The sequence below is a fragment of the Glycine max genome, chromosome 6 (genome assembly GCF_000004515.6).
Source record: "Glycine max cultivar Williams 82 chromosome 6, Glycine_max_v4.0, whole genome shotgun sequence".
NCBI classification, from domain to species: Eukaryota; Viridiplantae; Streptophyta; class Magnoliopsida; order Fabales; family Fabaceae; genus Glycine; species Glycine max.
In genome coordinates this window covers 13267920-13409948 of record NC_038242.2, presented here as the reverse complement: position 1 = coordinate 13409948, position 142029 = coordinate 13267920, and the positions used below count along the sequence as shown (strand labels likewise).

At 33.7% G+C, this 142029-nt stretch overlaps 16 protein-coding genes and 1 non-coding gene across 28 annotated transcripts in view; 13 read left to right on the top strand and 4 right to left on the bottom strand.

Annotated features, from left to right (window-relative positions):
• The window catches only part of LOC100795008 (calcium-dependent mitochondrial ATP-magnesium/phosphate carrier protein 3), a 4121-nt gene extending 3879 nt beyond the window's left edge, over nt 1-242 (top strand). For both annotated transcript variants that reach the window (XM_003526864.4, XM_026128909.2), the window contains exon 4: nt 1-242. This exon is cut by the window's left edge and continues 297 nt beyond it. The gene's annotated coding sequence lies outside the window, so the exon portion shown is untranslated.
• Nucleotides 243-3185: 2943 nt separating this feature from the next.
• Nucleotides 3186-3267, top strand: TRNAS-AGA (transfer RNA serine (anticodon AGA)). The gene has a single exon. It is a non-coding gene; the product is annotated as a tRNA-Ser (tRNA).
• Nucleotides 3268-5169: 1902 nt separating this feature from the next.
• On the top strand, nt 5170-8770 carry LOC547851 (calnexin). The gene is made up of 6 exons (NM_001248187.2): nt 5170-5315; nt 5389-5458; nt 6762-7891; nt 7988-8059; nt 8163-8276; nt 8386-8770. The coding sequence occupies exons 1-6, from the start codon at nt 5202-5204 to the stop codon at nt 8524-8526; spliced, it is 1641 nt and encodes a 546-aa protein (NP_001235116.1). The 5' UTR covers nt 5170-5201; the 3' UTR covers nt 8527-8770.
• A 6518-nt stretch (nt 8771-15288) lies between these two features.
• Nucleotides 15289-21847, bottom strand: LOC100794481 (ribonuclease TUDOR 1). Its single transcript, XM_003526863.3, has 17 exons — nt 21637-21847; nt 21184-21353; nt 20995-21069; nt 20715-20828; nt 20510-20614; nt 19832-20038; nt 19540-19749; nt 19361-19468; nt 18637-18807; nt 18354-18551; nt 17913-18275; nt 17598-17828; nt 17331-17519; nt 17175-17252; nt 16892-17086; nt 15876-16253; nt 15289-15747 (listed from the first exon to the last, which is right to left on the bottom strand). The coding sequence occupies exons 2-17, from the start codon at nt 21340-21342 to the stop codon at nt 15556-15558; spliced, it is 2973 nt and encodes a 990-aa protein (XP_003526911.1). The 5' UTR covers nt 21343-21353; nt 21637-21847; the 3' UTR covers nt 15289-15555.
• Nucleotides 21848-36926: 15079 nt separating this feature from the next.
• On the top strand, nt 36927-37615 carry LOC100527144 (uncharacterized). Its single transcript, NM_001248614.3, has one exon. It carries the CDS (start codon nt 36989-36991, stop codon nt 37337-37339), a length of 351 nt encoding a protein of 116 aa, NP_001235543.1. The 5' UTR covers nt 36927-36988; the 3' UTR covers nt 37340-37615.
• Nucleotides 37616-40070: 2455 nt separating this feature from the next.
• LOC100793600 (respiratory burst oxidase homolog protein C) lies at nt 40071-47361 on the bottom strand. 2 transcript variants are annotated; one of them, XM_003526861.5, is made up of 12 exons: nt 46513-47361; nt 45970-46132; nt 45632-45680; nt 45357-45470; nt 44814-45236; nt 44265-44648; nt 43976-44071; nt 43705-43820; nt 43446-43548; nt 43105-43178; nt 41145-41710; nt 40071-40479 (listed from the first exon to the last, which is right to left on the bottom strand). In XM_003526861.5, the coding sequence occupies exons 1-12, from the start codon at nt 47138-47140 to the stop codon at nt 40370-40372; spliced, it is 2826 nt and encodes a 941-aa protein (XP_003526909.1). In that variant the 5' UTR covers nt 47141-47361; the 3' UTR covers nt 40071-40369. The 2 variants fall into 2 exon arrangements, 1 of the variants encoding a protein (XP_003526909.1); XR_001388644.3 differs by lacking the exon at nt 40071-40479 and having other exon boundaries at nt 41645-41710; nt 43436-43548.
• Nucleotides 47362-54853: 7492 nt separating this feature from the next.
• LOC100793074 (chaperone protein ClpD, chloroplastic) lies at nt 54854-62105 on the top strand. Its single transcript, XM_003526860.5, has 12 exons — nt 54854-56132; nt 56815-56975; nt 57066-57295; nt 57402-57510; nt 57627-57757; nt 59023-59124; nt 59215-59496; nt 59587-59681; nt 59774-60068; nt 60227-60460; nt 60658-60891; nt 61528-62105. The coding sequence occupies exons 1-12, from the start codon at nt 55450-55452 to the stop codon at nt 61822-61824; spliced, it is 2853 nt and encodes a 950-aa protein (XP_003526908.1). The 5' UTR covers nt 54854-55449; the 3' UTR covers nt 61825-62105.
• A 5571-nt stretch (nt 62106-67676) lies between these two features.
• Nucleotides 67677-71688, top strand: LOC100784969 (protein FRIGIDA). The gene is made up of 3 exons (XM_003528037.5): nt 67677-68717; nt 70506-70681; nt 70778-71688. Exons 1-3 carry the CDS (start codon nt 67850-67852, stop codon nt 71510-71512), a joined length of 1779 nt encoding a protein of 592 aa, XP_003528085.1. The 5' UTR covers nt 67677-67849; the 3' UTR covers nt 71513-71688.
• A 504-nt stretch (nt 71689-72192) lies between these two features.
• Nucleotides 72193-73958, top strand: LOC106799008 (glucosamine 6-phosphate N-acetyltransferase). The gene is made up of 3 exons (XM_014776952.1): nt 72193-72201; nt 72956-73171; nt 73707-73958. The coding sequence occupies exons 1-3, from the start codon at nt 72193-72195 to the stop codon at nt 73956-73958; spliced, it is 477 nt and encodes a 158-aa protein (XP_014632438.1).
• LOC100783911 (pentatricopeptide repeat-containing protein At4g21065) lies at nt 72909-77039 on the top strand. Of its 2 annotated transcripts, none has more exons than XM_041016528.1 (2): nt 72909-73171; nt 73707-77039. In XM_041016528.1, exon 2 carries the CDS (start codon nt 75252-75254, stop codon nt 76956-76958), a length of 1707 nt encoding a protein of 568 aa, XP_040872462.1. In that variant the 5' UTR covers nt 72909-73171; nt 73707-75251; the 3' UTR covers nt 76959-77039. The 2 variants fall into 2 exon arrangements, with proteins under 2 accessions (XP_040872462.1, XP_040872461.1); XM_041016527.1 differs by having other exon boundaries at nt 72910-73171; nt 73673-77039.
• A 2290-nt stretch (nt 77040-79329) lies between these two features.
• LOC100792545 (GDSL esterase/lipase At1g71250) lies at nt 79330-82429 on the top strand. Of its 2 annotated transcripts, none has more exons than XM_003526859.5 (5): nt 79330-79655; nt 79768-79895; nt 80980-81222; nt 81320-81575; nt 82050-82429. In XM_003526859.5, exons 1-5 carry the CDS (start codon nt 79400-79402, stop codon nt 82325-82327), a joined length of 1161 nt encoding a protein of 386 aa, XP_003526907.1. In that variant the 5' UTR covers nt 79330-79399; the 3' UTR covers nt 82328-82429. The 2 variants fall into 2 exon arrangements, with proteins under 2 accessions (XP_003526907.1, XP_014631986.1); XM_014776500.3 differs by having other exon boundaries at nt 79759-79895.
• Nucleotides 82430-86322: 3893 nt separating this feature from the next.
• On the top strand, nt 86323-94711 carry LOC100792019 (protein SUPPRESSOR OF GENE SILENCING 3). Of its 7 annotated transcripts, none has more exons than XM_041016524.1 (7): nt 86323-86427; nt 86583-86746; nt 91181-92208; nt 92357-92651; nt 92788-93032; nt 93718-93878; nt 94265-94711. In XM_041016524.1, exons 3-7 carry the CDS (start codon nt 91192-91194, stop codon nt 94461-94463), a joined length of 1917 nt encoding a protein of 638 aa, XP_040872458.1. In that variant the 5' UTR covers nt 86323-86427; nt 86583-86746; nt 91181-91191; the 3' UTR covers nt 94464-94711. The 7 variants fall into 7 exon arrangements, with proteins under 7 accessions (XP_040872458.1, XP_006581819.1, XP_040872459.1 ...); XM_006581756.4 differs by having other exon boundaries at nt 91176-92208; XM_041016525.1 differs by having other exon boundaries at nt 86353-86427; nt 86601-86746.
• Nucleotides 94712-95848: 1137 nt separating this feature from the next.
• LOC100783369 (putative pentatricopeptide repeat-containing protein At5g08490) lies at nt 95849-99147 on the bottom strand. The gene has a single exon (XM_003528034.5). It carries the CDS (start codon nt 98698-98700, stop codon nt 96073-96075), a length of 2628 nt encoding a protein of 875 aa, XP_003528082.1. The 5' UTR covers nt 98701-99147; the 3' UTR covers nt 95849-96072.
• A 1153-nt stretch (nt 99148-100300) lies between these two features.
• LOC100791491 (CLPTM1-like membrane protein cnrB) lies at nt 100301-113143 on the top strand. Its single transcript, XM_003526857.4, has 12 exons — nt 100301-100695; nt 101151-101297; nt 101417-101531; nt 101627-101721; nt 102520-102647; nt 109680-109717; nt 110071-110306; nt 110456-110549; nt 110657-110847; nt 111237-111456; nt 111885-112052; nt 112736-113143. Exons 1-12 carry the CDS (start codon nt 100498-100500, stop codon nt 112900-112902), a joined length of 1797 nt encoding a protein of 598 aa, XP_003526905.1. The 5' UTR covers nt 100301-100497; the 3' UTR covers nt 112903-113143.
• Nucleotides 113144-115877: 2734 nt separating this feature from the next.
• LOC100305994 (protein phosphatase 1 regulatory subunit INH3-like) lies at nt 115878-119457 on the top strand. 2 transcript variants are annotated; one of them, NM_001369226.1, is made up of 3 exons: nt 115878-116161; nt 116257-116338; nt 118766-119457. In NM_001369226.1, the coding sequence occupies exon 3, from the start codon at nt 118887-118889 to the stop codon at nt 119244-119246; it is 360 nt and encodes a 119-aa protein (NP_001356155.1). In that variant the 5' UTR covers nt 115878-116161; nt 116257-116338; nt 118766-118886; the 3' UTR covers nt 119247-119457. The 2 variants fall into 2 exon arrangements, with proteins under 2 accessions (NP_001356155.1, XP_040871898.1); XM_041015964.1 differs by having other exon boundaries at nt 115936-116161; nt 116252-116338; nt 118766-119434.
• A 3158-nt stretch (nt 119458-122615) lies between these two features.
• On the bottom strand, nt 122616-127215 carry LOC100790443 (calcium-dependent protein kinase SK5-like). Its single transcript, XM_003526856.5, has 7 exons — nt 126466-127215; nt 125198-125341; nt 124919-125071; nt 124689-124804; nt 123557-123724; nt 123224-123448; nt 122616-122882 (listed from the first exon to the last, which is right to left on the bottom strand). Exons 1-7 carry the CDS (start codon nt 127019-127021, stop codon nt 122751-122753), a joined length of 1494 nt encoding a protein of 497 aa, XP_003526904.1. The 5' UTR covers nt 127022-127215; the 3' UTR covers nt 122616-122750.
• A 4746-nt stretch (nt 127216-131961) lies between these two features.
• LOC100782837 (uncharacterized) lies at nt 131962-141358 on the top strand. Its single transcript, XM_041016132.1, has 14 exons — nt 131962-132596; nt 132837-132966; nt 133059-133366; nt 134612-134693; nt 134769-135090; nt 135531-135589; nt 135768-135878; nt 136085-136366; nt 137681-137772; nt 138197-138263; nt 139633-139902; nt 140119-140241; nt 140698-140850; nt 141013-141358. The coding sequence occupies exons 1-14, from the start codon at nt 132214-132216 to the stop codon at nt 141106-141108; spliced, it is 2478 nt and encodes an 825-aa protein (XP_040872066.1). The 5' UTR covers nt 131962-132213; the 3' UTR covers nt 141109-141358.
• The last annotated feature ends 671 nt before the right edge of the window (nt 141359-142029 follow it).

Here is a 142029-nt window from a genome sequence, read left to right as displayed (position 1 = left end):
GAAAATTCACATTGTTAGTAAAATTCGTTCACTGGATAGACCATACCACAGGGTTGAGCTTGATTATTATTTTTATTGCTGAAGCAATTATGCTGATGATACTTTATTAAGTCATTAATTGCTGATGGTGGCGATAAGAGGGCTATATTAGAAATCATTCGTTATATATCTTAAAACACGATTTTGTAGTCAGAAGCTCAAAGTATTTCCCCATGCTTAACTACATGTTGATGAAGAGTTAATGTTGTATCGTAGATGGCTAAATACCTTTCTACGGTGCGTTCGTTAGTCAGTAGTCACCGCTAACTCCTGCTGGAAATTTAGAATTTTACAGCGGTTTGAGCTAAATATTCAAAATTACATAAAATCTCTTGGTAGAAAGAAACACAAACATAAATGATTACCATACGTAGCAATCAAATTCAATAAACACTTATTGTGTATCAAAAAAAGGAAAAAAAACGTGCACACACTTTTTTGAGTTAAAGTGCGAATTGTGTTGTAACATAACTAGCTAAATTACCAGTACACGTTCTATTCAATGAATTGAATCCGGAAGAAAGGCGTCACCTTCCTTGTGCCTTTATGACTTGCCTTGTCTTACATCTCTCTTCAAATCAGGGAAGAAGGATGTAGCATAGTTTCCCAAAACTGTATTTAGTTATATCATCATCTTCATTCTCTTCTTTCTCCATATCCTGCTTTTGTTCCTTTGCTCGGCTTATGGGTGGGCATACTACTACGATTCCAGCATATAAATCCTCTCCATATACAAAGGTTCTTGGGTGGAAATCCGACAATTTTCAACACAATGCAGTGATTTTAAATGTACGCTAAAGAGATCAAATGAAAAAATAATAATAAATTACATTTCAATTTCAAATGGTTCCCTCCCCTAAAAAAGTATTTTGTTATGAAGATATATGCTTATCCCCATCATCAAGAAGAATATTATTATTCTTTTGCTTTAGATAAAATTAAAATAGAACAATATTCTAAAAGAAGTTGGAAAGGAGGCAAGGACGAAATAATGACAAGTGTAAAAAAGATACTATCAGGTAGATAAAGCACTTGGCAATATATAAGATGAAAAAGATAAAGAAATGTAATGTGGGTTTAAAATTAACATACGAAAATAAATAAGATTTTTTATAAAATATGATGGTACCAACCAAGGCGTATATGTACCAAGAAAAAAAAAAAGAATATGTACCAGTACACGATTGGAGCATTGCTTTCATAAATAATAATAAATAAAAATGCTTTGTGCACAATTAACCAAAAGTCTTCATATATAAAATGACAATAGATCTTTGGTTCACACGAGATTTAGGAAGTGTTTGTAAGAAATTTATTTTAATTTATAAAAATAATTTAGAATTTCTATAAATTCTTTTTTAATATAGCCACCAGATATTTATTCATATACTAATTTTTTTATGAGCTTAGTTTTAATAAATTTCTAATATCAAAATTTATATTTTCAATTAATTCAAAATTATCTTATTATAATTTTTAAAGTAATTATTTAAAAAATTAACAAACTCTAATGTCTCTGAATTCAAGTGATATTTTTTTTTAGTCTTTCAAATTTAAAAATGATTTTTTTAGTTTCTGAATTTTGACAAATTAATTTTTTTAATCCTTAATATAATAAATTGATATTTTTATGGCGGTTTTTAGTATATGGTTTTAAAATACAAATTCAAATGACTAAAAAATAAAAAATTATTTATATCAACTAAAAATTATCACAAAGTATCAATTTATTATGCTAGAAACTAAAAATAGTAATTTTTCAAAATTTGGAAACAAAAGAAATAATTTTAAATTTTAGGGACTAAAAAAAATACACAAAATTCAAAGACTAAAATAGTATCTTTCTTAAAACTAGTTTTGATACCAAAGATAAATTTTCATACTTATTTTAAAAGTTGTTGAAACCAATTTTACAAGAAAATGGATTAATTTTTCAAATTAAATCATAATAGTGGTTCATTTTGAATTTGTATTTTAAAATTTTCAGAAGGTGGAAAAAAATCGCCAATATTAAAAATTGACATGTTAATTTATTATCTCGGAGCTAAAAAAATAGTTTGTTGAAATTTAAGGACTAAAAAATACATTTTTAAATTTTAGGGACTAAAAAAATCATAACTTATAAATTTAGAGACTAAAATAGTAATTAAATCAATTTTAATTGCATAGTAATCTTTAATTAAGTTAAAATATAAAAAATTAACATTTGTATTTCATTTTTAAGCAACCGGAAAGTTGATTCTTTGAAACTTCATTATTAGCTTAGGTATTAAAATAAGAAAAATGATTATGTGAACCTCATCCCGTAGTATAATGAATAATCGAAAGTTTTGTTCCGAAAACATGATTTGAACTAATTTCCTTTCACCCCTTTCCCTTGTTCACTAATCTACATAAACTCTTGTAACCCCTTACTTTGCTACTAATTTTATGTTATTCCCAATCTGTGACGGTTGTTCAATATCCCATCCTATGTTTAATTTATTTTTCTTTCATGATGAACATAAGTTATAAATCGAGCTCATTCTAACTTTGAACATAACTTTGTAGATAAGAATGTTTGCCGGGGAAGGTTCCTCTAATGGTGCAAAATATCCATGGTTTATTATCCAATATAACCCGGAGAAGGTAAAAAAAAAATTGTTGATTATTTGTCTTACTTCCCATTTTGAATCAGAAATTATGAAATACTCATTTTTCATTTGACATGTTTTTATTTCAGAAAGAAGAACTTCCAACAGATTTTTGTAAGGACTATTTTTTCAGTCATGCGAGTGTGTGTGTGAAATTCAAGTGTAATAATATAAACTAATGTTTTTGCGATTATTAAATTAATGTAATGCAGTGATTTTAAGACAACTAGGTGAAAAATATATTAAAATTTTGATGAGGGAAGTTACTGATATTGTATTCATAATAATATGTATAAACAAAATAAAATAATTATATATTATTAATCAATCACATATTAATGTTTGAATTATTTTAAAAGGTGGATAATAATTGGATAATTATTTAAAACTTTTTACACTTTCAATTTATATTTTTTTCTCTTATATATATCTTTTTGTTGATAATGTAGTTTAGAAATTAAGATAGAGAATTAAGTCAACTTATTAGCGGAAATGCAAAGACCCTTAATAAGGGTGGACGTGCCGGAGTGGTTATCGGGCATGACTAGAAATCATGTGGGCTCTGCCCGCGCAGGTTCGAATCCTGCCGTTCACGTTTTAATTTTTACGTTTTATTTACTGAACCTTCTGTTTACTTTTTTTTTTTTTTTTTTCCTGAACCTTCTATTTATGTTAATCGTTTCTTTCTTTCTTTTGAGATGCGTGTTGTTTTCACTTAGCTCTTGAAAGAATGTTTTTATCTTGGACAATTTTTTCACAGAAATTAGAAGTAGAAGGTATAAAGTGATTGTATATTCATATCACTTTTTCACTTGCACCACCACTTGTCCAGTCCAACACATCAAACCACAACCTAGTGGTTGGATTAGGTTGAATCACAAGTTCGATCGATTATATTTTTCATTCGAAGCAATCCAGATTGGCTTGACCAGTTTTGCGGTCAAACTGGTGATCCATCAACTCGGAGTGGGTCACTTTTTTTTTTTGTGTATGATTATAGTTGAAGCAACATAGTTTTAATTTGAACCCATTTTAATTTTAGAAATCCTATCAGCCTATCTTTTTTCCTCTCGTAGTCTCACTTAGTCACTCTATGTCGTCGCTCCGCTTGCCAACCTCTCCTTCCTTCCTCTCATCGTGGTGTCATGTTGTTGTCATCTTGTTAGACTCACTCAATCCATTTGTAACGTTATTCAGAGCTGCAAGTGAGTCCAACTATTTTTTTTTCTTTTTCATTGTTTTTTTTCATGTGTGATTTTGAGTTAAATTGATATTTTCATTCACCGTCGAACATTTTTGTGTGGCTGTAATTGCATTTTTTGTTGAGTTAAATTGATTTAGAAGTGACCATAATTGTGATTGAATTGTAGATGAAATTGTAGACTCAGATCATTTTTTAAAAGTGTGGTTTGGAACTTTGGATTGGTTTAGAACTATGTTTCATTTTAGTGCGAATATTGATAAATACCGTCATTGATACCTTTGATGTTAATGGTTAGAGATAATAGTCATTTTTTTAACTTGTATTCTTTATATTTTGTTTGTGTTTTTTAAAATTTATAAATTTCATTGTGTTAGGAGAAAGATTTTAAGACAGGTATAAAATTTCTATATTGTTTTTATTACTAAATGGGTCATGCGGATTAACTAGTGACCCACCAATTCGATCACTAACCCAGTGACCCAGTTCTATGATTGGGTCAGTCATCCGGTTGATTTTTAAAACTATGGAATCAAGATCAATTGTGATTGATCTTCAAAGCCCAAAAAAATACAAAATTGTGATTTTGTTATTAGTTTTTTTTTTAAACAAAAAAAATAATGGAATTAATCTATCTAGAACGAAATCATGAGTCTCTTGAATGCTGCAACCAGGAAAAAAAACACCTAGGATAATGCAGAGAGGGGCACGAGGGAAGGGTTGAGAGGATAATGTAGAGGGGGACACAAGGAGAAGAGAAAGTAGGAGGAGGAAAGGAAGAAGGAAGGTAAGGGAAGAAGAAGTGAGAAGAGGAAGGAGAGAGGGTGTCACGAAGAGAAATGGGAGACAAAAGGAGTTTTTCAAACCAAGATAGGGAAGAAGAGCAATTGATGTAGGGCCATTAGTACCCCCTTTAGATTGGATATTTTTGTTTTCTAGAGTATGAATAGAGCCCAAGGCTCATGGTCCATGGACCTGAAACAAAGCCCAGTCAAAATCCCCTTGTGAAAAATGTAGAAAATAATAATAGAGGAGAATGGAATTTTATAGCGCGGTGTGGGATTTGATATGCTGGAAGAGAGGGAAATGACGCGAGAATGCTACGTGGCGATCTCTCATTGGCTAATATCACGTGGCAGCTAGTATGATTGGTGGAAACAGGTAGCAGAGGAGATCTAGGAAGAGAAAAAGCAACAAAGCGCAAGTGCTGTGTCACATTCTCACTCTCGTTTACCAAGAGCGAGATATCTATTTAGATCTCTGAAAAACAGAGTTTCATTTCAATTCAGTCTTATTATTAGGGTTTGCCGATTGAGAGAGAAAGAGAAATGGGAGAACGAAAAGGAATCCCAATGGCTTTGGGGCTCTTGGCGATGATCCTCTTCTTCATTGCTTCCTCTTCCTCTCACCTCGTTCGCGCTTCCGATGACGCCGACGACGCGGTAATTCCGATACTATTGTTGTTGTTGTTATGTTGTGATGGATCTCTGATTCGAGAATGTTTGTGTCCTTTAGATCTTCTACGAGTCGTTCGACGAGGATTTTGATGGACGGTGGATTGTATCCGACAAGGAGGATTACAATGGTAATTAGATTCTCTGATTCGTCTTGTTTGATTCTTGTTTTCCTTTACTTACCAAGCCGTGTGTTTGGTTTATTTGAACATTCATGTTGCTAACTTATTATTCTTTACGAGTTGAAGTTTGAACATTTCATTCTAATCGGTTTGTTTCTACCAGGAGTACAGCAATTCCTTTGCACAATTCAAAATAAGGTTATTAAATTAGTACTAGTGTGTAGGTCCACGTGCTTTTTGATAGATTTTGCAAACAGGTTTCTTGTAATTCATTTATATTATAAATGGTTAACTGTCCATACATATACACCCCTGGTAAGATCATCTGACTATTTCTGATAAATGAATAAAATCAACATAAATTCATAAACCATTAGATCTTAAGATAAATGTTGGTGACTTTTTATAAATGATCTCTTTACGTATAGTGCATTTTTACATTCTTAAGATGAATATGTAGACACACACTCACGAGTTAATCCTAACCATTCGATTTTATATAGATGGTCAAGATAATGAAGTCTAACTCAAATTAATTTTGATCATCCGATTGTATGAATTAAGATTAACTTTTATTGTACTCTCATCTGATACGTATCCTCTCTCTCTTTGTATGCACATATAAAAAAATATAAGCTATATTAGGGGGGGCCCCGTTGGAATTATTTTTAAAATTATGTGGACCCAAAGTCCCAAACCTAATTATAAATTTTTGAACTGAAGGATTCTTTTTGAAAAATCTTGAAAAAATATAAGAAAATTTGTGGTGGCAATAATGAGAATTCGTTGACAATGTATTATATAATAATTATAATGTTTGACGTATACTTCAATTTATACATGCAGAATCAAAGTTAAAACTTTTTTTTTAATGTAGTAAAACATTTGGCTCCTGTTTTTCTAGCTGCAAAGGTGCATTTTGCAAAAGGATTGTATATCCTCAAGCCATGAATAATTCAACAGTCCACTGACTAGGATTTATTTTGCAATGGTTGAAGGTTGATTCCACAAAGCATATTGTGTTGGTCCAACCATTTTTGTAGGGAAATGGACAAGTCTAATAAATTACCTACTTGGCATTGCTTTGATAGGATGACATGCGGAAATATGCTTAACTTGTTTATATTTTTGGATAGTAGTACCTGACCACACTGTCCTTAAAATTGGGTTATAGATGTTTTCATTTCTTGATGCTTCTTTTTTATTTCTTTCCATTGTTTTGGGGTGCATATTTGAAACAATGAAATAGATTGCTTGAGATACTATGATCTACCGAGTTTTGATGTATTTTGATTTGTAATTTGGGTTCTAGGTGTCTGGAAGCATGCCAAGAGTGATGGGCATGATGATTATGGACTTCTTGTTAGTGAACAAGCCAGGAAATATGCTATAGTCAAAGAACTTGCCGAGTCTGTCAGTCTTAAGGATGGAACAGTTGTTCTTCAGTTTGAGACTCGCCTTCAGAATGGCCTCGAATGTGGTGGTGCATATATTAAATATCTTCGACCCCAGGAGAGCGGATGGAAACCAAAGGAATTTGACAACGAATCTCCATATTCTATCATGTTTGGTCCTGATAAGTGTGGTGCTACAAACAAGGTTCACTTCATTTTCAAGCATAAGAACCCAAAGAGTGGGGAGTATGTTGAGCATCATCTCAAGTATCCCCCTTCTGTCCCATCGGACAAACTAACTCATGTGTACACTGCAATTCTGAAGCCTGATAATGAATTGCAAATCTTGATTGATGGGGAGGAGAAGAAAAAGGCAAATTTCTTGTCTTCTGAGGACTTTGAGCCTCCTCTTATACCTTCCAAGACAATCCCTGATCCTGATGATAAGAAACCTGAGGACTGGGACGAAAGAGCCAAAATCCCAGACCCAAGTGCTGTGAAGCCAGATGACTGGGATGAGGATGCACCCATGGAAATCTTAGATGAAGAAGCAGAGAAACCTGAAGGATGGTTGGATGATGAGCCAGAGGAAATTGATGACCCAGAGGCAACTAAACCAGAAGACTGGGATGATGAGGAGGATGGTGAATGGGAAGCCCCAAAGATTGAAAACCCAAAGTGTGAGGCCGCCCCTGGTTGTGGTGAATGGAAGAGGCCAACGAAGAGGAATCCAGCTTATAAGGGAAAGTGGAGTGCTCCTTACATCGATAACCCCAGTTACAAGGGCATATGGAAGCCTCGCGAGATTCCAAACCCTGAATACTTTGAACTCGCAAAACCTGATTTTGAGCCTATTGCTGCTATTGGCATTGAGATTTGGACAATGCAGGATGGCATCCTATTTGACAATGTTCTGATAGCTAACGATGATAAAGTTGCAGAATCCTATCGGGAGACTACATGGAAGCCCAAGTTTACCGTTGAGAAAGACAAACTGAAGGCTGAAGAGGAGGCGGCAACGGGTTCAGATGGTATTTCAGGCTTCCAGGTAATAAAAGAATTATGCGGTTTCTCTTTCTCTTTTACTCTCCTTAAGCACCCAAACTATCTTTCTCATGCATAATGTTAATTTCTGACCTTGCAGAAGAAGGTATTTGACCTCTTGTACAAGATTGCAGATATTCCCTTCTTGAGCGAGCACAAATCTAAGATTTTCGTAAGTACCTAAGTAGAATATTCAAAATACTATCTTCTCTTTTGGTACCCGTTGTGTAACTTTTATTTGTATAGAACCTAATATAATTGATGCTTCTCTGCAGGATCTCATTGAGAAAGCTGAGAAACAGCCAAATCTCACAATTGGAATTCTTGTAGCTGTTGTGGTTGTCTTCGTGTCAATTTTCTTCAGACTCATATTTGGTGGCAAGAAACCTGTGAGTAGTGAAATTATTTTCCCCACACTCATTCAGAGTATTTCTTTCATGGAATTATTATTCCTTATGATTGCGTTTAAATCTCGTAACCAAGCCTCTTCTTGTGCAGGCAAAGGTGGAGAAGAAACCAGAACGCACAGAAGCTTCCAATAACCAAGGTAGTGGAGAGAATGAAGAAAACAAAGAGAAGGAGAAACAGAAAGAGGAAGCATCTAATGCTGCGCGTCGGAGGCCAAGGCGAGAAACTTGAAATGGTTGAATCTTTATTTTAAAGTGGCGCCCTGTTTAGTATCATCATCACCACAGATAAATTTTGGGCTTAGTTTCATTTTAGGTGCACTCTGTTTTCAGTATTTTCTTTTTTCTTCCTTTTAAGAAAAGGAAAAGATTATTTGCTTCAGGGGTGTAGATCTTCTCCTGTTTTTGGAGACTCGAGTGTTTGAGCTAGTTGAAGTTGTACAATTATTTTTCTATTAATGGATTCTGTTTTTAACGCAGATTAATGCCTAGCTACCTTTCCATAATTAATCGAAAATCCCTATTCTAATACCTACTATAATGCAATAGAATAATGATAATTTTTCGTCATTTTTATTACTGTGTATTTGCAGATAAGAGTAGCAACTAATTTTTTGTAATGTGGCTAATAGTTTATTATATGCGTTAATGTAAACTTCAAACATAGTTTATATAGATTTTTGTCAATAATGGATTATGAACAAAGGAAAAACAATATAGTTCCGTGCAAATGGCCCATTGAGAGACCAGCTGGCACCGCAGAATGCAGGGTCTTTTAATTTTTTTTTTCTAATAGTGCTTTTAATTCCTTATTAATTTGTGTGACATTATTAATTATTCTGAGCAAATGAGCAATTAAAAACACATTAAAAAAAATAAGATTATTCCATCAAACTCCTTCACTAAAAAATAGTGAAGGGAAGGGATGCCGAGTGATATACGAGGCAATAAATTAAGGTATTTGTTGTATGTTAGGGAACGAAGTAACATCCAGTGTAATAAGTAAAAACTTCAAAGGATCATCGATGCAATTACTCTCAAATTAAAAGTATATACAAATTTATTTACTCTAAAGGTAAATTCATTTTAGAACGTTATACTTTTTTTTTTGCTCGGCAAAAACTATATATATATATATATATGAGGACAAATATATTTCGGTACCAGAAGTACCCAATGTCATTGGGAATTGGCCCATCCCATCCCGCAACATCATGTAGCTTGTTGCAAGAATACCCTAGTTATAACTACTTAAGTCATACCCAGGGGCAATAGAAACCATTAGTGCCAAACAAAAAATTCCACCATAAAACATACCCATACCAACTATCACCTACTATGTATCATCCTATGTCAGCAACCTGTCCCTATACCCACCCAAAAAACAAAACAGCACTGTGTGAGAGAAGAACGTTTACTTATAGCTTCGTATATCACTTTTTTTTTTTAAAGAAGCTTCATATATCACTTGTATTCCGCATTATATTTCCTCTAGTATTTTTAATGAAAGCCTATGAGTTGGTTCTCTTAAAAAAAAAATCATTTTTTTTCTAAATGTGTAAAACATTAATAATTTTGTCTCTAGGAGATGAAAATTCAAATTTTAGTCATTGAAAGTGAAAAAAGTGTAACAAATTCATCAATCCATTAACTTTTGTCTATTACGGTTAATGAAAGAGTTTATATGACATAAAGAGACAAAAATGATTGTCAACATGACTATTAATAAATTGGACCAAAATGTCAGTAAGTTTTTATTGGACCAAAATATCATTAAGTTTTCATTAGACTAAAATGAAAATGCCAGTAAATTTTAATTGGACTAATTTGTCAAATCTCAAATTTCGTTTTATTTAAGGATAAAATATAATTTAATCTTCATTTTCTTCCCAAAATGACTATTTATCCAAAAAAAACTTCATATATCACATATAGTTTCACATAAAATATATCAGTATTCAAATTATAAAATAAATAATTGCAGTACATATGAGCATAGTTGTCCATTATTATTATTGTTGTTGTTGTTGTTATACATTTTTTTTAAAAAATTCTTTTATTAAATATATTATAAAATAAATAACCAACAAGTTATTGATTTGAGTGAAACTCTGTTTGGTTTCTTTAAGCAGAATATCATGTTTGAGTCTTGTGAATAAAAAAAAAATGTGATTGGGAAGAGAGACCCCATAAGGTGGTCAATCAGGTTCCCCAACTTATATTAGTAATTGATAAAGCTGATGAATACTTCAAATCAATGTCATGAGCACAAAAAAAAAATTTAAAAAGTAAATAAAGATATTATGGAGGAGATTTTTATTCATCATAATAGGAAAAACTTTACGTAAATTATTAGTTTAGTTCATGGCCCTTTAACTTTTATATTTGAACCATTTTTGTCTTTTAACTTTTAAATTTGAGTCATTTTTATTCTTTAACTTATAAGTGGTTTTAAACAATTGCAAAGTTTCTTTTATAACCACCTCAAAATGTAAAATACTACTGACATTACTTTCAAGTTGATAGAGTGACCAAGATGGCTCAAATTTAAAAGCTAAAGGACTAAAATGATTTTGTTTGAATAAAAGGCAAAAAATGAATCTTTAAATTAACATAAACAACCAAAAGTATATATTTTAGCCTATTTTGAATTTTAAATCATTAACTAAGATTTTTTTTCGTTTTTCTCTACCCCACCCTTCTTTCTCATCGCCCTTCTTAGTAAAATTTATTTACTAATGTCTCAAACCCCCAAAACCCTAAATTCCAAGGAGACATCCTATATCACCCAAATCGCCGCTCCCCATTCCTTCACCTCCTTCAACTAGTACTCTAGGAGCTTTGGTGTTGCCATTGACCACAACTTTTGCATCTACAACCACAACCCTTTTTGTGAGATTTTCTAATGCGACTACGACCCTGATAGCAAATTTGAAACTTATTTCGCTTTATGTTTTGGATTTTGATTTAAATCTCAAAAATCCAAAAACCCTAGATTTATTTCCTAATGTCTCAAACCCCAAAAACCCTAGATTCCGAGACATCCTATATCACCCAACTCGCCGCTTCCCATTCCTTCACCTCCTTCAACTAGTACTCTAGGAGCTTTGGTGTCGCCATTGACCACAACTTTTTCATCTACAACTGCAACCCTTTTTGTGAGATTTTCTAATGCGACTACGACTTTGATAGCAAAATTTGAAACTTCTTTTGCTTTATGTTTTGAATTTTGATGTAAATCTCTGTCTCAAAGACTTTTTTCATGCATTTTATTGTTGATTTTTGTATAACTTGAGAAAATTTGTATGTTGTATGACTTCGACCCTTACAATAGAATCTGAAGTGTTTTTTTGCTTTATGTTTTGATCCAGATTTGTGTCTTAAAGGCTTGTTTCATGAATTTCTGTTGTTGATTTTTTTTATCAATTTCTTGGGTTTGATAAAATTTGAACAATGACTTTTTTGTGCATTTTTATTGTTGATCTTTTTATAAATTTCTTATACTTGAGGAAATTTGAATGTTGCATGACTTTGACTCTGACAATAGAATCTGAAGCTCCTTTGTTTTGATCTAGATCTATGTCTTAAAAGCTTGTTTGGTGCATTGTTACTTATCAACAATGTATTTGAAATATGATACTTTCCATTTATTTTACCAAATTTGCTATGTTTTGTTTTTGCATTCTTGAAGTTGTTTATAGATCTATATTATTTGTAATCTGGTCGATTTATTCATATTTTAATTGAGAGACATGTTTAAATCTCTCTCCATTGCCTCCATCTTAGAATTTCTTATGTACTCTTCTAAGCATTTTTTTTCCTTTACTCTTTATTCACATCTCCTATATTTCTAGATGCACAAACATATAAAATTGATTATTATTGTTAAAATGAGCATTGTTAATTTTATTTTTTTATTTAAAGGTAAAGATGCCTTTAAACATAAAATAAATAACAAATTTCACTCGCCACAGATGTTCATCCACTGTTGAGGATATTTTGCATGCTCCTTTTGAGATTGTCATCGTTTCAAGGAACTCTGGATGCATATGAACATCTCCCATCTTCAGTTCTACCATACGGATTATGTTCTATCTCGGTTAAGGTATATTCTCTCGCATAAGGATTCTCCCATGATTCTCTCAACTTTGTGATGGGCATGGAAGGGAAAAAAATGTAGTGTTTTTGCAGACTCTTGACATTTAACATATGTTTGGAGAATGATCTATACTACAACCATTGAATTCAAAGTGTTCTGATTTATCTTTTTTTCACACTTGTCAAGTTCAGAATCACTGGGAACCCCCTAACTGATAATTATATGAAGATTAACATGGATGGAGCTTATCTTCATAATGTGAATAACGTGGGAACTTGAGGTAGTATAAGAGGATCATATGGTGAGTGGATTTCTGTTTTTTCTGTCATTTTAGACCTGATATACAATATTTTAAAATCAGACTAGTCATTAAACTAGTCAAGACACCTTCAATCGTGGTTGAACTAGGATTAAACCGAGATAGAATATAAATCAAACATAATTAATTACAAAATCTATAGTTTCTTAACATTTTAAGCGCATACAAAAGTCTAAATCAAACATAAATCGGAGTTTCAATAATATATATCAATATTCATTAATAATAGCAAGTTTACATTTAGAATAAAAAAATGATAAATATTTTAGTTGACTTTCATTTATATAAGAAACAATGAAAATGTATTAAGCATTTTTCGTTGACCCACAATAAATAAGTTTTTTTTGCCGATTTCCCCCCTTTTCATTCTTTGGCTGGCTTTTCTTCAAGTCAGTTTTGGGGTTTATTCAAACTGATCAACTAATTGGTTGATTGGTTTTCTGTTCCGACCGACCGGTTCAATTTGGTTTAGAACATAGCTAGTATGCTTTATTAGCTGAACTTTTAGCATTGGAGAAAGGGCTTCAACGATACTAATTGCTTGGTTTCAAACTTATAATAAGTGAAATAAATAGTTTTGAAGTGGTTATTTTATCTCATAATTAGTGAGGTTGTGTTAAAGATCTCACATCAACTAAAGATATGAATAAGATAAAGTATATAAGTGAAAAACTTGTCCAAACACACATTCTAAAATAATATCAAAGTTTATCCTAACGAGAGTGTTGTTGGACCTATTGGACACCTACTCAGTAGCTATTAAATCACCCATAGTCTAGTCATGCAAATTTCATGTGTGAAATGTCTAGCTCTCGACTTGAAGGTGGTGTATTAGAGATCTTATATTGAATAACAACAAGACCAAAATAGTATATATAAATGGAAATATCTCTCACCTTACAAGTCAATTTCATAAAATTAAATTAGATACAAACTCACATTCTAAGAGTATGTATATAGACATTATATTATATAATTGGGTTGTTACTGATATTTACATATCTCGGGAGGCAATTTTCTTGACAGATTGGCATCTTTGGGAGCAAGATATGATCAAGATTTCCGTTCTTGGACTTTTCTTCCTGTTTGCTGCTGTACCGAAAAAGAAAATATTTAAAGGTAGGGATGGATGTTACACAAAGGCGAGTTGCTAAATAGAGCGCAAGTTTCGGAATAGTAGATTCACATCCAGCTGAAAGCTGCGTAGTTTCTGTGATTGTCTTGAATGATTTCAATCTACGGCAGTGTATCAAGGTAATTACTACGCTGCTGTTCTGAAGCTGAAGCAATTACAATTTTAAAAAAGGCTGGAGCCTACTTCCCTCGAACAAGGGAGGCTGGTTTTGTTCCTAGTGCTAATCCTTGGGGTGCTTCACAGGGCTTCATCTTGCGTGGAACATAAGGAAATCATGCTGACCAAAAAGAAAGATAAAGAACCTGAAATTAGTTAAAGGCAAGTGAAAGTTCAACATGGATGGATAGCCGATAAGTAATCGTTATTCTGACAATCTGATAGAATCCTAGTTGGAGTCTCTATGTTTGGGAAACCACTGCGGGATTATTCATGCATGATGCCAGGTACGATGCTACTCCCCATTGGTTATCTATGCATTTTTCTACCTACTTTTAGGCCTTGGCTCCCTCGTATTACTCGAAAGAATAATGTTTAGTCTTCCCCTGTTCCGTTCCTCTTTCACTCGACACCACCATACCACCATCACTCGCCAAACCATTACCATGAGTCTCTGTCGGAGACCAACTGGCGCCAAGCTGAAGCTGCCGTGAATGGAGCAGTGACCTACAACAAGCTAAAGGCTGGAGCTTCCGTTAAACACCGCAAATGGCCAACAGCAACGTGCTTCGACAGTTTTGCATTCGCATTCTTTATTTCTGTTTCTATAAGGTGTAAGTGTTAATTTAATGTGTTCAGTTGTTCGTCAAAATAAAATAGAAATACAGATGTTGAGGATAGGTATTTGTATAGGACAAAAGAATTGCTTCGACAAGCAAGAGACCAATGATCTAAACAAGATATAATAAAACTGTCCCGCAACTGTATTAACATGCAGATTAGGCAAACCACTAACACTGCAAGGAGAAAGTTAGACACAGGCGGTCAAGTATACAGAGCAAAAATCCACCTACGAAATTGCAGACGACCAAGCTATCAGTTTATGATCACGACAAAGAGCATCAATCTACAGAGAGATGTGGTCTATTACGAAGTTGTTCTCAACGTGCATCTACTAGGGTTATCAGGAGATGAATGGAGACACAAATATGGTGGGGACAGGTAGCATATCTAAGTTTGATATGGGATATGTGTTAGCTCTAAGTTATTTGACCTAGTTTCTTTAATCAACGACCTTTTAGGTAACACTAATAATCAATTCCTCCTACAGTAATACACATTCCAACGTAATACCCATTCTAATTATGTTAAACATTAAAAAAATATATTAAAAACAATTATACTTAACTTTATTACGGTAAAAATTCCCCTAAGCCGAAACTAAACCTAGAAAAAAAAGGAAGACAATTTCTTAAAAGACCAAAAGACAAACAAGCAAGAAATATTAAACGACAACAAAACATCTTTGTTGTCCTCATGGTAACAGAGAACCTTGCCGCATGTACCTTATTAAGACATCTATAGAAAACAATTGTTCCACCAACCTAAAGACAAAATATAAACAAAAAAAATAAAACAAAACTTACAAAGGAATCCGCACGGCATTTTCTTTTTTCTCTCTAGCTCAAAAAAAAATAAAAATTGTTCAAGCCTATTAACTTCAGTCATGTTCTCTCAAGATGTCTATTTTATAATTTACCTCCTGTTACACTTATTTACGGCCACCACCGGTCTTTCTAGGAGGAGGAGCAGTGTCCTCGTCGTCTGACTGAATATCTCCATACTGCCACATTCCACGCCTGCTGGTCTTTGCTTCATCCTGGAAATTCTCCAAATTATCGAGAGCTGTCTGTCTGTCTTTTCTGTCCCACCTGTTTCTTTTTTCTGTCCTAGCAAGCCCTTCCTGGAAATTCCACAAAAAAACAATAATAAGAAAAGGCATATTTGTGGGGTATTGTTTCTGTATGACCATGGAGAATCAAACCAAAGGACATGACAAACACTTCAAGCAAGAGTGAACAGTAATATAACCTGTAGCATGGCAGCATTAACGCTGATTTCAGCATCCACAGCAACAAGAGTTACAGCAAGGATTGCCCCAGTTCCCTGCCCTTTCACTTTTCCTCCCGAAGTATCTTTCTCCTCAACCTTGGCCCTGAACTCTTTTCCACTGTTTAAAGTGAGTTCACTCAAATATTCAGCTGCTTCTTGGCCAAAATCCTCTTCCAAGTTTGGAATCTTGATGTATGCAAGGCTACACAGTTGAGCAAGACCAGGTGCCGCAGACACAGATGGATCAACAGGCCGTAGTTGACTGTAGGGTACTACTTCTTGATTTCCATAATCGACGTAGAATACTTCGAACAAGTCGTTGGGGGATTCAACTGGTCCTCGGGGTGTGTTGACAACCTACACACAATTCAATTATGTATAATCAATATAGAGAAGATAAAAAAATATGGCACCCGACACCATTTCATAAGGAAAACAGAAATTGAGTGGAAATAGACAAGGTGATACAACAAGTATTTACTGACTATTTAGCAGCTCATCAACTTTGTAAAATTACACGACATTGCAAAAAGTGGTATTGAACAAGTAGTGTTGGCCATATGATGAAATATTAGGTTACCTCATTTTTCAATAATATATTATAACAGGAAAAAAAATGTATGGGAGATTGTGAACAAGAAAAATCTGGTGTACCAAGGTGAAACCATTGTTTATAAACTCTAGCAGCTTGCTTTAATAGTGCAAAAAATATTTTTACAGGAAAATATAAATTTACACCATATTGACGGAAAATCGACTTAAATGCTTGACAAGAAACCTAGATAACAAATCAATAACAAAGTGGGGAGCAGGAGTGGGAGGAAGCAGCTAAAGGATCTACCAGAAAACAGAAAAATGTGGAACGGAACAAATGGGTTTCATCACCCAATCATGAAAATAATTTTCACCAACCCCTGTTTAATGACCACATTTATTCAGCTACAGAATTGCAATGCTTAGATCAGTATGGGGGGGAATCTTGTGTAGGAACTTACCATTGCCCGGTACCAAGATTTGTCAGCATGAAAATAACAAAGGACTATATCACCCTTCTTAGGATTGAAAGCACCAAGCACAGGAGCATCCTTTAGGTTCAAAGAAGCAAGCTGTTGCTGAATGGATGCAATCTTTTGATCTCCAACTGTCTGAACATAGAATTTACCACCACCCAAGACTTCCGTAACAATTACCTACCAATGTATAACAACGGGATAAGCCATTCATCATTTTTAAACATGAAAATGGTAATTAGTAAAAAGTGTCCTGATTCTTGAGTACCTTAAGTACTTCTTGCTGTTTGTTCTCAACTGCTGCACCATTAGATACTTCCTCTCCTTCAACAAAATTCTCCCAGATCTGCAAAACAATTTACTTTAGAATAGTTAACAGGGAACAAATAGTGGTAATGTAAACATGATCAGGACCCATTCTTACTTTCAGCTTTTGCCTTTTAGCAGATTGTTCAGCTTGATCCAGAAGATGAAAATCAGGAATTCTATCACTGCCAAAGGATGTTTGGAGTTTTGCCAGACCAGCTTCGAGCAGTGTAATTGCCACGTTGGTCCTCGACTCCCATAAGGATCCCAAGAATGTTCCAGTTCGATCAACGGTTTCAACCTCTATCTGCAAAAAATAAAAAATATTTAACAATAAAATAAGCGGGCATACAGGAATCTAAAGTTCAGAAAGGAATTGATTTACCTCAACATCTCTTTGCATTATCTTTCTCCTCATCAGAGCAATTGCTTCGTCAGAATATGGTTCAGCACGACCAGGACACCTGACTCCAGAAAAAGAGAAAGCAATGCTGCAAGTTTCTTTTGGAATTAACAACTTAAAACGATGACCACTGAGCACATATTCCACAACAGCAGGAACTCTTCTACTTCGGTGCAGGAAAGGCAAGAAGTCTCTGGCTTTCTTAGCCGATGCCTAATATGAGTCAAAGGAGTTACATGTTTGAGTTATTTATAAGCTTTGGTGTAGAAACAAAAGTTCATGTAACTATTTTTTTACCGTGGTCAAATCAGTTATATGCATCACTGGAGGATCCTTGGCAGAGTGGGTGCCTTTCCTTCCAGAAATTGCACGTGATTCAGCAGCAAGAAGAGCATCATAATAGTTAGATCTCTCTTCAAAGTCACGATGTCTAATGACAGTTCCAAAGCCACGGCCAACTATTAACTCAGCAACATTCACCCCATTTTGCTGACTTCCAGCAGGTGGAGCAGATGATGGGGCATCATCATTGTCAACCTTTGCACCGGACAATAGGAAGACTGATCCAAAATCCATTACTCGGGAATCAGAAGCTGCTGATGGAACTACAGATCCATCTGTGGGAGAAACCTTTCTAGAATATTCCATTTGAACATTAACCTGAAAAGATAGGAGTAATCAATTACAACTGAATTCAAAAATGTTATTAAAAGAAGGTATCATAAGATATTTTCATACTTGACGACCAATGAGGCGTGTTCTCAAGAACTCCTTTGCTTCACGGGCATAGGGAGCTGGTTTTTCGTCTCGACGGGGATTGCCCATTTTTGGACACCTAATACTTGAAAGGTTAACTCGCCTCTCAGCTAGAGGACTACCATATGGAATGGAATCATCAGCAACAACAATACAATCTCCACTCACAACCTCAACCACCTGTAAAACTCAAGTTAAAATGTGATATGTTTATATGAATGAAGACTGACTGTTTGGCATAAATAAATGATTGAGCAATATTTACCTTGCCAGAAAAATTCTGGTTATGAATTGCCTTTGAATTTGAAGGCGGTGGTACATAGTTTGTCCACATCCTTAACCTGTCTTTCTTAGCCTGCAGCTCCGCAGTCTTCAGCTTTCGCTTTGCCTCTTCTTCCATCATATTTGCACTCCATTCAACGTATTTTGCATAACCCTATTTGATTGCAATTTTGAAGAGGGAAACATACTCAGTATATGATTAATATTTCATAATTGAAAGATGTGGGAAAACATTCTAAATCTCCCTCTACAAGACTATTAAGATCACTTTAGCACAATTCAAAAACCAAATCCAAGAGGGGAGAAACTAATGAAATCAGACTCCAACTAAATGTCATGAAATAGATATAACCTAGAAATGATATTGCATTAAAACCAAGATAATAATAAAACAAAGGAACGGTAAAACATTCATACATTATTTATGTACAACTCTTAAATCAAAAGAGAACAAAAGAATCACAAATAAGTAGAGACTATATAGTACACACATGCACACGCATGCATGCACGCACACACACACTTCAACAAGAAATTATTTGAGTACAAATATAAGAGGATAAAAGCTTGTTTCAGTCTCAAATAAACCAATGTAGTAATACTACGGTACAAAATCATGGAAGTAAACTCAGGTCCACGATGAAACATTAATTGATTTAGAGCAAATAAATCATGATAATATCACCCCACACAAATGAATCACATACGTTTTCTACAAGCTCCAATGCTAGGTCCTTTGCTGATTCACCATCAGGATAATACACCGACCCAATTAAATTGCTGAACTTATCGACACCTTCCAGGACAAGTCGAACCTACATACCATTTGGATTAGAAAATTTTCAGAAATGCAAAATCATATAACTTATAGAAACACATTACTTACATCTCGATTCAATACACGCATCTCAGTGAAAAATTTAGCATCATGTGCAAAAGGATCAGCTGCAGTTTCAGCAGATGTTGAAACTGCAAGTCTTTGTGCAGATGTAAGTGGGGCTTGAGGTTCCCCAGGAACATCTCCATTGGTGTCATCAGATACCAACTCTGGTTCAACAACACTTTCAGGTGCAGCTCTCCTTCCCATTTGTGGAGCCTGGGGTAAAGGTAAAACAATTAGCTGCATGTGTGAATAAAGACGGTAGCAAATAGCAATAGCAACAGCATTTGACACATACCTGAATTCCAGCAACAAAAACTTGAACAAACTGAAACTCCGGGAGCAAATAGATTCGGAGTGTACTGCCATCACGAACCTGCTCAACAACTGCCTCCATGGGCAATCCCTTGTTTGCATTTAAAAAAGTCATAGCATCAAAGTTACTAGGGTCACCAAGGGCAGAAGGTGGTAAATTTCTGATTGATGCCTCAGCAGCACCGGGAACCTGAAATCACCACAAAACCATAAATTGTACGCAGATGAGGGATTTCAATAAATTAACCAGGGACCATCACTACACATCTCCAATTTTCATCCAGTTCTAGCAGCATCCTATCCTGTTAATTTAACTGACAGTGAAAGACGATATCTATAGAATAGATTGCATAACAAAGCATAAGCTCATTCCATAATCAAATGCGGGTTTAGAACATGATCATGCAAGTGCTCCTTACCACTAACACAAGTAAATTTACATGCAATATGTACAACTTCAAGACAATGGCAGTAGTAAACACTTGCTTTACATCAGCAAAGATGCCGAACACAATGCACTTTGGTTTCCAAGTACACCAAGTTGCCAGGACAGCAACGAATTCACATCTAATTATCAATTTTTGTGGCAAAAAACACACCTTAATTACGATTTTTGCCAACAAAAAAAACTTTTAATCAAAAGAGGAAAAAACAAACAAACCTTGCTCCACCGGCCAAGGCCTTCTTGTTTAGCCTGTTCTTCCAACCGTAACAATTCTGCCAGGTACGGACTCGCTTCTCCTTTCTGCTGCCCCTGTTCCCTGACCTGCATTGCACAAAAAAGCAATCAACAACGCAATTCATCACCGGGTTAAGTGAAACATTCAAACGTGGAACATCCAGACACAAAGAACACGGCTTTCTACCTTAACCCATCCTTGAGAAACAACCAGCATGGCAACATTCTTGTCCCCGAGAAAAACGGTTCCAAAGTCCCGACTTATGGACGGCACGTTGTAGTCCACTCTGAAGGTCACTTCCTGTTCCAAAAAAAAAATAAAATCCCAACAAAACCATCACATCAGAGACACATTGCACGCTTTCACCAAAACAAGACAAAACCACCACACTCGATCAGATCAAAGTAGTGGTAGTAGTAGTAGCAACTGAATCAATCAATGAACTCTATTTCAATTTTCAACGCACCTTCCCTATGCAGAGCTTCCTCAGAAACTCTCTGCTTTCCCATGCAAACGGCTCGTCCACACCACCTCTACGCGCCTACCACAATTCGCAAAAAAAAAAAAAAAAAACACTAAAGCAATTAACACAAAGCTTTAAATTATTTAATTGATTAATTAATCCAATGAAAAAAAGTCAAATAACTAAAACTACCAGTCTAGGTGCAATTAAAGAAGATAGAGTAATGGTCTTCTCAGGCAAAGGACCAGGTTTGGTGCTGGAGATCGCCACAATGACCAAACAGTCCCCGGAAGGAACCGCCTTCACTCTTCCCCTGTACCATCCGGTGGCCCCACTCGCCGCTGATGCCATTCTTCAACGATCTGCGATAAATACAAAACGACATCAGACACAACCAAAACGATTTTCAGCAACCTTCAAAGCAATTAAACGGGAAAATCAGAAGTTTCAGTAACGTGACATCATGTCATTTATCATGCAACAATAGATTCAATGAATTCTGCATCGAAAACACTCAGATCCAGAAACAAAAACGCCAGATTTCGAAAACAAGTGAGTGAAATAACCAGAACAACACGGATCGGATAATTGAAAATGAAAATGCGATCGATCACGAACGCAGCAACGAGCGAGTGAGTGCGATACCTTGGAAATGGTTGGCGCTTCGGATCTAGCAAAATCCAAAAGAGTTGAACCGAACACAGAAAGTGAATAATTCTGTGTGAGGTTTTCGGGATGGATCCGAAGCGGAAGCAGGAGCGCAGCAAAACAAGAGTTCCTGGCGGAGGATCCGGGAGAGTACACAGAATAAGAGAAAGAGAGAAATGTGGGTTTTAGATGAAAGTGGTTTATATGGACAATGACCATGAGGAAAATGCGAAATGCTTATGTAATGTAACCCTTGTTTTTTGACTAATTACGAGAATTGCCCTTTAGAATCATTACGGAAAGTCGGAAACTACATAGATCTCGTATTACATCATCGCTAGATATATCTTCATAGGGAGAGAGACATATCAGCCTCCTTGATTTTAGCTTCTCTGATTTTTAATTTTTGCATCATCCAAACTCCGACACAATTTTTTCTTGCATAAATTATAATCATGATTGCGAATGAAAATAATAAATGTTAAGATTTTTTTAGGAACAAAAAAAGTGTGATAAATCAAATATCAAATTGGAATATAAAAAAAATCAAAACTCTAAAAAGTGGGGTTTGAAAATAAAATCTAAACAATTATGATAATATTATGTGTTTAAAATTGTTGAAATGTAAACATATCATTTGAAATTATTTATGTTTGAAATTTTAAATATGTAAATAATAAATGAAATAAAACATCTGAATATTATTTGAAATTTTATAATGAGGTATTGAAATTTTGCAAATAATAATATTTTAGAGAAATAAAGAATAAAAATGCAAATTTCAATTCTCTTTCAAATAGTCATAGTCAGACTCACGTACTTGTTCCACCAAACTTCATTATGTCATTAAAAGACGTGGTGACTTTTGTCATTAACAAATGTTTATTTATTTAATTAATTTTTATAAAATAGCAGCTTAATTAATAGAAAAGAAAAAGTGTATACTAATTAATACAAATTATTTAAATAACGGTGAAAAACAAAAAACATGAAGACGACAACAATAGATAATACTCCCGTTAGAAAAATTATTAAAACAACATTTGTATTTCCTTTGTTTATTATATATTTATCCACATTTCATGCATGTTGCGGAATTCTTACCGAAAAAATTGTGTATTTTACACAGTATTTACATCACAGATTTAAAAAGGACCAGTTTAATAGGGATAAGGTGTTTTTTTTATTGTTGATAATAGGAATAAGGTGATTTGTATGAGAGTGTAAAAGTGAAAATAAACCTTCATATATGTATGTCTGTTGTGCTGCTTTAGTTTAGATGCAACAATTGTTCAGTAAATTAGTATAGCATATCACTTGCGTGCCAATTCACATATTTAACGAGTGTTATTATGGTCTTTCCACACAATACAAAGTAGGAGGCCAGTGGTAAGTAGGTGTTTGTTTAAATGAAAATTGCAATTCCTATGTAATTTTAGGAACTGGAAATCCAGCTCAAATTTAGGGTATATTATTCCTCATATCAAAATTTGGAAATGGACAAAAATAAAGAACACGTGTTGTAAAAAAAAAAAAAGACGTGTCCTTGAAGCTGCAAGGTTTCATAATTTGAAAGGTTAAAAAGAGTTGGAGGCCCAAACATCTTGTTCGGTTTAAAAAATGCTCTTTTTTTTGGGAGAACCTGCCAAAGAAATAAAAAATAAATGTTTTCTTCAATCAACTGAGGAGACATGTTTTTCTTTATTAAGTCATGTTAGAAAAGATCAACTAAAAAGTCAGATAATAGTTAAGAGTTATTAAGCTAAATTATTTAATTATAAATATTTATTTATTAAAGTATCTGAAAATATAGAATTACATAAATCAATTTATTTATATGATATTTGTTATATAAACTAGTACCATGATTAAAATAAATAGTGTAATAAAATATATAATAGCAACAAAAATTGACGTCCGCGGTGAATTTTGTGACAGAAAGGCACCGAATGTTGTGAGAAAAATAAAATTGACGTTGGAAAATTGATATCAATTTCATACATACAATAACGAATAATAAATTAATTGATAAAAATAGCATATTACATGGAGAAAACAGAACGAGAGTGAGAAAAAATGGTTGAGATGAAATTAAGGTGAGTGCGCAAATATGTGAATAAGGAAAAGATAACAAATAACTTGATTTATTTAAAAAAGAGGATACTAAAATTTAATAAATAATTTAAAAACAAAATATTAAAAAAACTATAAGCTAAAGTCTTAAAAAATATTAAAACATACTAAAAACTTGTTTGTCAAATAGTTAAATAAGTCTTTCAATTAGTAAAAAAAAATTAAAGTTGAAATGACTTATAGAATATTTTCCTTTGAAAAATGAATTGGAAGAAATAAATTACCCTCTCTTAATGAAATGTGGATCTAATAAAAAAAATAAGTTTATACTCATAAAATTTGAAGATGGAAAATCATCCTAAAATATGTTGAAGTGAATTCAATATTGCTAATGCTGCATGAGGCCAATTTGCAGGAATGTGTATCAAGGTTGATCTTACAAAACTTGTTATAGGAAAAGTATTGATCTTACAAAATTGTTATAGGAAAAGTATAGAATTTGAATGTTTTCACATAATATGCTACATATGTTATTGTCATGGCCATGCCACTTGAAAAAATAAACTATCATTAGGTTGAAATTACTCTAGTGATGTGGAATGAAAGTTTAACCCAAAAAATATGGAAGAGTACAAATTGTTATCAACATAAAAAATACTTAAAATCATGTCAAATTCGTGAATGTTACATTTGTTATAATTATAAAGAATTTAATGGAGAAATGTTACATAAGGATTGGTTAGTTTCAAGAAAAGAAAAAGTAACAATAGAAATGAGAATAAACCTAAAGATATAACGGTTTGTCAAAAACCAATGAGAATAAAATAACTAGGGCAATCATTGAAAGTTAATGAAATACGAATTTTGAAAGTATTGAATAAAGGTAATAGCCAAAAGAACATAAATGGAAAAAGTATCTATTGGGGCTCAATAAGACTATTTTGGTGGTAGTTTCTTCATTACAAAGTTGACTCACATGAGATCATTAAATAAATGAACCTAAAGAAAAATTTCTTTATTCGAAACCATACAACAACTAGTTCGAATTGTAATAATTAATGAGAGGCCCTAAGATAAACTCTAGTGATGTAGTTACAACTAACTTGCATGTGATGCATGAAAATCACACTCACCCTCCCTGATGCTAACAACGTTATATGTAGAAGATAACCTTTAACAAAGTTATAATAAATGATATAGTTTTAACCTTTAGCAAAGCTTGTGTGAGCTTGAAAAAAAAATCTTATTCCCTTATATGTAGAGGATAACAACTTAACTTTCATAGAGTTGGGAGAAAGCTAAAAGGAAGATGACATAAAGATCATGATGACACTCCTTTGAAGATAACATTTGAGGATGCATTGCGATACTTATATTATGGATTAGGTCATACTTTATCCCTTGTTTTTATTTCATCATAAGAAATTTACAATTTTTCTATTTTTTCTTAAAAAATTTAAGGGAGCTTTAGGTAGTCAAATTAAATGTCAAGTTCAGTAACTTATGCATATATGTAAGTTATCTTCGCTAATTTATGAATGAAACTTATGCAATTTTCTCTAAGGTTGGTATACTTTGATGTTTACTATTTGATAATTCATAAGGCACCCTAAAATCATTTGGATTTTTTACTTCTCATTCTAATTTTACTTATTTGATGATTGGTAGTTTCTTTTGAGTGATCATAGTCAAACTTAGCCTTTTGAGTATTACATGGTTTGATAATTAACTATACATGTGAGCCTAACATACACAATTGATGTTTCTTTGTAGTGTCATTTGACTTATTTTCAAAACTCCATAAATTGAGTGAGTTTGGTGGAATTTTACATATTTCTAAAGTTAATGAATGAAGTTTTTCCTTGAATCATGTTATAGTCTTTCTAGATATGTTGGAGAAATCTCAGATAATGGACATTGACTCCACAAATGATCATTTCACCTAATTTCATGAATGCATGGGATGCTCTTTTATTAAGAAAAAAATTAACATGCATGTGAAAAGTAATATATAACTTTTGGATTTTCTTATAACCTATATGGATACTTTTTACAAATTTTCATTTGATCACAAACATGTGTGGACCCTTTTTTTTATTCTCATATAAGCCTGTTTGTATTTCAAGCTACTTGGGTCTATGACTATCCAAAGGTGGTGAAGAAAGCATGTGATAGTTCTTGAGAAAATGTTTTTCATAAATTGGAGTTGATTAAGATTCAATTTGGTTCATCTAGCAGGTCTTTGGTAATATTTTTTATAGGGTACAAATGTTTAAATTCTTATCAAAGAAATTTACATAAAAATGAACTTATGTTCCTATTATAACTTGACTGCCTTCAAAAGATAGTTGGAACATGAAAGCATAAAAAAATTCTTCAGTTTAATGATTTCATAAAAAGAGGTTAAATAGGAAAAGTGTAGAACAATTTTTTTTCATGATTGTTTGTAGACATAAAAACAAATTTAATATTAATCATTGATAGATTTGAAAGAAACTAATTATACTATGATTGATTAATAGAGATTATGATTGATTGAAAGAAACTACCAACCATTAATAATAAGCAAAAACCCAAATGCCCCTAAAACAACCTTTGCATTTACAAATAGTAACATCAAAACATTTCAACCTTAGAGAAAATTTTATACATTTTATTCAAAAAAAAAAAGACGACTTACATTTTAATATAAGTTCCTAAAATTTCCTTTTAGCTTGACCATTTAAAGCTCCATTGATGTTCCAAAAAGAAAATAAAGAAACAGTATTATGAATTTCTTATGGCGAAGTAAAAACAATATATAAAAGTTGGCTTAAACAACAATATATGACAATGCATCCCAAATGCCATCAAAGGAGTATCCACCATTATCTCTATGACATTTGTCACTTAACATTCTCTCAATTCCATGACAATTAGTTGTTGTTATCTTTGGTAAGTAAATAAGGACATTAGATTATTTTCCTCTCTCCCGCCATCATTTTTGTTAAGAGTTGAAACTAAATCATTTATTCATATCCATAATGTTATTTGCATGTGAGTCAACATGATTTTCATGCATTGCATGTACATGGATTTAACTACATCACTAGAGTTTGTTTAAGGGGATTTGCATTTGTAACCAATTATTACACTAATGAAAATAATTTTCCTTTTTATTACATTGGGTTGACTTTGCAATGTAAAAATAATCACATGAATAAATTTATTATGCTCAACTACGTAATTATTTCCATTTGTGTTTTCTGGATATTTTTCTTATTTAGAACTTTCGAATTAAATATTTCATTAATCTTCAATGATTATCCTAATTATTTTGTTCTTCTTGATTTTTAACATATTGTTATCTTTAGTTTTATTCTTATTTTTACTATTACATTTTCAAACTATTAATATATGTGTAACTTTTAAATTAAATTCATAAGAATTGAATAAAATGTAACATTTATAAATTTGACATGATTTAAAGAACCTATTCATTAATGACACTTTGTCGTCTTCCGTTTTCCTTGGCCAAACTTTCCATCATTGGAGTAGGTCCAATCTAATGATAATTTCTATTTTGATAGTCTCATGACATGATATGATGGTAACAATCATTTGTGTAACATATAATGTGTAAATTCCTATATTCTTTAGAAGATATTGGCTTAGACACAATTATTATTTTTTTTTTTAATTTTGAATCACATTATTTCTTATTATTTTATTTTTCTTACAATGGAGACAAATATGAGTATTTTTATGTTGTGAATAAAATTACTTGCTTTTGTGATTTTAAATTCATGCTCAAAATATCACCCATATGTTTTTTTTATTGTATATTAAAGTAGCATACAATTTACTAAAATGCTTACTAAATAGCCCTTTGATGCATGTAAAAGCAATTCACTTAAGGGGCAGCATACTCTACACAAATACAACAATGGATTTTAAGTTTGATTATCAAACCCAAAGGAAAAGACAATTCCAAAAATAATCCAATTTCGTGAGTAACTACATAATTTGATTTTAATTGACAGTTTCAAAAAAGGTGTTCAATTGCTTTACACAAAAAAAAAAAACAAACAAGCAAGCAATTATAGTTAGAGAAACTTGCAGATAGGAGAACCTCATATTATGATTTTGCATATACCTTTAATTCTCCATATTTTTATTCACATAAAACCCTAAGTCAAATTTCAATTACCAATTACCGCTTAATTTCATTATTTAGCCTTTGGCCATGGTCTTTTTCCGTAATTTAATTCTTAGTTGTTCATACAAGCCTTGAACAAGGGAAAATATTAAATCACAAAGAGGTTGATTAAAGGTTATTAATCCAACTGGAAATTCATGCAAACAAATTTGGTCAGTTCTAAAATACAAGCAAATGGTCATTGACAAAAAATTAACCCAACTTTAAAGTGATCAGTTCTAAAATAACAATTCAAGGTCATGAAGAAATTCTATTACTCAATAACAAGGAAATTCCATTAAAATGAACATTGGTGGTACAAAGATATAACCACATCACAATCTTACCTTAAGGGTTTTAGATAGTTATAGGCATACAAGAACATGAAATAATTAAACAATGCATATAGATTAACAAAGGAAGATAAACTTTACAAGAAAAAACTCTCATGATGATCACCACGTTCTTCCCAAGTCTTAGCCTTTTCCCACGTTCAAATTTTTGTTGTGCTTTCATTGGGTTAACACGATCGTGCTTGAAAATGACATTGAGACTTTTTGTAAAATTAGTGTAGGACCATGTTGCACATAACAATACTATGTGCCGCAAGAGGGCCATCTTGCATTTGTGGTGCAACAAAGTTGTGTTGTTGTTGTGTCCTTCAAAAGGTGTCCAAATGTTTTTCAAGTCATCTCTTTTTAGGTTCATTTCTTAATTATTCTATTAGGGGCTTTCATGTTAAAAAAATACTCTTATAAAATAAGTCTTAAAAAAAACTTAAACATGTTTTTTATCCTTAATAAATACTCAATTTTTTAGTTTGTTTCCTAATAAATTTTTGTTTTACGTCGAGTCTTTAATAAAAAAACAATTTTATTTTTGATCATTGATATTTTTTTTTAGTTCTTGATAAATTATCAAATTATTTGTTTGCTCCCTAGTAAATTAGTGAAATTTGTTTTAGTTTCGACTATTAACAAATGATTTTTTTTATCAAGGAGAAAATGTAAAATTTGATAATTTATTAGGGAAAAAAAAGCGGCAAAGATAAAAAATAAAATTATTATTTTATTAAAGATAAAAAAAACATATAAGAAAAAAAAACTGGTAAGAAAAAAAAATAATGCACCACCTCCCCATTCGCAAGAAATGTAACCTGTTTCTTTTTATCGTAAAAAGAAAAACTAGCTAAAGGCATACACTATTAGAGTGGTGTAAAACTTGGGCCTTCTATATTTTATGTGTATGTAATTGTTATTTATACATCCTCATTTTACTAACAAACCTCTCTTTTTATTTTTTTTTCCCACACTTACCCTTTTTTCAGAAACTTACCTTTTGAAGTTGGCTTATCAATTAGCTTTTCTAATGGGGGCTCGATGCTGCACCAATGGGTTGTTTTAGGATTTCCACAATCTACTGTAATAAATATCTTTCAAATAGATATATTATTGCCTACTTTTGTGCTGGTATTTTTTTCTCTAAAAAAATTATAGTTTCAATATGTTTCATTAGCCATAGTTTACATTTATTAAAAATCATGGCCAAATTTGTTAAAACTTAAAAACTGTCATGATTTTTGTGCTGACCAAAAAAAGAATCATATTTTTGTAAAAACATTTACTTATCTTGAAACTTATAAAACCTTAAAATTAAGGATATTTAACCTATTTCCATTTCGATTTAAACATCAGCAAATTAAAAAAAAAAAACTGAAAACAATATATTATTTGTAATTTACAATTAAATTTTAAATCTATTACCAAATCTAATGTAATAGATGTGACACCCTCTACCCAATATACATATAAATAAGAAAAACATATAAAAATGTGGAATTTAATTGAACTAATTTTATCAAAATCATGTACATAAATTCATGTGATAAAGAGTCACATTCGCTTCACTATTGTCAAATAAAACTTATTGAAAACATATTCAGCTCAAAACAAGATTGTCAAAGTTTACAAAAGAAGTATTGTTAAACAACGAATAAAACAAAATAAAACAACATCATGCAATTGAAATAAAAACTCATGTCTTAATGTTACATCCTATTAGAACATTGTGTCCCAACGACCTCTAGCACAGGGTTCTTTAAAGTCATCCACCTAATAATCTTCTCCCACGAACACAAAGTTCGAGATCATCACAAGATCCAAATACAAACAGCACATAGGAAGTGATTTATCACATTTATAAATAAAATATAGGTAAACAAAGACATAATCAAAAATAAATTATAGAAGTATTTATAACATATTCAACTTAATACAATTAACGTTACTTCACCACTTTATCATTTAAAATTCATTTTTCAATAATCAATCACATTACACATGAATCACACATTCGAGTCAAAACGTAACAACACTCATCAATTTCATAATAAATAATTCGTAGACGTTATGCAACAATTATACTAAGACTCAAACCTATATGCAATGTTGTACCATGTCAGTGAAAAACCACACTCAGGCGCTTAGGAGTACATAAGAAGACACACCACACAATGGGTATGTCAGGTCACTCTCACTAAGTAAAATCATAAGATGACTAGTCAAGGTCACTCTGTTTTGCGAGAATACTTCAACCATACGAGATTAACATAAACTTAAAGGAGCACTCAAACCAAATGTCTTTACCCCCAAGGCTTAGACTCCAAAGAATCCGTTAGGGCCTCACCTTCCTGATTCAGGTCCAACCCTTAAAACAATTTTTGCACGCAGATATTGCTCATGAATTATACAATATTCATGATTTCACACTCGTGTTTCAAACACGTTTAACGCATTGCGCTACAATTTAACACTTTAGGTTCTTAACTAGGAAGCCTATACTTTTCCTTTAACACTTTACGCATAAACATTTTTCTCAAGATAAACATCAGTTGTGTTATTGTATAATCCACAACTCACAACACAAGTAATACCTCAAGTATTAACCACACACTTATTCACAACCAAATTTCATGTCCTCAATTTTAGCATATCACAACGTCACAATCCACCATCACATGTTTACGTCTATCTCACAAATCAATACATATTCAATTTATCCATTACACACAATTTCATGATCCCAATATAACAATTTATCACGCTAATATAGTAAATCTTGTTCAAAATACAAACAAATTATACGAAAATGCTTCTCACAACATGGAGAGTAAAACCCCTCAAATAATTTCACATAATCATATTGGAAGAATTACAATATAATAAATATCTCAAAATAAACTCCAATTTGATCCTCGAATGATCTCTACACATGTTCATTCTAACCACAATTGTGATAAACTCATCCATTGCCTCTAAGCGGACTCACATGTGTAGTCCGATAGTGATAGCGGCGTCTCTAGCGGTTTCCTAAGATTCGTCAAGCTTTTCCCCTATTTGCTATGTTAGGGTTTCTTAACGTTAGAAAAAAAGAGAAGAAATTAGAGCCTCCAATTCACTATCTGCGTGCGATGAGAATTTCTCCTTCCATAGATATTATTTTGAAAATCCTAATGTGGAGATGTGCGTAAATGCATTTCAAACCTGGTGTCCAAATTTCACAAAGATCCAACGATTAATGATTATGGGATCTTAGTTTTACTGAGATAGGTTTGAGTGTCTGCGAAAAAAACAAAGAGTTACGTGCGAGGGACATTTCCATCACCACAAACATTATTCTGAAAATTCCAACGGTGGATATGTGTGGAAATAAGTTTCGAACATGGTGTTCAAATTTTACGATGATCCAACAGTTAACTATTTCGGGATTATCATTTTACTGAAATAGGTTTGAGTGTATACGAAAAGAAGAAAAGATTTTGAAAGAGAAAAAAGAAAAAACAAAATTGAAAGAAAGATAAAACATAAAGACGTCTGATCTAATAGGTCTCTATTAATCACTAGAGTATAAGGTCTATTATTTACTCTATTTTTTTATTTTATTTTATCATCTTATAAAAAGAAACTTTATTTTACTATGAATAAATAAATATTTTTTTATAGGAAATATATTTATTTTATTTATCTTAAAACTATTATTTTAATTAATACAATTATTTCTCCTTATATATTTAATTATAAAATTTCATTAATTTTCTAAAATTCTAGTTATTTTTAAATAAAATCATTTTTTTATTTGTTTTACGAAAAAATGGAATGATATAATAGACCTTTTTGAAGTTAAGATCTATGGTACAAACTACTACCACTACTAACTAGTAACTTTTGTTGCATCTTTTGTTAGGTACACGTTTATAACTACGTTGACTTATTATTTCTTTCTGACTTCGTGCATTCAACTTGACATTGCATTTTTTGCTCGCAATCAATGGGGTAGACGCATACAACCTTCCCCTTTGGGTGTTGACTTGAGATAAATCTGCACAACAAAAATCATAAAATATTTTTTTTATAAGATTTTCTTAATAATCTTACGATCTTTTGTACAGAAAGTATAAAAAACTAAATATATTTAAGTTCTTAAAATATAAAACATATTTAATACTTTTCTATTTAGTAAATACAAGAATTATTAAAAATATTAAAATATAATTTAAAATTATTCTTCTAACAATTTATAACTTTACATAAATAAAATGATAAAACAACCGGGCGTACCTAATTCTCTTCGTAGAGATTAGTCACCTTATGCATGCCATCCTAGAAAGATTCTTACTTTCTTAGAAGTTTTTGCATCAAGAACAAAATTATTATTTATAATTATTCGACATCTAATGATAAATATTTAAATTTAATTTCTCTTAATGTCCCTCACCTTTAAATATAAAATTTGTATTTAAAATTAATTTTAATATCTACATATATATATTAATTATATTGAATGATTTAAAATTAATTGATCAAAATAAATTTGATTTAACTTTTAAAAGAAACAAATTTATATCATATGTTACTTTAGTTGCGTGAATTACTATTATTTATTATTTTAATAATGTGTTAAACTATAGAAAGTAAAAATTTATTATTGGTTCGTAAGTGCTCTCATCATGCTTTGGAAAGACTCCACTCGATTAGATTGAATCCGCTGAACCTTTTGTAATAGGTAGACAAAATTTGTAAGATCCACTATCTTATAGTTTAGATCCTATTGTGTAACATGAAGAACCACCACTACATTAATAAAGTTAAAAGATATACCTTATTTTATATATATATATATATATATAAAGATGTACCTCAAAATCAAAAAAGTATGCTTCAGTGGAAGAAATAATCCAACCCATGGCTTGTGGCCTTCTATACCAAATATTAACTTTGCCCACTTGGAGATTAAAAATTATTTGCCATTGGGCTTTTCACCTGTGATCAAACCACGGCAATTACTTCCTGGACCTTCCTAATTACTTTTTGCACCTATTTCAGAATATATAATTACATTCTGGAATAACCTTTCTTTACGAAAGACTATTATGGAATATAATTTTACATTCTGAAAGCTTTAAAAAAATAATTGCAAGAAACAATATTAGAGGTGATTGAAGCAATTGCCTCACTTTTCCTATTTATAGTTTTAAGTTGGCTAAAGCCACTTTTAATCAATTATGCTTTAGTATTTTTTCACTTTAATAAATTAAATTTTAAAAGTTTCATTTTAATTTTTAATTTTTTGAAAAATTCATATTTGGTTGTTTCTTTTGTTTTCCATTAAAAATATTAGTGCTATGTCAATATTTTAAATTTTAAAATAATTAATTATTTTAGCCAGCACTATTTTAAATTAATTATTTTACAAATATTTAAATGCAAATTAATGCCAGATTCTATATTTTTGTAATTTCACTAATTAGTAAATAAAAAAGTTTGCCCTATTTTAGGCGGGAAATTAGTTGTCCAATACTACATATAATCAATTGTAAAGATATGGAGTTTTAACTAAATGATAATAAAACACTTGTCCATAAAAAACTAACAAAATAATAATAATAAATAAAAACATAGTGCATACTTTTTTTTTCCTGAAACGTAGTAGAAAATCCTAGTCAGAGATCATATGTATACTACTAGCCCAAGAAATAAAAATACTTATAATGACTGGTGCATCCCTCTGATTTTAAGAAGCATATATATGTTACAGGATAAAAAAAAGTAAATTCATATTTGGTTAACTTGATCCTATGCTATAGATGTTGGCTCGAGTTCTATGTAGTATATCTTGGGTATCACATGAAGCGAGATTATATATATATTGGTTCTAGTTCTCAATATTAATTTTATGGGATCGCTTTTGGTTAATATTGACTGCTGTTTTTGTTTTTTTGAATGCTCAGTGGTGATGAGTAAATAGACAAGATCCTTTCCAATCTGAGTTTTTTTTAGGAAATAAAGAAAGTAATCAGATTATTAAGGACTTACATCTCCGGGTCAAAAAAACCCAAAAGTCTTAATTATATTATGCTGGTTGAAACAAAAAATACTATATATGCAAGGGATTAGGAATCCATACAAGGAACTTGATTGTTGTTAATGCGTTTTTTAAGAAGTTTGGTCCGTTCGACGAAAAGGAGAGACACGAATATAATATACCGTCAACCATAACGCCCATAGGGTGTTGGTATTTTCTGCTGCGCTAGCTGGTAGGCTTCTTGAACTTGTCATCTCAAGAGTGGGTGCATACAAGTCTATTTGCTGCATAATAACTTCTTAAGTAGCTTCCACTCTGGATAAGGATATGGGTGAAGTATATAAATTAAAAATAAGTATAAGTGCTTTTACTTTTACCTCCGTTGCAATCATGGTATTTGACTATAATTAGCCCATTACTGGTCCTTAATCCTCATAAGGGGTACTTTTTTTATATATATAAATTCATTTTATATGTGGTCTATAATATATTGCTCCAAAAATAAAGTTTCTTGTCCACCTCGTGAAGGAGAAAAATTAAAATAATAGTGTTTCGGATTAAGTCTTGAGTCAAGCTCAACCTAATATTGGAATGATGGAAATGGAACGGAAAGATTATGAAAAGAGCACACAATTAAATTCTTCAATTGTTTGGTATTAGTTCAAGAAGGAAACAAACATAAAAAGATAAATGAGACCCAACATTTTTTCAATTCGTCTTTTCATATTTTGGATGGAAAGACGGATGAAAAATGATTTGGTGTGATTAAAATATCAAACTATCTTAGTTCTTATATACTTTATTCCTTATAAAAAAATATTTATATTACTTTATATACACATTTTTATTTTATTTTATGTTATATACTACCAAATAAGATAAAAGAAACGAACTCTTGACTATATTGCAACAAAGAAACGAACTCATCTCCAGAAGGGACTACCCATAAAATTCTGGTGTTGGTGTGGTCTTGGTTAAAAGCTTATGAGAAGGATTTCCATTATTTAAGATTCAGTACATTATGTTAATACATTCATGGGTTGGATTGGTAATACTGGGGACGAGAATTATGATGCAATGTTTGAGGGGGAACTTTGATTGTGTATTCCTTAAGCACTTCTTGTGCACATTAATGATATTATTATCGCTGACAAAAAAAACAAATAAGAGGAAAGAAAAATTTATGTCTTAATTTATTTTCATTTTCTTCCCTATGAAACAATGTAAAAATCATCTTATATTCTTTTTTAATCAATAAGATTAAGGGTTATTGATTAAAGGCCGTTCAGAAAGAAAATGGTTATTAATTAAAAAAATAATAGTACAATTATTATTGTATACGCAAACTACACGATTGAGACACAAGTATTATGTGACTAAACTAATGTTAAATTCATATACTAATTAAGAACCTGAAATCCTGAATTGATGTTAACTTTTATTATAGAAAAACTAATTTAATATCAATTTTTTAAAAGACAAAATAGATGGTACTCAATACTCACATTTTTTATAAATTAAAATAGTATCACCTTTTTAAGCGATCAAATTAATTTCGTTTTATTTCTGTTCAAAAATTAAGGCCAGGTGTGATGATTTATTTTAAAAAATAAATGCAAGAAGGTTGAAGAAGCCCAACAAGTGATATTTACTTGCACAGGTTAATTAAATCTAAAAATTATTGAATAAGATAAGTTTTTCTTTTTTCTTTTTACCGGTAAAATAAGATAAGCTAAGAAAGGTTGTTAGCTAGGGCAAACTCCTTTTGGGGGTGTGGAAATGTTTATCTTTTCTTAACAACAATTTTATTGAATAAAAGATGTTTAAGTATGGGTTTATTCAATGTTTAGGATAAGGTGGAAAAATTGATTATGATATTAAATTGTGCTCTACAGTCTACACCGAAAAGGACCAATTACGAAAAAGTCTTTGTTTTGAGCATTATGATTATGATAATCATGCTTCCTTTCAAGTTGAGTAATTTTTACTGGCCAGTTTCAACCCGCAAGCCTTTCATCATCTTGAATAATCTCCTTCTCTCCGTGAAAACTGAAAAACATCTTAAATAATCCAAACAAATTATTTTATATTGTTAAATAAAAATATTTTTTACAATTAAATAAAATATATTAAAATAAAATCAACCAGGGTGCATTTATTCTAACTCAACCTATAATTTTAAATTTAAGTTTTAATTATACAATTACATTAAAAATTTGGAGAAAAGGTTTTATATATTATTCATAATAATGTTAGTTGACTTAACAAAGTTGTCTTCAACGTGCATAATTATATTTTATACTCTATACTAAAAATTATATATATGTATATATTACTTTAAAATTATTTTTCGCTTACAAGATCTAAGAATTTTATAACATTAATCAATAAAAATCATTTATGCACATGACCAATTACTAATTAGTAAATTGTTTTTGTAGAAGCAAAACTTCAATCACTCACTAATCAGAAGCCTACCACCACCTGTTTTGCTTGTCAAAGTCAAAAACCATGTTGACATGCCAATAAATATTTGTTCGTAATAGACAGAATAATTAATTAAAAAAGAGGAAACCCACCTACCGCGGCAACTTCGCGGTTCCTAATTAAAAGCCTCCAACAGGAATCTCATAACATTTTCTTTATATATATCTTTGTTCCCTCTCATTACCATTTCCTCAAAGGGTTGAAGAAAATAATAATTAGTAGCATAATAATTAAGCCAAAGTGTTCATAGATATGGAGGGTCTTCTGCCTCTTGTTTATAAAGCAATCAAGAGAAACAAAACACGAAGGCAATACGAGTGTCTTTCATCAGGAACTTCTCTAGGGTACAACATCAGCATGGCCGAGATGTACCCTCAAACTCAGGAACATGTCCTTCAGAACCAGACACATGCCCAGAAAGTGTTTCACCACCACCATAATGAAAGTCACAAAATTGGTCACAGGAGATATAACTCTGTTGGTGATCATTTCGATTATGGGTTCCAATCTTCTCAGATGAGAACAGGTGTTGATGCTCCCTCTTCGAACAAACTCGTTAGGTTTAGGAGTCAAAGAATGTTTTCATGTATCACTGGTGTTTAAGGTATATATATGTCAATTTATATATATCCTATGATATTAGTTTTCCCATGTCATATATATGATGTTGCACAATGTTGTGGCCTTGATTCAAATGATGTTGTGATTCTTGATTTGTTCCGTGGCTTTGCTTGGTTAGTTTTGTACAATGAAAGGTAGTATATATTGTGCTTTTTTTTTGGCGTCAAGATTCTTTGGTTCATCCTTGAGTCTTTGAAAGCTCTTTGCTTTGTTTAGGGGTATGAATTGTCAAGTTTAATTTTTTAAAAGGAAAAAAAATACATTTTTCATGAGCTTTGTAAGAAAAAAAAATTATTAGTATTTGTTTAATGTATAGTCTCTGCGCGTAAGATCTGACTTTTCTCATATTTTTTTAGCTCTGGTGGTAGGTTGCTTGCATTCACTGTCCTCATTTAAGTCACGGACTCACGATAATTTATAAATGAAATATCTTTTATATACACCGTCAGTTTTTTTTAGTTGTTGGAATTTTGAAAAAAATGTTATTATCATTTATGCGTCGTTTTCAAAGTTTATGATAACATTATTTTATTACTATAATTTATACTTTTACTTTTTACAATTTTATCTAATCATTAATTAATATATATATATATATATATATATTACACTTTCCTTCTTTTAAGATAAGCCTGGGGCTCGGATGATAAGTTCACGATTTGCAGCAAAATCAAAAGGTTGACCAAATTTTATTTGAATTGGATATATTCCAAGCTAAATGATTCATTGATTGCTTTTATAAATAGAACCAAAGGGTGATGTCAATGTGAGACATTTTCTTCCAAAGGAACCCAATCTAAAGGAAGGCAACGTCAAAGTTAAGTATAACCGCATCACTATCAGGAAGCCAGAACTGAAAATCCATCCATGATCTAATTAAAATGAAGATAGTTATTTATTATTACAAATATACAAATGACTTTCATTGCTACAATTTAAACTATTTGGAGTAATCTAGAGCCGGGGGAGTTGAATTATATTGCCAAAGGCTACGTAGAAAAACCTATAATTTGTTTTTTTTTTTAATTCAGTTTTTGAGAGGAGGGAAGGGGAGGTTTTATTCGGTTTATTATATATAAATCTTGTGCACATTTAACATTAAACAGAATAACGATAAGATTAGATGCAACAACTTATAATACGTAGATTTTATCCTAATAAAAGTTATGGAACGTTGGACTTGACTCTGAAGAAGTGGTATACGTTGACCATGAGGCATGACTCGATTTGAAAGAAAAATTCCATTATAGGTTTCGAGTGTTGAGCAGCTGATAAAGGCTTGTCAAGCCCAATGATGGTATTGGATCAAGATACCTGTTGGGCTAGATGCCCATGCTATTCTTCCTCTCTCTCTTTTTTTTTTCTCTTCCCACTCCCCACTTTTAATATACACCCAATTTAATTATTAGATAAAACTTAATAAGAAAATAAAATGATTTAAGATGTGTTTGTTTACCCATTATTTGAAACTCATTCAACACCAATCTAAATTTATGGGCCAGTCACATTGCATTGTGTAAAACAAATATAAGAATGTAAAAGCATGTTTAAATTTTTTCTTAAAATGAAAATCAAATTATAGACCTGGATCCAATTAGTGGTAAGGATATAATAAAATAATTACATGTATTTTTATATACCAAAATATAATAATATACTATATGTGTTTTTCATTGGTTGGATCATTTACACAAACTTAAGTTGACAACATTGATTGTTGACCGTCTTTCGATCCCCTCTCCCCTCTCCTATGAAATTTCCTTTTTTGAAAAAATCCGTGAAACTAAAAGAACACAATTATCTTACAAATATTCCTGATGCATGTCACAATATCGAGCAGCTTTTGTTGATGGAATTTTTTTTTTGGTTGATTGAAGCATGTTTACATATGTTACCAAAGTTTCTTAAGGCTTAAGGACAATACATGTTGCTAAAGCTGCTTAGGGCATGTACTACTAGAAAATGATTAGGTAAGACTGTAATCCCATTAGGCATTCTCAAGATGTTTGGTTTTTGTGGCTGAAACAAACCTGTGACATGGATAACAAAGTGTGATAGTAGGAAGCCATTGTTTCTAGAGTCAGTAGAAACATTCATACGATGAGTGACTATAACTTGCACATTGTTATCCGCGCAATCTCACGTGCATTATTTTGTAAAGAAAAAATAATCAATATAACACTTGTAATGCAAAACTATTTAACTATATATATATATATATATATGAATATTCATAATTATAATATATTTTGTACATATATACTAACATATATAAATTTTGTAAAAAATAATTAATAAATATATTGTAAAAAAAATAATAATATAAAAAACTATAAATTATTAATTTAACACCATGCATGGCACTGTTATTACCTAGCAACTTTAAGAAAGGTTGTTAATCAGTGGTACAAAAAGTAGGAAATTAACGACAAGGAGTAATGTTGGTGAGGTTTTGAGAGGGAGGAGCAGTAGATGGAGCATGCATGATGTCTGATGGCATAATGGAGTTCATTCTTCAATTGTTGTCATTTGTTTTCTTTTTTTCAATTATTTTTATTTAATTTGATTAAAACAATAAAAGTTACACGACAAAAATTGGTTGGTGGCAAGTGTGAAAGTTCTTTGAACAGACATTTTCTTCTCTTTTTAAAATAACTTTCTAAAATGGCCAAACTTATCATTTTTGTCAATGCAAAATGGTTATAGGTCATCATTTTCAGACATCGATCGATTAATATTTAAACAATTTCAACACTTTAGAGTTCATTATGCACCCGGTGAGTTCATGTAATGTAAGTGCTGCTACTTATTTCCGGTTGGAAAAATCATTCCCCTCCACGAAATGTTTATGCATGCAATCTTCTGCTACTTACTAGTCACTACTCGCACATCTCGTGATTCACTTTCGCAATTATACAAATCCGTAATTATTATTCCTACAATTATTATCAACAAGGACATGGTGGGATATAAAGTGGAAGACCATCTTGCCCTCGACAGTGTCCATCCTTATTAGAAATTTTCTTTGTGGAAATCATATTTGGTGTTTGTGTTGTGAGAGAAATCCGAAGCTAACTGACCAAGCTGTTTGGTTAGCGCTGGTGGTCCACAGTAAAATACCCCTGCATTATTACATTAACAGCCACACATCAACCACAAGAATAATTTGAATCTCCATCTTAAGCTAGAAATCATTGTATGGTTTTGATCATCTAAAACAATATCTATATGTCACATTTTCAAACTTTATCTCCTCTTTCCCGTAAATTGAAATATATAATTGTGTATAATGTGGTGATTATCCAGATTATGTACACGTGGTCCGAGTCAGACCCACATTATTTTCTCCTCTACCTAGATGATATCCATCCATTCAAATCTTTGGAAAGCTTCACTTTATTTTTATGTTGTGAAAGCTCCTCCACGGAGACAAAACTTTAAAAAAAAGTTAAAACCACATAAGCACAAGTAGACATGTCAGAAAAAAGGTAGTATTAATTTTATATTTTTTTTTGGATAAAAAACATTTAGATGATTTGGATTCCGAATTCATAAGGTCAAAACATGCCTTAAGGTTCATTAAACATTTATAGAGATATATACTGATCGTTCACCAATAAAATTTATCATTTTATTATATGAACAGTGAGAATCAAACCTATATTTTTATGAGATATGAATTGGATCTTTATCCAATACACTGGACCAACTTTTATTTATCTTTTAATATGTGACTAAAAACAAGAGAAGTAGTAAAGGAATGTTGCTTAAAGAGTGGGAAACTCACCAACACGAGATCGTGGATGACTAACCGCAATGCGCTTGTAGACAGCGCGCCAATTGGGTTTAGCAAAGTGGGACTTTACACGCGTGCCAGAGACAATATCCACGCCATTTTTAGCATGGTTTAAAGATTGCAACATAGCAATAAGAGCTGAGCGAGCATCACCCTCTTCATACACACTAGTGCAATAGTTGTGGAGCTCAATCACTCCCCTATGATCCTCTTCAGCCACCTCATTCATCACCCCTTTGAACCAGTCAAAGGAACCTTGCTCCCTTGTCACCCAATAGAAGTAGGCCCTCCTAGTGTTGAAGTTGCTCGAGCCACTTTTCTTGTGTGGGGACGACCCTCTTGGGGATTTATTACCAAACCCACTACTTGCTCCTCCCTCTTCTATGTTGCTCCCCTCTTCCTCTTCCATGGCCTTCATGTTATTTACTATGTCCTTCAGTATGCTAATCATTGGGGTGGCTCCAATTCCTAGCCCCACTAGCAAAACCACCTCATATTGCTTGTAGTCTTGGGCTGGTGCTCCGTAAGGACCATCAATTAGAACTTTTGGGAGAGCACTACATGATAATATAATGAAAATTGAAAATTACTTGTTCGTCGCTAAACAATAAAACTTATGAGATATAAGATTAGTTTAATGATTGAAAATAACAAGATTTAAGAGTAGGAATTAGAAAGAGGCTGTGAATTCAAATCTCTCACGCTTTCACTTATATTTTTAACAAAAAGTAATAAATTAACCGTTGCTGATAAAAAGAAAAATTAAGTAATAAAACTTGTATATATAAAATAAAGTACTATCATTTGCCTGTCACTATATACACAATTGAAGATAAGTTGTAAGAATATACTTCACACGATGGCATAAGGAGAAAATGACAATTTACAAGTCTGATTCAGAACTTTTTAAAGCGTTTGGGTTACGCATTTAGTTAAGACTTACGTGAATTCAAAATTAGTAAAGATGTTTTGGCTGATTACCTACCACGCTTATCAGACAATAAACAAGCATTTTCAACAAACATCCTTATCACCTTTTTTTTTTTAATAATAGTAATTTTCTCTAAGTCCTAAATCGAAATAAAAGCAACCATTTACTTTGGCCACTAGGACGATAAAAAGTCTAAGCTCGTGAGAAGGTGGCATCGGGAATGTCGGCAAACAATTATTGTTTATTAACCCCCAAACTAAATAACGACAACAAAACAAGTTTTGTTTAATTTGATGCCTAATGTTTTTGGTGAATGAGTTTCTAAGTCTAACCCAACTGGATAGTGTGCCATCCTCAGCCATGCCTTTTCTTTACATAGTTTTGGTTTATTGTAAACGATTGATTTTTATTTAACTAGAAAAATAAGAGAAAAAAATATAATGATAAAGGGTATACTTATTTTGTTGAAAATACATTATAAATTAAAAAATAAGTCTAAATAATTTATAATAATTAAATATATTTAACTAGTAAAAATTTCTAAAGAAGCTATTTTATTATTCTTCATAATTTAAAAGTTAAAAACAATATTGAACAAATAAAAATATCTAAAGCATTCTTTTTTAAATTGAAACAAACCCATCTAAATTATGTAAATTATGTGAGTTGTTTTTCATATCATACTCATAATCAAGAAGGTTTAAATGTATACAAATTATTGTAAATTTCTTTGATACCTAAGTTCAATTCCTACTCATATATCTCTGGTAAATTATTCAATCACATGATACAGTTGGCGTTTGTGTTCCGTTTTTGGCATGCCAATACCATCACATTTTTAATTTTTTTTTTGAGTAAAGTTATTTTCATAATACTTTTTTTTATAATAATAGAGATAGATAAGAAAAAAATAAATAAATGATGTGACAAATAAAATAAAATTATAAAAAAATCTTGTGAAAAGAATAATATTTTTCATTTAAAATGTGATATTTTCCATTTTAAATGTGGCTTAATTACCTCGGACTTCTATCTCCTTGCAAGTATTCAGCTCTTAGAAGTCCACTCTTGCCGTTGTCAGGTGGCTGGCAACACTGAATGAAACAAAAAGTAACAAACTAGCTGATCAGAAAAAGATTCATCAAATAAAAGTTAATCAGAAAAAGAGATCACAGATTTGAATGAAAATGAGATTGCACGTAGAATTGCCAATAAATTAAAATAACAATGAAAAAAATAAAATTTATGTGATATTACACCCACAGATAAACAGATGTAATAATGTAAGGATTTGTGAGTTTTGCTATGTAAATTAGTATTATCCAAACCATAATATCCTACAAAAGTTAACCTGAATTCACCTCTGAGAACTTGACTTTGAGACTCCGGGTCCAATCACCAAGTGTTCTGATATGAACGCTAAGGTAGTCATCACCAGGGGCGGAGGTTATAGAAAATGGATGCCTGTGAAATCATAAACAATATTTAACTAAGAAGAACTTAGATATTGGGAAATAATAAGACGAAAAATAGTGGGGGTACAAGCACCTTGAGGGTGGTATTTAGATGCAAAATTAAATATAAAAGACAATAGATATTGAACTATCTTCAAATTCATACCATTCAAATGGAGACACAGCAGCACAATTGAGAAACATGTATTGTCCACTCTTGTATCTAAATCCTTGGGGCTTTGACATGTGCAGAGACAACACATTTCCAGGATAAACAGCCACCTTCAAATTGTGCAGTGAAAATGTGGTGAGACATACCTTTCGAGAATCTTTTTATGTATCCTATACTTTATAGATTAGCCAAAAATTTATTCAATGGAATTATGGAACCATACATTTATTTCATATAATGAGTGATTAAATTATTCGAGGCTCACCTTTAATATTCTCACAGGCTTGATGCTTGATCTGAGTGCTCTAGTCAATCTTTCTGATACGTAAATGATGATGGGAATAGCCAAATACATCCAGGTCTACAAAACACATATAACAAGTTCCCACAGTATTAATCAGAAGACACTAACAATGAAAAGGGTTTTTAAACTATCGTTCAATTGTATACGGTCATGTATAATAAGGTTATTAGTTTTTATAATAACTACTTAAAAAGTCGTACTTACAGATGTAAAATGTCTATAAAGAAAAAAACTGAAGGAAGGTGCTAACCGTTTTCTTGTACCATTCCTTGGTCAAGTAAAGTTTGATTCCGTGCACAATGAGCAGTGTATAGACAATGACAAAGAGATGATGTGAGTACCAGAAGGCGTTGAAGCCGGTGAGATTGTCGAGGGGTTTGGGTAGCTTGACCCTGCCTCTCCTGAACCAAGGGGTGGCTAAAGTGAAGGCTATTGCCATTAGAACAACCATGATAATCCCTGTTACTCCTTCCCATGATTTGACAAAAAACCAATAACTTGATGGTTGATCTCCGAAAAAAGGTTCCATGAGCTTGTACTTTTCACTACTTGCATCAAGAAGGCGAGGAAAGTCACAAGCAAGATGGTAGATGCCATGTATACCAACTCCAATTGTTACTGCCACAGCTATACACTGCAAAAAATATTCTCATTATGTGCTTACTACTTCAACTTTCATTACCTTATTGACTTATGAAAGCTACTAAGTCTCAACAAACATTTGAACAAAGTAGATACATATGTTCCTTTTTAGTCACACTCAATTCTCAAATGAACAACCAGCAGTAAACATTATTACCTTGTGGAAATTGAGGTTGTCATCAAAAGGAACCATAATGCCAAGCTTGGTCTTATTCCTTAGCCAAGTGATGGTGTTTCGGCAAACCGGTAGCAAGATAATAGCCATGTTCAATTTAAGTGTTTCGGCTGCACCTTTGGCCATGCATACACAATGGCCCATCACCTCATATGCAGGTTGTCTTCTATACTGCACAAATTTGTAGGCAAATAGACCTAACATCACGCCAATCCACAGTAGCAATACCCAAGTTCTCTGCCAATTATCCTGCAGGAAGTACTTGGTGCTTTTGTACCACCTCTTAATAGGATTGTCTTCATCTATAGGCTTAAGCTTTAAGCTTAGCATTTGACTCAGGTACTTGCTATCTCCTCTAGTAGAATGGGTTGGTCCATGCAACAAGAGCATCTCTAGATCGTTTACCTGTTTTCACATTAATAATCACCAAATGGCCAAAGAAATGTGGCTAAGATGAGAATCTATAATAGTGAAACATTTTGATTCCTATCTTAAGACTAATAGGCTTATCCAATTACTAATTACCATGATAAATCCTGTGTCTTCAGGGTCTAGTTCTTCCATGATCAAAGCCGCATATTCCTCTGCCTGCTTCTGTATGTTTGCAAGTTTGTTGGTAGTGGCGCTAAGGCAGATAATCTGAAAATAAATTTGGTCACACAATCAAGGAAAATCCTATTCCAGAGGGAACAGAATGCAAACCAGAAAAAAGTTTAAACTACTTTACTAATTCTGTGAGTCGATGAGACTAAAAAGTACCAACATTTTAATTCCTTAGTGGTGAATTTGTGATGCCATACCTCTTTAATTTCTTCCTCCGTGATTCTTCCATCTGCATCTTTATCAACCCTGCATTCCAAATTAAACTTGGTAACATATTCAACACACTCTTTTTTCATTTACACTTTAAAAAGCAAAGAATTAATGTATGTTTGGATTAAAGTTTGCAAACTATTTTTAATGAACTTCATTTTACAAATTAAGATCCCAAAAACAACCTTCTCTCTTCTTTTATTTCAAACTGAGTTTTAAGGGGAAATTAAAACAAAACTCAGTTTACAATCAGACCTAACTGAAAACCAAACAAGAGACCTTTTCGGTTTTACTTTTTGAACAGAATTAAAAACCAAAGCCTTACATGTCAAAGAATGTTCTGAGCCTAGAATCGAAACTCTGGTCAGAAACCTGGTCCCAGAAGTCCTTCAACTGGGCCTTGTTAATGGAATCCCCTTGAATTCCCCTCCTCCTAGAAAGCGCATCAAAAAGCTCCCCTGCAAAGGCCTCTGATTCCTTGTTCATCCCTACAATTAAAACCAAACACATCTCAAAAACCACTCCATACACCAACAAACATTTGAAGCTAAAAAGGTGAAAAAAACACGAGAAATTATTACATGATTCAGAACCACCACGCGTCCATTTTCATTGCTAATCTCCATGTGACAGACAACTGAATTCTGCTCAATTTACGAGAAAGAATCAATAAAACTCAGTTATGCGTCACGTGGAGAATATCTGTGACCACAACAGTCTGGTGATCACTACTAATCTTCATGTGACAGGTAATTGAGTTGAAATTAAACTCATTACCTGTCACATGGAGATTATTCGTGATCACTAGGATAGTCTCGGACCATGTAATAATTTCTCCTCGACCGGCGATCTAAAACTCAAATTTTACCTATGCACTTGGCGAAGAGAGAGCGATGAAGGTATCCATTGGTGGAAGCAGTGAGAGCATCGAACTGTCTTTCAACCTCAACCCACCCAGCATCAGCATCAGTAGTCTTGATGCTGATAAACTTGAGTCCCTTGAGAGCATGAGAAGCCGCAGATTTGTTCCTGTCATAGTGAACTCTCGCAGCAGGTGCAGTTTGCTTCGACAAGGAAGCCAAGCGCTTCAGCTCCTGAGACACTTGTTGGATCCGAATGGAAGCACTTCTCACAACGGAGGCACCGAAGGACCTTTTCTTCTCCATACCTTTGCCGAGAAGAATGAGTTTCTCGTCTTCTCCTTGGTCATTGTTAACGGTTTTGACGCTGTGAAGTGCCACAGAGCCACCTTGGATGTCCATGGTGACCTCAACGTAGTCTCCTTCATCTTGTTGTTCCTCTGGGGCAGAGATGGAAGCAGAAGCAGAAGCAGAAGCAGAAGAAGCGTTGCTCAACTTGGAACTTCTTCTTTTGTTCAGTGGTCCACTGTGAGGTAAAGGTGCCCTTTCAGCAGTGGCAATGAGTTCTATGTCAGAGTTACGGTGGTGGTGATGTGAATCTCCAGAATCTCCTCCAACAACCTCTTCTGTTACCATTTTCTTATTCTTGTCACTGTGAGTGTGTGTCTGAGGTTTCCCAGATGCAGATTCTTATGCAAATTGAAAGTACTGGCTGAGATACCGAAGATCCTTCTTCTTCTTCTTCTTCTTCAGTTCTCTCTCTGCACACACTTTATTTGATAAGGCTTTTTCAATGTATTTTCTTGATAAAGATGCAGTAAACAACTTGGAGTTGTGTGTTTTAATATTCTTGTAATTTTGATTATGATTATAATAATATTAAACGGAAGAAACAGAAAGACTTAATAGAGACAAAAACAAATGTTTTTTTTTTTTATAAAAAATGTTAATATAATAACAATTTTTTGAGTGATACATAGGAATTATTAATTAATTTTGTTAGTGATTAATTTTTTTAAAAAAATTAATTGATCACGTGTTTCTTTTTTTAATTATATTTTTCTCCCACTCAATCTTTAAAAGAATCCGATAGTTTCATTCGAAGTAATGATCGTTGCTAGTTAATAAGACAATTTAATATATTTTTTGAAGACTTAAAAATATGCTTTTCGAAGACACTTTTATGTACCAAAAATATACTTTTTTGAAATTTGAAGAGACGGTTTATTATAACAAATTAGAAAAACTTAAAAGTTTGCAATTACAAAAAACTGATGTTGACTCGTAATCTTATAATCTCATAACTTTTAATAAATTTTAACAAATAAGAAAGAATTTATTATTTCACTATATTAAATAAGTATTGCATTATTTAAGAATTGATACTAATGATTGGGAAAAAAATTAATCATACAACTATTGTCTCTTCCATCTTACTTTTATTTCATTTGTTTTCCTATTTCTCTATTACATCTATTACTGCTATAGGGCATTTATTGCTATGGGTTGGTGGTTAATGTTTTGTAAGCCGGATTTTTATGTTTGTAATCGAGCAGTTATAAAATCATTTTGCTTATAAAAAGAAAAGACTTACATCTATCAATTCACCCCAATATGGGTTGATGGAATATCTAGAATCTAATGATAGTTTAAGAGTGTCAAAATGAACAATACACTATAGGTGTGGTGAGTCAAATAATGCAACCACTTGAAATCATAATAAAGTATCAAGAGAAAAAGAATGTGTTAATTAGACTTGTGTGTGTCCACAAGTGTGTTTTTTTAACTGAAAATGAAAAATAATTATATTTATGTTTGAAAATTAATATTCTGTAGAATATACAGTTTGTGAAAGCAAGGTTATTATATTTCAAGAGAGGTAAGGTAAGCATTAATGTGAGAATACTAGTAGTACTCCTTAATTTCATTTGATGATTATAAATGTGATCTCTTGATGAGACACCAAATATTAAGTGAAAAGTAACATGAGATATTTTCGTCAATTGCTTTGTTGAAAGGAGGTACGGTAAGGTCGAAGACAAAGTAAGAAAATTCCAAAAGTACTAACAATAATGTGTCGCGGGCAATTAAGGATGAAACGCGTTGTGCCTCACAAATATTAAAAGAGCAGACACCGTAGTGGGATGAGAAAATAATAGGATAGGATACACATTACACAGTGATAATGCGTGACCCCTCCTACCACTTGGGAACCCAACGTAAGACATTGATTCATCAAATTAGGCCTCCTATTTAGCAATGATTAGAATTATGTTCTTGAAATGATAAATATACTTTTTTTTATCACTCCACTTAAATATTTATTTAAATATTTGATGAAAAATATAATTTTAATATAAGTTTTATGTAAAAATAGTTTAAAATATAAATTTTATTTTTTAAATTTATTATATTTTTATAATCTCATATATTAATTTTTAAAATATATTGTATAAAATTAAATTTTATTTTCACATAAATAAGAATACATATATTTATATAATTTTATTTTTATTTATGTATTATATTTATCTTTTAAAATATATATAATATATAAAATAAAAAAAATTATATAAATATACATATTCTAATTTATGTAAAAATAAAATTTAATCTTATATATTATATTTTAAAAAATAATATATGAAATTATAAAAATATAATATATTATAAAAAAATAAATTTTAAATTTTAAACTATTTTCATATAAAACTTATATTAATATTATATTTTGCATCAAATATTTAAATGAATATTTAGTATAATAATAAAAGAATGTGTTTCTCATTTTAAAAATCATAATTTTAATTATTCTTTAAATATTTTAAAGTTTTTATTTAAAAAAAAATGTTGATCAACTTTCTAATCTTGTCAATATTTAAAATTTAACAATAAAAATCACTTTTTTACTTGAATTAAAAAAAAAAGAGAATCAATTTTAGTGAAATAGGAAAACAAATTTTACAATTAAATTATGAAATTAATTAATGTAAGCTATTTTGGACCGCAGTGCAGCTTAAAATAAGGCGAATCCCAGGATCAAAAATATAAACAATTTGTCAATTTGGGATATTTCGTCTTTTCCAGTAACGTTTTTAATTACTTTCTTTAGTGAAACCTACAAAGTATATTTAACAACTTACTGTACTTTGTTAAAAATAAAAAAATAATAAAACGAAGGTACTTTAGTGGATTTATTTGCCTAGGAGTTTTAATCATTCAATATATTTTGTTTTCTATTCTCTTATTTAATCTTTCTATTACACAAAACGTGTTGTATTTATATATATATAAAAAAAAAAGTATATTCCAGTCAACATTGAGCTATTACTAGACCTGACAGATTCGTTAACCGAGTTGTTGTGGTGCATATATATTTTTATAGCCCGCAGGCCCCGCACCAATTCATCGCGTTTCATGCCATGATGCTCGGCACACAAAGGTTGAATACCATTGAAGCATTGGAACTTCACCAATTCGATTTCTTTTTAATAAATCATTTCGTGTTATTTCTCGTCAATTTTCTTTTAATCGAATGATTTTAACGAGTAACTTGTGTTTGAATATCAGATTAAAAAAATGATTCTTTTAAACTTACTTCATGTAACTTGATTCCTTCTTATCACTAATTAACCAAACTATGCTATGAGCGTGATCGTAAGAGATTACGAAAGAACTATCCATGGAATTTAATTCAACCAAAAATTGGTTTGTTGTCCTTCTAATTGGCTGGAGACCTTTGCTCAATAAAAAACTGTGTTGTGAAACTTTGAAGAAAAAAAGAGCAAAAAAGTTATATGCATATAAATTTCCTCTACATCAACATCTAGTTGAAAAATGAGGAGAAAATAAGAGAAAATTAGTCAAAGATACATTAAATGACACTGTAAAAATTTTAATAATGAGAAAATATATACGCACGAGGCTCTTCTAAATAATAGACACAAGTTTCTTCTATAAAAAAATATTTGTTTAGTATAGACAAAGAATATTTCATCTTTTACAAGAAATAATTTTGAGATAATTTTGTTCCAGCATTATGAGATTATTATGGATTAACAATTTTTTTTAAAAATATTTAATAAAATTACATATTCGAACTCAAAGTTAAGACTACTAATTAAATTAAAATAATTATATATCAATTCAGCTATATATGTGCTTCTTTTTGGGTGAAGAATAAGAGATATCAACCGAGGTTTAATTAAAATTTTCCGAACCCTTGGATTATATAAGTGATTTTGATTTTGTCACGTATCCCATGTTATTTTAACTTGTCTTTCCATAGCACTATTTTTTTGTTGCTTTCTCCTATTCTCCATTGTAAGTCGCCAGAAAAAATGACAAGATATCACACTGGACAATAGCAAATCTGAATTTCCAACTGTTGGAAGGAACCTCCACAACACATTTTTTTTAACTTGCTGTTAAATTATAATTTGGTTCATGTTATTCTATTATATTTTCTGCATTTCGTTTTGAATCCCATCTGTGTCGAGGGATAGCAGCAAAAAATAGATGTTCTCCCAGACCCATTTTCATTTGCTGAGAAAAAGAGGAAAATCGAAAGCCCCATAACAGAATTGAGATCTCGTTGTTAGGGATGCTATACTTGAGTCACTGGAAGTGAAGGTTCAAAAGGTGGTCGACTTTGCCGCCAGCATTTGTTTGTGAAAAGGGAAAAGAAACGAAATAAGAATGAGGCAAATGATACGGTGAGTTTTGATGAGTTGATCGATCTCAATCATTCATTTTAATCCTACAGTGAGTTTAAGAGTATGTAAGTGAAAGGGTGAGTTTATGGGTAAGCCTTCAATTTAATCTCAATGCACATTTAATTTGACTGTCTATCTTCTTTTAATTGGAAACTTTTCAATTATTATGAATGGAAGAAGATCTAGATCCAAAAGAAACACAAGACTTTATTAAACACACGTCTGAGCAAAGATTTGACCATAGATTTATATAACTTGTTTTGTTAAAAACCTTTTAAGAATATACTATTGAAGACATCAAACTCTTAGGTCAATACTTTAATTATATATATCACATGGTACATACACAAAAAAGTAAGCACATCCTTGGCTTAATTTTAAGAATGTTAATATGGGATCCTTTGGTGAACGTGAGGGCCCAGTCCCCTACTCCACGTACAATTGAGGTGTGGATCATCCATTCATCCGGTTGCTGTCATGAATAGTCCTAGCTTGATGTTGAGGGTCATATTTAGTTGTCCATCAAACAGGACCACAAACCAATTATTTTCTAATGCTAGTATCTCGTTTGTTCGATCAAACAACACTTCATCCACTTGTGGAATATCTAGAACAGAACTTCAAATCCCATTAACTAAGCCTAAATTCTCTTTTGTCATCTATAGGTTCTTTGTCCAACATACCATTTTATTAACTTTTCCTATTTTTCCCTTTTTTGCAATGGAAAGGCGATGCTGCATTCTTGATTCTTTCTTTCTCGTTTTGAACCTCCAGTAAGTTTGATTTTCTACGTACATAAAGAAATTTTCACATTACCATTATTTAATTCAACTATTTCCCAAGTCCCAATTGATGTCCATGTAATTACTTTATACACATTCGGGAACTTGAGGCTCGTCCTCAAACACATCCATAACAGCACCTTCAATTTTGCCTTCCATCAAACACTTTTGGTCATGATTAAATTTATGTGCAGACAATATAATCTCCAAAAAAGTTGGGAGCTGGCAGGCAACATAATCTATATGGGATGATTTTGCTAATTTAATTTGTTTTTTTGTACATTTCGATCCACAATCCCTACTGGCTACGGCATTAACACTGTGGTCTTATGTGTATTCAGCACATAGACGATCTTTAGTCCATTCATAAGGCTCCATTCAATTATTTCTTTGATATTGCATTTTTTTTTTGGGTTTGGATAGCTTTTTAATTATTAATTTCCCATTTTTCCCCAGTACAACAGTTTTTTTTAAGTGCTATTAGAAAGTGTACATGTCCATTGTGGTCCTTCAAAGATATATGTGGCATCACACCAGTTGTTATCTTATAACTACATCAAATTAGTCAGTTGTTCACTTACAATTACATCAAATTAGTCCTCTAAAATATGACATAAAATTGGCCCGTACGTAAGCGTCATGTTTTTGCTATCAAATCGGCGTTTGAAGGATGGAAATGATGGCATCAATTCACATTCAATGGCCAATTTGATGTCAATAAATGGAGTATTAATGTTATGTATATCTCTAATATATATATATATATATATAAAAGAGTTATCTACTCCTATTAGAAATACATTGAAGAGAAAATTTATTGGACCAACATAAGGATAAAACAATTAAAGTCCTTAGATTCATAAAAAGAATGTTTGTTATTAATATTCATAAAATAAAAAGATCTCACATGTTGATAAAAAAAAGTCACATGTATTTATAAAAAGATTTAACATATTTAAAGTAATCATTTAAAATTTTTTATTTTAAGCCTCATTTATTGTTGAACAGGCATGTGTGTGGGATAGCGGTCATTGGTAGTTAGCAAAAAGTTACAACTTCAAGTTCAAGCCTGCCATCATTTTAACCAAAAAAAAGTCTGTAGAAATTGTTCTGTGCAAGTGATGTAGTGAAACTTCTGGTCTAGGAGAGATGCACCTTCCATTGGTTGGCATAGCTTGGTCTGTCAATCTCATAATTTTGGAAGTTCAGCAGCCAGGGGCAATAAATTTCCAATGCATAGTAAAAAAGCTGATGGACCTCAAAAAGGACCCTCGAGTGAAGAATTTATTGCTTCATATTAGCAATTATGAACACAAGAATATTTTAACTTTATCTCCAATTGAAAATAACGATTGTCCAAAAGCTCAAAACACATTTTGACATAATATAATTCTGCTTTTGGTTTGCCTTCATTAAATATGAATCTAGAGATAGGCATGCTACAATATGTAGGCTGTGAGGGAGGCAATGACTGATCCTACAGAGTGAGAGAGGGAGAAACATGCCAAAGAAATGAGGGAAGAACTCTTGAAGAGGAAGAAAATGGAGGTTTAAAGAGAAGGTCTATTTTTTGTATAACCAGGAAGCACTCAACGAATTCCCTCCCACCAGGTCGGCCGGCCTATTAGGATAAAGTGATACCTCCCTTCGCGACTCAATTTTCAAGCTGGTGATTGAACCTCAATCTTTGGTTAAAAACTTAAAGGACATAAGTTTGGAACCACTTGTACGGTTGTACCAACCACTTTTGGTTGCTGAGATACCCTAGAGTCAGATTGATTTGTCCCAGAGCAGTTGATTTGAATACCAGCAAGAAGTTTTATATGTAGCATAACTAACAGAAACAGAAAACATACCAGCCTAATCACCAATAGTAACTAATTGGATTAACTAACTAATATAACCGTGATAGAATTAATTGCAGATATCTAAAGCAATTGATGTAGGCATTGTCGTTAACCTCCTGTCTGGAACAGATTGACTTATACTGATTGGTAGCAGAAAGTGGTATTTTTTTACCTCTTGCTGTTCACTCCATTTTAGGCATGGATGATGACTATTAATTACCGGTTTTTAGACTCACATCACAATCTGGGTTGTTCCATGTCCCCAGCTACCTCCACATGGCTTTGTTAAACTTACTCTTGAGGGCACGTGTTTGCATCATTACTACCAGTACTAATGCTGAGCTGGCTGCTATCAAGCAAGGCTTGTTCATTGCACAGATTATCCTCAAATATCTCATAGCTTTTTGGCTTATAGTGTCAGTGTAGATCTTGCTATAGGCTAAAAGAAATTCACTTTGAGAAGTTCATCTACAGCAAGATTGTCAAACATACTAAATACTGGAAGGAAGTGTGAAAATGAACCCATTTTTTCGTACGGTAGACACCGTGTGGAAATGCCCCGATGGGTCATCATGGGGCATATATATTATTGGTTGTTGGAAAATGTCCGTTTTAGTTAGGATAGAGCACGTGTCTTTTTTGGATCCCTACATTCTCGGAACGTTTTCTGTGATTTCAAAATGTTTAAAAAAGATTCTCAGAACTCTTTCAAACCTGCACTTAACCGCGGAAAAGTCTACCTCTTAACTTGTGAACTTATATTATGGTTGTAACTTGTAACCCCTCCTAGGATGGTAAAAATTGGCGTTCTTTTGGCTCAAGAGAGGAAATAGACTATGATGTTGACTTAAGAAATGATCCCATAATCGGCCAAAATAACATGTTCAGTATAACCCAATAGTTATCATAGATCATCGTCAAAAGAAAAAATCATCATTGAGAAGTGAACTACGTAAGTAATTGATTAAATGATCATAAAAGTTGGTATGTCTTAATTAAGTCCCAACTAGTACTGAACCTTAGCATTAATGGCTTAATGGTAGCATAAGCGAACTTGCTTCATTTATTTATTTTTTGGGTAGATTCATTACCCCTTTCATAATGGCCCAAGATATTTTAGTTCATCATTATTGTGATTAATTAGAAGTACTAGTATTTGTAAAAAAAAAAGGTTGGCGGCTATAGAAGAAAGTGGTTGCGTTGCGGGAAGTCGAGGTACGCTGACCTTTTGGCGTTGCTTTCTGGATTGATCAAAGCATTAGCAATTAGCAGTTTCCCAAGTAAGAAAGAAAGCAAGAAAAAGTTGGCTTTCTTTTGCTCTCGGTGACGTGTCCGCCATTCTCACTCCATACCTTCCTTCCCCGTTCTTCTTTCTTCTTCTAAATCCAAAAACGAAAGAAAAACTTCAATTTAAAATCCCACAAAAATTAAGTTAAATAAATAAACAAAAAAGGTTCCTTTTCTTAGTCATCAACGAAACCCCCGTGATCTTCGCGCCTCACTGCTTCTTAACATTCATTATTCACACGTAACAGCCTCAACCTCAACCTCCAAACTCACTTCATTTTTGGCCGCAAAAAACCCAAATCACCCTCTCAACGATGCAAGTTTCATCCTCATGGTTCGGAACAATAGTACTTTCCAACCGCTACTCACGCAACCGCTCCCTCCCTCTGGAACCGTGTTCCACCACAACCACATCATCGGTTTCTGCTACCTCGTACCCTCCTCTATTCACGCGCCCCTATAGTTCTCTTTCGTTTCTCGTCTCTCAAAGAAAAGGCTTCACCCTCACCTCGCTGTCACCGATCAGAACAAATAAGAAGAGAAGAAGAGCGTCGTTGAGGGTTTCCGCGGTGTTCGAGAGGTTCACCGAGAGAGCTATAAAGGCCATAGTTTTGTCGCAGAGGGAAGCCAAAGCGCTCGGAAGCGAATTAGTTTACACGCAGCATCTTCTTCTGGGGCTCATAGCCGAGGAGGATCGTTCCTCCGATGGGTTTCTCGCGTCTGGTGTCACCGTCGAGAAGGCGCGTGAGGTTGTGCGCAGCGTCTGGCTTCGGAATGGCTCCGCACGTGCCGGCTCTGGTGCCGCACGTGCTGGGGTTGATGATGACGGTAGCAAAGCGAGTGCCACGCAGGTTCCGTTTTCTGTTAACGCGAAGCGCGTGTTTGAGGCTGCGTTTGAGTATTCCAAGTCTCTGGGACACAAGTTCGTTGGCCCCGAACATATTACCGTTGGTTTGGTCAAAGTAGATGATGGAAGTGTTAGTAGGGTCCTTTACAGGTACTATAATAACAATTCCCTCCCAACCTTGGATTTTATTGTTCTAATATTTTAAATTGTGGTCGCTGTTGTAATTTTGTGGCAATTCTTGATATTGTAGAAAACTGTGAACAAATACAACTTATGTGACTATGGTCGCAAATCACGATTCAGTCACAGTGATGAATTGTAGTCATTACTCGTGAGATTTTATTCTGTGGTTATGGTTGCAGTTTTGTCAGCAATTTTTTTATATTGTAAGAAATTGTTGACAAATGTGGCTGATGCCAACAAATACAGCTTATGTGACTATGGTCACGGATCACGATGCAGTCACAGTGATGAATTGTAGTCGTTACTCGTGAGATTTTATTCTGTGGTTATGGTTGCAGTTTTGTCAGCAATTTTTTTTCTATTATAAGAAATTGTTGACAAATGTGGCGGATGTGTCTGTGATACGTGCAAGATCTATGATTAAAATTAAAAAATATGTATAACTATAATCTTTTACGGTATAAAAATAAATATGTATAATCATGATTGCGGTTGTAGTTTCATCGTGATACTTGATGTTATAGAAAATTGTAGATAAATGTGATTGATGCTATTGTAGTATGTGTAGAATCTATGATTGAAATAAAAAAAAATGTGTAACGATCAATTTTTTGCCATTGATGTTGGTAGTATACAAATATGATTTCAGATTGGGGACAAATGGAAGCCAGTTGGCATCTGTGGCATTCTCCAGACTACAAAAAGAGATTGCTAAAGATGGTAGAGAACCGAATGTGATTTCCAAGGGGGTGCCTAACAAATCGATTTCTAGAAAAGGTTCTGATGCAGGAGCCTCTGCCACAACAGGAGGTAAGAAAATCGTTTATAAGTTTGTTCATTGTTTTGCACTTTTGTGATTCAAGGCTGAGAACTGAGAAGAGTTTTTGAAATCATTGTCAGAGGAGAGTGCTCTATCACAATTTTGTGTGGATCTCACTGCCCGTGCGAGTGAAGGAAGAATTGATCCAGTTGTTGGCCGAGAAGTTGAGGTTCAGAGAATTATTCAAATTCTATGCCGAAAAACAAAAAGCAATCCCATTCTTCTTGGTGAAGCTGGAGTTGGAAAAACAGCTATTGCAGAGGGGATGGCGCTTCGCATTGCTAAGGCAGATGTTGCTCCTTTTTTATTGGTATGTTTCTGAATAACTTATTGGTGTTTCCCAACTTTTTCTTTTCTGATCTGCCCTTGTGTAATTCTGTCATTGTAATTTTACTCTCTGATTTGTGTTTCTGCAGACAAAGCGTGTGATGTCCTTGGATATAGCCCTATTAATGGCTGGAGCAAAAGAAAGAGGAGAACTAGAGGAACGGGTTACAAAATTAGTAAAAGACATAATAAAGTCAGGTGAATACATTTTAACAATAAAAAAAAGTGAAAAAGTTAGGTGAATACATACTTGGCTGGCTAGAACCTAGAAGAGGATTTTTTTTTAGCTCTCTCTGATTATTCTTGAAATGCAGGTGATGTCATTCTCTTCATTGATGAAGTTCACATACTTGTTCAGGCAGGGACAATTGGGAGAGGAAATAAGGGATCTGGCCTTGACATAGCTAATTTACTTAAACCTGCACTTGGAAGGGGTCAATTTCAGGTGATTATTGGTCATGTATTTGCATTTGCTAGTTTTTTCTATTCTAAATGACTCCTGAACATAAACACGTCTTCGGTTTGAGGGCTGGTGTAGTGTAAACAATTACTAATAACACATAAGATTAAAGTTGGAGGTCAAAATATATGGTTACTGCTTACTAGTTACTACACAGCTATCATACTTGAGATTAGTAAAATAGACATCTTCATGAAAATTTGGGAGGCTATCATACTTGTATTTAGATGCAGCTTAGATCATACTATACATTCTCTCAGATGAAAGGCCATCATGAATCATTATCATTTGGAACTAGAAGAGATATGTGTTAAATATCTTGCTTTTCATAAGTTATGGAATCCAAAGGCCACATGTACTAGAGAAATTCTTTCATTAACAAGGCAACCTATAACTGAAATGATGGAAAAGTTGTATGTTTAGTGCTTGAGTCTCTCACTCTCTCCAATTTCCATCAAGCCGGGTCTTGATATTTTTTATCTTAGGGGCAATGAGGATTAATGAATATGAACCTCTTGGAGGAGTGATTTGAACAAAGTTTAATGGACTAAAAGGTAGCGGGAATGTCAAGGAGCATGTAACTGGGCTGATTGATCAGTTTTCACATTTCCCTAATTTGTGAAGTCATCAGATAGTTAAGCTTTTTTTATCCAATGTTATACTTCGAAAACCTTTCTGATCACGAAGTTGAACTTGAGGAAACCATCAGAAAGGTTCTAATAATCAAGTTAATAAATTTTCTGACGATTGCAATTCAACACCCCCTCCCCAAATCATGTGACTTATTCTGCATCCTCTAGTCAAAACTATGGTAGATAAGGTTTTCATTGCCAGAATTTGTTATATTCAATAATGCTAAGGCTATTGAGTGCCATGGATGGGGCTGTTTCTTTGCTTGGTTGATAAGTGATTATATTCAATAACTTATTTTCGGTTAAATCTTTTGTTTCGTTGGGGTTTTCATTTGTTCTTTTTCTTGGGGCGGGGTTCATGGTAGGCAAAGAGATGCTCTCTCTGAATTTAAACTTTTTGGGTGTAACAACTGTGAAGAAAATAATTCTGCCCTTTGATGAATTTTCCTTTGTAGTTGGTTATCCATTTTATGGTGCATTTTGCATGAGCTTAAAAGTTATTATTTTTTGTATAAGATGGGATCATCACTTTTGTTCTTTGTTAAGAATTATATTACAATATGTACACACCATATCTTGTCTGGTATTCATAGTGCAATAACTTTATCTTCTTTACAGTGTATTGCATCAACCACCCTAGATGAATACAGACTTTATTTTGAGAAAGACACGGCATTGGCTCGACGGTTTCAACCTGTTTGGGTTGATGAGCCGAGTGAGGTTGTATTCCATATTCATGTCTATATCATTATATGTTAGCATTTTAATCATAGTTTGATTTCTTATTGGACTTTATGCTTTAATATATAGGATGACGCAATCAAGATACTTATGGGTCTACGTGAGAAATATGAGGCACATCACAAATGCAGATACACTGCAGAGGCTATAAAGGCTGCAGTTGATTTGTCAGCGAGATACATAGTTGATAGGTATCTACCTGATAAAGCTATTGACCTCATAGATGAAGCAGGAAGTAGAGCTTGTATTGAAGCCTTTAAGAAGAAAAAGGAGCACGAAACTGGAATCCTTTCTAAGTGCCCAGCTGATTACTGGCAAGAAATTAAAGATGTTAAGTCCATGCATGAAATGGTAATGGCATTGGTTACAGTATTTTCCTGTTGCCTGTATCAATTGCTTACAGTTTTAGTTTAAGATGACATTTCTTTCCCACTGGTTCAGGAGAACAAGCTTAAATACTATGGCGCTTCTAGCATTGACGATACCAATGAACTCATACTGGACTCATATTTATCTTCTACAACCACCGATAATGAGTATGTTATTTGACCCCATAATCAGAGGGCATTCATTTGTATGTATCTGGATTTGATTTCTGAGCGGCTAACACATTATATTTTCTCTTTAGACCTATAGAAGTTGGGCCAGAAGATATAGCAGCAGTTGCTTCCCTCTGGTCAGGAATTCCTGTACAGAAGCTCACAGCTGATCAAAGAATTCTTCTGTTAGATCTTGAGAATCAACTTCGGAAGCGTGTGATTGGACAAGAGGAGGCTGTTGCTGCCATTTCTAGAGCTGTGAAGAGATCCCGGGTTGGCCTAAAGGATCCTGATAGACCCATAGCTGCTATGTTATTCTGTGGCCCAACCGGTGTTGGGAAAACAGAACTCGCAAAATCTTTGGCGGCGTGTTACTTTGGATCGGTAAGGCTTGACACACTATATGTTTTAGCAATCATAGTTAGAGATGATTTTGTTGTTGTTTTTCTTCTTTTTAATGATCTGCAGTGGTTACATTGTGATCAGCACATGTCACAATTGTTCATCTTTTAATATTTAGCCTTTCATGTTAACTGATTCAGGAGGCAGCCATGGTACGATTAGACATGAGCGAATATATGGAACGGCATACAGTGAGCAAATTGATAGGATCTCCCCCAGGTTATGTTGGTTATGGAGAGGGTGGCGTTTTAACAGAAGCAATTAGAAGAAAACCATTCACACTGTTATTGTTGGATGAAATAGAAAAAGCTCATCCAGATATATTCAACATTCTTCTTCAAATTTTAGAAGATGGTCAACTTACTGATTCTCAGGTTTGTGAATGCGGATGTGAACCTTAATAATCTACTAGGACTGTCATCAGAAACTTTTTCCTTGAATTTCATTTCTTCCCTTTGTGCTTCTTTGCCAAGTAAAAGTGAATACTTGTGTCAATGTAATCTGGACTTTTTACTTTTACTACTGGTGTCCTAAATTTTCTGTTTAATGTTTGAAAACCTGGCTCTAACAGGGTCGGAGAGTTTCATTTAAAAATGCATTGGTGGTGATGACTTCAAATGTGGGGTCTAGTGCCATTGCTAAGGGTCGACACAACTCCATAGGTTTCTTGATTCCAGATGATAAAACAACATCATACAATGGCTTGAAATCGATGGTAATTGAAGAACTGAGGTCATATTTTCGTCCAGAATTGCTCAACAGGATAGATGAAGTGGTAGTGTTTCAACCCCTTGAAAAGTCACAGGTTCGTGAAGTTTTGGTTATGATTAATAGCTCACTGGTAATATTAATAGTCACTTGGTAGGCTCTTAGTATATCATTTCAGTCGTGTTTGTTAGCAATAATTTTGATTTTCTTTACAGAAACTAAATATTCAAGCACGCCTAGCAGCTTATTCTTTCTGAACTATGATGACTTAGAAAATCTAGATTATGATTAGAGGGTCGTATAGTAGTGAATAGTTAAGCTAAGATTTTAAGGGAGTATCAAATAGTTCTTGAATAACAATGACCAGTTTAATGTTATGGATCTATCAGTGTGATCTCTGAATATGACAATCCCTGAATTTGGAACATATAAATTTAGTCCTTGACTTTACTGTACATAAGTTAATTTGGCCTCTAATACTACAGATTAAGTTGAATCAAATTGATAATGTTTGCCAAATTTAGGGACTACTGATTGGTTCTGTAATGTCAAGGACTAAATTAATTGTCAATAAATTGACTTACACTTGTAAAAGTTAGAGGATAAATTTTCTTTCCAATTATTAAATTAACTGATATTTATAATTTTAAGGAATAATGTAGAGTGTTACTCAAGTTTAAAATAATCTATGTTGTTCATTTTGTTGGTGTTATTGATGTTATTTTTACTACAGTTGCTCCAAATATTGGATTTGCTACTGCAAGACATGAAGAAACGGGTATTGTCCCTAGGAGTCCATGTAAAGGTGTCTGAAGCAGTCAAGAACCTTGTGTGCCAGCAAGGCTATAACCCAACATATGGTGCTCGCCCTCTGAGAAGGGCAATTACATCACTAATAGAAGATCCATTGAGTGAGGCATTCCTTTATGGAGAGTGCAAGCAAGGAGACACTGTCCTCATTGATTTGGATGCTAATGGAAACCCCTTTGTTACGAATCAGCTTGATCAGATTGTTAACTTATCTGACTGACACAAGGTCATGCCTGTAATTAATTATTGTACATAAGCAGTAGTATGATAGGTTATACACATGATGGGAAATGTTTTGTCTCTTTGGTAGCATAGGTTAGTTGATTCTTATGTAAAGAGAAAGCATACCACATCAACCAACGAGCTTCTTGATGGCTCATGAGATGTCGAATTTATTAAATGTGGCAACACGTTATTCGATGTAAAACTTTTGTCCACAAACTTTGTATTCAAACTATTAAATTCATTTATGAAAATAACCATACACATACTTTTAGTTGACTAACTCCTCGTAATCAAACTCTCTCTCTTTCTTTCTTTCTTGGTGAATGGGAGGGGCAAAGCCCCAAGGAAACAACTAGAAGCTGTGCTGAAGTATCACTGAACTTGCATCCGCTAAAACATAGTTTGAAATAAAATGAGGAACATCCTCAAAAATCCTAAACTGCCTATCTAAGGATAAACCCAAATTAGGAAGCCCATCAGCAACTTGGTTTCCTTCCGTGAGAGTATGACGCCACTAAAAAATACCTCCCTGGAAGGCAAAATGCTTAATATCTCTAACCAAACTGTAGCAAGGATTGTGAGAAGGGTAATGCTTACTCAACAACGAGATGACTTCTCTTTCTTTTACTTGTTTTTTAATCGGGCGTCTTAAACACATTTTAGTAAATACATGTAATTATTTTAAAAAGTAAATATTTAAATTGTGCTTTTTCCATTATATAAACTAAATAATTTTTCATTATATAATAAATAATTATAATCATAAAATATTCATATTAGATTTGACGTGTAGAATACACAGATTAAAATACAATTAAAGGAAATAAAAACTTCAAATCCATCTATATAAGAGCAAAGGTGCAATTTTTGGTCTCCCTATTTTCATGAATCCATAATTTTTGTTCTCCTAAAAAAATAGACATTGAGTCTCCATGTTTTTGAAAATAGAGAATTTTGGTTGGAATGTCAATTTAAGTGCATTGGCAATTAACCTTAATGTTCACCTTTGTTGACATGTGATTGCTTTGTATTGGTTGAGGGTTAGGTGTCTTGTAAATAATTAATTAAATTTAAAAACTAAAAAATTGAACAAATGAAAAATCAACTAACCTAAATTGTACATCAATAACTACACAGAGACTAAAAGAGACACATTAACCCTAACATTTGGAAAATTCCCAAATCCAATTTGTGTCTTCATTGAGAAAGATGTGTGAGGCTTAAAGCTTTCATTCCTCTACTAATTGATGACATGCATAGGAAGACTTAATTGATCCTGAGCAATTGTTGGTGATTTTTTGTGTGATCAAGTGTAATCAAGTTTTAAAATAAGAACAGGACTTGCGTCCAAATCGTATCTCAAAGGACTATTGGATATTGAGGCAATTAGGATGAAGAAACTAAGGTTTTCTAAAATTATTTCTTAATTGTTTGTATTTGAATGGGTAAAAGAACAAGCCTAAGAGTAAAAAGCAAATAAAAGAGAATAGTTGAAGAAACAATTAAAGTATTGTTGTGAGAATTAATGGTTTGACAACCAGGGTTGGACTTGGTTTTCCCCTTCTTCAATGTAATTATCCCAATTAATCTAGTATGTAATTTATCCTCAATTCACAATTATATTTTAACCCTAATGTATTAGGCGAAAGAGTAAGTTATTTAAATTAATTTTCAATGTCTTGACTAATCAATCTAAATAACTAGCATAACATTTAAGAATTAAAGGAGACTAATTGATCTTGACTTATGTTTAGAATCTATCCCAATTAAGTACTCTTTTTAGTTCGAGAATCAAACGAATGTTTGTCGACTAAACTATTGATTCCTAATATCAAATAATATGTGATCAATCTAAAACAAGTGTTAAGATAATAATCATAATAATAATAATAATAAGAAATCTAGATAATTGTATTAAAAGAGAGTATTACATAAAATTAGGTTCAACCTATCCAACCTCAATAGATGAGGAGATAAGTGGTTCATAGCTTGATTACAATTGCAAGGATCAAACATGCAAATGTGTCATGAATCAAAGTTAAAATCCCTAAGAATAGTTCTCTCTCTCTCTCTCTTTCCAAAAGTCATTGTCTGAAATGCACTAGAATTCCCCTATTCATTATAACTCTACTCTTTTTATAAGATGATATGGGCCTGATCCTATCGTGACCTCCTCGCTTAAGCGTGAGTTGCATCTTGCTTAAGCGAGACCTTTTGATTTCAAAAATTACAACTACAGATCTCCTCGCTTAAGCGCACAAAATGTCGCACTTAAGCAAGGTCTTCATGACCTTCCTTTGACTTGATTATCTCACTTAAGCACCTTGAGGCTTGGGCTTAAACGAGTACCTCCAATGAATTCAAGGTTGTTCACTGACTTAACACACTTAAGCACATAGCATGTCACACTTAAGTGAACTTGACTTTATCATTCATCTCACTAAAGCATTCAGGAAGGCTCGGTTGAGTGAGGCATGTCAGTGACTCCTCCATTTGTTTTTGAGTTGGCTTGCTTAAGCGTACAACAAGCCACTCTTAAGTGACCAGAGCTCTACTTGTGTTGCTGACTTAATTCTCTGTAAAAACTTCCTCAAAAACATCAAAAGTCCTAAAACTAACAATCTAAAGATCCTAAGTGATAATTCTTATCTCATCCTAATTTTTTAGTTAAAACAATGTCCAGTGTATCAAATATGCTTGATAGTCGCCTCAAATTATGTGTGAAATTAAAGCATATTTAGCAATTATCAACAATCTTGTCTTAGATCGATGGCTAGCAACTTCAGTTATTGCGGGCGTGAGGCTTATGCAGCTGACATGGGAAGCAAACATCAAGAACAAATCTACGATTGCAAATTAGATTCTATACACCTTTAAAGGAATTCTTTTCTCATTCGGGGAGTTTGATTATAAGTGGTCCAGGGTTGTGGTTTGTATTGTGTGTGGTGTAGGGTTAGAGTATTTTAATAGTGAAAGTCACGGGTTTGGGAGTTTTTTTATGCATATGTAGTGTATTGTTAGTGTCCTTTTTGTGCAGTAGTCCATTTGTTTGAATTTCTTTTGTGGTTTTGAATTCAATGCATGTTAAGGTTTTGTGTTCATATTTAGGGTTATTATTTCTGAAATATTACAAGTAAGGCATCAAAGTTTAATAAATAACAAGAAGTCTCTACAATGACCTAATTTGGGAAAAAAGTTATTTTTTTGTTTTGGTTGAAGTTAGTTGGTATTTGTTTATTGCCTTGTTTCATCCAATTATGGCTATTGTTATGTGATGTGGATAAGGACTATAGTGCATATATTTTGGACATATTTACTATGTTATCATGCCAGTTGTAGTGTTATTAACTACACGCAACCGTGGTTATTGTCTCATTTAATTTCAAGCCTACTGAAGTGCAAAAAGTTAGGGTATGAATATACCATTAAGGAATGTTCATTTATGAGCATTTTACCTTGTATGTGAAGGGTACAAGTGAAGAACAAGAATGGTGTTAGGGTGTGAATGAGATGTCATATATTGACATCACAAAGCTACTTGATAGTATAGGTTACAAACATTTTAAACGCTTTCAGTACTGACATCCAAGTTCTGCACTCAATCGCAGTTTGAAGCCCTCAAACAATGATAGTGATATATTGCAACTTGATGTAGATTGTAAAGGGTATGAAGTGGTCGACATATATGTGGAGCATCTTAGCAATATTCTAGTATTTGATGATAGTCTAGCAAATGGAAGAGGAAAAGACTTTCGTCAAACAAAAAATATTAAGTTGTTGTCATTGATGATTATGAAAGTGAAAATAATGAGGTGAATGTTCGAGGTAAGGGTGACAAAGATGATGAGGTACAAGTTGGGGTCAAGGTGCCATTAGAGGGTATGGGCAACGTGCAAGATGGGGGTATCGACCGAGTACATATTGAGGTGCTGATGTACTATGTGGAGGGGCCCGTAAAAAATTTTGAAAATCTCATTGCCATTTCCTTGCTCCCAAACCACGAAAGGGTATCAGGAATCTAAACTTTCATGTCCTTCTCTTCTCTCCTATGCAACTTCTTCACTCTCAAACATACCTTAAATGAGTGAAGCTTTTATTTCCTTTAACAATATTTACTCTGTGTATTGTACATATAAAATCTAACATGAATATTTTATGATTATAATTAATGAAAAAAAATAATAATCCCGATCTTCAGGATCATAATCCCCATCTTTTACTATCTTTACCATTTATGAGCCCTAGCAAGTAACCACTAACCAGGAGAGGCTCGACCATAACCATACATATGTTCAGGGATAAATATGTATGCCCAAGATTCAATCTATCATGATATCAATTTTAGTAAAGAGTTATTCTTAATTTTATTATCATATTTATTATTTTATTAAATTGTTAAACAAGTCCTTAATTAAAATTAGAGACTGATTATCATGATAGAAATTATGATGATGAGAAACAAGTCTTTTATAGTTTTAGTCTAAATTATTCTTAATCATGGGATTATTCTGAACATGACATCCATAATCCAGGTAGATCAATATATATGTAATAATTTTTATGGGATAAAGATTAATAAATTTCATTTATTAAATTACATATATAAATGATGTATATGTAGATGTCATCACTGAACTAACTTAATTAAGAATTCCTAATAGTTAATATTACATTGATATGTCAATAGGAAATTCTCAAGAAGAAATATAATAGTTTTCTTTAACCTGATATTATCATAGTAATTAACAAATTATTTGTTATATTTTAATTTCGAACACCCAATGTCTTAGGCTACTAGTTGAATGAATATTGGATATGATTAAATACTTATAAAATTAATGATTAATTAATAAAGAATCCATTAACTCTAGGTAATGAGTTTGAGTTCAATGATGAAATTAAGACCTTGACCAGGGGAATTGAACGAAAGAAAATAGTTTCTTAAGTCGTTCATTAATGAAATATAATGTGTTAACTTATTGGGTAAAACATGTTACTATTTTGAGACTTCGTCATTGAGAGCTACTAAATGCCATTGTTCCGAGACTTATGGAGACTCGATTCCCCGTAAAGCATTCTTCCCTGGGCAAGACTAACCAGTAGGGTGAAAGAAAGAATCATGTAGTTCACCATCTAGAGAAGTTGATTTCCTTGTCTTTGACGATGGAGATTGAGTTTCTCATTCGAGCTCCCCCCGCTTGAAAACTTCATCTTTATGACATACTTGCCTTGCCCACCATTACAAGCAAGCCCTGCTCATGCTCTTTGTAGTCGTTTCCAGAGAAAGAATTGATTGACGAGTCTCTGGATTAACTCCACCCCCCTTACTAACGGACTCTAGTGACTTTGAAACTTTCAATTTTCTTCATAGACGTTAAGAAGTGTTGTTAGACGTTTACCTTGATTAGTAAATTAATTATGATTAATTACTACTTGTTTAGTATTGAACCTACTTGATTACACATAAACAAGGGGTTCAATCTTTACAAAAAAATTATTTGATAATTAAATTAGAGAATTTAATTTAATCAAATAAATATTTTAATAAAATATTATTATATTTTTTGTTAGCATAAAAGATATAATTAATATAAACAAAGAGTATTATTTTATAGATGTGTAAGTTATCCATAAAATAAGAATAAAATTTTATTGTTACATATCAATAATATCAGCATCAGAACATGTGATTATTTATTGTACAAATAAGTTTTTTAAGATAAAAAGATATAAAACAGTTTTTATTTTTTAAATATGAACAGATATGAAATTATTTTAAATAAAATCTTTAAAAAAAATCAAAATTATATCTCTATAATATTATAAATGTAATCCTAGAAAGGTTTAAACCTGAAAAAAAAAAAAAGAGTAAAAAAGGGTTTGCTCTTAGCGGCCTTTGTCATCAACGTGACCAGATCACATTCCTGTTGTCACCGGAAAAACCTGAATTTCTCTCTCTTCGGCACAAGGTCTAGGTTTTTCACTTTCTTCCTCCATTCTCGTTCCGTCACAACCCAACCATGGAAACCCCCGAAAACGCCGCATACTGTTCGTCGTGGCTGCCGCCGGAAGACGAAAACGACAGTGGCGCCAAATTGGCAAAATCGGTGAACAAACTCAACGACCTCGCCGTTGCGATACAAGCCTTCAATAACAGGTACGAAGAATTGCAGAAACACCTCGAATTCATCGAACAAGCCATTGACACGAGGACCAAGGAGCTCCGAGCACTAGGCTACAATTCTACTCAAGGAACCGCCGAAAACGGCGTCGTTCAATCAGATTCAAATCCGAAGCCAGAAGAAGCCAAGGCGGTAGAGAAAGAGAAAGAAAAGGTAAAAGAAGAAGAAAAAGAAAAAGAAGACGAGCTTATTACGCTTTGCAAAACGATGAATAGCCGAGGCCTGCGTAAATACGTGTTAACGCGTCTATCCGAAACGGCGTCGCTTCGGGAACAGGTACCCGTTGCGCTGAGGAGCGCGGCGAAGCCCTCAAGGCTGGTGTTTGAATGCATTGGGAGGTTTTTCCTTCAGGGGAGCAAAGCTTACACGAAGAACTCGCCGATGGTTCCCGCAAGGCAGGTTTCGGTGCTGGTTTTGGAGCACTACTTGCTCTCTGGCTGCGTTGGGAATGAGAAGGACGTGGAGGCTTCATTGAAGAGGGAGGCGGATTCCGCCGCGGTTGCGTGGAGGAAGAGGATGTTTGTTGAAGGGGGTTTGCTGAAGGCAGCTGAGGTTGATGCCAGGGGTTTGATTCTCTTCGTCGCCGGCTTCGGGATTCCCAGTGTTTTCAAGGATGAGGATATATACAACTTGGTTTGTGTCAGCAATGGCAGAGAATTCTCCGATGCCCTGCTCCAGTCTCAGCCCCTGCTTAAGAGGGTTTCAGGTATATATATGCATTGTATAATGCAATAGTCATAGTGATGATGGGTATGCATAAGAGTTTTATTTACACTTTACATTTGTGCTGTTAAAATTTTAAAAAACTTTTGGTAATGATAAAGAATGGAATGGTTTTACTTCCATCATTGTATAGTTTGTTCGGATTAGATTTATAGCATGTTTTGGGGTAGCGGTGAATTAGATTTACACAGTGATTTTGAGGTAGCCACCATGTTTTTAAAGGATATCTAAACATGCTATTAATTTTCCCGGAATCAAATTCAATTCCACGTTGAAAGACAAAGCAACAAATAGTTGCTTCCACTTTTCCAATTCTGGTAGCTATCCAAACACACTAGTAGTCAATAACACTGCTATAAACAAAGTAGTCAATATCTGTGGTGTTTCCATTAGGGGTTAAATTGTAAACAAGGTGAGGTAATGCATTTGTTTTTACATGAAAGTAAACTGTTTTCTTTGTTGAGACTTGAGTGGCAAGGAAGTGTAGATGGAATCTATAGGGCATGGAACCCTTGAGGGTAATGTAAGCGCTTTAACTTCTTCCATTGAATGATGCTCAAAGTGGGTGAAAGTTTTATGTACCATGTGACGCTGTCAGGTGTATACTACCCCAACAAGTGTGTAGAAATTCTGTGATGAATGTCATTATTCAGTTCTTTGTGATGCTGATGAGTCAAAGGCTTTTTATTTGTGATGTTTAATGTTTTAAAGGCATTTCATATATGACTTCTTCCTTCTTTGGACATAAAACAAATATTTTTGAATGCACATCTGTTCCCTTTGAGTTCAGTACAAATTTTGTCTATAAGTTGCACACCCCAAACCATTTGTAACTGTAAGTTTGCAACCATGTCTTTTTAATTTTAAAAATCAATTGGTCTGCGGATCTATGTTTACAGTGTGCTCATGTAATTTAGGCGGTTTGGAATGTAGTCAATGGCTTAATTCAAAGTTTTACAATTGTAAGACTGAAATAGAATGTTTCATCTTATCTTGTGGACACCCCCCCGCCCCCCCAAAAAAAATGCCTTTAATGTTCTGGGTGGAAGTGACATTTCATATTCTGATTAGGTTGTGACAATAAAGTTTTTGCTACATTACTCTTAGTTAATTTGTCCTAAGCTATTAACTAGTGAACCCACCCCATGTTTGTAATAAGGAAAGTCAATCCAGCGAAGAACATTTGTACTATTACTGATCATTATCACACTGGTGGATGTTCAACTTTATGTCACATAAGTTTTGCAACTTATATTTAGTTACCGTCTGGATTAGCTTTGTATTTTCACACACAAAAAAAAAAAACTCCTCTCCTGAATCCTATTCACTACATATTTTTCTCAGTTTTTCTATTTTCCTTCTGATAGTTTAAGAACATTGTTCACTAGTATTTAGCATCTTATACTTTGGCATGCAATTTTCAATTGTTTAGGATACCTGGTTGCCATGTGGCATTGACATTGGCCTGTGTGTTGCTTTAGGATGTGTCTGTTGAATGGTTAAAAAATCAACAATTATAAAAAATCTCTACCCTGTGAAACCTTTCCACCCTTGTATCATAAAATTGCATTGAAAAGAAATGTTCACCCTTTACCAATCAACAATTATAAAAAATCAAAGCCTTTTCATCAACTCTAATTTCATTTCCCTCCTAATTTTCCTGCTTCTCAATCAGGCATGCTGACCTTAACGTTTATAATGAATATGTTGTTGCTTTCTCATACTCTGAAAAGGTTTTCTCTATCTCATTTATTATTTATATTGGCCACAGATGTTGCAGATGGGATGATGAAAAAGGGCATGGCCGTTAAAGCTGTTGATTTGGCTTATACCTTTGGGTTTGAAGAGAAATATTCTCCTCAGACAGCTCTGACTTCATTTCTGCAGAAGTCTGAAGAAACTTGGAAGAAAGCCAAACAAGACGCACGTGATTTTCCTAGTGCACTGGTATGTTTTAGCTTGTTAGCCAATATATGTTAACATTGAGTAATGTTTTTTTCGTTATGAATATTAGCATTGCTGATATTTGTTGATCTTTCACAGAAGGTAGCACATGAAAAATATTTGGCTGCTTTGCAATCTGTAGTTAAATGTTTGGAAGGTCACAAGATTGACCCTGTAAAATTTCTGCCTGGGTGGCAACTTAAGAATAAGATTACCAACTTGGAGAAAGATATTAGTGATACCAATAAAAAAATTGATGAGAAGTCAATGCTCAAGAGAAAAGTGGATAAAAACAATTCATCTAACAAGATGAAGATTCCAGAGGCTAAACGAGCAAGGTTCACCGGGAAAGATGCATCTGTGCTATCACCTTCACTTGCTACCTTGCAAGAGCAAAGGATTTTTAGTCGCATGGATGGCAATAGCTCATATGATGGTTCATTGTCGGCACATTTGCTGGATGGTAGATCCTATGGCAATTACCCGAATAATTATCTCACTGCAGCATCTGCTTCGGATTCTTTGGCTGAAAAATATCTTGGAAGTGCAGTGGCAAGTGGGGCTAATATGCTTGGAGGAGCTATGGGTGGTTCATTTTCTGGGTATCAGGGGGATATGTATAGATATCATGGAATTGGGGAAGGGGCATTGTCTCATGATAGGTCAGTTGGACAGAGTTTTGTGGGACAATCTGCATCAACATTGAATAATTTGTATGGGAAAACATCCACAGAAGGTTTTGCAGGTGTGCCAGAGCACCTCTCTGTTGGTGCTTCTAGTCGCAGTGGAGGTTCTGATTTATATGGCTTTGCTGATGCTGTTTTTGATATGTAGTCATTCCAGGGAAGCAGTTCTCCTAATTATTGGTGTTTGATCAGCTGGGAAGCATGTGTTTTGATCATCCTCAACAATTTTTTACCTGCCCATGGGAATGCAGAATTGTATGATGTTAAATTTTATTTCTCAACATGCATTAATATTTATAGGGATAGCCATAGGATTGAATATCATCTACATGGCTTTGCTAGCATATTTGCCTCACCTCCCTAAAAATGTTCACGCTTGGGCGGCTTCTACATTTTTATTTGGATAACTCCCGAAAAACCACTCAGCCAAAAGGTTCACAGTCGAGCCTGTTTGGTTAATATTTTAAGTTTTGAAAATAGATTAAATAGTAAATAAAGGTAACTTTGAAAAAAGTATTTTTTTTAAAAAAAATTCATGATGAATTTAAGTTTTAGATTGATAAAATTTTAAATAAGATATTATCTTATCATTTAAAGAAAATAATTTACAAGTCTACCTTTAAAATGTTATTTTTAAACAAATTGAGTTTTTCACCATTGATTTTACCGAAATTTAAACCAAATTGAATCCTTTGATTGTCATGGATAAGAAACTAGTTTGTTAGTCAAAATTATATATATTTTTGGTTTGACTTTTTAACTTTTTGTTTATTTTATTGGGTTTTTCTTTCTTTTTTTTTTCTTTTTCTTTTTGCATTATGTGGGGTCATGAGTTGCGTACATGTTGTGCTTAACCTAAGCACTTTTATTAATAAAATTATGCTTATAATTTTTTTTTTAAAATATAGTAATTTCACATTATTTTCTTCAAAGCTCAAGTAAATATTAATCAGACAAATAGTTTAACTTTATCAACAAACATAAATGGTTCAAAATAACTCTTAATGATTAGTACAAGGCTACCAGTGTTATTAACTATTTCTATTTTTTTGAGAATTAAGAAATCACAAAATTTTTAATTACTGAGTGAATAATATGCTGGATATTTGGGCTTGGGCCGTATACGGGCTTGAATATTTTAAGACAGTTTAAATTGGGTTGTTGCTTTCTTTACTTTCTATTGCATGAAAAGTTCATTCTAAATATACATTGTATTCTGGAATGTGTTTTACATTATGCAATGAAAAGTGCAAGAAAATAATAATGGAAGCACAAAATATTTTACCCTTTAAATTGTGGGTTTGTTTAGTCTGTCTCATTTAACTCACATGTTTTTGATGATGTAATATAAAAAAATATTTTTTTCATTCCATTATAACTATTGGGTAAGAGAAAAAAATTATCTTTTTCACTTATATCTTTTGTAATATTAATAATGAATAATAAAATTTATAAATAAATTAATAATGTTATAAGGTTATAAAATTACTATTTTTTTTATAAAAAAATTCTTATATGTATAAAATAATTTAGAACGATTATTAATCTGGACAGAGGAGTAAAATAATTGTTTCAGGGTGTAAAAAACTAGGTTCAGGCACAGGCCGCGTGTGCCTTGCGTTTGGGACAAAGGGTTTTCTTCACTTCTTTTCCTAGCACTAGCAGTGAGCGTTACTCTGCCGCCGGCGCTGCCACTCTTCAAGGCTTCATTGAAGACACGTCGCACCGCCAGTCTTCGTTGCCACTTGCTCACTCCTCCTTCTTCGCCGTCGCACCACCCAAGTCTCCAACTCAGCCTCGCCATTCGGTAAGTTGCAACGCTATAACTTGCTTTATTGGTCTTTATTTATTTATTTCAATTTTGGAGTATGAATCAAGGAAGCTGTTGTTTAGATTATTTTTTTTGAGTCGTAACATCGAGTTCAATTAATAAAGGCATTGCTTGGATGATCACAAAATGAGTCACCTCTATTTAGAGTATTTGGAGCATGTTCAGCCAGGAAAACTATATGAAAAACTTCAAATTTATTTCTAATGTTTTTAATTTCTTGAGTTTTTAAAAGTTTTGACAGAATAAGGCTGTGTGAGGTTTTCTCTAAAGTCATTAGCATAAATAAATTGTAGAAGATGACAGCAACTAACTCTCATAAAAGCAGTTAGAATATTTTTAAAGAAGGGATTATCGTGAATCTTGTAATCAAAATCGGTTTTTGTGTCTGTTGATGATTCACTATATTCAATAAGTTGGTATTGATTACATATCAATTAAACAAAATCGGAATCTGTCTTTGATTACAATTTGTTTCAGTTTTCCTTTTGTATGTTATTTGGCTTCCGGAAAGATCATTGCGACCGGAAGCGTGTTTATGGAGAAGAAATTTTTGAGAAATTGCAGCAAAGTTAGGCACATTGAGGATATTGTTGTGGATTCTAGCATTCGTGGGAAGCATTTGGGAAAGAGAATCATCAACTTCCTCTCGGATCATGCACGTTCAATGGGATGCTACAAGCTAATTCTTAATTGCAGTGTCCAGAACAAGACGTTCTACGAGAAATGTGGCTTCCTGCAGAAATCTGTTCAGATGGCTATGTAAGAATTGGTACAACTTAAATTACAGTTTGATCATAAAATTGTTTGAGACATAATAAATGTAAATAAATAAATTTGTTAGCAAGTACTTCAACATTATTAATTAAGAAACGTTATACTTTATCTCTTAAACATTTTAAGCTAATTAAAAATAAGTTTTAAATAATTTTATAATCAATAAAAAAGAATTTGCATGTTTAGCAAGATTCGTTTGATGAAAATCCTGATCAGAAATCATGAAACACCCCCACCACAAGAAGTCATCTTGTTCAACCCCTTCATTGCCCCATCCAAGTTTAATTTAATGAAGTCCGTGGTAGGCAAGACTCCTTTTTGTGTTGCTCATTGACTTTCTACAATACGCTCCACATTTCTTCTTATCTGAGCAACAATAACATTAACCTCCCGCACTTTGGTGATTAAAAGTGAACTCATTTTGTGCATGGTACATAATTGTAAGTGTTTCATGTTGGGTCAAGTTTTATAGTTGTGTCAACTAATTAAAATTATAATGTTTTACAAATTCATAAAAAATTAATTAGTTCAACTTATTTAGAATCAAGGCATTTTTTTTATTTGTTAGAATCAAAGATAATGTTACCAAAATCAAGGCATTTAAGTATGTAAAAGTTAACTGACCAATAATCATGCACAGTTAAACCAGAATCAAAAGAATGATTCATAAATAGGCCACTTTAACTTAAACACAATCAGAAATTAGTCATGTTATCAAAAGCTCCAATGTATGTCTATATTTTAAATTTTTAATGATCTCTGGTTGTGTGGGTTAGGATCACACACACAATCGCTTACTAATAGAATTATAATAATTACCATTTATTATTGATATTATATGTATAACGACGAGTTAGCAATTCATTAATCCAACACTCAACCAATTATAATTGTGTCAACCAAAATCGAATCCAAACAAACAAATCATCCCACCCAACCTGTTGTAATTTAGTTTAATTCATCTGCGAGTCAATCACAACTCACTTACACTCCTTACAAGTTACATGTACCTTGTATTAATTTAAATTATTCATAAATACTCATTTAACTATCAATTTTCTATCCATTACAAAATTTATTTGCAAATTTCCACAGCTATAAATATTTTTCCATGTTTGGTCATGAGATACATTCCATATTCTAGTAGTCTGTAAAATATAAAGTTGATTCAATTATTAAAAAAATAATAAATAAGAAAAATGTTATTTACTCAGTGCAAACAAACAGTGTTGGTAAGAAGCAACAAGAATTGATGAGAAAATGAACAACGGCACAGGCAGAGATGGCGAGATACTACCACTCCAACATGAAGAGCGTGTACAACCTCCACGCCACGCTGATAAAAAATGCCCAACACGACAACCCTCTCTCCCTCCGAACCTTCATTCTCCGCTGCGCCAACTCATCGTCACCACCCGACACCGCCCGTTACGCCGCCGCCGTGCTCCTCCGCTTCCCCATCCCCGGCGACCCCTTCCCCTACAACGCCGTCATTCGCCACGTGGCACTCCACGCTCCCTCCCTCGCCCTCGCCCTCTTCTCTCACATGCACCGCACCAACGTCCCCTTCGACCATTTCACCTTCCCCCTCATCCTTAAATCCTCAAAACTAAACCCTCATTGCATTCACACCCTCGTTCTCAAACTCGGGTTTCACTCCAATATCTATGTCCAAAACGCGCTTATTAACTCCTACGGCACCTCCGGGTCCCTCCACGCGTCCCTCAAACTGTTCGACGAAATGCCCCGCCGAGACTTGATCTCTTGGTCCTCTTTAATCTCTTGTTTCGCTAAACGCGGGCTCCCCGATGAAGCCCTAACGCTTTTCCAACAAATGCAGCTTAAAGAGAGTGATATCTTACCCGATGGGGTTGTCATGCTGAGTGTGATATCCGCGGTTTCGAGCTTGGGTGCCTTGGAATTGGGTATCTGGGTTCACGCTTTTATTTCCAGGATCGGGGTTAACCTTACTGTTTCATTGGGTTCTGCACTTATTGACATGTATTCGAGATGCGGGGACATTGATCGTTCGGTTAAGGTGTTCGATGAAATGCCTCACAGGAATGTTGTCACGTGGACCGCGCTGATTAACGGGCTTGCCGTGCATGGACGTGGTAGGGAGGCTCTGGAGGCGTTTTATGACATGGTGGAGTCCGGTTTGAAGCCTGATCGCATCGCATTTATGGGTGTGTTGGTGGCTTGTAGTCATGGAGGGCTTGTAGAGGAGGGGAGACGGGTTTTTAGTAGCATGTGGAGTGAGTATGGCATTGAACCGGCACTTGAGCATTATGGTTGTATGGTTGATCTTCTTGGCCGTGCTGGCATGGTGCTTGAAGCTTTCGATTTCGTGGAGGGTATGCGTGTTAGGCCAAATTCGGTTATTTGGAGGACCTTGCTTGGAGCATGTGTCAATCACAATCTCCTTGTGCTGGCTGAGAAGGCCAAGGAGAGGATCAAGGAGTTGGACCCTCATCATGATGGTGATTATGTACTTTTGTCGAATGCTTATGGTGGAGTTGGTAACTGGGTTAAGAAGGAGGGTGTGAGGAATTCAATGAGGGAGAGTAAAATTGTCAAAGAGCCTGGCCTTAGTTTGGTTCACATTGATCAAGTGGCTCATGAGTTTGTATCGGGAGATAATTCTCATCCGCAGTGGGAGGAGATTACAAGATTTTTAGGTTCAGTTATTGACACTGTGAAACTTGGAGGCTACACCCCTAGTACTAAAAATGTGCTGCATGACATTCAAGAGGAAGAGAAGGAACATTCTCTGGGCTATCACAGTGAGAAATTGGCAGTGGCTTTTGTGCTTCTTTATCATAGGGATAGAAAAACCATTAGGGTCATTAAGAATCTTAGGATATGTTATGACTGTCATAGTTTCATGAAGCATGTTTCGGGTTTCTTTGACAGAGATATAGTTATTAGGGATCGAAGTCGGTTCCATCATTTTAGGAAGGGATCGTGTTCTTGCCGAGATTTTTGGTAAATCATGCTAGTTCAAATGTCTAAAATTGTATGCCAACATTCATTTATTAGAATCAATAAGAATTAATGATTTCTAGCCTTACATTCAGTAGCTTCTGCGGTTATACTATTCCTGCAGTATCGATTTGTTTAGATGAATTAATCCATAAATTGAAAGGCTAATATTGGGACCCCATCACATCCTAATCGCCCAAAACTTCTTTAAATCAAGTAAAGTCTACTGATAAAAAAAAAATCAAATTATGTCTAACCTTAGTTCAAAGTTTCGTTATCAAATGCGAACCTACTTTTAAAAAACAAGTAAAAATGTGTTTATTAGTCTTGAGTTTTTCTCCCTCCTATTGAAACAATCCAGTAAAGGAAGAGAAGTGGATTCGTATTTAGACGTGATTTTTTTGTATCATGTAATTTTTGTCAACTTCGATTTTATTCAATTCTTAGTCCATGTTGTTTAGCTAAGCTTATTTAATAATATATAAATAATTATTTATGCTTATGAAATAGATCGAACACTGATTTACACGGCTAACAGATTTGCACGTTGGGTGGATTTTTTTTTAAGTTGTTCAAAGTGGCAGGTAGTTGTTGTTCCTCCGGGCTCGTTAATTATCGAACAACTTGCATGAGCAAAAATAAGATTTCGCATAAGAGTGACGGAGTATATGTTTTGATTAAAGTTTACAAATTTAAGTTTAGATTAAACATAAGTTTGAAAAAGTATTTTAAATCTTAATTATTCAAAATTGAGTTTTCAAGTTTTTTTTACTCTTAAACATGCTTTTGGCCATTGAAAAGTAATCAAACATAACGTTAAACTGATCTTATCTTAAACATACTTTTATAATATTCCTATGAAAAATCCAAGCATACCTAAATAAATTAGTCAAGGTTTCAAATTGATTCGGGAATCTATTATGAATTTGAGGAGCTTCCTTATAGTCAATTAAACATGTATGAATTTATTTAATATAAAAATAATACTAACTAAAAAAAAGAGTTTAATAATTATAAAGTGATGGTATAAAACAATTTTATATTGAGGACATAACTAATTTTTTCATAAACAAGCCCTAGTAATAATATGTGTACATAACAATATTTTTAATACAATAATAATTTAACACTTCAATTTCATAATAAAGTAAAGTAGTGATTTACACTAATAAAATATTGTAGTCCATTAATCGCGTGTTTGTTAGTACATTTTATAAGTCCGTTAACCATAAAAAAAAAAAAACACGTCAAAATGATTGAAATACGCAAATGCCAGCTTCTTTGTGACATGACTTGACCATGAGAATTCAAACATACACCAATACGCGTTATACTAGCGTTAACCATAAAGGTCATGTCAACATGATTAAAATTCGCAAAAACAACAATTGCTAACTTATTTGTGACGCGGGTCCAACTTGACGTGATGAGAAATCAATCACACACCATTTTATACTTGCGTTAGCCATAAAAGTAACGTCAAAATTATACTGAAAAGCAACAAACACTTCTCTGTGACGCGAATCCAACTTGACGTGACGAGAAATCAAACACACACTAATACTAGATACAATCTAACTAAATAAATAATCAATTATATATAAATTCATAAAATATTAGTCTTTAAAAGTAAAAACATCTATAAAAGAATTAGTTTCTCTTCCGATCATTTGAATCCTGACAAAACATTATCATTAAGGGTTTTTTTTTACAAGATTATTACGAGGTTGATGAAGGGTATAAGTTACATTTGACTTTAAATTCACTGACTCATTTTAATTTTTTATTCAAGAGTTTATTTAAGTTTATAGTGTTTAACAAATTTATCCTCATTTTTTCTGAAAGGGATATGGTTTAGTTAATTGAGAGTGTGTAAATATTATAAACCTATGTTGAATTCTTATGAATAAAAAAATTCATCATTTTCTGTCTAATGAATGGGAAATAATTTGTCAGTAAATAACTCATTTTATCTTTAGAAAATTTAAACTCGGCAAGAGTAAACTTGTAAACAATGCTTTTAAGAAATTAAAAGTATTTTTCTTTTCAAAGTGTATAATATTTAATATTATTAATATATTTCTTATTATTTTTCAAATGAAAAAACTACTACTTATTAATTTCTTAACGAGTGTCTTAAATATTCTATACAAGGATTCAATTTTTTTGGGGTTTAGGATGGTGAGGAGGGGTTTAAACTTTGAAATAAAAGCAATAAGTGTAGGGTCTAATAAGACCAAAAAATGAGCAAGGTGGAAGGTAATATGGCGTGACAAGACCAAACATGCCATAGATTCAGGAGGCATATAGGGGAAAAAGATATCAAAATAGGAAAACACAACATATCATGTGAGGCATATATATGCACACCTTTAGAGGCTGAAAATAAAAGTGCCCTCAACTTAAATTTCCAAAGCACCACCAAGACTTAGAAAGAAAGAAAAAATAATGAAAATGGCACGCTTGCCAGTGATTTTTTTCCCATTTTTGACCCTGCTCCTGATATCTGTCTCGACGAATATTAATGTACTTGGGGAGCTACCGTTTTCAGCAATGTTTGTGTTCGGAGATTCATTAGTGGACAGTGGAAATAACAACTATCTCAACTCCTTGGCAAGAGCCAATTTCGTGCCTTATGGCATTGATTTCTCAGAGGGTCCAACTGGGAGGTTTTCCAACGGCAAAACAGTCACAGACATCCTCGGTAATGTGCTTCTTGCTTAGTGTTTTTTTTTAATTGTCATATTACCAAAAACAAAAAAAGACACCACAGCACTTGAGTAGTTAATTCTGCACTGACATTGCAGTTTTTACAGGGGAAATTATAGGTCTTCCTTTACTACCAGCTTTTGCAGATACCCTGATAAAAAGCAGAAACATTTCCTGGGGAGTGAACTATGCTTCAGCTGCTGCTGGGATCCTTGATGAGACAGGGCAAAATTTGGTACTTCTGTCCTTCTAACTACTGAGTTTTCTATTTAAACTTTGGTATCGGGTACCCAACAGTCAAATTTCAATTGAGATCTCCTTGCTCGCTTCCTAATTATAAGATGAATTTTGTTCATGAGTGTTCTTAAAACTTTAATTAAGAACTAAAAGTATAAAGTATTTAATGTAAAGATTATAAGAGAACTTCAAAAAATATGATGGATGATATTATTTTAGACATCTTATTATAAATATTTTTTTTAATTTCTTAACTAATATCTTAACAACACCAGTTATCATTTGTCTGGTAAGATATAATTGATTAACTTACACTTAATAATTATTAGTTAATTTATTTATTAACATTAAATTTGTATATAATTATAATATTTTTTTAAATTTATCCTTAATTTTATTAAAAACATATTTATCTTCTCTAATTTTCATAAGAGGGGGAAAGAGGCGATTTAAGACATTTTAATAAAAAAAATTAATACACAAGTTACAAAACAATTGAAATGATATCTTATAAATAAGGATAAAAAATTTCAAAACTGTGTTATAAATAAAAAAAAGAGAGTATTTAGTTAATGTACCAATAAGTGTTGTTAAAATTGATTTTAAAGTAATATAATTTATATTTGTATGTATTTATTATAGAATTAAGTTAATAATAAAAGAAAATAATATATTTTTTATTTAATACAAAAGCTACTAAAATTGTTTTAATCAATTACCAGCTTGTTTGGTAACATGTCTGTTACCCTTAATTTGACGCGGATCCGACAAAAATAACAAAGAGTAACTTGTACGTTTTTTTGGAGCACTTGACATGGAAAAGAAGAAATTCGTGCGTTCTGGATTTGTATCCAAACATGCACTACACGTGAAATTTTACCTAAAATCGTGTTGATATTCTGACATGATTATGGAAAATCTAACACGCAACTAAACATGCACTTAAGAAAATGATATTTCTAAACATATAATTTTTTCGTACAGACAGACGTAGAGATCAAAACCCTAATCACACATTAGCTAACTAGTTTGTGTATTGTATATGTCAACATTTTTATTAACTCAAGGACCAAATGACACAGGGAGAACGCATTAGCTTTCGGCAGCAGGTGCAAGATTTTAATACAACCGTAAGGCAGATGAAGATCCAAATGGAGCACAACCAATTGAGTCAGCACTTAGCAAATTCATTGACAGTAGTGATCCATGGCAGTAATGATTACATAAACAACTATTTCTTGCCTGAACAATATACTTCAAGCTTCAACTATGACCCAAAAAACTATGCAGATCTTCTCATTGAGGTTTACAAAAGGCACATTTTGGTAATTAATTAAATTTACTATCTAACATATATATTGTTACATATGTGTACGTAGGACAAGTATAAAGCTAGATATTGAATATGCTGCTATTTTGCAGAGTCTTCATGATTTGGGACTCAGAAGATTCTTACTGGCAGGACTTGGGCCACTTGGTTGCATACCTAGACAATTAGCCTTAGGCTCTGTCCCTCGAGGAGAGTGTAGACCTCACATCAATGACATTGTCGACATGTTCAATGTTTTGTTGAAATCTTTGGTGGATCAACTGAATGCGGAGCACCATGGTTCAGTTTTTGCGTATGGCAACACTTACGGAGTTTTCAATGATCTGATTAACAACGCAAAAACCTACGGTAAGAAATGTCCAATGAATTTCTATATTCATAATATATACAGGGATAGTCCAAAGATTTTTTATATTCTGGTTCAATCACATTAATTATTATGATCATAAAACAGTTTATTTTTATAATTATTTAGTTTAAAAGTTATAATATATTTTTCATCATGTTAAATTTGAAAATATTTGAATTTTTTTTCTAGCAAAATCTTTAATATGATTTTCTTTTTCTTAAAATTAAAATGTGTTAAATGTTTGTATTATATAAATAACTGATGTTAAAAATGTTATATTTAGATTGAATATATGTTGGAATTAATTTACCGCAATGAAATAACCTAATTTTGGATCAAAATTTAAAACATTTTAATTTTAAATTTAAAGGAACAGAAAACATATTAAAAAAAAACTATGAGAAGGGAAAAGTATATTTTAACATTTTAAAAATAATTTAAGCTGATCATATTATGTGAATTTATTTGAACAGGTTTCACAGTAACTGATAGTGGGTGCTGTGGTATTGGAAGAAATCAAGCACAGATAACATGCTTATTTGCGTTGTTTCCTTGCCTGGATAGAGACAAATATGTGTTCTGGGATGCCTTCCATACCACTCAAGCAGTGAACAATATTGTTGCTCATAAGGCTTTTGCTGGACCTCCTTCTGATTGCTACCCAATTAACGTCAAACAGATGGCACAAATGTGGGTGTTACCATCCGGTCAAAACAAAACTTCAGTGCCGTCCATTGTATCAAAAAATTAGAGTTTTGTCTAAAATTTGCCTGCTTATGAACGAATGCTTAATAAATTGCAAAGTATAAATATATTAATTATGATGAATAATATAAGAGGACATTTTATGAAAGCTATAAGGGACATTAGGGTGTGGGTGCATGGTAGCTAGATGGACTCGACCTATTCTAGTCGATCAATGCAATTTTTAGACATGAAATCGTTTTTTTATATTAATGATATTTTTTATTCGTAAAAGAAAATTAATGATAAGATGTACGAGTTTGATTAAGATTATAACTTACCTAGGCAGTGACTGGTGTTATGAACCAATAAAGAATAAAGAGAAAAAGAGAAAGAAAGAAGGGCATGGAGAAAAAAATAAACATTCTTAGGGATATTTTTGAAATTTAAAGTAATTGAAATAAAAAAAATAAGAGTTAAAATGAAAATGGGTGTGGAGAGAAAAGACAAGGAGTGCAACAATTGCAGAGCAGCGAAAGGAAGAAGGTTGGGTTGGCGCAGGTATTGAATTGGTCAATGGTCCCCACAACACAAGTTTTGGTATGGTTCCTGTTTCCAACAATGGAACCAGATTGTCCTGCAGCACAGGTGCCGCCGCCAAGAATGGCATTCAGCGTCACCGGGATTTTAATTTCATCTATCTCGAGAATAATAATAATTTCCAACGTTTTATTGCTTCTATCATTCCCTATCAAAGAGTGTTTATTAGTTATTGATTGATTAATTGAAGGTTTCCAAAATAATCCAATTAAAAATATATATATAATAATTTTATGAATTAATTATACTTTAATTTTAATTGGTAACTCGAATGCAATTTTCGTTCTCTATGTTTAAATTGTGCTAATTAAGTCCTTTAGGGCATTGATGTGTTTTTACTAGTGTTTTGGCTTTTGATTGGGTCATGCTTGTGTTCTAATCTTGTTAATAAAAGTTTGTTTTAGATTACTTAAAAAAAGTTGCTTAAGTATCATGCATATATATATATATATATGATTTTAATCTCTCAAAATTTATAATTGTGTAATTGAAATTAATTTTTTAGAATAAAGATTACACAATTGTGATATCTACAAATTAAAATTGCACAATTATGATACATAAATGATTCAATTGTCACAATTAAAATATAAGAGATCAAAATTACACATTTATAACATTTAAAATATCCAATTAACATAATTAAATGGACTTAATTTACACACAAAAATGCGTTTGAACCTAAGTTATGGACTTTTATAATAACTATTTTAAATATCATATTAATGATGTATTTTTTTTATAAAAAAACATTTTACTTGTAAAGTCGTAATTGCGTCTTTAAAGTAATATAAGTTCAGAAACAATTATTTAATTTCAATTTTATTTGAATTGAAGTTATTTTCATTACTCATTTTGGGTCTCATAAGAGGAATGAGGAAAATAAAAGATAGTTATTAGTTATAATTTTGAAGTTTAATGAATAGAATCAATTACAATGAAAATAATAGGAATGAAGAAAGGATGGTAGGGGTAAACTAGTTTTGACTATGAGGAACAGGGGAGAAACATACACCAGATCTCAAAGTTTTGCATAAGGTGAAGGCTATTAAATTATTTTATATCTATCAATATTCATTTTCCATCCTATCAGTGTGAGCGTTTTGCACGATTTCTTATACTAATATCCCCTGATATTATAAAACACAAAAAAAGGTTAATCTTTTTTTCAAACTCTTTTTTTTATCCCAGTAATATAGGAGTGGAAAATTATATATATGTATGATACAAAGTAAAATCTCAACGGAGTGGTAGGAAAAATTTATTCTCATGTAACAAGAACTCATATTCATTATAGGCAACACTACTAAAAAAAGCTCATTTTACATCGCTATATTCACGTTGGTTTAAGAGAAAACGATGTAAAATAAATTACGGTGGCATTTTCGTAAATAATGAAAAGTGTTTTACATCGTTTTTTAAGAAAATGTCTTTGAAATTAGACGTTTACGTCTGTTATTTAAAACCGTCGTTGAAGGGCACAAAAACCTTTTTTTTACGCTATTGATGTTCTCTAACATAGTTCAGTTTTTTAGACTCAATCATAGTGTAGCCATCAACTACCCATTGTTGAAACAATCTCCTTGAATGCAATATTGTTTGAGCTTCATTGTCCCTAGATTGCATTCTAAAACAAAAATATTCATGCATGGTAACTTTTTTCCTCTTTGCAACATGGCTATTTGAATGAAGCTTATGAAGAATATTTTATCTATAATCATCTGCACCTTTTGGGTACAGTAGGGATATTGCAAAGACAAATATACAAGATGCATTTCATTTATTTTTTTGAGCCTTCCTTATTGCTTTTCAATGATAATATCTCTTTTATTACTTATATGCTCGTCACCAATCAAAGCAACAACTTCAGCAATATTTGACAAGTTATATAATCTTCCATTTGATTGCCTATCACTTATGAGTTTTAATTTGAGGTCACAAACAGGTGAAGATTGTACTTTGTCCCTTGCCATTTTGAACTTTTGTGCATATTGATCGTGCTTATCTAGCATGTTTTTTATTCCAATAATAATATCTTCATCAAGAATATCTTTGTTCCTTAGTATTTTTCAGGGTGCATTAGAAATGATTGTAAACATACATTATTATGAAGAGTTTTTAAAAATGTAATGTAATATGTAATTTATCGAAACTTAAAACTTATGGGTTTTGGGCAAGCCTATTTTGAACTTCGTTCTCAGTATCATAAATATATAGTTGTGCAAACTTGGGTGAGTTATTGGGCATATGTAGGAGGCTTCCAATAAGATGATGTCTTTGACCATGTATGCGGAATGTAGGAAGACCTCTGCCACTACTATATCTTGTGTCAACTTTTGTACCAGGTAATGTGAATGAAAACATTAGATTATATGAACGAACGTTGGCCGGGAAGTTCTTAGATTTTGTACTGTTGTTGTCAAAAAGTAGTTGTCTCATTGGTTGTAGAGGATCTTTTAGTAGAGAAAGCTGTATTTTGCCATCGCCACAACATAATGCAAATCTTGGGTTTTTGGACTGCTTGTCTTTATCAATCCTTTCATCATACCACATCATAGCTTTTACAGTGGATGCATTTCCAAACTGGATCTCTAATATCATTGTAAGTTGCACCTAAAGATGAATTAGGAAGTTTAGATGCTCCACACGTCCAATAGAAATGGAAACACAGGAAAAAGTAAGTTGGAATTTTAAGGTCAATATTGGTATTTTTATAATCATACGATGTATGATCATTGCAATCATGGTCACTATCAGCATCATCATTTGTTGTTGTTGGGCTATCAAATGAATATTCTACAATGCAAGAATTTGTGAAAGTTAAAATGTAAGTTATCAGTTTGACATTACATAATTATAGTCGACAACCATGTATTCATTTTCTATGTAATAACAATAACCACACATTACCTGCATCAATGTCTGTTTGATTTATATTGATTTCCTTATCACTATCATATGAAATCTGAGCTATTAGTATTGATTTGTGTATTGTATATTTCCTAGGATGCATATGTTGAAATGTACTACCTGAAGTAATTGGAGCAGCAACTATGAGTGTATTTGATGTAGAAGTTGATAGCGGATTCAAATTTGATGAAATTAATTTTTTTTTCCTAAACTTGTACAATAGATTTGTTTGGATTGTAGAAGCCTCAATGCTATGTACATTGGCAATGTGTCTCGGACGAATTCATGAGGTTTTATGCAACATCTTTTAACATAATAAAAATGTTTTAGTAATTATAATATATATACATATATATTTAGAAAAAATAATTTAACCAAACACATATTTCAATTGAGAATATAAAAAATATTTCTAACCATTTTAATAGTTAATCAAACATATTTTTTAATAACACCCGACAAAAATATACTCCGAAGACTACAAAAATTGTCCGTGAAACAAATATCACCATTGAGTTTTGCCGAAAATGCAATTCTTAAATTGAAAGCAAATATATAAACATTAATGATAGACTAATTAAAGGGAGATACTAACAAATGCAAGCAACGCTTTTTCTTGTTTCCTCTCCGCACTCTCCTTCGTCTCGAAGTTTACCCGTACGTGCCATATGCCCATATTCACATTTCTTTTATATATATATATATATATATATATATATATATATATATATATATATATATATTTATTTATTTATTTTATTTTTTTTTCTGTTCTCTGTACTGAATAAATCACATTTCATTAAAATTTCAAGTCCACCTTGGTCTTCCAGCTCTAACGTTACTTTGTCCCGCATACTTCACGCCTCTGCTGTTACCACACTCACTCACTACTACTACTCGCTCTCCCCACGCTACACTGGTTGCGCGTGAGTCTCAATCGCCGCATTCTCTTCGCGCGATCTTTCTACGATCACTGGTGATTCCTTCCTTTCTTTCTCTCCGATTTTCTCACTTTTTTTCTTTTTGAACCGTACGATGTCGTTTTGTCTTCTATAATGTCTTGTTTGTTGCCTGCATTGGTTCTTGCTTCTTGGTTGGGAAAGCTCGTTTTGCATGTTTCCCTTCCATGTAAAGATGATGAATATATTAAAACTAAACAAACAATAATTAATAATTAAGAAAGAAAGAATAAAATCGGTTTGTATCTAACGAAGGTTTTCGGCTTGTTTTCACGTTTAACTGCATTTTCTATTTCTGGTTGAATATGATGGAGCATAGTGAGAATTAAGCCAAGACTCTCAGCAGTAGTTAAGCTATTCTAAGTTTTAGATTTTTTTTTGGGGTTTCAAACCGTCAGTAATATTTTACGGCGAATCTTCCCTGAACGCTATGAATTTTCATATTTAATCTTGGCTGTGTGTTGGTGTTTTTTTTTTTTTTTTTTTTAAGATTGGATTTATGGTTTTTTTTTTTTGCCGTATCTTCTTCAAGCTTCCAAAAGAATTTGAAATCGATGGATTTTTATGGAGGGATTCTGTTGCTGTTGTTTATCTCTAATTTGTAATATTACAATAACACAATAACAAAACCTCGTGGCTTCTACTATCTCTGTGGCTTATTATATATTTATTCTAAAATTCTCTCATTTAATAGTATCTTTTATAGGAGTAATTGTTTGTTTGAAAATAGCAATTAAATAGGGATATATGTAGAAAGAAAATAGTTAATGAGACTTGGAATTTGTAAAACATCAGTGTTTTTTGGATCAGAGGGAGTATAATCTAGCTGCGTTTCAATTTCAATGTGCTCACTTAATATTCTAAGCAAAATAAAAGTGTGGCCTGAGTGCATTTGCAAATGTGTCTTTTCTGGGGTCCTTTTGTGAGAGAACCATGCTGTTAAATGTTAATTTCAATACATGTAAAAGCTTTACTGTGTTATGATTTTGTGGAATCACCTTTTCCCTCCCTTTTTGTAATGATGTGAAATGTTGTGTTATGATTATGGCAATCTTCATTTATCTGGAGCTTTGGCTGTTGTGTGTTATGTACCGTAATTGTAAGTGCTTCCCCTTGCATTTGATTCTTGTAAAACCATTATCCTATCAGTGTTGGTGTTTTGTGGTATTACATTGAGATCCCTCCTCTCATGTGTATTGCGTCTGGATTTAATTCATGTAAAAGCATAATCTGCTCATGTGCATGTCCATTGTGGTGATCTTTTTTTTAGTATTACATTGTGATTCCTCTTTGTAGTAATACAGTGAGATTACTCCCTTCAAGTGCATTGCCCCTGCATTTGATTCATAGTAGTCAATACTGCACCATTGCACCAGTATAATGATGACATGTTCCAGCACAGCCCCCTGCAATGTCTGTGTGGCCTGTAGTGGAGCAGTTTAGTGTTGCTCTTATTGTGGCGTGAATCATGTCTGCTTTTGTGTAGAATCATGGCCACCCTGTATCTTATTTTTGCATGTACAAAACCCCATTTGTTTGGCCCTCTAACAGTGTCGTTTGGGGTTGCTTCTGTGTGGTTTGCAGTGGAGCATTACAGTGTCATGGACTCATGGTTATTGCGTCACGAATTATGGCAACCCTACTTGTTATTCTTTCCCTGTGCAAAACCCTGTTTGTTTGGCCACTCGAAAATGTCATTTGATGCTGTTTCTGCATGGCCTGTATTGGAGCAGTTCAGTGTTGCTGTTATTGCAGTGCAACTTGTGGCCACTTTTGCATAGACCTGTGGCCATCCTAGCTGTTATTCTTTCCATGTAGAAAACTCTGTTTGTTTGGTCTCTCAAAATGTCATTTGATGCTATTTCTGTGGCCTGTAGTGCAGCTGCTCAGTGTTGTGGTTATTGCGGCGCAAATTGTGGCATTTCCAGCTGTTATTCTTTCCATGTACAAAAAACTGTTTGGTTGGCTCCTCTAACGGCGCCGTTTGGTGTCATAAGGCTACTATACCATGCGAAACCGGCCACAATCTGCCTCCAAAAAAAACCTGTTTGTTTTGTTAGGAAGTCCCACATTGCTTGCCTCAATTCTTGGGGTGCAGCTTATATATTTGTTGGGCAACTTCCCTTAGAACCAATTGGTTTTAAGCTAAATCTAACATGTTTGGCCCCTCTAACGATGTCATTTAGTGTCATAAGGTGGGGCAGTCTTGGGATTTTTCATCCTTAAAAGACAGACCCTACTTCTCTTCGCTATTTGATTCAAATCATCTGACCCGGAGCTCTCAGCTGCGCTTCTGGCCAATCTGTGGCACTCCAGTTGAGTTTCCTGCCAACCCTCAATCTGAATTTTTGGCACACTGTTCTGTGGTCTCTATTCTGTTCACATCCTTTGGTCTACATTCTATTTTGTGTGCGTGTGTATCAATTTTGTCAAGATCCTGAGTAAAACCATGATCTTGCATGATTTCACGATCTTGCTCCTTGCATCTGAGTTGGATCTTGAAGCGGTTGGATCGGAGTAAGATCGTAGTCAAATCGGATTGAATTCATAATATTGGTTGGTTTTTCTTATCTTCTGAGCTGGATTTTTGGCACACTGTTCTGTGGTCTCTATTCCAATCACATCCTTTGGTCTATGTTCTATTCTGTGTGCATGTGTATCAATTTTGTCAAGATCCTGAGTAAAATCGTGATCTTGCACGATTTCACGATCTTGCTCCCAGCTTCCGAGTTGGATCGTGAAGCGGTGGGATCGGAGTAAGATCATAGTCAGATCGGATTGAATTCGTAGTATTGGTTGGTTTCACTTATCTTCTGAGCTAGATTTTGAGACAGGTTGCATGCCTCAAGTTTATTTTAACCAACTCTATTGGTGCCCTAAATTGATACTTTCTGTTTCTCCCCCATTTTCAGACCTAGACAAGCACTACCCAGCTTTTCTGTCTCTCCCTTTTCGATTCTCACTATCTCTCGGCTTATCCCTTTTGTCTCCTCAGTCTTGACTCGACCCTCTCTCTACTATGATTGTTTAATGCTGTGCGCCTGTGGTGTGTGTTATACTTGACCCTCTCTCTCTCTGGTCTGCTGTGATCATGACTGAGTGTCTGTTTTGCACTCCTGTTCTCACCGAACATGACACCTTTGACTCTAAACTTTATTTTGTTTACAGCCATGACCTTTCTCAGTATTATTTCTATTTCTCTTTTTCTTTTCCCTAAAACTCATGAGTTGGGTGATTTTGGCCTTTATTCGAGATATCTTCTCTACTGTGTCTTCTATTATATTCTATGGTTTTATGGTATATTTACTTCTTTTATGTTTTCCATAAATTATTACAAAATACAGAAGATAATGAAATATTTTTTCCATAAATTATTACAATAGGTATAAAATAAATTTAATTTTTTAAATGGATTTTAGTGATATTATTATATGTTTTAGCTAATTATACTATCATTTATAAATTTGTGGCATTAAAATATATTTTTATATTTTTGGTAGGTTCTTCTCATCCTTGTTACAATCCTGTGTTTATAATTTTGCAACTCTCTGGCTGATCTTAAGTAGGATATCGATCTTGACAACATTGGTGTCTATGTATTGTTTTCTCTTTCTTTCACTGTCGTGCTTAGATAGGTAACCTTATGTTGCTTTAGTTTATTTTTTCTTTTACATTACATGACTCTTATTATTAACTTCTATATTTGGCTTAAAAGTATGACTTGATTATTAATTATGAATATGTCTCTAACTATGGCTATTTTTTTATTTGAGCATATATATGTGTGTGTGTGTAGCATAAAATTAAATTCTATAAATTTCATAGTAGTGGTCAACTGGTCATCCTGGTATCCGCTATCCTGCTATAGCAGTTTTGTAGTTGGCCATTCTGTGCTGCTATCCTCCATCCTTTCATGCACATTGTGTTGGTCTTTTTGTAGTTTTACATTGGGATCCTCCATGTGCATTGCCCCCGCATTTGATTCATGTACTAGCATTATCCTTTTTGCACGCATTGCATTGGTCTTTTTGTTTTATTACATTGAGATTCCTCCCTTCATGTGCACTGCACCCTGCATAAGCATTGTCCTTTCACACATATTGCATTGGTTCTTTTGTAGTATTACATTGAGATTCCTCCCTTCAGTTATATTCTATTTATTGTGTGCCTCCTTTCCATGTTGAGTTCATAATGAAGTGTTGATTATGTTCTTTATTTGAGATTCTAAGAATGTAATATTTTACTGAATGAATTTTTTACAATGCTTTGATTTGCTTGTGTTTTTAGCTGTAGGTGGATTAAGATTTCTCTTTCTTAAGTTTATAAGTTTATTGTAGTTGACAAATGAACTGATTTTCTCTTTTCAAGTTCCTTCAGTTTTATGATTCTCTATGCACCTTTACCTCTTGCATCTATTATGCGTAATGCAAAAAAATATTGATCCAGAACAGAGCATATACAAATGAGTTCGAAAAGAGGGGGTGGGAGACCTGTAACCGTGGCTAACAATGATATGTCCAAAGGGAAAAGCATATCTGAAGCTCATCCAAAAGTTGAGCAGTTGACTCAGGGTATCGCTGACACTAAGCTAAACTCAGGACAAGATGATGGTGAGTGGGAGGTATATGCAAGGAAATCCAAGAACAAGGCTGGAAGCAGTGCTGCAAAACCATGGGCCCCCCCAGCCCATAATTCTAATCCTAGGGCATGGGGGAATGCAGAAATGGCTCAAAAGCCAGGCATCCGGGGTCATGGTGGACTTGGAAGATCTTCGGGAAATCCCTGGCAGACACAAAATGCTAACTTTAGGAGACCAGCTGGCAGAGGAAATGGAAGGCCTCAGTTAGCAACAAGTGGATATGAAAGCAACTATGTTCCAAATCCTGCAATTCGGCCTCCACTTGAGCATGGCTGGAACTGGCAATCCAGACCTGGTGCATTGCAGTCCAATGCAAGGGATGAAATTTCACCAGAGGACCTTCAAAAGAATGATGATGTTGATGACGATGATGGGGAGGAGGACTCTGATGCTTTTGAAGATACCGATGATGATCTGATGAGTGATGACTATGATTCAGATGCTAGTCAAAAGAGTCATGAGACACGTAAGAAAATCAAATGGTTTAAGAAGTTTTTTGAGATTTTGGATGGCTTGACTGTTGAACAGATAAATGAACCAGAAAGACAGTGGCATTGTCCAGCTTGCCAAGGTGGTCCTGGAGCTATTGATTGGTACAGAGGACTGCAGCCCTTGGTGACACATGCCAAAACAAAGGGATCTAAAAGGGTGAAGATTCACAGGGAGCTTGCTATACTTTTGGATGAGGAATTACGCAGAAGGGGTACTTCAGTAATTCCAGCTGGGGAAGTATTTGGAAAATGGAAAGGTTTGAAAGAAGAAGAAAAAGACCATGACATAGTTTGGCCCCCAATGGTTGTCATTCAGAATACAAAGCTTGAACAGGATGAAAATGATAAGGTATATATTATTGGTGTCAAATGATGAATAACTAGTAGTGTCATATTTGATATTTTGTTTGCTTGTATTTATGGAGCATAACATTCACAATTTGCGAATAACATCACTGGTTTTTGTGTTAACTTTGGATTTTGTTCTTTGTATTCAGTGGATAGGTATGGGTAACCAAGAACTTCTTGATTATTTTAGCACATATGATGCTGTGAGAGCACGACACTCTTATGGCCCACAGGGTCATCGTGGGATGAGTGTTTTGATATTTGAAGCCTCAGCTAGTGGCTATCTAGAGGCAGAGCGTCTCCACAAGCATTTTGCAGAGCAAGGAACTGATAAAGATTCTTGGTTCAGTCGCCCTATTTTATATCTCCCTGGGGGGAATCGCCAGCTCTATGGATACATGGCTACAAAAGAAGATATGGACTTTTTCAACAGACATTCCCAAGGTTTCATTTCCTCTTTCTTGGTTACTTTTCTTCATATTTGCATTATGCAGATGGTTTGATGTCTACCTACAGGTTAATTTATGGAGACAAAGTATAAGCTGACATTTTTTTTTGGCCTCCTGATGAAATTATGTAGGTAAATCTAGACTCAAATATGACATAAGATCATATCAGGAGATGGTTGTACACCAAATTCGGCAAATGAATGAAGACAACCAACAGCTGCTCTATTTTAAGAACAAGGCTGTGAAAGGTGCAAAACACACAAAAGCTCTTGAAGAATCTATTGGTATAATGTCTGAGAAGCTGCGGAAGACAATGGAGGAAAATCGCATTGTGAGGAGGAGAACTAAAATGCAACATGAAGAGACCAAAGAAGAGGTAATACTAACATCAGACAGACTTCATGGCTATTAATTTTATTGAAAAGTGGTTACTTTGTTGTGGAATGTACTTTAGTATATTATTTCTAATGCCACTGAGTTGTGGTTAGGATATGCTTCTGCTTGATTGCTTTGTTGAAAAGTTTTAGCTATAATTTATATTTTTGTAGTACAAGAGTGGATAATCTAAAGTTATTGTCACATCTTTTATCTTCTTGTATGAGATGTTTTGCATATAAAAATGTGATTCATGTACATACCATTGAACTTCAGTTTGATGTGTCAAATTAGACTAGCACTGAATATGAGATACAGTTGCATATTGTTACTCTTTTATATCTTTTCCCTTTTCATTAAAAGTAAAAGAAATCAATGAGCGATGATAGATTGATAGGGTTGCACTGGCCTAGACTGCATTAGGCTATTTATCTAGATGGGTTGTTTTTTAATGCCTTGAAAGAAAGGCACAAAATATTGTTAAGATTTGGATCTAGATTGATTATTTTTGTTTTGTTGTGGAGGTCTGATGCATACCATTAACCCAGTTTTCCAGAACAACTTCCATTTATTTATAAATTGAATGAACAAAATTGTTATTTTGTTAATTTTCCCTTCTGGAGGTCATGATATTATTTTTTTCATAGTTTTGTTTTCTCACTAATGTATCCTGTCAATCATGAAAGATGTATATGCAAGAACAATTCTTCAAGGACCAGATCAAAATCATTCATGATTCAAGGGATGCAAAGGAAGAAGATTTCGAGAGGATGCAACAGGAGGAACGTGAGAAGGTGAAGCAGTCAAGTACTACTGGTCATGTGAATGCTGAGGAATATAGACTCAAGTATGTAATTGTCATTCCTTCCATTGGACTATTGGTATATTCACATCTGAAGCCAATTTAATCTAAATAAATTTTGCGAAATTATTATGTAGGTTATTTTAAGTTGAATTGTTGAAGGACATTTTCTTCTTAAAAAACTAATTTCACGTGACTCTAGAAAGCTAGGTTAATTTTTTAAAGAGTAAGAATTATGTACATGTGCAGAAAAATTATTGCCTGTTTTGTGTGTGTACAATAATGGCTGAGGTTTGAACTTATAACTTTGTGCAAACTATTCAAACCCCTGGCCGACCGTAGTAGGTTAAAAAATTATTATCTAGTTATTTGGATAGTGGTAATTATATTTTTCAATTGCTTTTGAGTGAATTTGACTTCTCTGGATGTAGGGTGGAAGAGTATCTGAAATTTGTTGAGGTCCAAGATAAAGAAATGGAGAACTTTGTTGCTGAAAAGGAGAAGCTGTTACATGCTCATGGCACGGGTTATGCTGCAATGAAGCGGAGGCATTGGGAGGAAGAAGTTCAGTATGAGCAGAAGTTTGATGAGGAATTGGCTAACCTCATGGAAAAGTACTCCCCGTCGTAGAAGTCCAATGGTATCTAATGGTAGGGTCTTTTGCACAGACTCATACAAACAGATAAACACAGCCAAATAGGTAGAGAAAATAAATAGAGACATCAGCTTTCTAGAGATTGAGACTTTTACTAAATTCAGTATGTCATTTTCTTTTCTTTAGTACTTGTTGGCATTTGGTACATTCTTGGATATAGAAACCTGGTTAAAATTTTAAATGGTGGTGCATGCGGTTCGAATTGAATGACAAATTTTACAAATTGGACGTTGCCATGCCCTGATGAATGATTTATGCATTATGAGTTTGAATATCTTGAGCCAGGGGATTTTACTGTTTCAATATGTTTGAAAGTTCCGTTAAGAATCAACCACTGATAAATATTTGATTGCACTATTGATAACCTTTTGAAGAAAGTTGGGTGCCAAAGTACCCAAACTCCAAGGTTAGTCAGCTATTTCATGATATGATATGTGAGCACTGTGCCTTGTATTTCTACAGTAGTTCATCCTCTAGGAGAATGGCTAACCTTGATTTATAAAGGAGGTGTAATGCAGCATTTGGTTAACTATTGGGATTTATTTACAGTTTTTACAAATATCTTTTTGCCATTATTTTTTAAAAAACTACTTAAATAAGTATTTTTTTTAATGAACATGTACCACTTCGGCCAAGTTATTGCCCAATTCCGGGTAGTTTGCCGATGCGGCTCAAGATTTGGAGCATGCGGGATATGTTTGGGTATGACTTATGAGTGACTTAGTTTTAGCTTTAGATGAGTGTATTTTAAAAGTGTAGATTTTTTGTTGTTCATTTTAAAATTTAATAGACTTAGTCACGTGATTAATTTTTAAACTAAGTCCTTTTGGTGGTAGGCACGCATTCTCCTCATCAACTCTGCATATTACCCCTAAAAAATGAAAAATTGTCGATTCCCACTAAACCCTAGAGAAAAGATCTTTCTTTTTTACTGAAGAAAAGAAGCTTGGACGAAAATAACAAGAAACAAATGGAAATCTAAAGCAAAGGAACTCAAGTTAGAGCAATTCTCCTGATTCTAGCTGAAGATCCAGCCATGTTATGGGAAATGCTTGTTATAGAGGAAAATATGAGATAATTGTGATAATTGCTTAAGATACATCCAACAGCTTAAATTGATTCACGAACAACACAGTAGCATCTTGAAGTTGCTTCATCAATGAATCGAATTTTCCTGCCCTTGTGAGAAAATTTCAACCAAAAACATCTTTGTTGTCCATCAAACTGTGTTTGACCCAACTCAAACCGTGTTTCAACCAAACACATACTTATTTTTCTCTCTCAACCAGGTCTTAGACAATTAGGCATAAATTGTTTTGAACTGCAAATATCAATCATGTGATAATTTGAGTGTACATACTAATTAACAATGGACACATTATCGCTTTCTATTCAATAATCATATGAATGTTTGTTCAGTGAAATAATTTTATCTATTACTAATTAGTTTAGTCTACTCAGTTTATGAAGTGGCGATCTATACAAGTATTTTTCATCCTATTGAAAGAAAAAATAAATTCTTGGTGAGTTGGGCACATATGTCTATAAGATGTGTCTTCACAATGCTATAATACATATCCAAGATTAAGCTAAAAACTCCACGGGTTCTTTAACTTGTCGATCCAATGTTTGTAGTGTACTGTAAATAATGCTTCTTTGAGGGTGGGAACAGTCTCCAGCCACAAAAATGTTATTTGTTCTCTCAACTTCAATCCAGCTGCATCCAGCAGGCTTTTTCAAATCTTTGTTCCTCATCATCCTTCTAACTTCCATTACCCCATCCCATCTAGCATCTGCTGCGTACAAATTTGACAATACAATGTAGTTTCCTATATCGTTAGCTTCAATTTTGAAGAGTTGGTTTGCTACAATACGCCCCAATTCTACTTCATGATGGGTTTTGCAGGCACCAAGCAATGTCCCCCAAAGATTAGCATTAGCTTCAATGGGCAAACTGGTCACAAGAGAGTATGCTTCACTAATACGGCCACCTCGAGCTAGGAGATCCACCACACAAGCATACTGTTCCACAGTTGGTTTCATACCATGAAGTTTCTCTATCGAATAAAATATCTTCAGTCCTTCGTCTACTCGGCCAGCATGACTGCAAGCAGATAATATGGAAGTAAAGATAATATGATCTGGCTGGATTCCCAACTTGAGCATATGAGAAAAAATCCAAAGTGCTTCTTCACTCATGCCATGCATAGCATACCCACCAATCATAGCAGTAAACATAACCAGATCCTTCTCAGCACTCAATTGAAATATCTTATATGCACGACCTATGATACCACATTTGGCATATGCATCTAAGAGGGCAGCTTCAAGGTGAAGATCCTTAAAACAAGACCGAATAATATACCCTTGACACTGGCTCAGCAAGTGTACTGATGCCATTTGTGTGCATACTGGAAGGAGGCTCATGATAGTCACCGTGTCAGGCTTCATCCCTCGAGCTTGTAACTCGTGGCACAATCCAAGAGCTTGCTCAGGACAATCATTTTCTGCATATACTCGAACCATAAGATTCCATGTGGTAAGGTCAGTCTCTGACATCCCACTAAATATCATATTTGCATCATGATGTGATCCTAAACCTACATAACCAGATATCAGTGAATTGCATGTGACCAGATTCCTTTTTTCTGATAGATTCTGAAACATTTTGTTAGCGTACTCCATGTTTCCACATTTGGAATATGCATCAAGTATTGCATTCCCAACTGTTGGCGCAGTATTGCTTAATAAAGATCCAGTTCTAATTGAATAGCTATGTATTTCTTTAACCTTTTCTACTCTTAAAAGAGAGGCACACAAACGGATTATGGCCAATATTGTAACTGAGTCAGGTCTAATTCTGAGTTTAAGCATACAATGTAACAAGCTGAGAAATCTTGAATGATGCCTCTTCTCTCCAAAGGCATCAAAAATAGAATTCCATGAAATCAAATCTTTCATGGATATCATAGAAAAAGTATGATACGCTTCTTCCGTATAGCCACATTTTGCATAGAAACTAACTAAAGCATTTCCCACGGCTGTATCATAAAAAAGGAAAGGATGTCTGAAAATATATGCGTGGATTTGTTTCCCCACCTTCAAGTTTTTCAATTGTGCACAAGCTGGAAGTATGCTGACCATAGTGACAGAATCTGGCAATAAAGTCTCTAGAGATGCTAAATTACCAAACAGATGCAGTGCTTTTAACCACTCACCATTTGACGTATATCCCGCGATAAAAGCATTCCAAGTGACCAAATCCCTTGCATCCATTGTCCAAAACAAAGCTTCTGCTTCCCTCATCTGCCCAACTTTTAAGTAGAGGCTAATCAAAGCATTACAGACAGAAACATCAGCTGACAATTCAGGCCACTGCAGCACATAAGAATGGATCTGCCTTCCACAATAGTACGCAACACTCTTATCAAACGAAGCACAAACAGGAAGAATATTTGCCACTGTTGCATAATTCGGCCGCGTAGGTCCTTTCACCATTGAACTGAACAACAAGAAAGCATCCTCCACTAACCTATTCTCAGCCAAGCCAGCGATCATTGCATTCCACGAAACAACATCTTTGTAGGCAATATTATCAAAGACAGCATATGCATCATGAGACACCAGCCCACACTTTGCATACATTGACACGAGAGCATTTCCACCAAGGGTGTCTTGGTCAAAACCAGACTTGATAACATAACCATGTACACACTTTCCAGCATCCAGATCCCCCAAACGAGCACAAACAGGAAGGACAGTGGCAACGGTAACAGAATTTGGCAGAGCCTCCCTGCTCGAATGCATCATCCTAAACACCCTCATCACATCAGCATCACATTTGTTGGACCCTGAAAACCCAGACAAAACAATATTCCAAACAACGGGATCACAGTGACTGAGCTGATCAAACAGCTTGAGGCACTCAACAAGCATGCCACACTTGGCATACATGTTGAGCAACCCTTTATTGGTAACATGGCAAGAACCATGGCCTTGTTTAACAACATAACCATGCAGAGTTCTACCCAAGTTGGGAGCCAAAAGGGCAGAACAAGACTTGAGAATTGCGGCAAGGACTGTGTGATCTGGTTTGAAAGCTTCATGACCCTTTAAGCAGTGGTGGAAAAGGGACAAGGCTTCACTGTGTTTTGCTTCTAAACACAAGCTCCAAATGACGGAACCCCACGTCTTGAAATCGCGTCCAAGCATGGTTTAACGTTAGAAAAGCCCAACACTTGAGCTTTCTAGTTCCTCTTTATTAAACGGGAAAAGAAGAAGAAGAAGGAATATAGTGTTTGTTGGCATTTTCACAAACAGTGGGCGTGCTACATTAGAAAGTGACAGTTATAAATTAACAAGATTCTGGCGGCGCGTGTGACTGAGTTTTTGTGTACTCCGAACATGTGGATTGCAACCGTTCACGACGGTTTCTTCGCCGGAAAAGTGACCGCCGGTAGCACCACCGGAATGGACTGATTTTTTTATTTTTTTATTTTTTTATTGAAGCAGTACATACGTCTCAGACACTCTCGTTACGACTAGCGTTCTCAATGTTAAGAGTCATCTTCCATTATGATCTGTTTTTAGTCTTTGTATTCTTTTGGAGCATATTTAACCTTTATTTATTTCATTAATATTAGTATTTTGGAGGGTCTAAAAATATAAAAAAACAAGGGAGACTATTTAAAAAAAAACAATTGAAACAAATAAAGAGTTAAAAACAAAATATCTAAGATTAAGATATGACATGTAGCTTAATAAATGTCAATAATTCCTAAAAATCATTTTTTAAAAATAACTTTTGAATACTCTCCTTTCAATCCTAAAAATGTTCAATTTTTTATTCACATGTTTTTTGTGGTAAAAATGTTCTAATTTAAATATGGTTGTTCAGATTTCTAATTATAAAAATAGATAAATATTAACTTATTGAGTAATGAAACAACTACAATAAAAGAAGTAAAAAAATTAGTTATACTTAAAAATTAGTATTTCTTGGTACATTAAAAAATAATTGCATAAATTAGCTTAACAACATAGATCGATTAGATTTAGGGAAAAGGTAGTTTAACATAAATTGGAAAAATAGTTCTTTTAAGAGTAAAAATACTTAAAATGTAAGAAAAATAAAATTATTTAATATAAGTAAAAATAAAAAATATTTCTTAATTTTAAAGTTTAAAAGTATTAAAACAAACAAACCTTTATGAAGCACCAACGAATGAAGATTAAAAAGAAATCCATAGAATGAAGACCCGAGTTTCTTTAATGAAAATCGATTATGTTACAGATTCAGACAGAAGGAAGTTATAAATTCATGTATAGATATTTCATAGTTAAAAAAAAAAAAGTATAGATATTTCACGCTTAAACTTTTTTTTTCTGTATAAAAATCAAAATTTGTTCCATATAACATTTATCTGTGGGACAGTTTGGCAAACATACTCCACTTTTTGATGTGCATAACTCCTTTTTACATACCGGCATTCCCCATTCTTATAGAACTGAAAAATGACTTGAGTTAGGTTCAATTTTATTCGATTCATTAATACTTAGTTTCAGTTTGAAATAAGACTTAATCTAAGATATTTTTTTTCTAGTTGAAACAGAAAACTGACTCTAAGATAAAAATAAGTAAAATTTAAGATTTAGATCATCAACAAAATATTTATGTTTTGTCAGTTTTCATAAAAACAAAAAAAGTCTCGTATGCTAAAATAAAAAACTTTTTATATAATTATTTCATATAAAGTAAAATATTTATCTTAAATTTTATTTTAGACAGTAAAAAAAAATGTGTGACTGGAATTTGCATATAGCAGGGGTGGAGTAGATTGCGTGGCCACCCAGTTCTAAAATAATTCCTTTTTCTTTTTTCGTTTTCTCCTTTAGTTTACTACATCAACAGCACCGTCTTACTCGAAGTATCTGATTTCAAATCTTGGATTCGATTCCATCACTTATAGTTCTCTCTTCTCTTTCTTTTCCTTTCTTTCTCCGCCGAAGATGGCGCCGCCCACGCCAGCAGTTGAAGGCGCCCAGGCGCCGCAAGGGCGGCAGCAACAGCCGCAAGGAGGGTTTGGCCTCACCGGAATCATACGCATGGTCGTTTTCTGGTACTTCGCTTCCAAATTCTTTTCCCCCAAAAAACCTACCGAACCTTCCGCTCTCATCTCCAATCTCTTTCAGAAAGCACAGCCTCTGGTACTCTCTCTCTCTCCTTCTCACATACGCACACTCTCACTTTCACCTCTGCTAACTCAACTTCTATTGCATGATCTCACTTCGATTAAATTATTATTATTATTATTGTTGTTGTTGTTGTTGTTGTTGTTATTATTATTATTATTTATCTGAATTCGATTGTCTAGTGACTTCGATCGAGTCTTGAACGTAGGTTAGTTGTTTACAGGATTTCGATGATGCTTTTAGGTTACGATTTTGAGATTGAATGGAATTTCAATTTCGGGTTATGAAGGTACATGATAGCTTTGTTCAAAGTCTCAGAATAAATTACTAGTACTGAAAAAAAAGGTTTTTGTGTAATTAACCTAATCTTACTAGTCTGTGTTCTGTTGTTGGTGCATGCTTCTAGTTGGTGTTGCTTTCTGTTTTTGTGCTCAATTAGGTTCTTTTTCGGATGCTAATTTTTTGTTCAGGATATGTGGCTTTATCTCTCCGAGCACGAGAAGTTCAATGACTTTGGCAGTGAAAGTTCTCTTGTATGGCATGAAACCAATGTTCCATATGCTGTTTGGGGACCTGAGAGTACCAGGACTCATACTTTGAAGTATCATCCGTCGGAGGTATAACTGGTCGAAAATGCTACCACTAGCTATGCGTAGCTTATTTACATTGGTTTTTGAAGAAAGTTTAAATTAGTTCTCATAATAATGGACTTTATGGTTGCATATTCTCTTTTCAGTCTTTGAAGCATAATGGGAGTCTATATGCTCATGTTTTCTTTGCGCACTCTGGCTTTTCGCCTGACCCAAGTGATCCGGAGTACCAACCTCAAGCAGCGTTTGGAAGGACGCATCGTAAGATTTTTAACTTCTTATTGATATTTTTAGTCACTTAAAATATATGTTTAAGAAAGTGGTTTACGAGATGTCTTTATTTTTGTTGGTCTCAGCTGTTGTGACGTACTTGCCCAAGTCAAAAGCAGATAAAAAGAAAAGTCTGCTGGGAAGTTCACCAGATTCTAGTGAGGCTCAAGTGGCATCCAAGGTTTGTTATTTGCTCTCATATTTTTATAATTAGCTTTATGTGAAATTGTTATGATGGTACTTTCGCTTAAGTTCAAGATCTTTATTATAATGAGTTTTAAATCATTAAAACTATCATTATATTCTGCATAATGTCTAGAATCAAGATACCTTTATAAATATCCTATTTCATCTAACTTTCTAAACTATTATATTATTTTATTATACAATATTCTACAATTTACAGTTTTTTAGTGAAACATGGGTTTGTTTTATTTTTTTACCATCATGTAAACTCCTACTTCTAGAGACAGATTGGAACTATGACATGGATGCAGTAGCACCTACAGAGACATATATTAATGTTGAAACTTGTAAAATATTGGGGGAGGGGAAAATTATGGAATGTTATTTATATCTATGCAGTATAAAGTGATAGAGGCAATTCAACATGGAAATTCATCTGCATTTCCCCTCTTCATTGAGCCTTTCAATGGAGCATATAATTTTCTGGCATTAAATTTGTAGTTGAAATCAGTGTTTAGTTTTGATAACTTATGGTTGAAATCTGATTCAATAAATCCTATATCTTAATCTTATTGGCCCAGAAGAGGTGCCCCTAGATCTAATCCATATGATTTGGCTCCGTATGCTTACATGGAACTACTAGCACCAATTCATATATTTTATTTTTTAACTGAGTTCTGTATCAGTTATGCTGTCAGTTTTTCAATTGGTTAGTGTTCAATGCTTTCCACCATGATACGTTACTCACTGATTTCATGATGATCTCTATGTTGTTCTCTTTTGGTTGTGTTAGGTGGTTGATGAATCTGAAGATGATGATGATTCTAGTGATGATGGTGATTCTAATGATGATGGTCCTGTGGAGTGGGCTTCATATTGGAAACCAAATATAACAATAAACTTGGTTGCTGACTTCACTCAGTATGTTTCTTGGAATTCATTTAATTTGTTGGCGCATTTTTTAACAATATGTCCTACTTTTTGCCTGACATAATTTCTGTTTAAATTTGATTACTGCTGATTATTATTCGATGAGAAAGTATTGTGCAGGAGCTGAAAGTGATTGTCAGATAAATTTGTCTTCTTTTAATTGGAATTTAGTTTTGCATGAAGTAGTATCAGAGGGATGGTTGGAAATATTTATGCATCTTACTTAGAATTTAAATTCATTTTTGGGGTGAATCATGTTGTTGGATTGGAACTTCACAAAATTTATTGTGGAAGATTCAGTTGGTTAACCATTAGTTCGTCTATCAAATCTCTGAAACTAAAGAACATTATATTCTAATAAGAAATCGGTTTCACTAATTTCTTCTCACTTTTTGGGTCGTAATCCTACATTGGCATGACCTATGGCTCTGCAGCCAACAGCCTTCCTTCTCTAGAGGCTACATCTGAGCTCCTTCAATTAGCTATATCCTACAGCATCTCAGTCAAATTGATCTCAAATCATCAACATGCGACGTAACATTGCCATCGCACGTGATGGCAAGCTCATTCATAGTAGTTTTTTTTTTTATCAGCAAAAGTATATATATATTATATAGAATATTAAAATCAGTACAAGTGGTACTGTTGTTTTTTTTTTATCAGCAAAATATGATATGTATATAAATATAAGAGTACCAGGGGTACTATAATTACAAAGTTTTAGAGAAATCCTAGTGGATCCTCATGTCAAGTTACTTTCAGATTGATATGAGCCACCCTATATAAAAGAATACATCATCAAAGCCCCATGGCTTGTGAGCCCTCCTAAAATACTGCCCCCACAGCTAATGAACCCTCCTAATCTGCTGAAAAACATATTGGTAAGTTGGTAGACCAATAGTTGAAGTGCATAGTGAAGTCTTTCTCTGATGCTCGAAGCCAAGACCAAAGTAAAAACAAAGCATCATCCATCAGCTTAGTAGCATTGAATGGTTCGTTCGAGAATAGGATCCTATTTCTGTGTTGCCACATTGACCACGTTAAGGCTACCCACCAGCACTTCCACCTATTGTTTCTTTTCCCACCATTCATACCATTTTGGTGCTGCAGAAAATGGTACCTAGGGATTATGGGGAATGCCCCAACTATTCCAGTCCACGCTAAGGATTCCCACCATAAGGCTAGAGATTTGGTGCAATTGAAAAAGAGATGGGCTGCATCCTCCTGCTGAATTCTGCAAAACGGGCATGTGCTGTCATTTATCTCTATTTGCCTCCTTCTCAAATTAGACTTAGTCGGCAATCGATCTTTGATGAGTCTCCAAGCAAAAATTGCAGCTTTGGATGAGATTTTTAATTTCCAAAGGTTCTGCAGTGCTTCATCCGGATTTGCTCCCACTGAACTTTCTTGTAACATGTTATATGCACTCCTTGTAGAATAGCAACCATTAGGCTCTGCTTCCCACTTCCAACAATCTGCTATATGTCGCTGGATTGTAATCTGAGAAATTTCTTCCAAAAAACCTGCAGCAGATGCGATTTCATTATCGAACAAAGACCTTCTCCATGAGAGGTTCCATTCCCATGAGGAGTCATTGAAACTTCCCACCTGCTGAATGAGTTTATGCTGCTGAAGGGATATCCTATACAGCCTTGGGTATTTCATCTTTAGAGCCTCTCCGTGTCCAGCCCATGAGTCCTCCCAGAATTTGATTTTGTCCCCGCATCCCACCCTCCAAGTAGTGCCCTCTTGGAGGATAGAATTCATCTGTTGGTCATGTGTAACCTCCATTAAGTCTTTCCACCAACCTGACTCATTATTCCTTCTACTGCCTTCCACCAATGATCTCCATCCACCATACTTGGAGTCCAGTATCTTGGACCATAACCTGTTACTTTGCTGAAGCATCTCCCACCTCCATTTTCCAAGTAGTGCCTTGTTGAAAGCCCTTATACATCCTAGCATCAACAGGTGCAGAACTATGGTGTCCTAATACATGATAACCAACATGAATTAGGGAACCAAAGATCTGGCTAACAGCTAGGTACCCAACCACACAAAATTCTATTCTATAAGCTATGCCTCCCTGAAAGCTGAAACTATCCCTAATATTACTAGACCAGGAATGAAACGGGATGTCAAATCCTTTCTCCAAATTTTTAAGCTAGGTCCAACAAAAAAATAGAGCATCCTCCATCAGTTTATGATCGTTGAAACTTTTATTTAGGAAGACAATCCTATTCCTATGATGCCAAATACACCATGTCAGAGCAATCTATATCTGCCATCGCTGAACCCTAAGTCCGTTAAGATTGCAGTAGGAGGGTTGAAGGAAATGTTGTTTCGGATTTTCCGAGAATACACCCACTACATTTGCCCAAGACCGCAATTCCCACCATAATGACAAGATTTTAGCACAGCTAAAGAATAAATGAGCCTCGTCCTCATCATTAATTCTGCAAAATGGGCATCTGACATCATTGATTTCCACATTCCTCCTTCTTAGGTTATTCTTTGTAGGCAATCTATCCCTGATCAATCTTCAGGCAAAGAATGATGCTTTACTTGGGATTTTTATCTTCCATAGTGCTTTAAACGCTTCGTCTTGATTTTCCACTGGCGAATTACTACACATGTACTGGCAAACCCTATAAATCCTCCATAGTATACCTCTTACTCGAATCTCTCTCCCTTCTCCACATGTCTTGTTGCTGCACATGTACTGTCAGACCCTATAAATCCTCCATAAATTTTGCAGCAGTGTCTATTTCGCTCTCCAAGAAGAACCTCCTCTAATAGAACTGTCATTCCCAACCTATATTTGATGTTGTCCCCATTTGAATTTGATCCCGTCTAATTTAGGCCTCTTCCATTCAGTTTCTTCAACTTCTCTTGAAAAAGTGTCTGATTTCCTCTTTTACCCTACCTGGCTCCTCTAACTAGCACCCATCAGCCAACACTCCTCTAACCATATTGTGTCTACGTTTTCAATTTACCGTCAAGTGAAAAAATCGGGAATTGTAGTCCCCTTCCTTGATCTACCTAGTCCTTGCCTTTTGCCTTAAACATTTGAAAGTGTTGCTGTCCATAATTCCTCCTGCAGTTGCTTTTGCCTTTTAATCTCTTCATCATTCAGTTGTCTGTCCTCACCTTCTATTTCCAACTTGTTCATCTTCATCTCTAGTCTTCTTATTTTTTGCTGAATATCACTGAATTGGAACTTATTCTATGCTTTTAACCTCTGCTTTGATTTCTTGATCTTTTCTTTTAAAACACCCTCCCCCCCCCCCCCCCCCCAACTTACATCATTTGCTGTCCAGCTGTCACGGACAGCCTTCCTAAAAGATTTATCCTCAAACCAACAATCCAGAGTCTGAAATGGCTTCAGGCCCCAATCAACACAGGTAGATCTCAACAGAATTGGACAGTGGTTTGAGAAGTTACGGTCCATGATAAACTGGGTGCTTCCTTGCCATTTAGCAAGCCATTCTGCGGATACAAAGACTCTGTCCAATCTACTTTTGGCTGTCCTATTTGGTCTGTACCAAGTGAATTTTCACCCCACACAAGGCACATCCTCAAACTCTAAATCTGCAATCCATTCATTAAATTCTTTTATAATACCCTCATCTTGCATCCTTTGACAAATGCCTATTCTTTCTGATGGTCTTCAAATACAATTAAAATCTCCTATTATACACCATAGGCCCCCCATATTTGCATGCCTTATTTGTTCCCACAAATTTCTTTTGAAAACTGCATCACATGACAAGTATATGTTCACTATCATGACTTTCCCACCATCCGTGAGCCATATCCCTTCCAGGTAAATGGAACCATTTCCAATCAGCTTGTTTTCTAATTTAAATGTCTCCTCATTCCAGATACACAATAACCCTCCAGCACTATTACATGCTGGCTGCAATTCCCAGCTGGCATCGGAATCACCCCACAAAGCTTGGCATACCTTCTTATCTATCACTTCCCTCTTAGTCTCTTGTAAACATAACATATCTGCTCTTTCTTTTTTCACCAGTTTTCTGATTAAGGCCCACTTTAACCCCCTCCCCAGCCCCCTTATGTTGTATGTTATAATCTTCATCAATCATCTACACTATTTCCCATCCTCTGAACCTCTCCCTTATCCCTTTCTTCCATGCTTACCATTTTGCACACCAATATGTCCTCCTGGTTACTACACTTCACTCCCAAATATTTTGCCATATCCCAATTGCTTGCTGCTTCTTTTACCAGCTCACATTTTGTAGGACTCGAGGCTGACTTTAATGCTCCTGTATTTGTAATTATCATTGTGCCTTTCCTCCCATCCTATTATTTCCTTCAGTCTGCTACCCCCTAGCATTTTTGGGGAGGTCTCGTGATTAGTTTGGCTAGTGGTAGACTCCTTTCCTTTGTTGCTGCTCTGCTGTTGTTGCTGACTGTTTTGGGGCCCAATTATTTCTTTGGGTCCATTTGTCTCTTTGGGTCCAGATTCCTTTTTGCACCACCTGTTTCTAGAGTATACCTTCCATTAGGGTCTGACCCATTTATGTTAGAGCCCGCCAGCTTACATGTGTCTTCTTGTCTTTCATCATTGCTTTTCTTTGTGGGTCCTATAATTGACCGAGCTTCTTCCCTTTCCTTTGAACCATCATGTGCCTCCACGTCCTGTAATTCAAAATTATGGGTCAGTTTTGGGCCCCTTTCTTCTCTATTTTTTCATTTTTTACATCTGTTTTCGTTCCTCTCTTCAACAGCCACAATACTATCTACCATTTCCACGTCAACCTCAACTGCCCCTACCTCCTGACATCTACCATCTTTGTCAATGCTGTCCTTATCACCAAGCTGGCTCGCCTGGGTGGGTGTCTGGTGTCCGCTGAAAGCACACAGGGACTCATCCCCGTGGCTAGGACTTCTGTCGCTGGACCTGATGTGGATGGGTCCACATGTCAGAGGGTTCTGGTGAATATCCATCAGTCTTTGCTTAGTACATTGACCGGCGGACAATAGATTCTCCCTGCCACTTCTATGCTGGTCATTCCCAGCTGCATCCGCAACCATGGCTACTGCGGAGACTCGCCGACAAATGTTGTATCCTCCGACATCAAGCTCAACCTCATGTCACTCATTTGACGATATTTCCTCTGATGATCCTGTCAAGCTCTCCCCATTGCATTTACATATACAGGGGTTGTAGCATGTCTCCTCAATGATATTAATGACGTATTCGACTTCATTAACGGATGCCAGTACACTATGGTTAATTGTAGGGTGCCATGGTGTATTAAGGAGCACTCATGCCCTGTCTAGGCGTTGGAGGTCTTCAACATCGTCATCAATATCCACCACGCCCGCAATCTTTTTGATATTTTCCAGATCCCATGCATGTAATGGGATTCCCCACACCCAAACCAACCTGAATCCTGACTTCAAGGTTGGGCTCCATTTCTCCAGTGTATGAAACATGGACAATCCGCTTTCGTCTTCTTTCCTACACAATTCCTCTTCTTTGGTATCAATAAGGCCCATGAGTAGTACCATGTCGTCACCACGATACTTAGGCTTAACGTCCTCACCTCCGTCCCACAGTAGTTCTTCTTTTAATCTGTCGAACACCGTCAGATTTCGTAACCTGCCAACCCAGACGTCACTGAACCATTTCCTCTTTTCCGTAGGTATAGTTAGCTGAATTGACGAGTGGGATGGTTTCGTCGTCACCTGTGTATGTGTCGGGAACCATCTCTTCGTCATCAACTTGCTGCCTGTCGCAACCGCTTTCAAGTACGAAACCTTGAGGATAATGCTTCCAGGCACCTCTGCTCCATACTGTTTGTGCTGTTTTCGTCCTGCCTATGTCCTCATCTTGCTCTACCAGCTTATCCTTGACCCCGACCCCTTCTTGTATTGATCAACGTTGTTGGTTTTCTCTATTAGCTTTCGTTCCCTACCATGTTTCGGTAAGTTCGCATGCAATTTATGTCCCCCGATAATCAAATTATCCAGCTGCCTCTCAAGTTTCCGATCATCTTCAACCCCTTTGAATCACACGAAACCATATCTCCTTCCACTCCTATTTCTGTTCTTTGCGATGAATATCTCCCTAACATCGCCCCATTTCTTGAACGCAAACCATAAGTCCTTTTCCCCCATATCTTTTGGGAAACACGTGAAGTAGAAGGAAGACACATCTGATGCGTCCCTCCAGTTTTTCCGCCTCTCCTCTCCTTGTCGTGCCACCACTGTCATCGCAATGTGTTGCTTGTACCCTTTCCCTGCATAACTGAGACATAGTCTCTCTCTTACCCACTCACTGTTTCGCTCCCTCACCCACTCATTGTTTCTCTCTCTCTCTCTCTCTCTAGACTCTCTAGACATTCTCTCTCCCCCTGAAGATCTTATGCCTCATTCATAGTAGTTAATAGCAGGAAATTATGCTTCCATAGCAGTCCAGAGCCAAGCAGACTGTCTGCTTTAAGTTCCCTGTCACATGTACAGATTGTGGCCTTTCAAGCACGGAATCGCACTTGCAGCAGTCATAATTTTGGACAGGGATGAAATCCCTGTTTTGTCCATCCTTTTCGCCTTTTCCCACTCATTTCTAGGGATATTTTTGCGATTTTTACACTCTTTTTTTTGGCATCAGAAGGATTTTAGGGTTATTTAACCCACTATTATGGATCATGACATTGTTTACCCAACCCACTCAAAACATATGGTGAGGTAAGCCTGCCCAATGGCCCAAACCTGTTTCAACAACATTACATAAGTCCGTATTTATATCAGTGGAATTATGCTTTTAATCTCAGTTTTAACTATATAGTATTTGTATATTGAATTTAGATAAGTCTGTGGGCTTTATACCTGTGATTGATTTTGTAAATAGGACAGAAAGATGAATTTGTACTTCTCTTGTTGTTTTCAAATTTAAAATCATTTTCGTTCATTGATGCCTTAGTAATATTATTATAAAGCTTGTGTACCAAGACTATGTTCATACTAATATACTTTTCCTGCTTGCAGGTACCCAAAGACAGGTGTAGCACCAAACATTGCTCCTTGTATCCTTGTCGTTTACATTGCTTTCTATTAATTATTTCCTCCTTATTATTTTCCCCTTTCTTGGCATTGGTTTCTGGATATCATGTCTATCATTAAACATATATGGTCTTTTTATAAGCAAGATTAATGCAGAAATAGTGGAGAACTTATAGATGGCAAGGCCTTATGCAATTGAATACTTTTAGTGTCATTTCACTTTCAGTGAAGTCTCTTATTTTAACCTCTCTTATTTTTTGAACTTTAAATTCCTTGTTTGACCTTCCAATATATTGACACTGAATAACTGGTGTATTCATGCAAGTTAGCTGATTATATATTTATATGTCAAGTTACCTTAACTTTGGGTGCCCAGACTTGAATGTCGATCCTCTTACTGGGAACTACTATCCAATTGTTTATTTCAATGAGTTCTGGTTACTCAGGGATAAGCTGATACCTTTAAACGAGACAGTGACTGAATTATCACTTAACCTGGAAGTTGGTCCCATTAGTATGACAAAGTGGCAGTTATTCCTGCAGATTGACCAGTCCTTCCAGATTCACCGTAGTTATGGAAGCATGCTTGAAGGCGAGGCTGATGAACTCAAGGTTTGTTGTTTTAGAAAATTGTCTCAATTCTACATAATTATCGATTCATAGTATATTGAACTTATTTGATGGAACATGCTTGCTGAGTACTTGGGTATTATGCTGAACTATTTGATTGGCTAACTATTTGATTTTGATAATTATATCAGAGGGTATTCTTGGAAGGGAATCCTTACCTCCTGGCAATTACCATGGTTGTTTCTCTTCTCCATTCAGTCTTTGACTTCTTGGCTTTCAAGAATGGTAAGTCAATTGTCCAACAGTCTTTAAGAAAGCACCTCCAATAAGGAAATGCATATGGATTTGGTTAGAGGTACAGGTAATCATCTAATTATTTTCTCTCTTCCCAGATATCCAATTTTGGAATAAAAATAAATCTATGGAAGGACTCTCTGCAAAGACCGTTGTTGTGAGCTTTGCTTGTCAGCTTATTATCTTCCTTTATCTGCTTGACAATGACACCTCTTGGATGATTCTTGCAAGCTCTGGAATTGGTTGTGTTATTGAGTTCTGGAAAATTGGAAAAGCCATGCGCATAGAGGTATTTTTTGTGATCTCTAGGTTTTCTTTTATATGTATATGCTAACATTTTTTATAGGTGTGCTTTTTGAATTTTGAATATAAAAAATAGCATGGTTCCTGAGATAATGATTGATGTTGCTGACATTGCAAGCTTCCACCTCTTTAATGTCATGTATACTTAGTACTGTGCATATGTAGAACATCTGCTGAGACCTTTCATGTTTACATATACTGTAATATGTGTACGTAGAATATTTTGCTGGGACCTTTCCTTTTTACATTTTGTCACTTTTCTTGAGTGAGTTTGTACACATGTTGCATTTAGATTCCATCTTTATCGACCATATATTCTGATGTTCCTTAATTATTTTTATTGATATCTGCAATCTGTAATATATTTTTTCCCAGATTGATAGGACAGGAAGGATACCTATGTTGAAGCTCCGCGATCGAGAGTCATATGTACGGAATAAGACAAAGGAATATGATGATATTGCTATGAAGTATTTGTTCTATGTTCTATTTCTCCTTGTTGCTGGTTTTTCTGTTTACTCGCTGATGTATGAGCGTCACAAGAGCTGGTATTCTTGGATTCTGTCTTCGCTCACAAGTTGTGTATACATGTTTGGTAAGCACTCTTCTTGGTTATGCTATGATTGTGTTTTTGTTGATACTACCATATAAAATCATGACCACAACTATCTAAGTTGATTAAATTAAACAAAAATGCTTTGACTTTGATAAATTTGATGTGCTTTTAATTTCCTTACTGTTGTGGTAATGTGGTTTATGCATCCCTACTCCCTAGCAAGATTGTCCTGAATCACAAGTGCTTTTATGCATTTATTTGTTTCACCTCTATTTCACTGAGGATATCGAAGCTACTGATAGTAGCTTCTAATTTGACATGGCCACATGTGTTTATGCATCTGAGAATTCTAACCAAACACAGACAGTCTCACACTTATCCAATTTCAATGCAGATTATATCATTAAGTTTATAAGTTTTTTAAGCTTTGTAATGTTTGTGCTCTTTGTACTTGAAAACTGTTGCAGGCTTTATTATGATGTGCCCTCAATTGTTCATCAACTACAAGCTCAAATCTGTTGCTCATCTACCTTGGAGGCAAATGACATACAAGTTTCTCAACACCATAATTGATGACCTTTTTGCCTTTGTCATTAAAATGCCAACACTCCATCGGCTTTCTGTCTTCCGTGATGGTAAGATTATGATCATGACCACCTGCTATTTTGTGCAACTGCTTTCAATACTAAGGCTAGTTTCATATTAAGATTAATATGCTTGAGGTGCATGAAATGTTGCCATCTTTTAACAAAGGAGATCTAAGACCTGATGATTAGAGGTGGAAAGGTTGTTAGTAGAATAACGGTGGTAAAATCTGGTATTACTTCCCAAGGATTAGGAAGCTAGGTGCAACTAGCCTGATAAAACCCAACCTCTTATATTTATTATGTATGATGAAAGTTTGAACCCCAGCCTACCTGAGAGTTGATAAACTGAATTTGAACTTGATGGTTGCACGCTAGCAACATGAGGGTTTAACTTTGTTACTTCGAGAAGGATTTCCCAGAACAATGATGTTCCTTTTCCATTAGAGTATTGAAGCCGATAATTTTAGTTTTTAAAGAAGGGAAGGAGCTTGCATTTGTCTGACCTTGCCTTGCAATCACGAACCTTTCATGACTGCCATTTAGCTGAAAGGATAATCATTCTTGAATCTCCTTTGTTCCATAATTTGACAAATTTGAATGCACTCATTTATGAAATATCATTCTTGCATTTGTGTATTTACTCTTAATATTTGGCACTTTGCAAGTATTTCAGTTCATCAATGGCCTTATCATTGTCTTCATTTCTTCTTTTGTCCTTTCCTGCCTTGCAGATCTTATCTTTGTCATATACTTATACCAGAGGTGGATTTATAAAGTGGACAAGAAACGTGTTAATGAATTTGGTTTTGGAGGCGAGGATGATCAGGTTGTGGCAGAGACAGACGCCACAAAGGAAGAAGAGAACACTACAACGGAAGAAGAGAAGAAAACTAATTGATTTGGTTTTCTCTAAACAATTTGAGAAAATTTTACAGTAGATACCAAATACTGTAGAATTCTACGGGGATTGGTTTGTTTTTCTCCCCCTTTTGTTACACATTTGCATTTAGATTTTTGTTGAAAGAAAGCTTTAGTTTGGCCTTGTCTACTGGAATTTTTACTAGGATCGAAGGATTGAGGGAATTTAACTACTGAAACCTTCATGGTTGACTGTAATGGTCATAACAGCTTTTTAGTTACCCCCTCTGTAGTTTTTCTTTGATCTCAAATGTCTTTTAGTTTGTGATAGATAACCCTTTTATATGTATTATTTTCTTCCACTCATGTATTTTTAACTAATTTATCCCTGGTTTTGATTTATTTGTATTGGTGTTTTAACATTTTTTAATATTTCGGACCAAATTAACTCATCTTCAGAGCACGGCTATCATCCACTCTAATTCGTAATTAGGGAGTTGGAAAAGTGCGCTTTGTGCAATACTATTACATGTTTTGGATATCAAATGAATGACTTGTACTTCAAATTCCAGTGGGGAAAAAAACGTCATAAATTACAAATCAAAATCTCTTATTTTATGATTGATAAGGACTAAAAAAAAGTCATTTTTTTAGTCCTCCAAATTTCAAGTTTTTTTTAGTTCCTGCAATCTGCAAAATATTACTTTTTAATTTTTTTTAAAGTGAGCCGAACATAAAGTAAGATATTTACAGTTTTTGGTACTTTTAATTGTCAGAATTTGATTTTATATTTTATATATTTTAAAATAGGATTTTCTGATGGTTTATAATTATCAAAATCAAGTCAATAAAAAAATTAAAGAAGTTTTTAAAGTGGTTAATGAGTTTTTAATTATTTTTTACTAATTTGATTACCTTAGTTTTTAATCGTAAGTAATTTAAAATATAAAATAATAAATTAAATTTTAGTGGTCAAGGGGAGTATATTGAATTATGATTTTAAAGATTATTTTAGCATAAAAAAGTCTTGTAGATTTTAAAGATTATATAAGAATATGGTTATCAAATTTTTGAGACTTGTTAATTTCTACGAGTTTACTTATCCTTTATTTTTAGTTGATTTTTGAGTAAATTTTTTTTTAGTAGACTTATGAAAGATTCTATAAATTTCAAGTAAACTCGATAGATTCTCGAGTTTATCATCGAGTCAGCAAGTTAAATAAATTATATCAAAATATAAGTTATTTTGAATTACTTTTTGTCTGATTGGTGTTCAATATATCTTCATTTAGCGTGTTATTTTTAAATACAAAAATTCTCATATTTAATAACATCAAACTCTTATTCTTTAATAACATCAAATCTTCGATGAGAATGATTTACCACTACTATAACATCCGCAAGTTATTATCTAGTAGTGATGCATTTTTAGACTTGGTTATTTAAGTATTGTAAAATTTATGATTTATTATTTTATTTAATTATATTGTTGAAATGTTTAATTGTTATGCTATTTATAAATATTTTATTATTATTTTTATATGAAATGGATTTCTACAAGTCTACCAGTTGAGTCCTCGAGTCGAGTCTATGGTACTCTCATAAGTTTACATAAACTCTCAAGTTTGATAAGAGTATTATGACTTATCAAGTTTTTTTACAAGACTTATTATGATAATTTAAATTTTAGTGGATTTATATTATAAGAATTTAAAGGATTTAAAAAGGACATTATAAGTTTATAAGATCTGAAAAGATTTTATGAATTTTTAAAAACATTCAAAATTACAATTGTTGGTGAAAAAAATAATAAGAAATGATGAGGTTCAGATAAAAAAAAAGTAAGATCAATATAATTTTTTTTAATCTTTTAAGTTTTAATAACTAATTTGTTTCTTACTATATGTCCTCATATGCCAACCTTTATTGTAATAACATCTTCTCATTCTCACTTTTGGATTTGAAAATAAATTTAAAATTATATATATATATATATATATATTAATTATTATAATTATTTTATGATAAATCCAAGGACATATTTAAATGGAATGTAATAATAAACATATATTAAGAGTGGTGAGGATGAAAAATTTGTAGGAAGATTACTAAGTTATATGGATGATGAAATTAATGACAATAATTACAAAAATATTGTGTGGAGCAAGTGGTGGACATAATCACTATAAGAAAAATATTATTAGTCTTAACAGTAAGCCAAATATTAATTTAATTTATAAAACAAATTAAAAAGTGCAGAAATAATAAGTATATTTGTCATTTTTATTTCAAAAGAATAGAAAAAATATAGACACTGTTGAAAGAAAAAAAGTTGGGCAACTAATAAAAAAAAGTATAATAAAATCTTAACAGTTTGAGTGAGATTGTTTCGTAAATGTTTTATACTAAATATTCTTATTAAATTCGTCGAAATCCTTCTTAAAAAATAATTAATCAAAATTTATATATTTTTTAATAGTAAAAGACTTTTTATAAGTTATATAAAATCTTAATTAAATATCCCTAGATTTTGTTATCCTTTTTAAAAAAATCTTAATTAAATACAAAAATACTTATTTATATTATTTAAAAATTTTAATTGAATGTCACAAGATTTTTTTATTAAAAAAATATTTTAAAATCCTAATCCAATACATTCTCCTAAAAATTGTTACAATAAAACTCTTATTTCATGTTTGGCTTGCCAGAAGACTAAAATAAACATTTTGTGAATTTCAATGACAAAAAAAAAACTCAAATGTGAGAAAAGTGAAAATATATTTAAGTCTATAATATAAATAAATAATTCTGTTTTACGAACTCAAAAGACACGTCTTTCATAAGATGGACGAAACCAATCGGCCTACTAAGATGGACCAAAGCAATTGGCCCACTGAGATGGTTAGTTAAACACAATGTTTTGATATTTTTTTTGCTCAATGTTTGCTCATTTCCATTTAGTCATTTACATTGTTTTTTTCTTCTGCTCATTTCCAGTTTTTTTTTTTTATTTGCATATATTTTTATGCTTTATCTGGACGATATTATTTTCTCACTTGTTTGTAATTAAGGGTGTGGGTGTCCAAAGTCCAAACTATAAATAAACCAAATGGAACTACTCTCAAGGCAACGCTAGAAAGAATGTAACTAAAACTATTCTAATTGCGTCTCAGTTTCTCTCAGGTTGGCTTCCCCTCTCCCCTATCGCTCTCTCCCTAATCGCATCTCAACTTGTCGTCGTCGGTGATTCATTCTCCCTAATCATAACCCTAATCGCATCTTAAATCGAACTCAATCAGGTACTGATTTTCTCGTTGTTGTCGTTGTTCGATTCTGATTATTTTTGGTTTTCATTCTTTCTCTTTTTTTCCCCTTTGTGTTTGACCTAGTGCAGAGACAAAACAAAGTTGTTGATTCTGTTACAAAACATAGCACGGTGGACAAACGTTAAACAAGGCTACAGATCTTTGATTCAGGTTTGAACAAATCGTTTGTATTCTATAATACGATGATGATGATGATGGTGGTGGTGGTGGTGGTGTCTATTCCACAAGGCTTGAAAATTAAAATTGGTTTTGAGCGTAAATGCAATGCCCAAAAAGTTATTCTAGAATACTCCTGCGTACTGAAATGGATACTCATGATTTTATTGTTATTATTTTGTTATTAATCTATGTTGTTGATGTTAACAAATCCGATGTATGGGTATAGATTTTATCTGTGTGGGTAAGGAAAAATATATGATACAGGCAGAAAAAGGCTGGTAGTGAACAAATTATATTGACAATTAAATCAGCAAAAAACTAGTAATTTTCCTAATATGAATAAACACTAATTATCCTAGTCATCAAAGCATTCACGTAAAAGCTGTTTGTGAGCAAGTAATAATACCTCTATTGGGTTGGTCAAGCGTCTCGGGCTGAGAGTGCTGTTCTGAAAACAAGTAGAACTAGAATCAAACCAGACTTTGCTTGGTGGCCAGTGAATGTTACATTACATGCCATACTACAACTAAAAATAAAAGGAAAGGGAACGGGGCTGAAAAAGAATAAGAGAAGATGATGAGGGATACATTATTGAACCATTTGGTCAAATCAGGTTGCATGAGTGAAGTACTAAAGTTCCATTTAGAAGGGTTTTTCCCATCTTAGTTGGAAATGTTGGGAATTGATTATGCCACTTTTAATGTTGGGAATTTTAATTCTTCTTGTGAACAAAAACAGGTAGTAGTAGATGTATAATATCCTGCTATAAAAATTAAAAAAGGGACCATAAAGCTCTTTGTTCTGCTCGTACCTACCTGGCTTGGAATTGTGACACTGGTTAGATATCAAACCACCAAACTTAACAATAGCTAATCATACAGTCAATGGAATATTCATTTTTAGCTTGAATTGTATTTCATGTTGGATGGTGTTTTACTTTTTCATTCCCCACTTTCTTGGGGACACCAACAGGGACACTGGCCCCTTTTATATCCTGTTACAGCACTTTGTGACATGGAACTTGGTGATTGAAATTATGTATAAAAGGTTGAATATATTGAATTGTCAGGTCTATATGTTGTGAAAGCTTGCCCTGATTTGAACAGTTGATTTTATTTTTTTTTGCTATAGTAATCTGGTTTGTAAAAATTTAATACAGGGCATATTATTTCCACTTTTCTGCTTTTAAAACCAATGTTTAAAACTGATTTTGGAGAAAAAAATAGTTTTAAAATCTGTGATTTTTTAAACTGTTTTTAATTTTGGGGTTCAAACACATTTTTAAAACTGTTGATTTTGGTGCTCAAACACATTTTTAAAATCAATGATTACCTAAAAAAACTGTAATTCTCTTGTTAAATAATCTAGTTAATTCCATGTGGGGGCATTTCTTCTTTCCAAAGGGGATGCTATTATGTATTGTCTTTGTTTCCCAAGGACCATGGCAAGGGGAACATGATAAATGCTATTGCTCTTTCACAAACAAAATAGAAGGCTCCTTACATGAGTCGATCAGGATTAAGTTTTTGAGAGTTAATTTGCTTTTATTGCATCATATGCTAATTTTTTGCTCAAAAGTAATTTATGTACTAGTTGAGTATGCTTGTTTTAGATTTTTGCTGAAGACTCAACATGCATTTGACCTGAAATGTGAATTTGGACTGAATGAATGAGTCTGTGATATGTAGACTGAATTTTTATTCTTTTTGGTGGTCTTTTGGGGACTGAGTTCAAAACTATGAGGTAGTCAACATATAGTGCTGCCAATTCAAACTATCCATGGATAATTGGATATGAGGTAGTCACTCTATCTGAGCCATAGGTGATCATTCTGTAACTCACGAGTAATTATCCTATTAGTTAAGGGGTCGAAATGGGTACTGTCTAGTGGTTACATTTCCAAAAGTATTTAGGGTTAAAGGTTGGACGTGCATACAAAGCTCCCTTTGGAGTATGGATGGATATAAACTTGCTCCTTTAACTTTTTTTGCATACTTCCTGCAGTTATCATATTGAGTACCTAGTTAGTGTATCTGAATAATGATGCCTTATGTTCTTGTTTTGTTTTCATTTAGTAGTGCAGATGTTTGTGATATTCCGTTCTGATTGTTTCTTAGTAAGTTCCTTTCATGTTTTTAGTTCCTTATTGTACTCTGTTTTGCATATTAGTAGAATATTAGGTTCCTATTCACATTCAGAAACTGCTTTTGAATCTTCAGCTTTTGCTTGCAATCCCTTTGAGATCTTTCCTTCATTATTATTATAATTATAAATTCATTTTTCAGCATATTTATAAATGCGGTTGGAATATATAAATTACGCTTTTAAATAATACAAAACACGACATACTTCAGCATCATGTAAGTTTGTCAACCCAAATATTAGTTATTGAGATTAACATTATTTTGTATTTCTTAGTTGAAAGCAGATTGAAGGGGAGTAAAACAGGAACAGAGCAACCTGCAGAATTACTCTATCAAGGTGCCATAAACTTGCTATATCCGTGTCTCCAATCTCTTTGAACCGTGAGAGAACAGCCATGGACAGACGCACGAACACCACCAGGCCAGTGGCATTGTCTTCCCCTTCTATCACTGCCACCACCACCATAACAATTTTGAACTCGGAGCTATCATCCTCTTCATCTCAGCAGGAACAACAGCAACCAGAAGTCCTCTTCCTCCCCCTCAATCGCAAGAAGAAGAAGGTCTCTTGGAAAGAGGGCACTGTAGACAACGAGTTCATGCAGAAGAAGAGTTCCAAGAAGTGCTGTATCTTCCATAAACAGAAGCCCTTTGACGAAGATGATAGTGATGAGGATGAACATCACTCTGATGAACACCCTCACGATAGTGGGTTTTGCTGTAAGAATCATGATGAAGCTGGCCCAAGCAGTTAGGGAACTGATTAAGCTGAGAGGTTATTAATGAACCAAAAGAGGCATATATTTTGTAGAGTAAATGATTCAAGAAACCCTTGAACTTGAGTTTGTAAGTCAGGAAATATTTAAAATCGCGACATTGGAACTAGAGGAACATTCAGTTTCAGTTTGAGTGTCACAAATAATTGGCCTAGTTTACTACCAAATTGGTTTCACTAACTTTTGTCATAAATGCAGTTGTTAAAAGATTTAAAATGTAATCATGAATGAATGTTATCAAAGTATTAGATGTGATTTTTAATTAAAAAATTGTTTAGAAAATAAAATTTAAACTTCGTGAGAGATTTATCTTTAGAAGTAACTTTTTTTATATATATATAAAAGGTTCCTGAACATGTGCATTAATTTCTTCTAATCTTGATGAGTTCAGGAAACAGTTCAAAATAGTAAAAAAAAGAAGGGGATATTGAAGTGAATTAGCATTCTTTCCTTTTCCCGTTCCATTTAAAGAAAATAACATAGCACATAAAAAAGATACTGTGTAGGATTGACAAATCATAAAGCAGACGTGTAAATTAAACCACAACTCATCTTGCTTGGATTCTTTCAAACGTGAAGCATTTGAAAGTGTACTAGTTTCGTATAAGAATTATGGAAATTGAATTTAGATTACCAATGGAGAGTACATAGTAGCCTGTCTTCCGTTCCCTTTGGTTTATTGTGGGGGTAGATTCACAATCAAAATTTGTTGCCCACCCTTGAAAATGATTTGCTATTGCACATTGTTCTTACTACTTGTAATACTGCGCTATTGTCATGAGATAAGTTGTATTATTCAACAATTACCACGAAAAAAAACAATAGTTGAGTAAAAAAATACATTCGCTTGTATGCCTGAAGAGTATCTACGTTTCCAAATTTATTTTCCCCCAGTAATTTTTGTCCCATTATTACACTCTTCTCCCATAATAATAATTTGTTTAGAATTTAAAATTTGTATTTTAAGGATTATTTTAAACCTATATATATTGTGAATTGTATTTTAATAATTGTATATATTAACAAAATTCTGTTAGAAACCTGAAAAATAATATATTTAAATAAAATTGATTTTATATTTTGAACTGAACTAAACAAATGATATAATAAAAAAACTAATTAAATTAGGCATTGGTTAATACTTACCTCCATTCTTCTTTATGAGAAACAAATAACTAGTTTGTGAAGAGTAATAAATATGGTTAAGTTACTTTAAATTTTATTTCAAAAATACTCATTTAATTAATTGGTTTGAGTAGTAATTGTACTTAATGATACTACTATTTTTTAAGAGATAAATTTTTTTCTCGATAATAATCTTTAATTGTTTTTATAATAAATAAAGATATAAAAAAATTAATAATTAATATACTTAAGAGTGATAGTATGTTTCTTATATTATTTAGGAACAAAGTATTCTCAGATGTTTCTTATTATATATATATATATATATGAACAGTGATAATATTAATTCTTGCATGAAGGATAGCATGAAAAATTAATTGTGTATGCAGCTAGCAAAGAAATAAAAAATTACCGCACGTGATCCAATCACAATTTGTTTGGTTTGGTGGCTGGCGAGGGTTGGGAATTGAAAGTAAAATAAATACTGGAAGCGGAAAGAGAAGAAAATTAACGGAATGGAATGGATTTGGAAAGTATAAAGATGTTAGAGGAAGGAAGCGAAAGCGAATGGAATGCCTGCGAAGGTTGGTCGCTTACTCAAGAATTGATGTGTGTATGTTCAGCATTAATGACAATCTGATACTATCCCAAGAAGTGCTTCTGCCAATGAATGATAATTTTCCATTGTTTATGTTGCCTCGCCCTTATATATCTAAGTGCCACTTCTGATTAAGTTTGAAGTATTTCACCCTGTTACTTCATGTGAGATGTTGTTACCTTCAATTTTCTGTACCAGTTCTTGTTGTTGTATAGGGGCAGTTCCTCATTATTAAATGGCGAGGCCATGTGTTCTCCCTAGTTGTTCTTTACCTTTTGATTTTTGAATGTTATAATTTATGTATAATTCACCTTAGAAAATGGTTTTTACTTTTTTTTTTTAGGGAAAAATGATTTTTACTTAAACTTTCATCTAATGATGGATTTATTTAAACATCAATTTTTTATATCATCTGAACTCTGAATCATTCAGTCAATCTCGTCTATTTAGAGAAAAAAAGCTCATTTTATTTGGCCTTCTCAATAGTTCTACTCTAGTTCCATTTCCTTTGAAGTGACTAAAAGAATATCTAGTATAACAAGCAAAATGACTTAAATGAAGAAAGAAAGTGACAGTTATTTGTAATCCTAAAGTATAAGTTTTACTGTACAAACTATTGTTCATTTATACTATTTGGTAGTGTTCGTTGTACTTGAAAAATGAGTATAATAAAAATGATAATGATAAAATAAATGTGTGATCATACAAGAAATAATAAAATACAAAATGAATGTATATAAGAAAATATTGATGTATTATCCATTGAGAAAAAGATGGTTGAAACTTGATTAAAGTGATTTGGATATGTACAGAGAATGTTATAAGACATACCGACTAGAAGAATAAATTGTAAATTTTTTGTCTAATGAAAAACAGAGACCGAAAAAGACAAAAAAAATCTCAATTTCAAAAATATTTTTTAAAATTTTGATTTTAAACCATCTCAAAAGATGTTATGTAATCCATATAACTAATCTTATCTAGTGAAACAAGTCTTTGTCGTTGTTGTATAATTTATTTCTCTCGTGTTATTTTATCCTAGGTGGAAAATAGACTTAGGTGGTTTGGGCATGTAGAGAGAAGACCGATAGACTCTGTAGTGAGGAGAGTAGACCAGATGGAGAGAAGACAAACAATTCGAGGCAGAGGAAGACCAAAAAGACTATAAGAGAGGTTATCAAAAAGGATCTCGAAATTAATGGTTTGAATAGAAGTATGGTACTTGATAGAACATTATGGCGGAAGTTAATCCATGTAGCCGACCCCACCTAGTGGGATAAGGCGTTGTTGTTGTTGTTGTTGTTGTTTTATTTTATCCTAGTTAGCTACCACTCCTTGTCCGGTTGCAACAGTTGTTTCCAAAGAACAAGTAACTCTTGCGAGATTCACTGGTCAGTGGAGAAACACGTCAGTTGATGAAATAGCCATTTTCTTGTGAACATTCTCACTTTTCTTTCAAGATTCTAATAGCATAAAATTTTAAATCTTAATTGATTCTCATTGTAACCACTCTTATCTCGTTATGCTACGTGTGGGAGAGGTGAAAAAAAATAATAAAGCCGTCCAATTTAAGCTGCCAATTGGTGCTGTGGTTGGCTCAATGTAATTCATCACCAGACAAGTACTTAAGGTCATTTTTGAGCCATGGGTCTATTCATAAAAGCAAATTTTGGTCAGGCTACTCATGATGTCTATAGTTACCAAAGTTTTCGTTGTTCAAAATTTTATCATCAAGTAATAATTATTTAAGGTACAATAACTTAATCGGATCCATGGTCTATAATTCCAAAAGCATCTCTGAAATTGAGCGTGCTCCTCATGGTTCGCCTGCCAATTCCTCCATTGCCCTTTCTCATCATGGCAGCAAATTCCCCATAATCTATCTGTCCATCCTGCAGCACAAATTTTCCATTAATCCCTATGAACAAGTAGGCAATTAGCAACATACTATCAAACACACTCTTTTTTGAACACATCATCTCTCATTGGTTAAAATTTATTGAAAATTATAAAAAAACTGGGAATCTCACATCTTATTTAATGACTCTCTCTCATGATATTATAGTTTCCAATAAATTTCAGCCAATGATGGAGTGTGTGTTAAAAGGAGTGTAGCACTCCTTGAAAGACAAATCATGCCAATGCTGGCATAGAATTATAATCAGAAGATAAGTTGCAGAAACTTATGGTCAGTACAAACAAGCTCTTGATAGCAAGACAAAAGAATACTTACATCGTCTTGATCAATTTCCTTGACAATTTCATCGATATGGACATCATCCAAACCAAAATCCTTACAAGCCTGTTGTATCTCGTCAATGGTTATGTAACCACTTCCATCTTTGTCAAAATAGGAGAAAGCGGACACCAGGTTTTCCTCTCTCTCCAGCTTATTTAAGTGGACTGTAGCAGCAATGAATTCACCATAGTCTATTGTCCCACTATTATCAATATCTGCCTGTAACATGCAAGATTATAAATCTTGTTCAATAGTTTAAAAATTGAAGGCAAAGCAGTACAAATAACAAAAATGGATTAATCCCAAAACATAAACAAATTATCTTACTGCATCCATAAGATCCTTGATTTCAGACTCCATTAGTTCAGATCCTACTCGCTTTAAGCCTTCTTTTAGCTCATCGAATGTTATAGTTCCACTATTATCTGCATCAATCATCCTGAATAATTCCTTCAGACCACCAATTTCTTCCTCAGAGAGCCTCTCTGCAATAACCTAGGAGTAGCGTATACAAAATTGTAAATGTCGCAATATTAGGATTTGGCAAGCAGAAGACTGTGAAGTGGATCGCTTTCAACTTCACAGTCAAGATGAGAGGTCCTGATAGAGTTTCATAAACAAGCAATGATAAGGTTAAGCTGAAGAACCTGAAAAATTCTAATACTCACAAACAAAGAAGCGTCATTATGGGGAAGTTCAGGCCAAGATTGTGAAGAAAGTGACCTTACTTTATTTTTGCCAACTTATGTCAATTCAATTGAAGCTTATAATAGAAATAAGCATCAACAAAAAAAATCAGAAAAATTAAAAAAGTGGACATGAAGAAACAGTTTTAGATAATAATCATGTTAATCATATTTACTATAAAAAAAAAACTTCAAACTTTTCAATGTTCCCAGGGAGATAAATATCTATAAACTTTGGGTCTAGTGAACAACCTGAGTTGCTTAAGTGCAATCAGAGTCCATTTTATATGAAAAACACAAATCCAATAGCATCACATTTCTTTAACTTCAGGGTGGGGTAGAATAGTGATCCTTTATGGGAATCTAATGCCTTCCATTCCTGCAGGCATAAAAAATGCTCATATACCAAACAAGATATCCCCTGCAGCCAAGTAAGAAAACCAGGCCTCTTACTCATAAAACTTAGAAAAAAAATTATGAATCTCTGGCATCATTATTGTTGAGAGAAATAAAATTCCTGCCATGCATTGTATAAACCTCTAAATCAAGAGACCGTTTTATGAATGTACATGAAATTTGTAAAGTCCTTCCAGTTGATTAGGAAGCAACAGTTTGCTATCAGTTTATCCTAAATTCCATGATAAAATGCATATAATTACCTTTTTATTCTAAAAGAAGACAAAACAGGGTATTCGTAAGAAATTAAATTGTTCTTTCGTGGTCAGCACATGAAAATCGCTAAGCCTAAGTAAAAAGGTTTACAGAAGCCTTACACGCAAAGCCATCTTTTTAAGTTTATTCATTGCAGAGAACTGCTTCAGGCGTGATAAAACAGCAGAATCAAGAGGTTTATCTGGTGCAATGTTGTCATCAACAATCCATGGGTGACCTGACACAGAAAACCACATAAGTGCCACAGCTTTGTACCCTTTCCAATAAGTATGCAAATATTCATACAAATCATGATAGTTGCTTGCTCGATATAAAAGTTAAGTAGACTCACAGAGTACTTGGTGAGCTGTAACCCTTGTTTTTGGATTCCGATCAAGCATTTTTCGAATTAGATCTTTGGCACTGTCTGAAATGCTAGGCCATGGCTCAGACTGGAAGTCAATTCTTCCTAGCAAAATCTGTCGGAAAATCCCCTGCTCAGTTTCTGGAGATGACAAAAATTTGCAGAAAAGTATTAGCATTGATGAAGAATGCACATGAAAAAAAAAAAAACCAAGTATATGCTTACATCTACAGTTAATAATTTAAAGTATGAGTGACATATAGCTACCAGCCCAAAATGGTGGCACCCCACTTAATAAGATGTACAAAATAACACCAGCACTCCACACGTCTGCTTCAGGACCATAATGCTTACGCAAGACCTCTGGTGCAACATAGTACGGGCTTCCAACAACGTCACAAAAGGTTTCACCTGAGAAGTATATCACTGTGTTAAGCATACATAACATGGAAGGGTTTCCAGTTGATCTGATAGTGACTGAAATGAAGGACCATGGAAAACTCAAACTGTAACCACGAGACTCGATTGCATAGCTTCAGATTTAATTTTTAGCATTCATAATTTACAATCACTGGGACAAAAAGGTTTGCATTTGAAAATACTTAAATGTGGTAGTATGGCCGGAAAAAAAAAACTACTAAGCTGTAAAATGGTCCAGATTAAAACAATGCCTCAATATCACTCAAGGCAAGATCAACAAATAGCAAAGAATGAGTTCAGATTGTGTTAAAATGCATATTCATGTTAAAACCAGAGCAAAATCGTTAATGCACACCATTTTTCACATCCTTCTCAAATTTAACAAATTCACACAGGTCCTTAAAAATGACCACAGAATGCCAGGGTCTATTAACCATTTAATTGAAAGCCCGAAGAAGTGTGGAAAGAATAATTCAACCATCATTCCATCAAACACAGCAAATTAAGTGATGAATATATGCTGACACTTTTAGGTTCCAATGCCAGGGAAGCATGCTCCACCCCAGTAATTGCAGATATCATCACATAGTCAGGGTCAATCATTATTTGACTTTTTCCACAAATTGAAAAAATGTGATTACGCGTATGTGTGCCATACTGTCATATGAAGACTGAACGGGACCATTCGATGTGGGACTTTCCCAACACTAAACTTGAAAAAACAATCAATAAGTACATCCATCCATCTTTCAAAAACTGATCACATTCACAAATAAACAACAGAAGCAAGCACAATCTAACACGTCCCCAGATCCCATTGAGGACCAAATCATAATATCACCAATCAAGGAGATATAAGGTTGGCCCAGTGGTTGGTCGGGGAAGGATGAAGTGAATGGGGAGAGGTTGCTGGTTTGAATCACCCAACATTTCTAACAAAACTAATAAGTTAACATATGCCGATCACAAATCAAACACTGTGCAAAATTCCAATGGGTTAGAGGCAGCCACGCACACGCACACGCACTGTGAGCAGGATTAGTCTCAGACCCAGAATCCGTGGTTTCCAACCCAAGACAAAAAAAAAAACAGATCCAACGAGAGAGCAACCAAACCTGGCTTATAAAACACGGAGAGCCCAAAATCAGTAGTTTTGAGCTTAGCACCCTCCTCAACAGTATCAAAGAGAAAGTTCTCAGGCTTGAGGTCCCTATGCATGACCCCAAGCGAGTGGCAAGCCTCCACAACCTCAACAATGGTCTTGATGAGCTTCGCAGCCTGGCGCTCGCTGTAGTGCCCCTTCTGCACAATCCTGTCGAACAACTCCCCTCCCTCGCAGAGCTCCATGACGAGGTGGACGGAGGCGGCGTCCTCGTAGGTGCCGTGGATGCGAACGACGTTGGGGTGCTCGGAGAGGTGGTGCATTATCTGAATCTCCCTCCATACGTCGTCGTAGTCCTCCTTGCAGAGCAGCTTCCGCTTCGGGATTGACTTGCAGGCGAAGGTGCGTCCCGTGGCGTTGTGCGTGCAGAGGAAGGTTGTGCCGAATTGGCCCTGGCCGAGCTTTCGGCTTAGGGTGTAGACCTCGCGGAGATTCTCGGTTCGGTATGGGAGGACCCAGGTGGGCTTCGGTGGTAAGGCCGCGGTGGTGCCGGTGGTGGAGTTGGACATTGTGTTCGAGAGAGACAGAGTCAGTGTGTGTTAATTGGGAGAAGAAAAAGAAGACCCAGACCTGCTATAAATAAAGTCTTGCGAGTTAAGATAAGAGACTTACACTTCAAATCATGCCACTTCTTGCATTTCTCTGTCTCCACTTTAATCGGGTTACATGGATTTTTTTGTTCTCTATTTTTAGGTTCTTGTTTGGTTTCTTAACCTTCTTTATGTGTTTTTGTAAGACTAAATTCATCTTTCCATAGGTTTTTAGCACTAACTGTATTCATTTTTATTAATGTAATTTCATCAAATGAATCAATTTTTTTTAAGGGCTAAACAATTTTATTATTAAAAATAAAAGGAGTATTAACTGGAGCTCAAAATGTAGCCAAACAGTATACAAAAGGGTTACTGGACTGTAGATGACTATATCAGTACCGAATTAATGCAATAAATTAACGGAAATATTGACTTGGCGTAAAGAACAAATTTTAAATCTAAATAAAAAAAATTAAAATTCTATTTTAGTGGCTTTAGTTTCTGTGGGTTGTTGAAAATGGGAATGGGGGTTATTGATAATGGAATGTTTCGAAATCATAAATCGTATTGTTATTATTAATATTGGAATGGGGGTTAATTATTTCACATGGAATGGAGTAACTTTTTGTTCGATTTAGTAATGATGCGGTACTATGTAATTTGACGTTTTAATGTTAAATGGAAGTTTGGTATACTTGAATTTTGTATGCTTTCTTTGTTAGAGTTTTTTTTTAGTAGGCACTTTCTTTTTTAGAGTTATTTAGGGTTTTTTTTTGGCTAATTATTGAGTATGATTGAGTGAATTCTTATCTAATTTTTTTTCCATCTATTATGATTAAGGCAACTAAGTGGCAAGCTTTTGTTTTTACTAATTGTTATATTAATCAAAAAAATCGCGAGTAAACTTATATATATTTAACCTAACATATCAAAACAATTTTTTTTTTAAAAAAAGTTTTCCTTTTAGCCTTGCTTGAGAAGCTTGTTCTGATACACACGCAAAAATTGTATTATTTAGAAGTCGAAACCAAGATTTTTCCTCAACTCACCTGGAGTGCCTGTTTTTTAATTAGTATTTTATATTTATGATGTTTTTAATGATGATATAACCCACTTTTTTCATGATGTGACTAATTGTATGTGTTTTATTATATATTTTTTCTATTTTTCTGGATTTCTTCTTATTTAAAAAGTAAGAAATTTATATTATTAAGATACAGTTAAGTATTAAAATAGGAGTACTTTTAGCAGTGTTTTTTACGTCAGTAACACAAATTCAAATTACATATTTAAGAATTTAAGTTTCTTCTGCGCAAATTAACACATACTAATAAATATTAAAATGTTTAACGTCTTGAAAGATGAAAAGTGGTTTCATGGGAAAAAAATTAAAAAAAAATGTACAAAAGATAATATATTAGTTAAGAAAAAAAAAAAAAAAAAAGAATACCCCAAACAAATGAGAACCTGACTTTATTTCTATGGTAATGTGTTATGTGATTTTATGTGCAATATCACACCGAAAGAAGGAAATGTCATGCAAGTGGTCACATGTCTGGCCGAAAGAGACGGAAGTCTGAGTTAGAAGTCGGTGTATTTTAAATTATTTATACACTGTTTAAAAATGACTTAATGAAATTTTCGTCCCTGAAAAAATTATAATTTTTGTACAATCTTTTTTATTTTATATTTTAACTCGGTCTTTTATAAAAGTAGTGCTATCAAATATATTTTTTTTAATCTTTTAATAGTTATTTTTATTAACAAAATGTATACTATAAAAAGAAAAAAATAATAATATTAACAACTAATATTTATAAAAAAATATTTTCTTTTCTGACCTAGTTTTTTTATACAGACTATTTTGTCTTGTTAAACACCAGAAATCTCTTATCTTATTTAGTGCTACACATCATGTGTGCACTGATTTATTTTGTTATAGTGCTTGATCAGTTTTATTGTCTTTTGTAAGTATGGTACGATTTACGTTGTGATATTTTGCATAATTTTAAATACTAGTATAGTTGTTCACACGTCAGTTTAGATGGATCAGAAAATGAAATCTGAATTAACCAGTTTTTATTTGTTCGAATTGGTCTATAATCAAATCTCCTGCTATACAAGTTTGCAAAATTCTTCAGTCAAAAAAAAAAGTTTGAAAAATTCTGTTTTGGAAAATAAATACATAAATTTCCTCAAATAATTTAAACCCAGATGAAAATTCACGGAAAAATCACCATATTTAATCATAACTTGTACCAATACTAAATAAAACATCATATTTAATTAAATCTAAGAAAAATCAAATTCAATTCAATTCGTTCGTTGAGTTAGTCCAAACTAATAACACTCCTAAATATATATATTTTTTTTACAGTCACCTAAATATAATATTATTGTATGCATAACATAACAATTGATTAGTTGACGCAAGGTAGCATTAGGTCTCCACTATGGAAAAGTAATGTTGTCTATTAGGTTTATTAAATTTTAAAATCAATGGCTAAGATTTTTTTCTTTTTTTTCCGTATTTATCCTTCTCTCCATCTTCCTGTTACTCAACACTCACCGTTGTTTTATCATACTCCACAACTGCATCGTGCCTTCCAATTTTCCTGAACTCAACAAAGATCGTAACTAGGAAGTCAATACTCCAACTCCAAGGCAAATTCATTATCTTGCTCCTTCCCCAAATTATAATATTTTTGTAATTCTTGTGTTCATTCACCAATTTGATCATTTCTAATGGATTTTATGCAATTCCAACCATATTAATTAGATGTATAATATATTATCTAGATACTCCGCTTTAAATCAATGTCACGAAAAAAATACTTAAGAAATTTGTTTTTAAACCTGTGAGATTTGCATTTCAGAATTTTATTTTCCATCAAAAACCCAGGTGTTTGTCGTACCCTTGGTGGAATCATAAGAAGCAGTGAACAAAGATTCTTCGACATTGTGGTTGTTATAGGTAAATTATCCTATTGATGGAAGCATGTATGCGAGGCTACCGGTTGTCATATGCTGCAAACGGAGATGAATCGCCGGTGATAGGGGTTATAGTTCAAAGGAAGTTACTCATTCACATGTCAAATAAAAACAATAATAATAATAAAGCAATTGCTACCTCTTCTTCGATTCGTGTGTTTAGTTAAGAAACATAATTCAAGGTTGAAAAGACAAGTGCCAACCTTTCGATAAAGAATGAAATTTCAACAATTTTATGTGCATGTTATGTTGCACGTGCGTAGCCTGGATATATGGGTAATGAGATGAAATGGAGCACATATCGGCATCTTCTTTTTCGTTTACTACCTCTAAAAAAACAGACATTTTTCTATTATGAAAAAAAAAGACATTGATGTTTGATATGTACTATGTTGTGGTAAAAAAAATGATTAATTTATTCCCCAATATTCAGTTGTTTAGAAAAAAACTAGATCATAAGATTGAAATGCGTTTGCTAAAAAATTTAAATGATGGTACTATTTTCCAACAAGACAAGTTAATACAACTACACTTTGTCTTGTCCTTTTTTTGCCTTGCTGGATTTTTTTTGACAAATCTTTAATAAAACATATTAAATCGCCATTTATTAGTACTTTATGTTTTGGCTTTGGAACCCATGCATCAAATTGGACTCAACATGTTCGGGTTGGGGGTATATTTTGCCACAGGTGGTTTTCATTAAATGTCTTTTGGGATGGGAATTTGGCATATTCAATGCATCAAATATTACTCCCAAAATTGAAAACATTTATAAGCACATTACGACATATAGATTTTTATAACAATTATTTAAAAGTTAGAATATATTGTTTCTAATTATCATAATATTTTTAATATTTATGTATATAAGTAATATAGATGTAAAAATTAATAGAAAATATTTTAATATGGATATGAGTGAAATATTTGCATATAGATTGATTAATTCTTTTAAAATGGGCAACATATTTTTTTTATCTTTTTATCAAGACAAGATCAACTATATATAGAAGACAAATGTTTTATCTTTTATGTCACGGTAAGAAAAATAAACACAATAAATAATCACTTGAGTAATAAGTAACATCTGGTATCAATATTATGATTAGTGTTTTGTATCCATTTAACATTAGGTATGTGTTCTTGCACTTTTACTTAGACCCTAAGCTTTGGTTCTTGTTCTTCCACTAAAAAGAGGAAGCTTTGCAACAAAGTCAATGTTAGTTCAAGAAAGAAGTTCAAGAATGGTGATGATGAGTTTTGGGAGATAAAAAGGTGTTAGAAAATAGTAATGTTGGGAACATGAGCATCTTGATGCTCATGAGAGAGAAAACATACACCTATGTGTTGTCTGTGTTGGGAGGTTAATGCTGATTAGATTGATAAGGAAGTTGTTGTTAGAGTTTTAGATGCGAACGTTCAAGTTCATATAGTCTTATTTCTAAGAGATGAGTTTTTTCAAAAAATAATGTCTTCATTGACAATTGAGTTAAAGATTTTGTTACAAGAAAAAACTTACATAAATGAGATGAGATTGGTCTTCAATGAAATATGTTAAAAAATGACTTTAAATTTTCTATTGTTAGAGTCAACTATATGGGATAAACATTACTAATGCAAATTTTATTCTAATGTGTATTACAAGTATTTTAAGTAATTTGAATTTCCTTTTAATAGCATTATTTAAATTGTTGACTTTTAGCTTTTATTTTTTATTTTTAAAATATTTATTAAATTTTTTTATTATCTTTTTGAACATCTCATTTGATCTTTTTTAATTATTTAAAAAATTAGTTGTACGTTTCTGGAGCATTGTTCTAAAATAGTGCGACTTTAATCTCAACCACAGAAATCATCCAACGGCTTATAAAAGTGCTGGAGACAAAAATTTGCAGGAGAGGATCCGCTTTAGATGTACGTATAAACCCAACCCTGGCGGTTAATCTTTTTTCCTAATATGAATCATGAGTGCTTAGTTACTAAAAAGAAAAGAAAAACAAGAATCAAGACATCACACACTACGTATCTTGAAGCAGGATCTTTGGTCTAAGTAACGATTCTACCGAAGACGAAATTAGTAAAAAGAAGTATATAAAAAATTTCCAAAACCCTAAACCCTGAACCGGCGCAAGCAAGAACGCGGTTTGGAACTTGGAACCATTACAGAGTCCAGAGCAATGTGTACCCTCGAACCCGACGTCATCGGCATCCGCGGCTTCGAGCTACGCCTCATTCGCTGTACCATCACTTTCTCACAGCCCTCGGATTCCCGCCACGAACTTGAATCGTTGGATGGCCACATCAACGACCTCTTGAATTCCATCGAGCGCGGCAACTACGTCGAAGCACTCACCTCCGAACCTTCCTTCTCCCTCGTATTCCGACTCGACGGCCATGAATCGCTGCCACTCGACGCGGACCGAGTCTACTCCGAGTTGGTCCACCGCGCTGAGTCCTTCCTCAGAGACGCCGCCGCCGCCGAACAGCGTCGCAGGGCAATACTCGTCATGTGTATTGCCATCGCCGCATTTCTAGGGTTCACTCAATCCAACTTCACCGGGTAAAATTTCAAAGACCTGCCTCGTTTTTTTTTTAAATAGGCAAATGTTAATTGTTTAGTTTTTGTTAGGAGAGGGGATCTAATCCGTGACTTTCCCCTCTTTCCCTCTTCCCTTCTCCCTTAACCATCCAACCAACCAATCTTATATCTCCAACCCCCCCTCTCTCTTTTTTTTTTTTCTTTTCATTTTTTCTCTCTTTATTTTTAATTAATTAGAGAATGAAACCGTTGCTACTATAGGCCTTTGAAAGGAACAGAGCTATCGAAATGTCTTCTGTGTTTGGATGGAAGTGATGAATGGGACAATTGGGCGCGGAATCAGTTCATGTCTGCTGGTTCTGACTTACTTGGAAAGTTCTCCAATCTTCAGGTACTCGTCTCATGCATTTCATGCCTAAAAACATGACTCAACTAAACTCAAGTAACCAATTCCTTACACGTTGTTGTTTTTACTCTTTATAGTACTTAGTTCTTGCCAAGATGTTGCTTATGCGGATGAAGGATTTGTCCGTCGAGATTGGAAGCCTTTCATGGTGGCTTGCCAGGGTTTTGCTTCTTCAACTGAGAGTTTTGGACGAGCGGTCTTCGTCCTTGTCTGATCTCTTGCACGTTTATATGGGCGAAGCTTTGCAGCAATTCAGCACTTCGAAACTAGTTCGGAGTTACTGGGAGGATGATCTACGTGATGGGGAGAGCTCTGCGATTGTCTCCGTGCTTCATTTAGAGGCTGGAATTATGGAATATTTATATGGGCGAGTTGACTCTTGCAGGTTAGTTGCTATCAACAGTGAACCATGAATTGTGTGATAGTATGATTCAAAATTGGTATCCTATCCTCATTATGCCTTTCTATGTTAGTGTTTTTTTGTTTATGCATTGTATAAAAGGGTCAAAAGGTGATATTTAGGTTTTTAATGTTTAAGGAAAAATATCAATGATGATGTGTATTCTTTAATATGCAATTGGAATGACTTTATTCTGCTTGCTTGGAGAATAGTAATATGCAAATAGAAATATTCACATTACTTTGTGATGTTATGGTGGTTCCTATACTTTTCTGGGTTTATCAATCTGTTAAATAATTTAGAAAGTGAAATTGAAACTAACTAAAACCTTTTCATGGGGAAAGGGAGGGTTGGTTGTGGCACAAGTTGTTTTTACCTTTTCATGGGTCCTGTGTGCTTGCATTGCATAAACTGGCTCATCTTTGTATTCTTTCATTTATTTATCTTCATCAAAAAAGTAATTTTTAGATATAAGGTTTGGGGTGACATGTTCATCTAGCCTTTCTTCCTTCCTTCCTTTTTTGGTGGGTTGACTTGATGAGATGTGTTTGATTGATTTAACAGCTAGCATTGCATCTTACTCCTTGACTAGAGCACAAAGTTGTGACTGAAAGTGATTCACCTTGAAGTCTACAAATATGTTTCAGGAAAATGATTGATTAAAGTTTTGAAATAACTAAGCCTTTTATGATATGGCAAATGCTAACCTGTGCCCTTATGACACTAGTTAAGTAAGTAAAAGGGGAAAGTTTTTTATTGGGATGGGTACAAATGCGCTCCCATATGATTTCTAATAAATGTGCTCCCATATCATAAGGGCACTGGTTAGCAAGACTCTTATGATATTAGAAAAAAAAGGGACATTTGGTTTGTGAAAATGTTTTTTGATTTAATTTTCTTGTTTCACTTTTAATTTACAAAAAATCCACCTTGTTTTTACTCTATTTTCTGTTTTCAATAGTTTGTGTAGGAATCAATGAAAAAAACAAAATGTTGTTTTCATGATTTTTGATACAAATTTTTGAAGATAGGAATTGAAATGAAAATAAGGTGACATTTTTGTAATTAAAATCAAACCTGGAAATAAAATGAAAACAGAAACATTTTCTGTAGTCAAATGGCTCCCAAGTATGTTGGAAGGCATTTCTGGAGAATACTATCTATATGTTGAAATAGTATGTTACTACTTTTGATTCTCCTGTGGTATCTTGAAGTACCTTATCCTTTCAGGATGCATTTTGAGTCAGCTGAGATGGCAGCTGGGCTTCAGCTTTCAGTTACTGGGGCACTTGGTTTCCGTACTGTACATCAGGTAAACATAGTAAACTGCATACTACATAACATGTTTTATGAAACTCATCTTTTAATATGTAATTTTTGGACATAGGCAGAACCAAAGGCACAGATGGTACTTGTTACAAACACAAGTACATCAAATGTGGATAACTGCCCCTTAACAGGTACTGGTATGCAAACGTGTGATTCCAACAATGGTGAGGATAACTGGAATTTGAATCAGCGTGAAACCTCTGAAGCATCTGACATACTTAGAATACCGAAGTTGTTAGAAAACGATGACTCTAAAACCAGGTCTCAAGGCATGGAAAACGGTGCCCATGTTACTCCAAGTTTGACAGCAACACAACAAGCTGTAATTCTGGCATATTGTCTTCTAATTGAGAAGAGCTCCCGACATGATGAATTGCAACGTAAGTTTCCTGAATTTATACATTCACGCATGATATTATGTCTAGCATGTGCATACTTACATATGAATCCCCTTTTTTGATCTTCCAATTTTGAAACTACCCCTGCTATGGGATTAAGTGGTCTTATAGCCTATTTATGGTGCTCAGCTTTGAAGAAGTGAAATAAAGTGTGGAAACTGGATCAATTCAATAGAAATTTTGGTTTACCTTGACTCAACCACTGTTCTCCTAGGTTACTGTTGTAACTGTGCAATTGTAGTTCAACATATGTTTCTAAATTTGTTCATATTTAGTTTAAGGGATCAACCACTATTTCCCTTTCCCCCTCCTTTTACTTATAGCTAATTACAATTATTAATGTATTCTAAAAGAAGAAAAAACAAAATAGCTATGAGCCAGCTATTAGTTCACTCAATTTCTGGTTTGTGACTTGGTTTCAGGATGGGACATGGCCCCTTACATTGAGGCAATTAATTCCCAGCATTTGTTTTACTTCACTGTGAGTAGACAAAAATCTACAGCTTTTATTTGTTTAAAAATTAGGCTTTTCTGTACAAAACAGAGACAGCTTTGTTAATGCTTACGGTGTTTATTTTCCTTCATATAATGTTCTGCTTAATTTGTATAGTGTGCAATCCATTATCTGCATTTGATAATTTTTTTCTTTCCTGCTTTAGATACGGTGTTTATGCGATGTTTTACGTATTCGATGGGAGTCATCTCGTAGCCGAACTAAGGAGTGTGCCTTACTGATGATGGATAACTTGGTGACTATGTGTTGTGTTTTGGTTAGCACATTAACTTGGGAATTATACGAGTATATTGTTTGACACTTCATTTTCCTATATGTCTATTGTAATGAAAGGTTGTTATATTTTTTTTGTGACTAAAATATAGACATTAATCTTTTTCACACAATAAAACAGAATAAAACTGATTTAATTATTTTTTATTTATTATCTTTCATGTAGACATAAATTGGAATTTTGTGCAGACTGTATCCCACTTTACCCAGGCGATCCTCCTTTGCTCCAGGCCACCACCCCAAAGGAAATTGCGCTGGATCTTGACTAGCTTGTCTGCTACAATGCTGGGTACCCTGAAAAATGAGAAAAAATATATAGGAAGCGCTGTTAAGACTGCATTGATTAGTGTGACTCTCCCTCCCAAGGAAATGTGTTTTTGTTTCCATCTCGCAAGTTTTGCCTCACACTTCCTAATGATAGGGTCCCAGGTCTCTCTACGCCTTGGATTTGCCCCGATGGGGATACCAAGGTAGGAAAAAGGCAAAGACAGCAAGCTACAATTCGTGAACTCTGCAGCTTCCTTACGCCACTAGTCTGGTACCGAGATTGCCCCAAAGCGGCTTTTTGCGAAATTAATTTTAAGACCAGAAGCTAGCTCAAAACCTCTGAGAATTGTTTTTATAACCCTCACATTCTCCATTGTTGCCTCCCCGAAGAAAATAGTATCATCGGCGTATTGTAAAATGCTGACGGGTTTCTTATATTTCCCCACAGCGAAGCTTTTATAGTGATTTCTAGCCACAGCCTCTCTCATTAGGCCAGTAAGACCTTCAGCAGCGATGTTGAACAGCAGGGGTGCAAGAGGATCTCCTTGTCGGAGACCTCTATGCGGAGAAAATTCTCTAGTAGGGCTTCCGTTAACCAAAATAGATACGGAGGCTGAACGGAGACATCCTATGATCCATTGAAGCCATTTGGGGCAAAAACCTAGTCTTGTCATCATATAAATTAAGAACTTCCATGAGAGAGAATCATAGGCTTTTTCATAGTCTACCTTAAACACCAAACAAGGTTTTTTACACCTTTTTGCCTCCTCCATAACTTCATTGGCAATCAGCACACCATGCAGCATATGCCTACCCTTTAGGAATGCAGTTTGTCGCTCATCAATTACATCCGGCAGCACTTTTTTCAATCTATTTGCCAATATCTTTGCCACAATCTTGTAGACACAACCTATTAATGAAATAGGCCTGAAATCATTGAGGGCCTGGGGATGCTTAACCTTGGGGATAAGGGCAATAAATGAAGCATTGCCACCCTTTGGAAAAATGCCATTGGCATGGAATTCGTTTAGGAATCGAATGATGTCAGGTTTTAACCGCTCCCAAAAATGCTTAATGAATTTGAAATTCAAGCCATCGGGTCCTGGACTTTTGACGCTCCCACACTGCCAAACAGCTGACTTAATTTCCTCCTCCTGGAAGCGTTCAACCAGCATTTCATTTTGCTGCTGTCCAATACTGCGGAAATTTGCCCCATTAATTTCTGGTCTGTCATAATCGGGCTCACTGAATCTGATCTGAAAGAAATTGCGGACTGCTTTTACTCTATTTGGTTCCTCGACCCATGACCCTCCAATCATCACTCCATTTACTGCATTGGTCCTGCGGATATAGTTGATGAGCTTGTGGAAATAACTTGAATTACAGTCCCTCTCCCTGATCCATTTTGTCCTTGCCTTTTGTCTCAGCAAAGACTCATGGGCTTGGGCCGCTATCCACTCCATAATAATTAATAGCAATAATAAATATCAGTAATCGATTATTAAATTTTGGTTCTAGCTTTTACTTATAATGTTTTTACCTTGCAGGCATGTGATCAAGAAAAAGAGCAAGGAAGCCTTTATTGCATTTAAAGAAGCCTTGAAATTCAAGTTCGTATTTATCCCTTTAATTAAATTTCCTTTGCATCATAAATATGGGCATATGCTTACATAATGCTCACATATATTCAATAATGTAGTGTGTGTGTACGAGTTGGGGGAATAGCAATTGGCGTTAAAAAGAAAAGTTTCCCTCACATAGCTTTTGTTTTTTTCCCTTGGAAAGCCAAATTTCCCCGTTGAATGTGGTTTGGAAGTGTTTCCAAACACACCCGTATTGGTTCATAATCATTTGATGAAGCCTTGAAATTCAAGTTTCTTATTCATCCTTCTATTAAACTTCCTTTGCGAGTTTGCGTCATAAATATGGGCATAAGCTTGCATCCGCAGATGCATACATACATACATACATTGCAAATTCAACGGTCTTAGAATAAATAGTAAGTTAGTAACACAATGATATTTGGTAAGACAGACGAAACAGCTGGCAACTATGGGAGAACTACAGCCATGCTGCTGTTGACATTGGCAATATCAGTCAGGTATCTGCTGTTTTTGGTTTCTCTTCCTTTGTTGGTCAAATTAAGTCTATGATACATATGGGTCTTTTATATGACTTGAAGTAATAGAATTTTTTTTTTTCCAGTTTTGTTCTCTATCCTGCATGCTATGTGTCTTGTATGGCATCTTCCTTAGGCTATTTTTATATTGATGGAAAGGAATAAATTGAAGTGGAAAGGAATGTAATGCATTAATTACCTTGTTTGAGTTATTTAAAAATTCTTGAAACAGAACCTAATGAGATTGTCCATTGCATCCAATCCCCAGCCCTTGTTTGGGGGTACGTGATGGAGCTAAGTTTTGTTCAAACAATGGTATGATAATTTTATTCCATTCCACTCATCAGTAGATATCTAGACGGTTACTTGCTAAAGCTTAAAAAAGTGATTTTAAGATTGTGTAAAAATGTATTGTTTTAAAAGTTTTATGAAATCCTTCCAGCTTAAAAAAGTTTTAAGTACCTAATCCTGTTTGAAATTTCAACTTATTTCAGATAATAGTAAGTTCCACCAGTGAAATGATGTATTGATGTTTTTCAATACCTAGCAAATATGAATCTAAGTCTTGAAAACATTCGGCATGTGGAGGTCACTAGCTTAATTTACAGAAACTAAAATTCTTCAACTATTAAATTGAAATAAACTCATTTTATGTAGCCTCATTTAAGATAATACCACCCCCTTCAAATTTATTTTTAAGATAATACCAGTGCTTTCCTTTGAAACTTAGCACTTGAAATATATTCAGTTATAAACTTTTCAGTGATTGTCACGTTCAATACTGACTTCATTTTTGTGGGTCATACAAACATGATATAAGGGGCATAATTAAGCTCTTATATTCAATAAAATTATTTTGAAAGGCTGAGCTTGTGAAAATGGCTTATGACCCTTTTATAACTTTTAGCTTACTAGGAGTTATAAGGTTGGGTGGGTGGTAAAAGGAGAAGGGAGGGAGGGAAAGGTCATGGGTTCGATTTCCCCTGCTAACAAAAAACTAATAATTAAAAACAAATATTTGCCGATAAAAAAAAAAACTTTTAGCTTACTAAAAGTAAATTATGCTGTCATAAGGCACTTTCACAAGCTTAGCCAAATGCATTTAATTCAGAGTTAGTGCATATATGATAAACTCAAATAAGCTGTGTAGAAACTCTTCCAAATGTAACTATATTTTTGAAAGTTGAAGCTGATATAGTGGAAAAAATGAAATTTAAAGGCTTTTTTAGTTTAGTAATTAATTTTAAATAACATGACATAAAATTCAAGTGTGGTGTACTAAGAAATAACTCTAGTAAAGGCATAGCTTCTTTTGGTTGTTCATTGATTGGTTTGTTAAATTCTTTTTTAGGCACTGGAAGGTGTCCAGATGATTTTGAATATGAGCAATAATAAGAGAGTTGATTGCGAATTATTGGAAAGAATCACTAAGGAGGTGGAAAAGCGGCTTTCAACAAGTAACGTGCCCCCTTTGATAACTGACAATAAGCCTAAAACAGATCAATTCTGCATTGTTGATCCTGGATCAGAAAATCAAGAGCAAGTATCTGGAGCATCTATTACAGGAAGATCACGTGAAACTGAACAATTATTGTTATTACTTGGAAAAGTTTTACAGCAGGTACCTCAATTCCATCAAGAGTCTGTTTTGTATATCCCTTCTACTTAAAGTGATTGATGAGAAATCCTCGATCCACTGGTAATGTAGCTAAAGTGCATTGTGCTTAGCTGTAAATAGCCTCAAACTGTTAGACTGCCAGTGACAGAATGACAGTGCAATGTAATACTGTTTGCTCAGCAAGTAAAATAAAGGTTAATAATTAATACTCTGATACAGATAATTAAAACTGGGAGTGGATGTGGACCAGAAATCTGGGGCTTATATGCCAAATGGCACAGAATTAATGGAGATCTCATGATGTGTTCTGAAGCCCTCTTAAAGCAAGTTAGGTCACTCCAGGTATGTCTATATTCTTTTTTCTTAAAAATTTGAAATACTATATATAACATTCTATTGATATTCTTTTTTGTCATTTATTGACATTTTATTTTAGAAATATAATTATAAAAAATGGTGTCAATTTGGATTATGTGTTGATACACAACAAGAATAAGACTTGTAAACCCATATTGAAGATCTGTTCAATTACATTGCTACAACCATATATATTTGCAAAATAAAAATCACATGCGGTGTTTTGTTCGTTTGTTGTGATGTTTTCTGTAGTAATGTTTTAACAAAAATGGGGACAACGGTATTTTTATCTATTGATTATCGAGATCAGCGATCCCTGTCTGCCTTTGATCTTTTTGATTTTTGACCTATTTGCTAGCTCTCTAAAATCCCTTATACTTTGTTGTCCTAATTATAGTTTTCATAAGCAATTCACGAGTATGATTGTGATTGTATTCTCAGGGATCTGATACATGGAAGGACCGAGACCGGTTCAAAAAGTTTGCAAAAGTTTCTTTGGAACTTTGCCAGGTGTACGTGGAATTTTTTTCATCTACTGGTAGTATTAAACAATTGTCTACAGCTGAGATGCACTTGAAGAATGTCATCAGACAGGCAAGATAATTTTTGTTAAGTTTTTTATGTTCAAGCCTTAAGGATTGAAGAAGTCAAGAAACATTGCATTCTTTGCGTACTTTACACTTATTTAAATTTGTTCTGTTTGCATGTGTTGCCCATCCCGTAAAAGTTTTTATAATTTATTACTTGTATGCTCAGGCTCAGAGCTTCACCGATACAGAAGAGTTCAGGGATCTTCAGGCTTGCTATGATGAAGTGAAAATTAAACTCCAATCGAACTCAATGCCTAGCTAAAATCTTGTTGAAGGTATTATTCGATTTATCATGCAAGTTCTAACCTGCTGAGGCATCTATTAAGAGTCTCTGTGCATGTAGCTTCCTAATTTTCATCAACAGGGAATGTCAAGAGGTTGCTTTCAGAATCTTGAATGTGGCAAATATTTAATATCACTGATTGGAGTTAAAGGACGTGCTTCGTATCATATGATATCGTATGTATTGCATATTAAATTAAACATTCTCAAATCAAAGCGCAATTTTGTCATGGCCATCTCCCCTGCTCCTCATGGTCAAATTACATCTTTTACGTGGAACTATCTAACTGCTTTCAATTATTTGATTTGGTTTGTTTGATGATCTCATTTAGAATTTGGGACAAGAGCAAGAGTTTTCATTCTTTAATGTTAATACTTAGAATAAATAGTTTTTTTTTATCCATAGAAATTGAATTCGGATATTAAACATTTAGCTATTTTGTTTACTTATCTAAATTAATTATATACTTTTTATTACTTCAAATATTTTTATCATTTTAACATAAAAAATGTCCTTATAATATACATTATACTTGTTAGTTTCTTAAATAATTGCAGTATTGCTTTATATATATATATACACTTGAATGATAAAAACATAAAATAGGACAATGTAAAAAAAGTAAACATGTTTTTATCAACAGACTTGTACATAACAAACATCTAACAAATTTGTGTATATGTTCTATTTTTTTTTTTTTTTTGAGAATGTTCTAAATTTTAACAAATTTAAATTCCTAATCTTTACAAGAATATTTTTTAAAATTTTATCTATAAATTAAAATAGCTTTTAAATTTTTAAATTCCATATTACCCTATTTAAGTTTGTTGACATTACTAAACCACCCTAGTGTATCTGGTTATTTGATTCTTCAAATTGTGCATTGAACAACTAACCTTA

Coding starts and splice junctions, on each gene's coding strand:
- LOC547851 (NM_001248187.2), top strand. CDS start 5,202: ATGGGAGAACGAAAAGGAATCCCAATGGCTTTGGGGCTCTTGGCGATG. Junction 5,316..5,388: donor CCGATGACGCCGACGACGCG/GTAATTCCGATA, acceptor TGTGTCCTTTAG/ATCTTCTACGAGTCGTTCGA. Junction 8,060..8,162: donor AGCACAAATCTAAGATTTTC/GTAAGTACCTAA, acceptor GCTTCTCTGCAG/GATCTCATTGAGAAAGCTGA.
- LOC100794481 (XM_003526863.3), bottom strand. CDS start 21,342: ATGGCATCAGCGGCGAGTGGGGCCACCGGATGGTACAGGGGAAGAGTG. Junction 20,039..20,509: donor GCCTTGGCCGGTGGAGCAAG/GTTTGTTTGTTT, acceptor TGGTGATTTCAG/GTTCCCGGTGCTGCTGAGGC. Junction 16,254..16,891: donor AATCTTGGTACCGGGCAATG/GTAAGTTCCTAC, acceptor AATTGTGTGTAG/GTTGTCAACACACCCCGAGG.
- LOC100527144 (NM_001248614.3), top strand. CDS start 36,989: ATGGAGGGTCTTCTGCCTCTTGTTTATAAAGCAATCAAGAGAAACAAA.
- LOC100793600 (XM_003526861.5), bottom strand. CDS start 47,140: ATGGTAACAGAAGAGGTTGTTGGAGGAGATTCTGGAGATTCACATCAC. Junction 45,681..45,969: donor CTCAGAACATTCTTTGACAT/GTAAGGCTTTGG, acceptor TTTGGAATGCAG/GGTTGATAAAGATGCAGATG. Junction 45,471..45,631: donor CGGAGGAAGAAATTAAAGAG/GTATGGCATCAC, acceptor ATTTATTTTCAG/ATTATCTGCCTTAGCGCCAC.
- LOC100793074 (XM_003526860.5), top strand. CDS start 55,450: ATGCAAGTTTCATCCTCATGGTTCGGAACAATAGTACTTTCCAACCGC. Junction 56,976..57,065: donor AGCCTCTGCCACAACAGGAG/GTAAGAAAATCG, acceptor AATCATTGTCAG/AGGAGAGTGCTCTATCACAA. Junction 60,069..60,226: donor CGGCGTGTTACTTTGGATCG/GTAAGGCTTGAC, acceptor TAACTGATTCAG/GAGGCAGCCATGGTACGATT.
- LOC100784969 (XM_003528037.5), top strand. CDS start 67,850: ATGGAAACCCCCGAAAACGCCGCATACTGTTCGTCGTGGCTGCCGCCG. Junction 68,718..70,505: donor CCTGCTTAAGAGGGTTTCAG/GTATATATATGC, acceptor TATTGGCCACAG/ATGTTGCAGATGGGATGATG. Junction 70,682..70,777: donor GTGATTTTCCTAGTGCACTG/GTATGTTTTAGC, acceptor GATCTTTCACAG/AAGGTAGCACATGAAAAATA.
- LOC106799008 (XM_014776952.1), top strand. Junction 73,172..73,706: donor CAACTCAGCCTCGCCATTCG/GTAAGTTGCAAC, acceptor GCTTCCGGAAAG/ATCATTGCGACCGGAAGCGT.
- LOC100783911 (XM_041016528.1), top strand. CDS start 75,252: ATGGCGAGATACTACCACTCCAACATGAAGAGCGTGTACAACCTCCAC.
- LOC100792545 (XM_014776500.3), top strand. CDS start 79,400: ATGAAAATGGCACGCTTGCCAGTGATTTTTTTCCCATTTTTGACCCTG. Junction 79,656..79,758: donor AACAGTCACAGACATCCTCG/GTAATGTGCTTC, acceptor CTGACATTGCAG/TTTTTACAGGGGAAATTATA. Junction 81,576..82,049: donor TAACAACGCAAAAACCTACG/GTAAGAAATGTC, acceptor TTATTTGAACAG/GTTTCACAGTAACTGATAGT.
- LOC100792019 (XM_041016524.1), top strand. CDS start 91,192: ATGAGTTCGAAAAGAGGGGGTGGGAGACCTGTAACCGTGGCTAACAAT. Junction 92,652..92,787: donor TTTCAACAGACATTCCCAAG/GTTTCATTTCCT, acceptor GAAATTATGTAG/GTAAATCTAGACTCAAATAT. Junction 93,033..93,717: donor ATGAAGAGACCAAAGAAGAG/GTAATACTAACA, acceptor CAATCATGAAAG/ATGTATATGCAAGAACAATT.
- LOC100783369 (XM_003528034.5), bottom strand. CDS start 98,700: ATGCTTGGACGCGATTTCAAGACGTGGGGTTCCGTCATTTGGAGCTTG.
- LOC100791491 (XM_003526857.4), top strand. CDS start 100,498: ATGGCGCCGCCCACGCCAGCAGTTGAAGGCGCCCAGGCGCCGCAAGGG. Junction 100,696..101,150: donor TTCAGAAAGCACAGCCTCTG/GTACTCTCTCTC, acceptor TTTTTTGTTCAG/GATATGTGGCTTTATCTCTC. Junction 101,722..102,519: donor AGGCTCAAGTGGCATCCAAG/GTTTGTTATTTG, acceptor TGGTTGTGTTAG/GTGGTTGATGAATCTGAAGA.
- LOC100305994 (NM_001369226.1), top strand. CDS start 118,887: ATGGACAGACGCACGAACACCACCAGGCCAGTGGCATTGTCTTCCCCT.
- LOC100790443 (XM_003526856.5), bottom strand. CDS start 127,021: ATGTCCAACTCCACCACCGGCACCACCGCGGCCTTACCACCGAAGCCC. Junction 125,342..126,465: donor CTCCGTGTTTTATAAGCCAG/GTTTGGTTGCTC, acceptor TATACTTCTCAG/GTGAAACCTTTTGTGACGTT. Junction 123,449..123,556: donor TCAAGGATCTTATGGATGCA/GTAAGATAATTT, acceptor TGCATGTTACAG/GCAGATATTGATAATAGTGG.
- LOC100782837 (XM_041016132.1), top strand. CDS start 132,214: ATGTGTACCCTCGAACCCGACGTCATCGGCATCCGCGGCTTCGAGCTA. Junction 135,091..135,530: donor CCGACATGATGAATTGCAAC/GTAAGTTTCCTG, acceptor ACTTGGTTTCAG/GATGGGACATGGCCCCTTAC. Junction 135,590..135,767: donor AGCATTTGTTTTACTTCACT/GTGAGTAGACAA, acceptor TTCCTGCTTTAG/ATACGGTGTTTATGCGATGT.